The 133009-nt window shown below is 32.3% G+C and overlaps 3 protein-coding genes across 13 annotated transcripts; all 3 read right to left on the reverse strand.

The window, feature by feature from the left end:
- Positions 1-20315: 20315 nt before the first annotated feature.
- LOC139521836 (protein FAM184A-like) lies at positions 20316-114826 on the reverse strand. 6 transcript variants are annotated; one of them, XM_071315483.1, is made up of 6 exons: positions 114607-114826; positions 31802-32709; positions 24095-24196; positions 23381-23404; positions 21419-21661; positions 20316-20758 (listed from the first exon to the last, which is right to left on the reverse strand). In XM_071315483.1, exons 2-6 carry the CDS (start codon positions 32627-32629, stop codon positions 20630-20632), a joined length of 1326 nt encoding a protein of 441 aa, XP_071171584.1. In that variant the 5' UTR covers positions 32630-32709; positions 114607-114826; the 3' UTR covers positions 20316-20629. The 6 variants fall into 6 exon arrangements, with proteins under 6 accessions (XP_071171584.1, XP_071171587.1, XP_071171588.1 ...); XM_071315486.1 differs by lacking the exon at positions 24095-24196 and adding an exon at positions 22379-22411 and having other exon boundaries at positions 114607-114825; XM_071315487.1 differs by lacking the exons at positions 23381-23404; positions 24095-24196 and adding an exon at positions 22379-22411 and having other exon boundaries at positions 114607-114825.
- LOC139519637 (uncharacterized) lies at positions 78588-80753 on the reverse strand. The gene is made up of 2 exons (XM_071311840.1): positions 80679-80753; positions 78588-80007 (listed from the first exon to the last, which is right to left on the reverse strand). Exons 1-2 carry the CDS (start codon positions 80679-80681, stop codon positions 78919-78921), a joined length of 1092 nt encoding a protein of 363 aa, XP_071167941.1. The 5' UTR covers positions 80682-80753; the 3' UTR covers positions 78588-78918.
- LOC139521837 (protein FAM184A-like) lies at positions 102740-121046 on the reverse strand. Of its 6 annotated transcripts, XM_071315492.1 has the most exons (6): positions 120849-121014; positions 107937-108844; positions 105823-105846; positions 104805-104837; positions 103845-104087; positions 102740-103184 (listed from the first exon to the last, which is right to left on the reverse strand). In XM_071315492.1, exons 2-6 carry the CDS (start codon positions 108762-108764, stop codon positions 103056-103058), a joined length of 1257 nt encoding a protein of 418 aa, XP_071171593.1. In that variant the 5' UTR covers positions 108765-108844; positions 120849-121014; the 3' UTR covers positions 102740-103055. The 6 variants fall into 6 exon arrangements, with proteins under 6 accessions (XP_071171593.1, XP_071171595.1, XP_071171591.1 ...); XM_071315494.1 differs by lacking the exon at positions 104805-104837 and having other exon boundaries at positions 120849-121046; XM_071315490.1 differs by lacking the exons at positions 104805-104837; positions 105823-105846; positions 120849-121014 and adding exons at positions 106578-106679; positions 121026-121043.
- Between the last annotated feature and the right edge of the window lie 11963 nt (positions 121047-133009).

A 133009-nucleotide genomic window follows, 5' to 3' on the forward strand; every position in this document is an offset into this window, starting at 1 on the left:
TAAAGTAAATAAGTTCAAAGGGGGGTAACTCCTAGATAAACCAGATGCTCCGCAGGGCGTAGCTTTATACGACCGCAGAGGTTGAACCCTGAACGGTTGGGGCAAGTATGGACACAACATTCAAGCTGGATTCAGCTCTAAATTTGGATTGTGATTAAATAGTTGACACAGCATAGGTTTCTGACACAGAATGAATGTGTTCTAATGAACTTAAAATTTTTGTTTTCTCTTAGAGCAATTCACTATGCTGTTGAATATTAATCCTCTCAAAAAAATGTTTGAAGAAATTTTCTTTTTTATTTATGAAATTTCAAATGAGAAAAATTGATCCCAATTTTTTTAATCACATCCCCCTTTCCCTTATTCCAAAACTAATCTCAATTAAAATTTCTAATGGAGTTTGCAACAATAACTACTCATTTAAATACATCATAAAATATTAAGATGTAAAAAAACTGCTTGTTATCACTGAATGGTAAAGATTATTTTAATTTATCAGTTGGTAGTAAAAAGTGAATATACATTGTATATTGTATATAACAAAGATTTAAGTTGATTCTGGACAAAGAAAGATAACTCCAATTAAAAAAAAATCTTGCTATTGCACAATATTTTGCAATTAGATATTTCTTGCTTACTATTCTGGACAAAGAAAGATAACTCTAATTAAAAAAAAATTTGCTATTTCACAATATTGTGCAATTAGATATTTCTTGCCATTGCGCAATACTGTGCAATTGAAAAGACTTGCTATTGCACAATACTTAATATAATAATTTTAGATCCTGATTTGGACCAACTTGAAAACTGGGCCCATAATAAAAAATCTAAGTACATTTTTGGATTCAGCATATCAAAGAACCCCAAGATTTCAATTTTTGTTGAAATCAGACTAAGTTTAATTTTGGACCCTTTGGACTTTAGTGTAGACCAATTTGAAAACAGGACCAAAAATGAAGAATCTACATACACAGTTAGATTTGGTATATCAAAGAACCCCATTAATTAAATTTTTGATGAAATCAAACAAAGTTTAATTTTGGACCCCGATTTGGACCAACTTGAAACTGGGCCAATAATCAAGAATCTAAGTACATTTTTAGATTCAGCATATCAAAGAACCTAACTGATTCATTTTTTGTCAAAATCAAACTAAGTTTAATTTTGGACCCTTTGGACCTTAATGTAGACCAATTTGAAAACGGGACCAAAAGTTAAGAATCTACATACACAGTCATGACAGTTAGATTCGGCATATCAAAGAACCCCAATTATTCAATTTTGATGAAATCAAACAAAGTTTAATTTTGGACCCTTTGGGCCCCTTATTCTGTTGGGACCAAAACTCCCAAAATCAATACCAACCTTCCTTTTATGGTCATAAACCTTGTGTTTAAATTTCATAGATTTCTATTTACTTATACTAACGTTATGGTGCGAAAACCAAGAAAAATGCTTATTTGGGTCCCTTTTTGGCCCCTAATTCCTAAACTGTTGGGACCTTAACTCCCAAAATCAATACCAACTTTCCTTTTGTAGTCATTAACATTGTGTTTAAATTTCATTGATTTCTATTTACTTAAACTAAAGTTATTGTGCGAAAACCAAGAATAATGCTTATTTGGGCCCTTTTTAGCCCCTAATTCCTAAAATGTTGGGACCAAAACTCCCAAAATCAATACCAACCTTCCTTTTGTGGTCATAAACCTTGTGTTAAAAATTCATAGATTTCCATTCACTTTTACTAAAGTTAGAGTGCGAAAACTAAAAGTATTCGGACGCCGGACGACGACGACGCCAACGTGATAGCAATATACGACGAAAAATTTTTCAAATTTTGCGGTCGTATAAAAATTAAACGCAATATCCCGTCGATATGCACAACTACATAGTATGTCCTTATTATCTGAAAAGGTTTCGTGAAAATCTATTGTGTGGTTTGAGAGGAGTTGCGATGACAAACTGTTGCAGTAGTACATGTACATTAAAGTAAATAAGTTCAAAGGGGCGTAACTCCTAGAAAAAAAATTGAATCGCAATTTCCCGTCGATATGCACAACTACATAGTATGTCCTTATTATCTGAAAAGGTTTCGTGAAATTCTGTTTTGTGGTTCGAGAGGAGTTTCGATGACAAGAAACAGGACTGACGGACGGGTCAAAAACATTATACCCTCCGCAACTTCGTTGCGTGGGGTATAATTATAGAAAAATGGAATATTGTTAGTACATATAAAATAGAAAATGATGAATACTTTTAGTTAAAGATGAATACTTTTAGTTAAAAATGTGTATTCACATTATTTGTACAACTCTCATTACTGATGCCATATTTTGGAATTTCCGTGACCTAAATGGTTTGCGAAAATTAATATTTATATATACATAGTACATGTAGTATAGTAATTAAAATTCAAAAAGTAAATCGGTTCAATTGAAGTATTATAAGGCGGCTTCACTGTTGTGCCTTTAAAATACACCTATACTGCATGTATAAACTATGCTAGAGGAAAAACGATGATTTTTCAGTGTTATTTTCAACCCTTTTCAGATGCATAAAGCATTATATTTAGGACTATTTGGAAATGCCCTTAAATTGTCTGAAGATCAAGAATAACTGTATTTACCAATTTCATTCACAAATTATTTCTAGAACGGGTTTGTTGTGACGCCTCCCGGTGTGGGAGCTTCTCGCTGCATTAAAAACCCATTGGTGGCCTTCAGCTGTTGTCTCCTCTATGGTCGGGTTGTAATGGGTCTTTCCCGCATAAGCAATTTCACACAGCAAAATATAATGAACATGTTTACTTTTATATAAAGTTTCTTTAATATTAGGGAGTTTATTAGTAAATTGAGTTGTTTTCGCATCACTTAAGTAATTACATGTAACGAACTAACATAGGTCCAAGTAATGTGCAGTGGCTGATCCAGGGGAGGGTTTTCAGTTGGAACCGCCCCTTTTTTCGGGTGATCAATTCTCAGATCTGCAGTGACATCACAACATGTAACTGACCAATCAATGATTAGAATTTGTGTTATGTAAACAATGTTGAGAGGTGATGCGGATAAGAGTCCTCTAGATTTTCCATAGACTTCAATGCAAATTAATCTAATTGATATATATTGACACCAGTTAAATCTAGTAATTTTACCCACTTAATATTGTTAAAGACACTATAAAACATCTCCATTTTGATTTTTATCATACTATATTCTCTGGTTAAAAAATAATCAGTAATACAAATAATCGGTTATCACCTTCAAATAGATGAAAAATCTAGAGGAATCCTATCTGCATCACCCCTTGAAAAATTTAAATGCCAGGATGTCCAGATCTGAGAATGCATTTGAAAGGGTACATGGTTGGACCCCCCTCTCTTTTCACAAAATGGCCTGATGTGTTTCAGTTTAGATTAGAGTAACTGAGACAGATCCAACCATTTTTTAAAAGGGGGACCTAACCCAGAATAAGCAGAGGCGGATTTAGTACTTTTTCAAAAAGGGGGGCCTAATGTAAATTGAGTCTTTTCGCATCACTCACTAAATAACATAGGTCCGAGTAGTGTGCAGTGGCGGATCCAGCAGGAGGGTTCCCGGTTGGAATCGCCCTTTTTGTGGGGTGATCAATGCATTTGAACAGGTTGGGCTCAAGTCATGAAACATGGGGTGGTGCCAGGTTTGTGGGATGAACACGTTTTTCTGGGGTCGAAAAACCCCACAAAACTGGGGTAAAAAACTTCGTTCATAGTTTTCACATAAACTGTGAAAAACCGCACCATGTCAGCTGTTGCGGTAATCTTTATCCAACATGAACTTTTGTTTACGTTAAGTTGTTTGCCATGGCAATATTTATTCTTTTGTGTAAGTCTCAGGACAAATGGGCTTCATAACCGGAAGTCTCAAAATCAAGTCATTTATCAATAATATCATATCATTTCTTTACTTTCTAGACAAATTGTCTTTCTCACTAACTTTGCCGACTAACATTACTCCATCTTGAACAACAATGCATGAGCAGTATGAAACAAAGCTTTCTATTGGTTGATTAATCTTTTGACTTTTGTTAAATTCTATGGAGGGCATAATTAACAAAACAATACCAAAAACTGTTTTTCATTTTGTATCTGAGATGCTGAAATTATCTCCCTTTGCAAGAATAAAGAATGACTCAAAATGAACTATATTACTGTGTAAGAACAGAATAATTAAGTGAAGATGTAAATGAAACTATCTTATGATGATTTAAAATACAGTTTCCAACTTACTATATATTTTATAGAATGGTCTTAATTGTCATTATTTCAAATTTGAGAGGAATATTCTGACAAATGTTATGCATAATTAGCATTTTTATATATTTTAATTTTCAGAGAAATATTCTGCGAAATAAAAGAAAAATTAGCAATTTCATTTGTTCCGGTCATTGTCGAGGTTGGTCATGTCAGTCAGCGATGGGATCATGTCACGATTTTGAAAGTTTTTGAAAATAAATCTTTATTTTTTATAACATAAATGTTTCAAAATGTGACATATCATTTTATGTTTCAAATCTGAGATAATTCTTTTGAAAAATAAAAAAGTTATTAGCATTTTTATTTGGTCCTATTATTGTCGAAGTTGGTCCTGTCATTATCAGAGTTGGTCATGTCACGTTTTCTAAAGTTTCTTACATATTTTTTGTGTATTTATTTTTTTTAATTTATTTGATAAATGATAAAATCTTATTATAGTTCAAATTTCAGAAAAATATTTTGAGAAATAAAAGAGAAATTAGCAATTTCATCTGGTCCGGTCATTGTCGATGTTGGTCCTGTCAATCAGCGATGGTCATGTCACGTTTTCGAAAGTTTTTGAAAATAAATCTATAATTTTCATAACATTTTGGTTTCAAAATATGACATACCATTTTATATTTCAAATCTGAAATAATTCCTTTGAAAAACAAAAAAGTTATTAGCAATTTGATTTGGTCCTGTCATTCTCGATGTTGGTCCTGTCATTATCAGAGTTGGTCATGTCACGTTTTCTAAAGTTTCTTACAAAACTTTTAAATTTTTTTCTTAAATCTATTTATCAAATGATAAAATCTTATTATATTTCAAATTTGAGATCAATCCTTTGAAAAATGAAAAAGTTATTAGCATTTTTCATTTGGTCCTGTCATTCGGTCCAGTCATTAGTGTAACCCGCAAAGTTAGTGAGAAAGACAATTTGTCTAGAAAGTAAAGAAATGATATGATATTATTGATAAATGACTTGATTTTGACACTTCCGGTTATGAAGCCCATTTGTCCTGAGACTTGCACAAAAGAATAAATATTGCCATGGCAAACAACTTAACGTAAACAAAAGTTCATGTTGGATAAAGATTACCGCAACAGCTGACATGGTGCGGTTTTTCAGTTTATGTGAAAACTATGAACGAAGTTTTTTACCCCAGTTTTGTGGGTTTTTTCGACCCCAGAAAAACGTGTTTATCCCACAAACCTGGGACCACCCCATGTTTCATGACTTGAGCCCAACCTGTTGAATGGGGACATGGTTGGACCCCCTTTCAAAATGCGGCTAGATCTGCCACTGATGTGTTTCGGTTCTGACTTGACTAGCTGAGACAGATCCAGCCATTTTTAAAAGGGGATCCTAACCCAGGATAAAGGGTCAGTTCCAACTGATATCCCTGTCCAAAGAATTGATCAACAAAAAAGGGAGGTTCAACCCCCGGAATCCCCCTTCCCCTAGATCCGCCACTGACCAGAGACTTAACCCTTACTGAAAAAATCAGCCTCCTGCAAACATTTGCTGCAAGTCTGCTGCAAACTTGCGGCAGACTTGCAGCGAACATAGAGTCCGTGTTTGCAGCGTGTTTGCTGCAAATACGCTGCAGGTCTGCTGCAAACAATTTACCATGCAAATGAGTGTTTGCCGCAGACCTGCTGCAAACATTTATATGCAAATGAGTGTTTGCTGCAGACCTGCTGCAAACATATTTATGCAAATTAATCTTTCTCCTGCCTGTTTGCTGCAGACCTGCTGCAAACATTTATATGCAAATGAGTGTTTGCCGCAGACCTGCTGCAAACATGTTTATTCAAATTAATCTTTCTCCTTCGTGTTTGCTGCAGACCTGCTGCAAACATTTTTATTCAAATCAATCTGTTATACAATTAACCAATGTCATGTTGTGTACACATCATTTTATCTATATTACACAGCAAATTCTTAAAAAGTTATGTTACATCCATCCATTCATAAAATAATTCAATTACTTTATCATTTGAAAAATTATCATAGCATAAGTTTATACCTTTTAACATGTTTAATAAGTTAAATTGATTCCAAGTACGAATTACATGCATGAATCTAAAGTTAAAAAGATTTATTTGAAATTTTCTTTGCGCATGTATATGATTATATACAGCTATAGTTAAACTAAAATTGTCACAAAATTCAACTAGACTTACATATATTTTATAAGTTATAATCTCTAAGCATATGAGCGTCAGTACGTACTGTATATTGCATGGTTACATATTTGAAAATGTATTTTAAACCTCATGCAGATATCTGTGGAGGGAATGAATTTGATAACGGTTAACATTCTACGATGAATATGTACTTACAAATAATGTCTTTAAAAACTAATCTGTTAATTACCAAACTATAATACCTCCCTGAACACTAATATATATCATGACACAAACATCACCAAAATTTTCAAATTTCAAATTTTTATCTTCCAGGAAGTTACCAATAGGCATGCCCAGTCGTTTTATGTAGTTTCTTGCAATGCTCTTGCAAACATATAAAATTGTCAAAGATTCCTGCAATCTAGCTGCGAACATCCCTTATATTCTAGTTTTTCCTGCAATCTTACTGCAAACATATTTGTTTCTGCAACCTTGCCGCAAGCTTGCAGCAAAAAGCTGCAATGTTTGCAGGAGGTTTGCAGCTAGCTGCAAACATCTGCAAACATTATTCAAAGGGTTCCTGCAAGCATTTTGTTTGCAGCAGACCTGCAGCAAGTTTGCAGCAGATCTGCTGCAAACATTTCAGTTCTGTAAGGGAATGTGTACAAACCTGACTTTAAATTATGTACTATTGAATAATAAATAATATCACATTACCTCCAAAAATCAATAACTGTTACAGTACATTTCACATGTTTCAATAATACAAAAACGATGTTTATGTAAGAAGTTCCCGCGCAAATATCATGTGTTACCGAAACGGGAAACACACAAAAGAATTGTAGTGTTATATATCAGTATGTATGGTCAGATTATGTTTCTGTATGTGAGAGAGAGTTGTTCCCCTTTTATCAGTATTTTGTATTTATGTTTGTGACGTCATCTTTGTCTGATTAAAATGTAGAAATGGAAGCTGATGTGTTTTTATGTGTCCGTATATAATCGCCTCCATCCATGCTACCAGAACTATTCCCCTAGTCTGTAATATGGTGGAGTGACCTAAACGATCGTGAATAATGATTTATACATATTTTGGAGTTTAATTTTTCATTGGATTTTGGATATTTTTACTTAAAAAGTTGACCGATTGTTCCTGATGGATCCTGTTATTCCGCCATGATGCTGAACACTTTTAATTGTTTTTGAAAATTTATATCTGGACGTTTATTAATACCAACATTTAAATTGATCTTTTGGAAGGAAGAACAGACCATGTCTCGTCTCGTGTACGTACTGTCTTTGTGAATTATTTATGAATGTCTACATGTATTCCGTTTTTAACCAGAAAGCACGTGAGATTTATCTCATTGCATATCATTATTTGATTTTCGTAACATTTGGATCCTGTTAATATATATGCTATTTTCATTTGACATTATTCAATTTGTATCGGTGATAACTGTATCGCCATGCATAGTCTAAACTTTCGATTTCACCAAAAGAACCATTTTTACTGTTGACCCAGATTTATCCGTTGAACCTACTACACGTGTGCCTGATGTGTATTGCGTAATGTTGACTGTATTGCTGTTGTGTTTCATTCCGCCGTAACCAGGTAACCTATATTAACTGTTATATTTACCGTATTTTGGTGATAACTGTATCGCCATAGTTTTGAAGAGTTCCAAGAAGACATATTTTAAAGAAACCCTGATGATTTTTATTCTGTACGAGAACATTTTATTTTTAACTATGTTGATTTTATGAATCCAGATACTTTTCATGCTAATTTTGTTTTCTTTGAATTTAAGCTAATGTGAATGTGTTTATCATTTAGCGGTGTGATATTTATCATAAATAAAACCTTATTAAATTTAAGAGTTTAAGGTCTCTGATGATATTATCAAATTTGTATTCAGCTATTTATAATGATATATGTTTGTCTAGTAGGAAATGCCATTAATATGTGTGTATCACTGTAATTGTTGTGTGGAAGTAATGCGTGCATAAGGTCATCCGAGGGAGGAGTCCGAGATGCCAGACTTTCGGGTTTGCAGCGTTGATACGTTTGTTTTAAAATGGTTACTAGAGTGTTGAGAGATTAACTTTATTCATGTGAACTTTTAATTTTGGAAATTATTATATACTGTATTTTTTTTTATAACACATAAACATATTGACCATTGTAAAAATTTAGTAAATTTTTGTTTTTGGGGCGGGATGTTATATATCAGTATGTATGGTCAGATTATGTTTCTGTATGTGAGAGAGAGTTGTTCCCCTTTTATCAGTATTTTGTATTTATGTTTGTGACGTCATCTTTGTCTGATTAAAATGTAGAAATGGAAGCTGATGTGTTTTTATGTGTCCGTATATAATCGCCTCCATCCATGCTACCAGAGCTATTCCCCTAGTCTGTAATAGTAGGTGCATGTTGTCATTCGCATTCCGATTAATTTACACAGTTCAAAAAATATATATGTTAACATTATCTATATTGGTTTTGAATTTAGTTACTAGATCAGAAAAATGATTTGTTTCTCGCAGACAACACAAAATAATATACATATTAACTCGACACTTAATCTAAACATCCCTACAACAAAATGGGACGACCAAACAGATTTCCTAATTTTGATAAAGGTGAAATAGGTAGAATAAGAATTGTGCACTCTGGAATAAGATCATAAATAAAGCCCTATATAAAGTGTAAACCAAAAAAAAATCATGTATGAAATCATTGTTTATTACATCTGCTTGCATAATAATATTGAAGTTGAAACTAACAACGATCACGTGTATCCTGTCAACCCCTGAAAAACATAATATTGTCTTCTTGACTACTTCCGCAAACCGTGGTCTGGGATATATTGTTATAGTGTTAATTAAAAATCGTTGCTGATCAAATCAAGAAAAGTTTCTTTTAAGTTATTTTGAATTGCTGATTTAAAACACGGGTAACTTTATCATATACTTACACTAAATAACATATGATTTTTACCATATGATAATAGCATTAATTTTACGTAAATTTCATATTTTTTTCGAAAAGGTGATTAGCGGGCTGATATGAAAAATTTATCACATGCTTCGACTTTTATCAAATGCCTTCCGTAACGTTATCGCATGGCATTCAGGTGTCACTCGGCAAATTGCGGGAAATACACCTGAATGGTACGTTTTTAGTGACAAACTCATCATAGATACCAGGATTAAAAATTTATATTTAAGCCAGACGCGCGGTTCGTCTACGAAAGACTCATCAGTGACGCATGAATCAAAAAATGTTTAAAAGGCCAAATAGAGTACGAAGTTGACGAGCATTGAGGACCAAATATTCCTAAAAAATTTGCCAAATGCAGCTAAGGTAATCTATTCCTGAGGTAGAAAAGCCTTAGTTTTTCAAAAAATTAAAGTTTTGTTAACAGTTAATTTATAATTATGAACATATCAATGATAACTCAAGTTAACACGGAAGTACTGACTACTGGGCTGGTGATACCCTCGGGGAAATAAATCTCCACCAGCAGTGGCATCGACCCAGTGGTTGCCAATAAAGTCATCATAGATACCAGGATTAAAAATTTATATTACGCCAGATGCGCGTTTCGTCTACAAAAGACTCTTCAGTGACGCTCAAATCCAAAAAAATGTTAAAAATGTCAAATGGAGTACGAAGTTGAAGAGCATTGAGGACCAAATATTCAAAGCGTTACAAAGTAGGGTACAGCACAATTATTAGGATACTGGAAAGTATATTGTGTAAAATGTAAAAAAAAAATAAAAAAATATTGTGTAAAATCAAGGATAAATCCTTGGTAAAAATCAAAAACAAACAACAACTGAACAACAAACAAACAAGTGATAAAATAAATGCATTTCTAAGTGTTTATAACATAATTAAAAAAGTTACTTAAAACATGTTGTCTTTTCCAAACAGTGTTCATTATGTATTATTTTTCATCTTCCGTATCAAAATATATCACACTGCTGTTTTGGCACATGATCGAATGATTTCATATCGAATGTACTACGTACATTTGTTTTCCGACTTTAGGAAACTTTTCACTCTTAGAATTTCTATTTAAGAACCACTTAAAAGGATTAATATATTAATCTATTATTTTCCTCCAATGCTGAGGCACATGATAAAAAGATCATATCATGTCATTTTTCATATCGCATGTATTATCAGCCCTCGAGCCATGCGGCTCTTGGGAGGATATTGAACCTAGGGCTGATAATACATGCGATATGAAAAATGCCATGTTATAATCTGATAATATAACTTTTTAAATGATGATTGTTTTTTTTAAAGCATATTATATTACAAATCAGGACATTTATCAAAAGCAAACATTTTGATATATGGAACGATCTCAAAAGTAAATTATATCTATAGTGGGAGATTTAATGGAAATAATTGTGGAAATCGTGATAAAGCCATGGCATTTGGTATAAATGTCGACTAAACAATAAATAAAAAGAAAATCAGCTGCCGGCCATCATAATTTTCATTTTTTTAAGATGGCCACCGCTCATTTTGCAAATTGCGTCATATTCAAATGTCAAATCTGTCAGTTTTAATCTAGCGGCGTACTACAGTACATGATATATAAGGCATGAAGATGTTATTGTTACAGATCAGCTAAATCATCTATAGTAAAGGATCCTACAAATTAATGTAATATACAGTCACAGAAAATAATTATATTTATAAGTACGTCTGAGTCAGTGACAACTCTACAACAGATCGGATCGCCATCAATGATGGTGATACATGGCTGTGTACATAATGTATATACAACTCGTCTAAACATCAACCCAACAATGTTAGATCTGTAAATTTGCTTTCGCAAATATTTGGTTCTTCCCTCGCCGGGATTCGAACCCATGCTACTGTGATATCGTGACACCAAATCGCCTGCACTGTAGCCGTCCCGCTAGACCACACGACCACCTGGGCTCTCAAAAAAAGAGCTTTCGCTGGCCGTGTGTTACCTTTCCTCGTCAGCAAATTTACAGATCTAACATTGTTGGGTTGATGTTTAGACGAGTTGTATATACATTATGTACACAGCCATGTATCACCATCATTGATGGCGATCCGAAAAGTGACTTCTGGTTTCACAATCAATGGCGGCAAAAATGTTGAAAATTTATATTTTTTTTATTTTCTTCTAATTTACAAGATATATAACTTACTATTTTTCGAAACACTAAAGATTTTCTTATCCCAGGAATAGATTTACCTTAGACGTCTTTGGCACAACTATTAGGAATTTTTGGTCCTCAAAGCTCTTCAACTTGTTACCTTTTTGGCTTTACAACTATTTTAATCTGAGCGTCACTGATGAGTCTTATGTAGACGAAACGTGCGTCTGGCGTATAGAATTATAATCCTGTTACCATTGATAACTGTTTAGTTCATATACCTACTTTGGTTAGAAAAGACAGGCTGCATTTCTTCCAATTATCTGACAGTTGCCAATACACAAACCCGTACAAGGAAGGCCAGAACAGTAGCATTTACAGTTATCAACACCGCTTGATTTCTCTCCTCCGCATTTCAAAAGTTCCTGATAGGAGGGTGCAACGACAGACACAGAATTCCATTTTGGTTTACAACTGTCATTGTCTCCATCCAAACCCAGTGTACCTGTCGAATGCATAAATCCGGTTGAGCCCCCGTTAACCTTCCGAATTAAGATAGATGTTTATCAATTCTGTTTACTTAGTAGTACATATACATGCCTTCTTGGTGCTTCTTCTTTTCAAACAACTGTATTTTAAACTTAAGTTGGTAATCTATAATCACTCCTAGGAGCTTTATCTCAGAGTCACATGAACTTTCATTCCCATCCGAATTGAACTTAATATCATAACTTTTAGAATTATTTATAACTTTTCTTTTTCAAATACGTTTAGATCTTGTCCTGAGTGCGACAATGAACTGTCATCTGCATAGTTGTACAACTCATTTTCCTTTACAAAATTGAAAGTTTAGTTTAAATTTGAAAAGCACTGGACCAAAGATTGAGAATTGTTGTACATTTTTGTAAGTGGTTTGCCAGGTTCTTAAATATTCACCCACTTAAACACATTGTTTTATGTTCGACATTTACTTGTCAATTTGTTTTAGTGCCTCATTTGACAGGCCATATGCCTTCAACTTTAATAACCCATGCTTCGTCAATTTTTAAAGACCCAAATGTTGCAAAACACTTGTCCTACCTGCATGACAAATATGTTGTTGTCCCCGCAGATAAAGCCCCCAAAACATCGTTTTTGTGTGTAAAACTCATTTAAATTTACATTAACTGCTTGATAAATGAATAAGGTATTGACAATTCACTTGGAATATATACCCTCACGACACTTACCAAAGAGAAAATCCTGGATAATCATAGGTTCTATGTGCCATGGGAATTTTGACGTGAGACGAAGAACTGGCTATTCCATCACTGTATTGGATGCCTTAACTACATAAGTGTCCTTACTAGCAACGGTATATTGCTGGGTATTCCAAGTGCTCCACGAAACCTCTTTCTAAATTATTAACATCTATTTTATCAGCAATCAAAGTTGGGCATCACAGTTATTGGGAAACTATCTATTGTAGAGTTGGCGTGACTCATGTGTGGATACTAAAATATTCCAAAGGTCTTTTAGAGAACATACAATCTAAGCCTCTTTCATCTTGCAATAGTATTAAACATTTGACTTTTCTACACTTTACACACGTAAATTGAAAGAGTTGGTATCTCTTTGTTTCACAAAAAAGAATGGTCAATTTAGATACAAGTATCTTGTCTTGTGGAGGGATAAATCATACTTCGTAAAGGATCACTCTGATTCAAACAATAAAATCTCTGAACCTGACATTATCAAGATGCTTGATTTCTTGATTGACAACATATTTGTTACGTTTGGAAGACGTGTTGTTCAACAGACTGTCGGCATTCAAATGGGAACCAATTGTTCCCCTCTTCTTGCCGACTTGTGTCATTATTATTATGAGGCTGAATTCATACAGGAACTTCTTAGGAAGAAAGATACGAAGTAAGCAATATCCTTTAATTTAACTTTCCGCTATAAAGATGATGTTCTTTCACTAACTAATTCAAAATTTGGTGACTATGTTGAACGCATCTATCGCATCGAACTAGAGATAAAGGATACAACAGATACAGTTATATCTTGATTTACATTTAGAAGTTGAAAACGAGGGTCGGTTGAAAAAGAAAAGATGATTTTAGCTTTAAATAATCATTTATGTAGATTAATTCAAATAGATAATCACTTTTTTTCTTGCAAGCAGCAGAGTTAATTTTAAATGAACCCCAAATTTCACTACACTATAATAAAATTGGTTTTATTGTGTGATCATATAAATGAATTGCAGTAACGAAGATTTCATTTGCCACTGAGAGACTTCAGTCCGCCTTTCGTACAAGGGGCCTTTAAGTACTTAGGCATCCGTATCTTATTACATACTATATGTATTTAATACGAATCCTAATTCACTACACGACGGCCAATCAGCTCATGATGGCGATCGTAAAATTTCTTGAGTGATGACCTTAGTTTGATTGATTTATAGCCCTGTCTTAGCAACTTTTGAGAAAGCAGTATTCCTCCTTCAACAAAATCAACGCACTTTGAGCTAGCTCTAGAGTAACGCATCAAGTGAGACACATATACTCCATATGCTGGTGCCGCTGGAATGTTGCTACACAGAAAATGAAAGTTGACTATAGGAAAATTAAAATCATCGCGTTTGTCATAAATTTTGGTATTTAACCTACCATCAGTAGTCATTTCGAGAAAAAAAGTCTAAATATGAAGCAGATTTATCTGTGTCGGTAGTATCTTTAATTTCAAGTTCACTTGGATATATTAAATGTAAATGATCACTGAATCTATTATTATCAAGAGACAGTATGTCATCAATATACTGAAAGGCTTCCTCCGCCTCATTTTTAGACTTATACCTCGAATTTGACATACACAGTCATCTTAGTACCAGAATCTATGACAAACGAGACGATTTTGATTTTGAAGTTATCAATTTCCCCCACCTAAGTAGCAATATACCAACTGCACCTGCATATGGAATACACATTTCCCAACTTATTCGGTATTCAAGAGCTTGCAGCTCCTACTCAGACTTTGTAAAACGTCACCAGTGTCTGAGCAGAAAGTTGATGAACAAAGGTATGTCAAAGAACGTCTCGTCTTTTTTCTAAAAAAGTTTATCGGAAGGTACCCAGAACTTGTTGATAAATATTCCGTATCAACTTCACAAATAATACACGATGGTCTTGAAGTATAGATTTTGCGTACTGACGTTGTTCATCATTTTAATAACGTGTTATATTATTCTTTTATTTGTCTTTATTAATATTACTTTTACTGTTAAGTCTGTTTTTTGAGATATCCTTTTGACGTAACTCTGTGCTTATGTATCCATCATACTTTGAAAGACAAAATTATTTTATGATGTGACTCTGTACTTATGTATCTTGTCATACTTTGAATGACACAATTATTTTATTTATTAATACTACTTTTACTGTTAACCCACTTTTTTTGTGATATACATTTGACGTGACTCTGTACTTATGTACCCCTTCATACTTTGAACCACACTATTATTTTATTTATTATTATAACTTTAAAAGTCAGTTTTTGTTATATCTATTTTGCGTGACTGTATTTATGCATCCCGTCATACTTTGAACGACAAAATTAATTCATGTTTACCTGTGCGAATTTCAAACGCGCAATTTTACACCAGTACTGAAAACCCTCCTTCCTTGATGGGTGCATTTTACATAGACAAATAAAATCGTATAATATAATCAAAATGAGGATGTTAATTTGATGTATGCCTTTTTGTGCTTCTTCGTTACATTTGTTGTTTTTATAGTGATTAAGATGATAACACAATGTTGACTGATGTACCCCTATTTTTGACATTTTTACCTATTGTGTCTGTTTGTTTTGTTCACGCATCGTTGACAATATAATAAAATTTGATGCGACTGTCATACAAGTGAGAGGTTTAGCTAGCTATAAAACCAGGTTCAATCCACCATTTTCTACATTTGAAAATGCCTGTACCAAGTCAGGAATATGACAGTTCTTGTCCATTCGTTTTTGATGCGTTTTGTTATTTGATTTTGCCATGTGATTATGGACTTTCCGTATTGATTTCCCTCTGAGTTGAGTGTTTTTGTGATTTTACTTTTTAAAAGACTGGGCTAATTTCTTTTCTCCTTTTTGTATAAGCCCTTGGATAAATTTTTGCTTCATACTAACAAGGGCAGGGATTTGTTTTAATTTCTCATTTGCATGTTCTGATACATACTCATTCGCATGCGATTTCATGTTACCAGTAGAATTATTATTCACTAAATGATGAAGATCATCTTTTAATTTTGACAATGACGTGTCCATTCCCGGTATAATTTGTACTCAACAGTGTCCAATTATCATCTAACTTTCCATCCAAAGATAGTGCTATATTTTGTTTTTCCTCTTGGGATTACCTTACTATCAAAATTTACTCTGCTTCGAATTCTGTTTGAAGAAGGCTTTGATCTCTTTGCCTTTTTATTCTTACCCTCAGCTTCTCAAAATCCGTATGTAATGTGAATATAAACTTTACTTGTTCAATTTCTAATACTCTTGTAATGGCCAATCTCCAATGTTTCATTAAGCGTTTTAAATGACTGTTTTGCTAAATTCATTAAATATTCACATATTTTTTGTTGTCATGGCTTGATTTAGTTTTGCCTATCATATTTCCTGATTTTTTTTCTTGATTTTGATGCAAGTAACAAAATTGCCGCCGGATTTGAATGTTTCTCAGTTCTTTTGTGTTTCTTTGATGCAAGAAGAAATTCATAATAAGGATACAGACAAGCAGTAAGAAGGACAAGGGAAACTTCTAATTTACATTCTACAGAGGATATGCATTAAAGAACTATTATAGACTTTATTCTTCTCATACTTTTAACGACAAAATTATATTATATCTCTACCTCTGTGAAGTTTGCATTCTGATCAACTAATGTACGTCAAACGCTTGTTTCTACGTCAGAGTTAATGTTAATATATTCGGTCTCAGTACTTAAAATCTTTTAATCCTTTATGGGTGCAACTTTAAAACATACATACATAAAATACTAAAATAAAAAAAGCAATGAATGAGGTTGTTAAATTTGATATATGCTTAGTTTTGACTTCTTTGTTAAATACTTGTAAGCTTTTATTGTGATAAGGTTTATAACACAATCTTGACTGATGTATTCGTATTTTTGACATTTTTACCTATTATGTGTGTTTGTTCTGTTCTCGCATCGTTATCAATTAAATGGAATTTGATGCGACAAATGAGAGGTTTAGCTAGCTATAAAACCAGGTTCAATTCACCATTTTCTACATAAGGAAATGACTGTACCAAGTCAGAAATATGACATTTGTTATTCATTCGTTTGATGCGTTTGAGCTTTTGACTTTTCCATTTGATTAGGGACTTTCAGTTTTGAATATTCCTCAGAGTTCAGTATTTTGTGATTTTACTTTTTTCTCTCTCCAAAGTCTAAAATATATGTCTAGATATCATTAACTACCGAATTATATATAAAATGATTGATTTGAAAGTAGCAAATAATGTCTGTCACAGGAAGCTAATTTCATTATGTTTTCAATCACTTCAGCAACAGAACGAATGTAAATACTACTCATTTATTTCATGTTAGCATCTCCTGTCCAATGATTTCGAATTAAGCAAACGTTTCCATTTGGATCAAATTTTGTGTCTTCAATGTTTTGTTTAATTTTGTAATTATTTATATTCTCCGCGGAGCAGATGTCATAGAATCAAATTTGGAAGTTAATATGCTTCGTTCTTTTTCTTTCATTTAGTATGCATTCTCTGTAGAAACATTTTGTTGAACGAAGAAACGCGTTTGATGGTAATTTATCTTTTGATTTCTATTTTTTTAATAGAAGAAATTAACAGATAGCCATCGACAATATTTCTTTCAATTCTGATCATTTGTCTTCCTTAATGTTGATAATATATTAATAAGTAAAATCACAAAAAACTGAACTCCGAGGAAAATTAGTGTACCGTGCAGCAAAAGAGGACCTTGATAACCCGGGAGATGTCCCAGACGGTTTGTTCTTTGTATTATTTGTTTTAATCATGTATAATATTAATGTCTGCTAGACCAATCGCAAAAGATAAAATTTCATTATAAAATTTGTTCATTTTATCTCCTGTATTTGCCCCATTTTTAAAAACTGATATTTCGCTTGACTAATATGACATTTTTTTTGTATCAATGTTTGTTCACAAATCAACAATGATAATTCGCTAATTTGATAAATACACATTAAAACAAATGCGTATTTTTACTAAAAATTAAAAAAAAAAGTATCATTTGTTCGGAAATATTTCACAATGAAGATGAGCATCTGGAGTGAAATGACTTAAAATGTATTAGACAGTCAATGTACAGATAGTCATAAAACTTATTGCTTTGCTGAATATTTAAAACAAGATATGCCAAAAGAGAAGAAAATAGAAGCTTTTGCTGATTATGTTTTAGCCAAATATGTTGATGATACAGCGCTTTGTTTCCACCATGCTAATGGTCTGAAACTATCTACCGCAAGACGTACCAGTAATGGAGCAGAAGCATTTCATCCTTTTTGGACAATAAAGTGAAGTTACGATCTACTATATACATTAAATTGGGACAGTATCCATGCAGCAGAAGTAAGAAGAATATGTTTCAGAAAATGTAACATTTGCCGTGTAAAATGCCGGTTCAAAGTTCGAATAAAGGAGGAGGGAAGTCATTTTCCTTCTAATTGGCGCAATTGTATGTTTTATTATTGGCGCAAATTATACCATATAATTTTAAAACAGTTGGCGCAAACGTAGCATTGAAGAAAAAAGTTATGGCGTAAAAGGACGCATTTCTGGAGCAAACGGATCTCTCCCGTTGGGGTCTTCATAAAAATCCATAGATTTTTCTAATAATTTGTCAACATTTCTTTTACAAAAATATAATAAAAAGAGTGGGTCACTACAGCATACAATGTAGAAATTTAAGATAAAATAGAGTGCTCAAAAATATGCTTTAGATAAATAAAAAAAATGGTGTCACCGGATTCTTTTTCTTGCTTTATAATAAACTAGGTAAATTCACAAGAAATTATATTGTAAAAGTTACTTTATCAGGGTTATCAACCCTTACATGTATGTGACAAAGTTTTTTCGGTGTTAAATACCGCTGTAAATATGATAAAACACATAAATTTCTGTATTAACATGAAAATTACACACTACTCTCAAAAGTTGAACATTTCCCCTCTTGACCGATCGGTATTTGATATTTCAATATACCAGAAGGAGGAAAGCACTACGTTATACCATCTTTCTTAAAGGAATATTTTGACTACAAGCGAAACGATCCGAAACAAAATGTTTGAGCGAAACTCATCCTTTAATTGTCATCAGATGCAGAATAATATCGACAAATTATGCTATAAGAGGTACTTTCCTATTGTGTGTAATAATATAGAAAGATAGCAACTAGTAATTGAATACAATTCAAATTATGTCGATACAAGCAAAAAGCATGCACCTCCAACTGATCAGTCAGGATTCTACTTCGTCAAAATTATCTCCCCATTACGCCAGTTCATTTTCACAATTGTAGAAACGGAAGCCATTGTAGGGATGACGCGCTACCAATTTTGCTCTTGGAAACCGATAAATTTATCCATATTGCACCATTACGATCCTCATATGTCAGTTGTATTTTTAAAGACAAATGTATCAACTAGCTAATGAGCATCAGTTAATAATCTTGTCTGCATTGATTCAACTTAAAACTATTGTCTGATCGGTTGTCAGGTGGAATTTTCGAAAATTCATAAACATTTAAAAAAATTCTAAATAAATATTTCGTGGAAGGGCAGACTAGATTTTTTTAGTGTATGAAGACTATAGTAATCACACACAAAAAATTGGAATTTTTCGAAGATATGCATTTTCATCATCCAACTTGAAAAACTGTCGTCAAGTTCTTTCAGTAAAAAAATAGTTATTCGAACACACCTTCTCTGTTTTTGTGACTCATTAGATAGGTATTTCACTTGACCTATATATTTCATCTTTTAGTACTGTGATTTTTTTGTGTTATAACGTCAACCTGTAGCTTTAATGTATAAAAATGATAGAATTAGAACGAGACGAAGTATGAAATATTCTTGCTTTGTACGATATCAAGACAAAACATTCAACTCAAACACGCCCTAACATAAAACGGTGCACTCGATTTTCTCTTTTCGATACAATTGTTACCCATTTTTGGAATTTTTTCTTCAGTATCATAATGGAAGGGCAGACACGAAAATTACTGAAGTATTAGATTGATATGGTTTCCGTCCGTGGTATTTTTTTTCAAAAAAATCGGAGGTTATGCATTTTTGTAATCCAACTTGAAAGATACCCATGTCGTCGACTTGATATCTAATTGTTCTGCTTAACTATGAACTAGATAAATTGAAAACTTATGCAAATGGTGTTTTTAAAATAAAACACCTCGTAATTGAGAAGAAAATTGCAATTTTGTTTGTTTCTATTAACTCTTAAAAATTTTGTCACTATAGTAAACAAAACAGTAAACATTTATCGCCTTCTCTAACAAAGAGCTTCGATTCTTTTGTTCTATTTCAACCTGGTTTCCGACTGTGATGATCCCTGAACTGTACAATTATTAATTTCAAGGGTTCAAAATACTTGTATGCTTGGAAAGACATCTTTATATAAGGATACTACTTTAAGAAACTTATTAAATCAAGAAAACAAAAACACGAAGAATATCACACATGTATAATTTTTATAATTCCATAACTTCTTTTTCTATCCGTTCCAGTAATCAATTAATATAGGGGTAATGTATGTGAAATGAACAGATGATGACAAATGATGCATTAAATGCTTTGGTTGTGAAAACTCTTAAATGCAATGGAAGCACTTGGATGAAGTGCACTTGTGAAATTCTTTCTGTAACCTTTTTGGAAGTTCAAGTTTAAATTGTCAGATTGATGTTCATGTGTACTCTTATGACGTTATAATAGTACCACTATCCGTCTGGCACATAAAATTGATGTGTGCGCACATAGATGGTTTTGTTAACTATACAAAGCCTCTTTCGATAATGGTTTAGGTCGCATAAGTTTTGTTAGACGAGTCTTCTGTTCCTGTGAAAGCACTGGTAACCTTGATGCTGCAGAAGAGGCCCTTGAACTGGACGGTCTTTTCTAAAAACGAAAATAAAATACATAAATTAAGCATTTAATTTAGACAAAAAATCAGTGTTTAAATTTTTGTCAGTTTGGTTTAGTCAAGAACATGGCATTTAAAATTTCTTAAATCCGCCTTAAATTATATTGTTTGAATTTACAGTTCACCTTATAGTAGTAAAATGTATATGCATCAAAAACAAACATCCGTCTTTAAGTAATTATAGACTGCCTAAGTGTGTAGAGACTAATTTTTTTATATCGACGCAACATTTCCTAATTTTCGATGCAAATAATTCTAGGGTTATTGAAAACTCGGTGGTGACATAAACGAGTTGGAACAAGAAAAAAAGATGTATATTTGTCCCAATCGGATATCTCCCTTAGAACAAATAATTCACTGTAAATAAGTGCCCTCTTCGAATCGGTAGCATACATATAAAGTTGATATAAGATGGATTTTGGTTATAATGTACAGACACTTTTTGGTCAAATAAATCTTTTAAAACGTGCTTCAGTTCTTATTCATCCATGACTTTACGTGTCCCCTATGAAGGTTAATTTATAAAAGCGCGTAGGACAAACGTTATTTATAAAGTGAGATTTAATGTTGACCAGTAGCACAACATAGATCATGAATTTATAATCCGCATTAAACAAACAGATAACGGTACTTACGGAATCATCTATCGATTGTACAAAGGCATATGAAAACGACTTCTCTTTTGATAACAGTGGTTCATTACTCCTGTGTGAAGCAATCACTTGCTGTGAACTCATCCCGATTTTTCCTGCTCTAGGGTCCACAGTAAGAGGTTGTTGAGTAGAGAATACTCTATTGAAGTTATTGTCACGGTTACTGAGCTCCATCCGATATCGCTGAACCTCTCGTCGTAATTTTTCCAATTCATCGTTATAATCCTAGGAAAATAAAATAATGTAACTTTATTATGATATATTAAACCTTAAAGCTCTGATACCATGATTTTATATTCAATATTATTTGAAGTAAACGTATTTGTAGATATAATTCATGCAATGGTTATAACATATGATTGATATTAGATACATAAAATACAGTCTTATATGAATGAAAATTTATACTAGTATGCAAATACATGTATGTAAGTTATATCATATTTTTCAGTGGTGATGTAAAAATAGCTTTCTCGTTTACAGCTTTTATTTTATTTTGCTTAATATTTTCTATCAGTTTACTAAATTATAATTCAACTCAATATAAAGTAGGCACATATTGATATAAAACAATGACAAAATTTTATGAAGTATGATTAATATGGTAGTGAAAAGCTATGACTGCTGGGTAAAACATATAAAAGAACTAAATTTAAGTAAAAATTCAAGTATAAAGGTTAAGTATATGAATAAAGTGTGAAATAAATCAATTTTCCTGTCATACGATTGATCCATATTACCATGTATACATGCGGAAGCAAAGCAAAGAATGAAATTAAAAAAAAAAGAAAAATAAACCCAACTAATTATTTCATGCAAAATGACAATAAAAGTTCGATAACTCTAATCTGATACGAAAGCTAAAGTATTATTTGATATTAAACATCTACAACAGACGGTTATGTTGATTCTCATGACTGGTTTACCCGTGTAAGGGCTTACCTTCCTAGGATCATACAATTTCGAACGTCCAACCTTCCAAGGAAGAAATATAAAATAAGCTGATTCATTTTAAACACAGAACTAGACAGGTAGATATCAGCAACCGAAGAGACTCCATGCTCATTTAGAAAAAAAAAAGAATGTGAGTATTTTCTATAGGAAATGGTGGCTTGTAATTATTCAATCAGTTCTGCATGTGTCTGTGACTTTTGTGATTTCGCAGTATGTCTATTTTACAGAAAGGAAAGCAGAGAATGAATAGAATTGCAAAGTTGATATATATGAGTCATACACATAGGGAAGAATATCGGAAATGAGAAGTATATATATTTGTTGAAGTTTGGTAACATATACTGTATTACTATAAATAATTATATTCATAGCTTATTTTAGGCTATGGCACTATCTTTGATAAGAATTATTCATTTGGTTAAAAAAATAAAACTCCATAGACCGATAAAGGAGTCAGCTATCAAATATGATTTATTTTTTCCATTCTTTTCATCAAACGATGTATACGCTACATTGTTCTGGAAATTGTTGCTAATTTTTTATTCTATTGACTTGTTTTGTAATTTTGAATTCAATAAAATAATTGAATAACAACGGTAAATAAAATTTAAATTGAAAAAAAAAATGATTACTAATTACGATTGCACTATGTGGATATTGACAAATAATGATTTAAACAAAATAGTGCTTTGAAATTGAAGTTGACTAAAGTCCAAATTCACATTCTATCAAAGATAGTCCGTTTTTACGTTTCACTTATATATATATCAGAGACATGTATTGCATAAATATGTCTTTCATCTTTGAAAATAGCAAAGACAGGACTATTCTACATGTCTTTTCACCTTAGTCTGCGAACCTTTAAATATGAAATTAAATTCGTTGAATTTTAAGTGCGTATAAGTGTCACACCAAATCAACAACATTCAAATTTGTCGAAACCAATGAAGTGTTCCCCTGATCAAGTGAAAAGACTGTAAATAAGTTTACCTTGTTTGTACATGAATGATGTGACTGAAAATAATATGTAACTTTAATTTAAATTTGTTTGTTTACCAGTTAAATTGGATGACATTTAGATTTGTTTGTTTTCCAGTTAAATTGGACGACAAATCGGCTTATAGGATTATTAACCTATGTCACATATCGTTATTGGATATATAATATGTAACATAATCTCATAAAACGATACTGATTTTAACCTTTTAAGACATGTCTATACTGTTTTGATACACATACAAAAAGTTTTTTTAAAACTTATTTTGATTACTGTCATTTCAGATAAGTCTAATAGTATCATAGATTTAATATGAAACTGGATGTTGTTCTTAACAATTTAAATAAAAGAACATGTAAATATAAAATTAAAACACGTTCATACAGTTTAATAATAATTATGGTATGTCTCAACTAGTGAATATATTTGAAAAAGAGTAAAATCATATCGTTTTAAGATTAGATACATTAAAGGTTCATACTTTGCATTGAGTTAAGCAACAAGATTTGTGAAAGGTAAATTTGTGTAAATACATATCATATATACATAAACGTGAAAAATCACACTGAATAAAGATTATATTAAAACGTTTGATTATAATTCAAGGTGGCATATTTTCAAAAAAGTTGTAAAATCGTCACAAGTGCAGACAGACATGATTATAAATCCGTGAGTGCCGCTTAGTACAACGTTATTCCAAAGAGTACCTCATCGCGCTTTGGGGCAATTTGCCTTGAATCACGGCTATTTCTTCTCTTTGCAGAATTGGATGGAATAGGTGAACGTGATGATCGTACTCTATCTTCTCTCTTTTAAGAAGTATTCAATATGCATATATTTCTTTAATTCTTTTTTTCATTTCATAATTTTTAATACGGTGTTTGTGTGCTGTTGTTGTTGTTTTAGTTTATTTAACACACTCCATATCCCAATCCCAAATCAGCGGAAGGATCTGAGTCCCGAAGAGGAATTAATGAAAATTCAGTGTGACGGTTGGAAAGTAAATCCTAGATCCGATAACTACAGAACACAATTCCTCCGTGCTAATCGCATCTAGATTTTACTTACCAGCCGTTAAAAACTGTCTTTTATTCCTATTTGCGATTCGGATCCCTCCGCGGAATCGAATCGGGATCTAGTGTGCTTGATTGAATAGGCGTTGATGTCATTTAGGGGCCTTTTAGGTGTCACACCACCAATTACTCCCTCAAAAATTGAGCTGTGAAATTTTTAATATAAGTCGCATAATGCTCAGATAGGCTGTTTTTAACTACAAATTGACTAAGGATTAAGAATAAAGCAAAATAAAAGATTTCTAATCAACTTTTTTGTCTCTTTAGGTGTCACACCACCAATTACTCCCTCAAATTTAGAACGTATGTGAAAGAAGGCCTACTCGGACAAAAAATAGTGCATTTGATGTCATTGTTTACTTAAACTACCCAACAAATTTGCAGAAATGAAACTTTTGGTGAAAGAGAAATATATTAAGACCATTTTGAGCCCAAATTTACTTGTCTATGATTTGACATTAAAAATTGAGGATTACTGCGCTCCATAGTATACTAATTTAAGATTTCAAGAAAACCAGGGGTTATTTTTAGTGGTACATCCATTCGGAAGGTCTCTTCTTTCTTATATGGCATTAAAGGTATGCTGAAAATTTGCATGAAGAAAGGTGATACCTGTACGATTCAGGACATACCTGGTTTGTAAGAGGTTAAACTTAAGACAAAAACTTTAGAAAGCTATGAAAATTGCAAAATTTGGTTGAACAGATAGGGACTTTTAATTGGTGGTCTGACACCTTTAAGCAAAATGCGGTGAAACATCAAAATCAGAAAACAATTGTTTTTTTTTGTCTTAACTGATCATTTGAGATAATAGTAGCCACATTTCAACCTTTTTGGGTGCAAAATGTCACATATTGCAAATTTAGAGCCTAAAACTTGAGTTTGTGCTATTATTAGCTTTTCCCACCCTGACAATATGCTTTTATATAAAAAATGTCCTAAATAATGCTATAAATGCACAGAAAGTTATTCTGTGGTGTTAAACATTGAAACATAGGTTGTTTACTACCCCCAAACAAATTTTGTTATGCAGATTTAATGAAATTATTTGATTTTTACCTCTTATATCAATGCGTCATAATATGTACTTGGCAGATAGCATAGCCTAATGTAAACACTGCAGAGACTCACAAAAGTACCATTTATTATTCCAAAAGAAATTTTTATATCTTAAATTTTATTAACTGATGTAAATAAACACAGTTAAATGACCATGACTGCACTTTTGATCAATTTGTAGTACTTTACTGACACCAGATGAAAAAAAGGGGGGTCAATATTCCTTGACACTTCAATACCTTGGATTTTTTACTAAATTCATTGCAAAAATTGTGGAAAGTCTTTAAAGTAGTAGAACAAACAAGGAAAAATCAGCAAAAACTGATCTTGATATTGAAAGTTTATGTTCCTGTAGCCCAAAATGAAATTTTCAAGTATTTTCTATCAAAGTCATACATTACAGTCAGTTTAAATTGAGCTGTGAAATTTTTAATATAAGTCGCATAATGCTCAGATAGGCTGTTTTTAACTACAAATTGACTAAGGATTAAGAATAAAGCAAAATAAAAGATTTCTAATCAACTTTTTTGTCTCTTTAAGCAAAATGCGGTGAAACATCAAAATCAGAAAACAATTGTTTTTTTTGTCTTAACTGATCATTTGAGATAATAGTAGCCACATTTCAACCTTTTTGGGTGCAAAATGTCACATATTGCAAATTTAGAGCCTAAAACTTGAGTTTGTGCTATTATTAGCTTTTCCCACCCTGACAATATGCTTTTATATAAAAAATGTCCTAAATAATGCTATAAATGCACAGAAAGTTATTCTGTGGTGTTAAACATTGAAACATAGGTTGTTTACTACCCCCAAACAAATTTTGTTATGCAGATTTAATGAAATTATTTGATTTTTACCTCTTATATCAATGCGTCATAATATGTACTTGGCAGATAGCATAGCCTAATGTAAACACTGCAGAGACTCACAAAAGTACCATTTATTATTCCAAAAGAAATTTTTATATCTTAAATTTTATTAACTGATGTAAATAAACACAGTTAAATGACCATGACTGCACTTTTGATCAATTTGTAGTACTTTACTGACACCAGATGAAAAAAAGGGGGGTCAATATTCCTTGACACTTCAATACCTTGGATTTTTTACTAAATTCATTGCAAAAATTGTGGAAAGTCTTTAAAGTAGTAGAACAAACAAGGAAAAATCAGCAAAAACTGATCTTGATATTGAAAGTTTATGTTCCTGTAGCCCAAAATGAAATTTTCAAGTATTTTCTATCAAAGTCATACATTACAGTCAGTTTAAATTGAGCTGTGAAATTTTTAATATAAGTCGCATAATGCTCAGATAGGCTGTTTTTAACTACAAATTGACTAAGGATTAAGAATAAAGCAAAATAAAAGATTTCTAATCAACTTTTTTGTCTCTTTAGGTGTCACACCACCAATTACTCCCTCAAATTTAGAACGTATGTGAAAGAAGGCCTACTCGGACAAAAAATAGTGCATTTGATGTCATTGTTTACTTAAACTACCCAACAAATTTGCAGAAATGAAACTTTTGGTGAAAGAGAAATATATTAAGACCATTTTGAGCCCAAATTTACTTGTCTATGATTTGACATTAAAAATTGAGGATTACTGCGCTCCATAGTATACTAATTTAAGATTTCAAGAAAACCAGGGGTTATTTTTAGTGGTACATCCATTCGGAAGGTCTCTTCTTTCTTATATGGCATTAAAGGTATGCTGAAAATTTGCATGAAGAAAGGTGATACCTGTACGATTCAGGACATACCTGGTTTGTAAGAGGTTAAACTTAAGACAAAAACTTTAGAAAGCTATGAAAATTGCAAAATTTGGTTGAACAGATAGGGACTTTTAATTGGTGGTCTGACACCTTTAAGCAAAATGCGGTGAAACATCAAAATCAGAAAACAATTGTTTTTTTTTTGTCTTAACTGATCATTTGAGATAATAGTAGCCACATTTCAACCTTTTTGGGTGCAAAATGTCACATATTGCAAATTTAGAGCCTAAAACTTGAGTTTGTGCTATTATTAGCTTTTCCCACCCTGACAATATGCTTTTATATAAAAAATGTCCTAAATAATGCTATAAATGCACAGAAAGTTATTCTGTGGTGTTAAACATTGAAACATAGGTTGTTTACTACCCCCAAACAAATTTTGTTATGCAGATTTAATGAAATTATTTGATTTTTACCTCTTATATCAATGCGTCATAATATGTACTTGGCAGATAGCATAGCCTAATGTAAACACTGCAGAGACTCACAAAAATACCATTTATTATTCCAAAAGAAATTTTTATATCTTAAATTTTATTAACTGATGTAAATAAACACAGTTAAATGACCATGACTGCACTTTTGATCAATTTGTAGTACTTTACTGACACCAGATGAAAAAAAGGGGGGTCAATATTCCTTGACACTTCAATACCTTGGATTTTTTACTAAATTCATTGCAAAAATTGTGGAAAGTCTTTAAAGTAGTAGAACAAACAAGGAAAAATCAGCAAAAACTGATCTTGATATTGAAAGTTTATGTTCCTGTAGCCCAAAATGAAATTTTCAAGTATTTTCTATCAAAGTCATACATTACAGTCAGTTTAAATTGAGCTGTGAAATTTTTAATATAAGTCGCATAATGCTCAGATAGGCTGTTTTTAACTACAAATTGACTAAGGATTAAGAATAAAGCAAAATAAAAGATTTCTAATCAACTTTTTTGTCTCTTTAGGTGTCACACCACCAATTACTCCCTCAAATTTAGAACGTATGTGAAAGTAGGCCTACTCGGACAAAAAATAGTGCATTTGATGTCATTGTTTACTTAAACTACCCAACAAATTTGCAGAAATGAAACTTTTGGTGAAAGAGAAATATATTAAGACCATTTTGAGCCCAAATTTACTTGTCTATGATTTGACATTAAAAATTGAGGATTACTGCGCTCCATAGTATACTAATTTAAGATTTCAAGAAAACCAGGGGTTATTTTTAGTGGTACATCCATTCGGAAGGTCTCTTCTTTCTTATATGGCATTAAAGGTATGCTGAAAATTTGCATGAAGAAAGGTGATACCTGTACGATTCAGGACATACCTGGTTTGTAAGAGGTTAAACTTAAGACAAAAACTTTAGAAAGCTATGAAAATTGCAAAATTTGGTTGAACAGATAGGGACTTTTAATTGGTGGTCTGACACCTTTAAGCAAAATGCGGTGAAACATCAAAATCAGAAAACAATTGTTTTTTTTTGTCTTAACTGATCATTTGAGATAATAGTAGCCACATTTCAACCTTTTTGGGTGCAAAATGTCACATATTGCAAATTTAGAGCCTAAAACTTGAGTTTGTGCTATTATTAGCTTTTCCCACCCTGACAATATGCTTTTATATAAAAAATGTCCTAAATAATGCTATAAATGCACAGAAAGTTATTCTGTGGTGTTAAACATTGAAACATAGGTTGTTTACTACCCCCAAACAAATTTTGTTATGCAGATTTAATGAAATTATTTGATTTTTACCTCTTATATCAATGCGTCATAATATGTACTTGGCAGATAGCATAGCCTAATGTAAACACTGCAGAGACTCACAAAAGTACCATTTATTATTCCAAAAGAAATTTTTATATCTTAAATTTTATTAACTGATGTAAATAAACACAGTTAAATGACCATGACTGCACTTTTGATCAATTTGTAGTACTTTACTGACACCAGATGAAAAAAGGGGGGTCAATATTCCTTGACACTTCAATACCTTGGATTTTTTACTAAATTCATTGCAAAAATTGTGGAAAGTCTTTAAAGTAGTAGAACAAACAAGGAAAAATCAGCAAAAACTGATCTTGATATTGAAAGTTTATGTTCCTGTAGCCCAAAATGAAATTTTCAAGTATTTTCTATCAAAGTCATACATTACAGTCAGTTTAAATTGAGCTGTGAAATTTTTAATATAAGTCGCATAATGCTCAGATAGGCTGTTTTTAACTACAAATTGACTAAGGATTAAGAATAAAGCAAAATAAAAGATTTCTAATCAACTTTTTTGTCTCTTTAAGCAAAATGCGGTGAAACATCAAAATCAGAAAACAATTGTTTTTTTTGTCTTAACTGATCATTTGAGATAATAGTAGCCACATTTCAACCTTTTTGGGTGCAAAATGTCACATATTGCAAATTTAGAGCCTAAAACTTGAGTTTGTGCTATTATTAGCTTTTCCCACCCTGACAATATGCTTTTATATAAAAAATGTCCTAAATAATGCTATAAATGCACAGAAAGTTATTCTGTGGTGTTAAACATTGAAACATAGGTTGTTTACTACCCCCAAACAAATTTTGTTATGCAGATTTAATGAAATTATTTGATTTTTACCTCTTATATCAATGCGTCATAATATGTACTTGGCAGATAGCATAGCCTAATGTAAACACTGCAGAGACTCACAAAAGTACCATTTATTATTCCAAAAGAAATTTTTATATCTTAAATTTTATTAACTGATGTAAATAAACACAGTTAAATGACCATGACTGCACTTTTGATCAATTTGTAGTACTTTACTGACACCAGATGAAAAAAAGGGGGGTCAATATTCCTTGACACTTCAATACCTTGGATTTTTTACTAAATTCATTGCAAAAATTGTGGAAAGTCTTTAAAGTAGTAGAACAAACAAGGAAAAATCAGCAAAAACTGATCTTGATATTGAAAGTTTATGTTCCTGTAGCCCAAAATGAAATTTTCAAGTATTTTCTATCAAAGTCATACATTACAGTCAGTTTAAATTGAGCTGTGAAATTTTTAATATAAGTCGCATAATGCTCAGATAGGCTGTTTTTAACTACAAATTGACTAAGGATTAAGAATAAAGCAAAATAAAAGATTTCTAATCAACTTTTTTGTCTCTTTAGGTGTCACACCACCAATTACTCCCTCAAATTTAGAACGTATGTGAAAGAAGGCCTACTCGGACAAAAAATAGTGCATTTGATGTCATTGTTTACTTAAACTACCCAACAAATTTGCAGAAATGAAACTTTTGGTGAAAGAGAAATATATTAAGACCATTTTGAGCCCAAATTTACTTGTCTATGATTTGACATTAAAAATTGAGGATTACTGCGCTCCATAGTATACTAATTTAAGATTTCAAGAAAACCAGGGGTTATTTTTAGTGGTACATCCATTCGGAAGGTCTCTTCTTTCTTATATGGCATTAAAGGTATGCTGAAAATTTGCATGAAGAAAGGTGATACCTGTACGATTCAGGACATACCTGGTTTGTAAGAGGTTAAACTTAAGACAAAAACTTTAGAAAGCTATGAAAATTGCAAAATTTGGTTGAACAGATAGGGACTTTTAATTGGTGGTCTGACACCTTTATAGCTTGTTATGCGGTATGGTCTTTGCTTATTGTTGAAGGCCGTACGGTGACCTATAGTTGTTAATTTCTGTGTCATTTGGTCTCTTGCAGAGAGTTGTGTCATTGGCAATCATACCACATCTGCATTTTTATATTTTTTTCCAACACAAAACATATGAGACAAAACATTTATTTTATTTGTGTGTTTGGTTTTGGTGTCAATTCCTTCAATTTTTATGTGACAGCTTGTTAGAATATGTCTTATTTAGACAAAACTTGCATCTGTTATGTATACACAATCGTAAGCATGTTTAAAATATTTTTTAATAGACTGGTTCATTAAATACATGTTGTAATCGTTTTGTGTTGTTCGGCTTGAAGACTTCTACTTTCTCATTATGTTGAACAAAGATCCGAAACGAGTTGAAAAATATTATGTAATATTGTATAGTTCAGTTTATCTATATATAAAGTAGAGTGTTTATGTCTCAAAAAAGTCTTGGTATAATTCCAAAATTTATTTCAAATCACTTAACCGTACAGATTACACTTTACACATGTCTGATTTTTTCTTTCTTACTTAATAACAAGTGTATTAGTACTACATACCGCACGCTGTGATACAATATTGTAATACATAAGATGCAAATTTTTTATCTTATTCATGCATACTTATTTCAAATTTATAATTAAAAAACAGATTCAAAAACTACTGTCTACTTTTTCTTTGCTACAAGAAAGGACAGAAACAAATGTGAATTTTCTAAAGATATTTCTGACTTTTAAAATTCACAATGTAAATATTTGTTTAACAAAATGCAAAAATATTTCCTATAATGAGCTCGTAATTTCGCTAAAATTAAAATTAACCATAACTAACAAAGGGACTCATGATTCACCAAAATAGACACTTACCGTGAAAGCTCCAGGAGACAGCCTTGTTGACGGCTGTTGATAGCTTTGAACTTGTTGTAGTTGCTGATGATGTTGCATTTTTTGACTAGCTACTACTTCTGCAACTTTTCTACTAAAGTCTTTCCGCAAATTTTTCAAATCCGTTTCTAATTTAGCATTCTTTTCCTCAAGTTTCATTTTATTCCTATGTGTCTCTTCTAACAATGCTTGCAACTGTTGAAGTTCTTTTTCTAACTTTTCATTAGTTTTTTCAATATCACGTATAATTTCTTTATAATGAATTTCTGTTTCAACCTGGGTCTTTTCTAAATTAGCAACTAATTTCCTTAATTTATCTAATTCCTGATTTTTCCTAAGAATTTCTTCGTTTTTACTAGCAAGCTGATCAGCTACACCCTGTCTTAATTTTTCGATATCTCTCTGAGCATTTATTAAAAGATCTCTAAGATTTTGGCACTCGGCTTTTTCTTCAAGCAAATTTTTTTCACTTGCTATTAGTTTGGCCTTCCATTCTTCCTCTCGACTGTCTGATTCATTTTTCAGAGCACTTTTCAGACGATTTTCTACAGCTTTTCGTTCTCTGTCTAATTCCAGTTCTAATTCCAATCGTTTAGTTTCTAAATTGTCAATTCTACCCTGTGCGTCTTCTTGCACTAATAATATTTCATATTCAAAGGCTTCTTTCATAGCCTCAATTTCGACTTCTTTCTCATGATTACGGGTAAACAGCATATGAACAACTTGAGTCAATTCGGAAACTTTTTTTGACATCCGAAACTCGAACGTCTTCTTGGCGGAATCGCCAGAGTCAAACTTAAACTGATTCATTTTGATTTAACTGAGCTTTTTGTTTCAGAACGTTCAAATCCACATAATTTATTATAAAAATCTCGCTGGTTAAAAGTTAGCTGAAATATAACGTGAAAATCATTAGGTTCATTCTTCGTGGAATATTTGTTTTAGATAACATTATTATTGCTAATGACTGAATCTAAATACCTTTTATCAATAAAATCACTAAAAAGGTATAACTCAATACAGCACTAGCAAATTTAATTACATATATTGAAAATTGATGTTTTAATCAGTTTTTACATTGATATATCCCAGTATAGTTAAGTCAATACGAAAATATTGCTTATAAAGTGTTTTATCGTTGTGGACATATATAAATTACTCTGGGAAAAGCTAATCGAGTTGCCCTGCTGTTTCTTCAGAACATATAACACTATTGGCATCTTGTAAATATAGCAGTGTGGGGATAGACTGACAATTGACCTGTGCAACAAAGACGAAACATTGTTATCGAGTTGTTAGTTGAAAAATTCCGTTACATGTGTTTGTACCAAGTAATGCTCTTCAGTTTGAACTTTCTGATAATTATATGACTTATTTGTCGACCTTGACTGGCAAAACAATAAACACCAAAAAGTTAAAAGGTATTTATATAGGGTTAATGGAGTTCTTCCATGGGACATTTAAACCAATGTTAAAGAAAGGCATCCGTTTTGATGTTCTGGTTTTACAAATCCCATAAAAATGAAGTCTTTAAATCCGATTTTTCGGGTAAGGTGAGTTCCCTACATTGCCGAGTCTACCTCTTGGATTGGTTGATGAATATTTTTAGTTCTGAATATGCATGAGAACTATGCCATGGAATGCTAAAAATAAAAAAAATATAATAAGAGAGTAAATTGTTATTTGCTAAAAGTCCAGTAGAACATATCTCATGCATATTCGGAACGAAAAAAAATAAAGGTTAATACGAACGGTAGGTTCTTCAAAAAAAGAAAAGAACGAATGGCAGGAAATTTAAACGGCTTCTGGAAAGTGAGGACACAATAATTTTAGCTGGCAATATGCCACCCTGGGACACCTCAGAGAGTCGTTACAAGAGTTATATAGCGTTCAGTGGGCATGACAAAGCTCTACATACCAGTCCTCATTTCGATTTGACATGGCTGAGTATCTATATATGATGGAACGGAAAAATCTAACCAGTGACCATATCTATATACCCCAGTCAATATTTGGGTGAATATATATAACAAAGAAAAGATTTAATTTTTAATTCTCATATTTTAATCTGCTGAAAGCTCTTTACCGAGTAACCAAAAGTATCACTCCTATTAAAAAAGTGATAAGACGATGGTAAGAATACTAGAATATTCCAATATGTTCTGTCTCACATCTCTCTAATAAAATAGAGAATGGAAGTAGGGAATGTGTCAATGAGGCAACAACCCGACCAAAGAGCAGAACAACAGCCGTAGTTTATTCAAGTAAAATGGTTACTTATATAAACATGCGTATGCTGTAGTTGTCAGAGGCATCTAGATTTCATTTTTTACCGATTCGATAAAAAAAACACGTTATTTTTAGCTGTCCTATTTCTTTATAATTTCACTAAGTAAAAATATATTAAATGGCTAGCCCCAATAGTAGATAACTACCACAGTAAACAAATTGCATATTTATTGGGAGGAATAATGATGTATTACCTTAGCCAATAACTATTAAATACTTTTGACTTTTGAAATAAACGACCGAATTCCTAAAATATATTGATTCAATCCGTTATATAACCACGGCCGACATTCGGCTAACCGAGAGATTGGTCGGTTAATCTATATTGAGTATGTGGCTATATGGGCGATTGGTCTGTTAATCGGGTTGGTTATACGTCTTTTAAGAGTAAAACGCACAATTTTATGTTAAACTCTATTAAATATACAGATTTTCGGCATATTATAAGAACCAAATCAAATAAAGAAAAGCATCTGACAAAATGATATCTATCATAGAATATTTTCCACCTGTAAAAACATTTCATAGTCTGCGCAGTTTTCAATAAAACTAAAAGGCGTCGCGCAACTATGTATAATTTATGCTTATACGCATAGCAATTTTTTTAATAAAAGGCAAAACAAACAATTTTAGATATCATTTAAAGGACACAAAATAGTACTTTGGTTCTAAAAAATAAATTGACATTAGTAAATATTTCATAATTGTAATATAACGTGAATAATACCACGTTTTAGTGAAAATTATGGGAATAAAGTCCGTTAATGGGTTGGACAATTGAAATTGTGTCAGTTGAGAGTTATTTAGCCACGGCAATAGTTTTGCTACATTTATATTTTCCCATTCAAAAAGTAAAGAATGAGATGTTCTTGAGTAAAAAAAAATGACAATACGGTGCAACAGTATCGTTCTAGTAAGAGCATTTTTATTTTGACTTTCTTTGCATTTTATTGAAGGGTGTGTCACTTCAATATAGCATGATATGGATTGGCCGCTGGAATATGCATGAATTTAATATCAACGTTTTCAATCAGCCTTAATTTTTGAATCTGTTCAAAGTAGCACAATCTCAAATCCGACTGAAAGTGTCTTTCTAATACAACACAGGGATACATATAACGTGATGTCGTTCTCATATGCACATGATATTTGTCACTGGATGTTATAGTACTGCAACCAGAGTTCATTTTTTAAAACTTTAATGGTCCGGAAGAACACACACCTAAATTATATATCGATGGAAAGAGGAAAACGTGTATAATAAGAAAAGTTGGGTCGTAAAAATGCAGAGTGGTCACAATTTTGTGAAATTGAGGTCAAAGGTCAGACCTAAAAATATCAACATTTCAACCACAAGGACAAAAAGGAGAAATATTCTGATATTTATTCAAAAGAATGCTACAAAAACGATTAAATCATAAGCATATGATATAAACGATGTTAAAACGACAAATTTGACTACTTATATGAAAAGCTGCCATTAAAAAATGGCGTTGATTTGGAACCTTCTGATTTTTTTCCATTTAAGACATAGCAAAAGAAGAAGTGGCCTTGACCTTTTCAAATCCATAAACTTTCACATTGTGTATAGTATTTCACTATAGTATATTACAGAATTATTTTCTAAAGTATAAAACACCAGTTTATCAAATTATTTCAATATTTTTTCTATCTTTGAAAAAAACAAAATTCAAGCGCTGAAACAGTGTTTTTAATTTTGCATCTTAAAGGTTGTGTATTTTGTGAAAATTAGTATCTAGTTATAGATAAATACATATTGTGTATTTGTAAAGTCTAGACAGAGCAGTTATAACACAAAGTATACTATAGTAACACGAGGCGAATGCGAGGTTTAAAAAAAATGAGTGTAAAACAAAGTCAGTTTGGTGCATGAACATTTTTTTAGTAGGATAATCCTGGTAAAAAAGTTAACTCATTAAGTTTTTAAGGGAAGGATGAAAAAATATACAATGCAATGCCAATTTTCTAATGTTGTAATTCAAAATCAGTCATGATCCTTATATAACTTTTAAAAGTGACACACAATAGCTCAAGTATTCATAAAATAGGGACATGAATCAATCTCTTAGTCATCATATGCGGATTCAGTACGCGTATTAGCATTACAAGACACTTCCCTTTTTCATAAGAACAAGTTCGGCGTAGGACAGAGTTTGTTCAAAGCAAACACAGTTTTTGAGTACAAATGCTATCTGGAGCGTAAATACCGTCATGATTCGGTCAAACTCGTCAGATATAGTCGTACCTTTGCATAGGAAACACAAAAGAAATGTGAGTTCAAAGTTTCGATCAATGTTAGTGACCCATATTCCCATATGCATATGCATGATGTATCTGCACAGCCAATCCAAAAAGTAATGGGGCGAATGTTGCTACAGAAACGATTGATTTTGTAATAGCCATCCATTTGCAAATTTTTGTTATCTTTAGGGACAATATACGGTTTAGAAGCGCCTTTGTGTTATTTTTATCACTTAACTAACAAATGAACTTTTGAGCCTATAGGCTCCGTGTTGAAGACCGGACCATGACCTATAATGGTTTACTTTTATAAATTGTGACTTGGATGGTGTGTTGCTTCGTTGTCACTCATACAACATCTTCCTATATCTATTAACAAGCTATGCATTTCCATAGAAATACCAAAACGAGGACATAGCTCATAAGAGCACTGGTGGCAGGGTGAAGTAATTGTTCTTCTTTTAATGTATTCTTAATATTTTCAGACACACCTTGGTTTAATTCTGAAAGTCTTAACATAGACTTCAATTTCCCTGCAGCAGATATGGCATCCCCTAAATTGAGTTCAGAGCTAAACTCTTTATTTCATATCCCTTGGTCCCACTGTGTCCGAATTGCAAGGTGTCACAAGTTTGGCAGTTTGGTAAGCATCAGAGACAATCTTGGGTAAAATTGATCGGTATATATAGAGGATGTGCTACATGAGAAAGGTTTTTTTTATGGAAGAACAAATCACATCACTAACAATCGTTATTAATGAACTGACAGCAAGTTCAAATTCTAATTTTTCAGTAACTGTTTTACTTAATTGCACAGGTGTTGACTTCAATAAGTACTTGGTTATGCATGGATAAATGATTACTCACATTAATAAGCACAACTTAAAAGACTGTCAACACGTTTAGAGGACTCAGTTTTGCGTAGTTTTCTGGTTTTTTTTTTAAAGGTTTGTCTTTTACACAAAAACCCTGTTTTCATATCCAAACTACAAGAAAGAAACTGAGCGCGAGATCGTATAAAAGTGTCAGGTTGTGAGGATACATGTCGATCAGTTTGATCACATGTATGGATTTCTGTTGTTTCTAATTTAAAGTTCCCCAAGGGTGACTGGGGAAACGAAATATGGTCACTTGGTCTTCTCCCGACCGGCAGTAAAACGAAGTGGGGCGTCCGATTGGCTGTGCGGGATGTATCAAGTTCGCAGTCACGTCCGGTCAGAAGTCCGATGCCTCGTGTAAAGGGAGTGTCACGTTCTTTGCATGTTAAAACCCTTGCATCAACTCTTTGAGGAGTCCGAAGGTGGCCTGTTGCAATGGAAAATGTCTGTCCCAATCCAATATACCATCATTTTCCAGTGGCAGTCTAAATTTTCCCGATCATCCCAAATGGCCTCTATTATGACAAAACCTACCTATTGTTTTTATTGTTAACTTGTTCTCGTCCTGAACATGCATGAAATATTTGTCACTGGACGTTAAGCAACCAATAATCAATCAATCAATCTAATTTAAAAACGCACCAATTTTGCCTTCTGGTGCAAGTCTCATAACATCACTGATGATTCGCCCACGGAAAGCAGAATATTAAGAGAAGTTGGTTTTAGCATCACCTTGTCACACACCAAATCTCTGCGAATCTTCAATAGTACTTTTCCCCCGACCACTTGCATGCATATTAATTGCTCTGAGGTTAAACATTGACATACACTGTATTTTCACACAATGTCAACTATAGTCATTATCCGGAAAAAAACTCTTATCCGGAGGATTTGGTTAACTTTTATATAAAGTCAAAATTTTATTAACAAAAATATAACTTATTTACAGAAAATACACGAAAGAACTTCTATATATATTCAAATCACTCAAAAATAAATTAACTTCTCCTACAAAATCTACATAATCACATCGAAACTATCAAATTGATGGTGAAGGAAAAAATAAATGGTGAAGCTGATAGATGGATAGGAAAATTCCGTAATTAAAAAAGGTACAAATGATGTTTTTATTTTTGAGTTTTTGACAAAATTGTTTAGAATTTGCCCAACAAAATTTGCATGCAGTATCGCAATAATATGTTTTGTCCTCTCAAATGTCAAATACTATTTTTGAATCATATGTTTTCTCGTTTTCAAAGAAAAACGCGTTAAATTTCTACCTAAAAAAACAGCTAACTTTAAGTTTGAAAGTTTTACTTGGAGATGGTATTATATTTATGTCTTCATCATTCCGATGATCCTTGATGATATGTGCAGAGAAAATATTTACGAAAATAGCGGGAAATTTAACCAAAAAATATATTTTTGGATTTTAAGGTAACTACCCAAAACCGTAAATTGAGGGGTACCCCCATTAAAGGGATAACATACAAAAATGTGACCATAGAAACTTTTTACGACCCGACGGAAATTAAAATATAGATATTATTCTATCATTTAAAACAATTTGCAGCCGTGTGTTATTCCGGACCATTAAACTCGTTAACTAAGCGTCTTTTTCGATGTCAGTTGCAGTACTATTAACCCCTAATTCGTCAGCATCATCCAATTGGTTCTTTTCTTCTATTACTTAATCATATGTTGTTTTCAAATCATTCTAAAGAAGTAAATGGAAAGGAGCGAATGCAGCTACATTTTGTTAACTTAAGTTTTAATTCATTTTATTCCGTTTAGTTCCTTTCTACATAAGTGCAGAGGGAACTGCAGTTGTCCGCATGTAAGCTTCTAGCATTCGTCACCAATATGAGTACATCGCAATCCGTTACTGTTTCAACACCCAGGGGTGTTTCATGTCTGTATTCTTAAACAATTATTATTTTTTCTCTCTTTTTTAGCAATGCATCAATCACTACTGTCCTTATCTGCTATTCTATATTCTGCGTCTCCATCCAGATTCTCGTGTATACCATGAGGGTCCGGATTGGGGGTGGTGTTTATTTCTGTATTCTTTAAATTGTTATGTCACTTTTCTCTACATTTTATTTATCTTACTCAGTTTTTTTAATTCGTATATTTTAATTTATTTGATTCGTTCAGGGATAGTCACATGTTAAACTATATTTTCGAATGTGATCAAAAACGGCGGATAGCAAAATGCATATTGCACAGCAAAAAGCATATTGCACAGTTTATTTATTTGTCGTTAATGTATAGGAGACAATATGATATCTGTAAAATTCAAACAAAATCAAATGACGATTTTGATGCAAATATGGTTGGAAATTTAATAATATAACAATTATAGCCTATGTATGAGGTCAATACAGGATATATCGACCCAAAGAAGTAATTCGACCTAGGACTTCGTCCTCAGCATCTTCGCTAGCCAAGGGTTACGATCCACTCCCGCTCTCTTCACCCTTGGCGGATTGAGATAATATTTCGGAGACACAAGGTAAGGATTTTTATTGGTTGCAGTAGAAACTCGCTGCATCCAATCAAAAAGCGCCTATAACATGATCACGTGTAAATGTAGAAAGTGTTTGTAAACAATTGCCACGTGTTTATTGTGCAACAAGTCTTTACATCACTAAACATACGACTATATTTAGTGACAACTTGAATGTTTTTAATCAACTAATAGAAGTTCCTGTGTTTGTTTCATGCACAAATGCTTGAATGTTGACGTATATTTTCATTTCCGGCTTTGCTAAGTGGGTAGAATCTAGACTACCGTGTTTTAACCTCCAAATTGGAGAGTTCAAGTGCTACCATTGGTCAAGAATAATGTATTCGGAATGGGCGTAACTTTAATCTTCCGATAGATGGCGCAACATTGATATCACAAATGTTGGCTCAATCTGCCAAGGGTGAAGAGAGCGGGAGTGGATCGTAACCCTTGGCTAGCGAAGATGCGTCCTCAGTCAATATACTTCTTTCAGGTCAATATATTCTTTTATTAATTAACTAAGTACATTATTGCCAAAAATTACTGTTTATTAAAAATTACATATTTTCTGTAATGGCCCTGTTTTTCTGTAATGGCCCTGTTTTTTCTGTAATGGCCCTGATTTTCTGTAATGGCCCTGTATTAATGCCCAGTTTGTCTGTTTTAATCCCAGTTAGTTTTTTTTTTTAATAAAGTTAATAAATTAAGTTGTAAAGAAAGAGTATAATACCTTTTTGTATTTTATTTAATTTAGTAACCAACAACCAACATTAAAGAACCATATATATATAGGGATCACTGTTCATCCTGTTTTTCAACACATAACTTCTTTCAACTAAATATTTTGGATATTTGGTATATTAAAAGCTTTATCATGATAATTATTTTTTTCAAACTGAACTGTCATTAAAAGAGTAATAAAGTACATCAAGTTGGAAGCAACACATACACTTTTGTTCAGTTGGTTAATAAATGTATTAAGAAATGGGTGTTTGTATAATGGCCCTGTTATATGTCCTCGGTCAAGTAATAATGGCCTCGGATGCCTGTAATGGCCCTCGGCGTTGCCTTGGGTCATTACAGACTTCCTCGACCATTATTACAGACCTTGGACATATACCAGGGCCATTATAAAAACACCCATTCATTAATACTATAGTATTGCCCTCATACAAAGGCTATAATTGTATATTATTCCACTGTTTATACACATTGATAGTTTAATCAATATCTGATTGGTTGAGACTATCCCACGTGTCATTGAACAAATCTTCATATCTCCCTGAGGCACGGGAAATAAATGCATATTATTCTTTCTCTATTCTTTATATTTAAGCATCCCAATATATTTTACTTACTCATGTTTAGTTACATTACGACGTTTATCTCTGATTTATATACTGGTTACCAATGAAGATGACAAATTGGTGTCATTCATTATGTTAACGAATCCATACGATATATGCTACCATTCTTGGATGAAATTAATATTACTTTAATATAATACTTTTTGAAACCGTTTTTATCAATTTTCAATTTTCATTGTCTAAATTGTTAATTGTTCATATGTTGCTATCGTATATTTTATGTTTCATTGCTCATGAGTTGTTTCCGTATATTTTAGCTGCTCGTCTTGAGCCTACCCATTTGATCCGATAACACCCCATATAGTAATAAAATTATATTTTTATTGCAATTCATAACTCTTAACAGACCAATTAACAGACCGGGTTTTATACATCCGACCCATTAACAGACCAGTTTTTAAATAAAGATTGATTTATGTCACCAAAATACAGATTTTCGTGTAGATTTTTCACACAAAGATATCAATATGGTTAACAAACATAATGCCTGTCTTTTTTCGATGTTCAAAATATTGCATGCAAGTAAAATCAACCAACGTGTCATTTTGTGTATATTTCGTGTGTGTAAAATGTGTATAAATTTATTGATGAGTATTCCGCCTTTTCATTTTATAGATCGTACATCGAAGCTAGAAAAATAATAATTACACCACTGGATTCAGTATATTGAATTGTTTTGTTAGACATGAATAATGTTTATAATAAAAATATATTTAAAAAGTTATACAATGAAACATGCTAAACTTTCAATGATTTTCTCGATAACACCTGATTAACAGATTTAGCCAACCCGATTAACAGACCAACCGCCGATATAGCCGCATACTCGATAAAGATTAACCGACCAATCTCTCGGTTAGCCGAGTGTCGGCCGTGATAACGTAATAAATTGAAAAGACAATATTACAACTGAGAATATTGCCAAATTTAGTTGTGGTTTATGGTCATCATTAACCAAGAACTTTTCCTACGTTTAGGATTTATATGATTATGATGTATAATTTGATTTGGTTATTGGTTCTCTTTCTTCGTCTGCTCATGACTATTCTTTAATATTTTTGTTTATTCATTTTTATCATCACAATTATTATTTGATTTAGTTGTTGGTTCACTTACTCTGTTTACGTCAAGTCTAACGTATTATGTGTTTGTTAATTTACTATTCTTACTTCATCATATGGTGGTTTGGTTCACTTACTGGCCCCAGTGATCTTGAATCTCCGTTCATATAGTGAGCTTGGATGTTTATATACCTAGCCAGTATGTTAAAGTATAATCAAATGCCTTAGTATATTTCAATACAAAAAGATATAACTTTCATTTTTATACGTTACCAGATTTAATTTGGAAAAAATCAGTTCGATAAGTTATCATCAAGTGTGTAGTATACTCTTTTGTATAGAAAAGATGAATTACTATACGTCACATTCGAAATAAAGGCTTTTTAGAGTAAGTTGATACATTCAAGGGACATAATCCTGAATGTGTACGCTGTAGTGTCTTCATTTGCTGGTCGAAAAAGATGCGGTGATAAAAACGTTTTAATATATATTGATTCTAAATGGAATTCAAAAATAGTTGAAATTTATACACTCATAATACTAGTTCTCACTTCAAACTCTGCAATGAAGTTTTTCATGTTCAACTGTACCATTTTCATTATGTTTATTTGATTCAAAATTGCTATCTCATTTGCTCAAGTATCATCTGTAACCTTTGTAAAAATCATTTCTATATCAGATTTAGATTTATGTGATAATGTCCATTTGATTGATTGCTACTTACTAGGAAAATAATTAGACTGCTTTATAGGGAAAATCTTCAATAAAAATGCAATAATTCATGGTTTATATTAAAAACATATTTTAATATAGTTCTGACATCGCTGTATGATTGTAACTAAAAGCAAAGACTTGGTTATCTTGATATTCACAAGATTGTGTCGTGTTATCTTGTAAATATAAATGGAGTTCACAAAAGAAACTGCTAGAGGTGTCTCGTTTGCCGAGTTGTCTGATTAGTTTATATACTGAATGATTATTCTGTAAACACTGAGATTTTGACTCCAATATTAATTGACTATGAGTGCAAATTTTCCTGCATAATATCGATGGTCTTCTCCGAGCATTTACTGGCACAGTAGAACTAGTGGCATTTATCTCCATTTAAATATTCTTTTTATTACTACACATACAACCTGTTCAGTTATACAATTAGACACGGCACACTTTTCGCTTTAAATACTATTGAGGTTTGATATCAATGTTATTATACCTAAAAAGTAGTTAATTCAAATTAACACATAATAGATTATATAAAATTATGTATAACTGCAGGACATCATATTGAACAATTAAATTGAGAAATTTCTTTCATAATTGGATGATCACGACATTATTAAACTGACATATATTATATTTCTTATAATCCTGGTACCTTTGATAACTATTATAACAATCAAGGATGTAACATACGTTCTATTCTAATCGAAAACACAGGCTTAAATATCAAGCTTTTGAGGTTTCATTATTACATATCAATATTTCAATTGGAACTATTTCAGTACTACTACGAGTGGTCATATGAGCGGCATATGAATGAATTTTTAAAAATAAACAATCTGAAAAAATATCGAAACTCAATTTCAAAATCTATAACAAAACAAGGAAAAGGAGATCAGTAGTTTGAAACATTTTTCAATTATGATATACATTGCAATTGGAAGTTAATGAGATAAAACGCTACGTAATTTTTTTCCCTATTCTTATGATACAAAATGAATCACAAATCTTATAAACCGTTATGTTTTTTTTTTGTTTTTTTTTTTTTTTTTAAATTTACCATATTGTATTGAAATCTGTACATTTGTTAGTTTAAAACATCAAGTACCGGTACCTTTTCCCGGCCTCGTTAACATTAGTAAACATCATATTTATACAGTTGTTAGTATTTGTTAGTATTATACATTCAATTTTCAATATTTGGAAAAAAATAAAAAAATATACCATGTCAGTAATTTCAAAAAGAAAGAAGTTTACTATTAAGATTTTCAAACATAATTATCTGTATAACAAATGCACAGGTTTAGAAAAAATATATATATATATTGTTTTTTGTATTAAATTTCTTTTTTTCTTATTTGCACATAAACAAAATAAGTTACACACTTTTGTATGCATAATAGTTATATACATTAAAAAGAAGATATATAATATATTATTTAATAGACACAGCAGTTTTAGTTTGTTACATTGCAGATAATGATTTTAAGACAGAGGTTGTTTGGATATGAAATATATACATTATATGTGGAGTCTATTTGGTTTTTGTTTTTTGTTTTTATGATAATAAAGGAGTCCAGGGGTTCCAGCAGTTTTCTGCCCTACTGAGTAATTTATTTTTATAGAATATATTTTTTTCTATTAATAAGTTTTCCTTTAAATAATTTTTAAGTGCTATTATATTGGTTTGTTCCATAGCTAATTTGCTTCTATAAATGTAGAATTTTGTTAACAGAAGTATTATGTTTCTTATATCATTTTTATCGGTTTTTGTTAAAATACCAAATAAAACCAAATCAATATTTAAAGTTAGTTCTATTTCTGTCTTCTCAAATATCCAGGAGTCAAGGTCTTCCCATAATTTTGATATATATGGACAAGTCCAGAATATATGTTCTATTGTTTCGACCCCTCCGCACCCAAAACTACAAATATTTGTATCTTTAATTTTTATTTTAAGGAGAAGTTCATTGGTGCCTAAAATTCGATGTATTATTCTGTATTGAAACCACTGCAATTTTGAATTTTTTGTAATATAAAAGGGTAATACATGGATATTTTTCCAATTGAAGTTCGCATTGAGAATTAATGACCATTTTTGTTCACATTTTTGTTTAGGATTTGACTTTTTACCATTCAAAATATTATACATATCTTTTGAACCTTTCTGGGATTTAAAAAAAACCTTTAATACTGAGGGCAAAACTGGACCGTTTTCTCTCTTTAAGTCATTTGGACATATTTGATATTCTTTTAAATACTTTTTTATTGACAAAATTAGGCCTTGATATGTGAGAAAATTAGTTTTAATATTGTATACATTATTAAAGTGATCAAAAGTCATAAAGTTTCCATCTTCCTGTAACAAGTCATTGATCAGCCAAACCCCTTTTTTTGTCCAATCTTTATATAATACTGAATGGTAACCAATCTTTATTCCATCATTCTTCCATAAAGGGCATGTTTTAATTTGAGAGTTATTTTGTACATTTTGAAGATCTTGCCAAGCATCAAATACTTCTTTCCAAAATGGATTATTCAACTTTTTATAAGGACCAAGAAATTGCATTTCCAAAAAATTCAGATTTTCTGAAAAGAGGAATAGTTTTACTAGTTTTGAATTATTTCTATTTATTCTTCTTATCCAGGTTAGTTTAAGACCTTTTATGTAGTTTTCAATATGGTCCAATGACACAGTTATCGTCCTTTGGTTTTAGTTGTCTACGAATATAGTCCCTAGTGTAAACAGTGTATAACTTGCATGTTTTATTTAATACACTTTCCCAATTTATTTATTTATATTAAATGCATGAAATATTAAGTAGGGGGATGTAATTACATGTCAAAAAAATTTGGGTGCTGAAACTTTATGTTAAGGAGTGAATTGGTCCAGTTCTGAAAGGTCAAATTTTATCACGTCTGAAGCTGTCAAACTGAATTTTACACCCCCTTAACACAGAATTGCCAATATTTTGAGTTAGAGCTGGTAGAAGTTTCTATAATTTTGATATTATTTGTCTCAGTGGTAGTACACTACACTGTAAAACTATTTTGAAGAAAGAGCAGGTGCGATTTTTTTAATTTGAATTTATTGTCTAAAAGAAATGCACTACGAAATAACTGTGTTCTCGGGCCATATTAATCATTTTTAGTCCTCCTAAACAGTGCGGTTTGGATAAGGTGTCTCTATTGACTTTATCTGGTTTATTATCCCAAATAAAGGAAAATATTTTTTCAGTAAAATGTTTAAGCTTTGTGCTATTTGGACTAGGTATGGACAGGAATAGATGGTTTAATTTTGATATTATAAGTGTTTTTATCACTGTTATTTTTCCAATTGGTGAGAGTATTTGATTAGTCCAAGTTTTTATAATGTTTTCAATTTCTTTCAACCTGGGGTTATAGTTTAAATTTTCAATTTCACTAATATCCACTGAGAAATTTATCCCAAGAAGTGTAAATCTGCTGGAACCCCATTCCAATCCCCACTTAACACACATAGTTTCTTGGCTAAACTTTTTCTTCCCAATCCAAACAACCTTGGTCTTGTCTAAGTTTATATTAAGACCTGATAATTCTGCATATTTATCTAGAGTACGGAGAGATGCATCCAAAGATTCAGGTGATCCATCAAGTATAAGAGAGGTTTCATCTGCATATTGTGAGATGAGATACTCTGAGTCATCTATAGTGATTCCTTTAACTTTGTCATTATTTCATATAAGTATACCAAGTATTTCTGCGCATAGTAAAAATATATAAGGTGATAGGGGATCCCCTTGTCGGCAGCCCCTCTGAATCTCAAAAAAATCTGAGAGATGGCAATTTTGAGTTACTGCAGATTGAGTTTTGGTATAAAAAGTAGTGATCCAATGTTTAATAGAAGGTCCAAAATTAAAAAAGTCTAAAACACTTTCAATAAAACTCCAAGAAATTGAATCAAATGCCTTTTCAAAATCAATAAGGAGGAGAATACCAGGTATATCATGTTCTTCTGTAAACAATAAAATATCATAAATTAGTCTAGTATTTTCACCAATGTATCTTCCAGGAATGAACCCTGTTTGATCATTATTTATTAGAAGTGATAAAATAGACTTCAAACGCTCTGCTATACAGCTAGACCCGAGTTTATATATTGTGTTTAAAAGACTTATTGGTCGCCAGTTTTTCATATATTGTCTTGGTTTATCTCCCTTTGGTATACAAGTAATTATCCCTCTTTTTTGGGATACTGACATTTCACCCATATTATACCCATAGTTGATTGATCTAAGAACAAATTTACCTAAATCTATCCAAAAGAATTTAAAAAACTCACTGGTGTATCCATCAGATCCTGGGCTTTTGTTACTTTTCATTCTTTTAATAGCAGCTGTTAATTCTGAATAGGAGATTTTTCCCTCAAGGGTATCCCTTATTTCATTTGTTAACTTGGGAACGTCTAAAAATGGAATTTCCTTATTGAGATCAACACTATTTATTGTATCTTTCTTTGAATATAAATTTTTATAAAAGTTTTTAGCTTCCAATAAAATGTGTTCTTGTTTGTTTATTAAACAGCCTTCATTATTGACTAGTCTTTGAATTGTTTTATTAACAAAGTTCTTAGTTTCTAAGTTGAGAAAATATTTTGAGGATCTTTCTCCTTCTTCTATCCATTGCATTTTTGAGCGAACATAATGACCACGCATTTTTTCTTGTCTTAAAATTTGTAATTTAGATTTCTTTTGGTTGAGATCTTCAAGAGCTTCTGTTGTTTGTATATTTTCTTCTAATTTTTGAATTTCATTTACTAAAGCATTTTCCAATTTATTTTTTTCTTTCTTTTTATATGATGCAAAGGAAATTGTTTTACCCCTAATTTCTGTCATTAATGTTTCTAAGAACAGCTGATCATTTATTGTAAATTGAATATCTAAGCAATCAATCTGGTCTAGTGAGTCTCTATTGTATACTAAAGTTGCATATTGATATTTTACTTGTTTTATTTTTTCTTTAACAGATTTAACATACTGTGAAAGTACTTTTATTCGTGGGGTACCAATTTTCGTGGTTTTTGTGGATGACTTTATCCACGAATTTAAGTGTCCAACGAAATAAAACAACCATTGTCCAAATCAAGTCATGGAAAGATCCCAATCGGTAGGTTTGACTATTGATATGATCTAGAGAAATATTGAATAACGCCAAATCTGAGAATACTTTAATAGCAGTCACAGAACTACAACCGTATGCAGGATTATACCCATTTAATCTTTAATAACCTAAACTGTACAACTGTTGATCTTTTTATTCTCATAAAAGATATTTTTGATCGACGAAAGTCAGATTTCCGGTATTGATATGCCAGTATGATAAAGTGTTCATTTTATATCCTCATAGTTCTCGTACATATGGGAAATAATAATTTCATGCTGGGCTTGATTTTGATAAGAATTATTTGACAATTCAAGGTACGTTTAAAGCATTTGTTTATGTTACTGTTTTCTTTAGGTGACATATTTATGGCCTAATTAACACCTTTGATGGTCTTTAATCGTTGATCACTTTATCATGGGTTAATTAGTGTTATCACTACGATTTACACGGGTCAATGTTTACTTTGCAATTTCCTTCAATCAAGACTATTTGTAACCTTCGTTTCTAAAGGCTTTAGTTTTTCAATTATTTTTTTTATTTGAAAACTAAAATCCACGAATTTAAAAACCCACGAACATGTTAATATTGATCAAACCACGAAAGATGATACCCACGAATTAAAGTACTTTCACAGTATTCTATATCATATAATAAACTATTATTAAATTTCCACAAACCCTTCCCAATATTGAAATCACTTATTTTAAAATGTAGAACTATTGGTGAATGGTCAGATCTATAGCTGTTTTGAATTTCTACTTCTTTTACATTTTGATAGAAACTCCGAGATATAAGAAAAAAATCAAGCCTAGCTTGCTTCAGAGGATTAACTTTTCTCCATGTAAATCGTTTCTTGTCTGGGTAGTATTCTCGAAAGGGATCAATTAGATCATAAGTTTCAATAAGTTCAAAGATTTTTTCTCTTGCTCTTGGATTATTTATATTTAGATAGTTATATGTATCTAATGCCTGTTTTTGAACTAAGTTAAAATCTCCTGTCAGAATAACTTGTTGGTAATTAAAGTTTTCTATTATTTCATTAACTTTATTATAAAAAGATGGTGAGTCATTATTTGGTCCATATAAATTAACAAGTGTTATATTTTTACCTTCAATTGTAATATCTACACCAAGAAAATTTCCATTATCATCTTTCTTTATCTTATTTATTTTATATTCAAGATTATTTGCAAATAAAATGGCAACTCCTCTTTGATTTGAAGCAAAAGAATTAAAAATGCATTCTCCTCCCCATTGGTTTCTAATAAATGATTCATCTTTTTCAGTAAAGTGTGTGTCTTGCAGACAGTAAATATGACAGAGCTTTGATTTCAAGTATTCGAACACATCTCTCCGTTTCTCTCTAGAATTTAAACCTTGACAGTTGTATGAGAAAATTTTTAATGAATCCTTAGTCATTTAAATAGCTTAGATAAAGCATAAACATTCCATTTATGATTTTCATTCCTTTAATTACACCTTGACTCATACAACTGTCAATGAAAACACAAAGCTGTAATATTATATATGAATAAACAAGTTGGTATATAAATCTACTTTCATGCATAAATAAATCTTTATAAAACATTGTGCAAACATCATAAGAATTGAAATAAATAAAAAAAGCAAGAGTAACAACAATCATGATTGTCATATTATGATATGTTTTCTGATTTTTGTTTATAAATAAAAACAAATGTGGGATTACCTGTTTCCAAAAAAAGGGGTTAATGGAGAAAAAAACTAACAAATGTATACCCACTCAAACTAAATTTCAACAATCAAAGAGAGATAATCCAAAATATTATCTCCCCTTAATTGTAAGATTGCAAACATGTATGTTTCAGTCAAGGTTTTAGTCAGTATAGTAATTCTATGGCTATTATCAAAGTCTTATTTTGAATGTTATATAATTATTCTAGTAATTTCTAGGGTATTATTTTTTTTCTCAATTTTTCACTATTGTCCAAAGAAAGACATTTGTCTCATAACCATACAATGGACACATATTTTGACACTTTAAAATGTTTTCCTTTTATATGTCATGTATGTTGGTCATTTATAAGGAGGATGCAAATTTCTTGTACAAAATGTACTACAATAACAAAATAAATAACCAACTAATTGAACAAAGCAGCACAAAAAAAGCCCAATTTAGCATAAAGTAGCATGCACTTTCATATAAATGAACACAAGCAATTGCAAACATGTTTAAACCGTTACAAAAGTAAGCATGTCAAGCCTAAAGCAAATAAAACAAAATGGCTGTAGTTGATAAGTACAACTTGGGTTCAACCCTAAACTATAACTATTCTCTCAGGATTAATTTATCAATTAAGACATTAAAAATTTCAGCCCGTGGTTAAATATCCACATGAAAAATAAATATATAAATGTATATTTAGAAAGTTGTCTGAAAAAGAGAACTGATTCCCTTTTCATTTTTTTTTCTTCAAATTTTTGTTTTTGTTTAATTGATTCATGAATATTTAAATATTATTTAAAAGTAATTTGAGCGAGATATTCTATATTTTAGATTATTTAAATGAGAGATACATGTAGGTTTATAGTTTTAGGATTGAATCCATTGCTCATTTGCATGATTTTTAACAAATGCCAGCTCATAAACTAAAAGCACATAGAAGCACATGTAAGAACAATTCAACACACATATACTTACACTCATTGTAGTATTCTAAAATGTATAAAAGAAATAATAAATACATCAGAAATGGTAGATATATGTACAAATATGCAAGCATAGTATATGTATTTTACTGGAGACAAAAAAAATAAATATCTGAAGCAAAGTCAATTAACTTATCAATAGTGATAACAGTATGTGACGGAGTATATAAAAGTTCTATGCAAGTTAGCAACAACGGAATTGCTTGCGAATATGCCACTGGTCTCTTGAGCTAGTGCGTGTTTCAAGGATCACAGTGACTCCTAAGTGACGAATGCGTGTTTTTAGTTTTTCATCTGACCTAATCTTGTATGCAATTTTTGCAAGTTCATTTCTGGCTTCCTTCATGCATGGAGGCAGATCGTCTACAATACGGATATTCTTTCTGGCTAAATGTGACCCATGAGATAAGAATAGCTCTTTATCGGCATAATGTATAAATCTAATTATTATGGGATTTGGTCGTTTTTTCTCTCCTGAATTCTGCCTAGCTGGTATTCTATGAGCGTTTGCAAATGGGAAACTTTCTGCTTTAGGTTTTTCCATTTTCAAATAATTAATCATTAGGTCATCAATAACTTTCCAGATGTTTTCATCACTCTTTTCAGGCATGCCATACACTAAAGCGTTATATTTGCGGTCATGTTTTTCAAGTAGTAACTGCTTCTCTTTTAAATTTTTCATGTCAGTCTCAAAACTCTGCCTCATTGACTCAAACTTCTCTACCTCTAGAGATTGCACATTGAGTTCCATAGCCTCAACCCCTCTTTGTAACTCATCGTGATCTTGCCTTAATTCTTTTAATGCTTGACCTGTTTCTGAGACCTCTAACTTAACTTGTTTTACATCTTGTTTTACCTCCAGCACTAGATTTGAAAATTTATTTTCAATTGTATCTAATTTCTCATTAAATTTATTTACTTTTGAGTCTACTGCCAAAATAAGGGTTTTCAGATCTTCCATAGTTGTATTTGAAGGACTTGCCATGATGATATCAGTAAATTGTGTGTCAATTTCAATGTTACCTTTATGAATGACATGTACATGTATGACGTAACATGTAAACAAAAATATCAACGATGAAGCGATGAAACTATGTCACAATACCACGATTGAAAATTGCGTTATAAATGTCTTTGAACTAACTAAAACCTCTAGACGATGTTTTGTTTATGATATTTGCAATCTTTTAAGTATTTCTATTACATATTCATTGAGTATTTTGTTGTTTTCCCCGGACTTCAAAAAATTACATGGTGGCTGCCATTACAGGGGAGGTAATCTTACGTTATGTTTTTTTTACCTTTTGATAACTATCTAATATTTTTTTTTACATTTATTAGATCGTATCTATAAACTTACTTCTACGTTTGATAAATGCAAAGATCAAGTAGTAGTACTGAAATAGTTCCAATTAAAATATTGATATGTAATAATGAAACCTCGAAAGCTTGATATTTAAGCCTGTGCTTTCGATTAGAATAGAACGTTTTCCACATCCTTGATTGCTATAAGAAATATAATACGTTATTAACTTCATTACCAGAATGGAACACCATTTCATTTTAGACCTACATATATATTGAGGATTCCTTATGTAATTCACTCATGTTTTTTCCTATTACAACATCCGATAACAGTGTTCCTCTGATGTCATACAACACTTGGCGTTGTCAAAGATATTTGTCACATTAATTGTCACCTCGTGACAAAACAACGCTGGAAGTGAATTTATGTGTTACTCAATCACTCGTTGAATATATTTTCTCTGTTGTATTTCTTTGATTAGCTATTCTAAAAAAATTCTTCGCAGGAAACGATTAATATTAATCATTTTCATAAAAATGACGTAAATAGATAAACCTTTTAGTTTAAAATGAAATTTAAATTCTAAGCCATTATCCTTTGTCTTAAACTGCTGCAATGAAATTAATAGAAGACTGTTTCGATCGTTCATTTTAGACATCATTTGTCTGTATCAAATTCTTTATACATGCAACGTTATGTTCCTAAACCTTTCTAACATATGAAAAAGACCTATAGAAAACATTAAAACTTAGTAACATTTGGATACTATGGAAAGCCGGACTCATCTAGTGAAGAACTGAATCGCATTCTTTTGCAACTATCAAGAGAACGACTTGTGTTTTATATCTGTCTGGTATCATTATTCCAAAAAGGTAGCACGTGTGAATGTCACTATACACCATTTTCTTTCGGCGTTAAGACAGACTGAAAGGTTAATGTCCTCGACATGTGCGGTATGAATAGCCCTCTCTATTAAGCATGCATATAAGAGTTGCCCAACGGTTAGAGTTCGCATATTATCCTCCATAAGTTTAACGTAAAACGGTTGTCCAAAGGTGCAAAGGTGTCTATTCCCATGTTAGTTTGTGAGCTTAAACCGATTTCGGATCTCGCGCCTTTTTTTTCAAAATCAGTTTCAAAATATGTTGTATCCGAAAATATGCTTTCTCTGATTTATCGTGAATCACTTGCCTTATATTGGATAAATAGCAGAGGCAAATGTCTTTTGTAATAAGGTAACAAGTGTGGACACAAATCAGTGTGGATAGTATATTTGGATGTTTGACAGTGTTTTCCCCAATAGGTTTCTATGTTAGGCTGTGGTGCATAGTGACAGCCAACCTGTACTAAAACTAAAATCAGCTTGGTCTTTTATATAATATTTAGTTTTTTTTATTAAATGTTAAAGACTGTTATGAAGGAGATACTAATTTAAATTAGTGCCAACTGTTCATAGATTTTATTTAGATAACAATTGCTATTGATCTCAAAACTACAGATTGGCCAACATATTATGACTACTTTGTGTATACAACATGTACATTCTTGTAAGAAAATTTTGTTCAAGCCCAACTTTCCATTCGGGAGTTTCCTTTCAACATTTGGAAAACTTCTATTTGAATACATTAAAATTCTAAACAATGACCCTTTAAGGGAACATGGCTATAACTGAGTTGGCCCCAACACGGCAGAGATTTACGTAAAGAAACAAAGATTGCAAGTATTAGCAAATGTTTCCGATAAAAAGTAAAATCACAAAAATACTGAACTTAGAGGAAAATCATTCGGAAAGTCCATAATCACATGGCAAAATCAAATAACAAAACGCATGTCCCACAATTTTTATTTCGGATAGCAGGAAAAGCTCAAAATAAGAAGAGGATCGATATCACATAAGTTGCATTTCTGCATTATGTGATTTTAAGATGCGATATGGTATCTGAGAAACTGCAAGAATGTTATATATGTACGGTTCTATTTATGTTCCTTTGAGGTGTTAATTTCTTACTTGGATTTGTCCACATGAAACTGTAAAATTTTTCAGGATCTTCCCTGTCTCATAAGTAAAAGATTTTGTCGGAAGTGTTTCTAAAAAGCTATATTATGGTTTTAAGTAACAACAGTATACGAAATATGGCAGATACCAATATAGATGATCATAACTCGTACAGACTGATAAAACGTCTTTCATATATGAACAGGACTGACGGTCAAAAGGATTTAAAAGTATTATACTTATAAACATTGCCGTTTCTATGTATGTTTGCGTTTGTTTTTTTGTTGCAGTTCAGGGTTTCTGTTGTTTAGTTGTTTTTATTTTAAAGGTTTGTATTTCCCTCGGTTTAAGTTTGTAACCCGAATTTGTTTTCTCTTAATCGATTGATGAACAGTAATATATTACTGTTTTCTTAATTTCTATTACTTAAGAAATGAATTATGTGAGTTTACGTCAACTCGACGTTTAGAAATCGATGAGCCATTTCGTGTTAATTCTTGTTCATTTCATATCTTCATAGTTATATTGTTTATGATGTTATTAACATGTCTTTCATTTTGTCAAGTTTTTTATTATATGTTTGTAATGGAAGGTATTCATGGTTTCAAAACGTGTGTCTGAATCTACTGTCAGTGTTTTTGAACAAGGCAATATATTTAATTTAAAAATATTTATCAGTAATCTTCTATTATCATCAATGTTTACAGTAGTATTTTGCGAATAGTCATTTATTAATATCGTTTTAAATTTTTACCTGTATTTTAAAACATAATTTATTTATTTTCAATCAATTATTATTGACTAAGTTTGGTTTAGCTGCAATCGCGATAACCTATAATGACCGACTTTGGAAACGCAACATTAGATTATTTTTTTGTAAATTTTTAATAAATGTGTCACTGTCAAAAGCAATGACTGCCTGTTACAAACGCCAAAATGATTGTCAGAAATGTCAACAAATTCTGTCTGACATGTTTTGGGTTCTGTTTTACACCTTCTGATTTGCCTTTGATCGACCCATTAAGTGGGTTTTGGCAATTATGCGGTTGGAACTTAAGGGCTTAAAGGTCTAGCTTCAGTCGATTCTTCGGCAGTTCAGTTTATGGGAAACATTAATGGCATGCATCTGTACGCATTCGGCAATTTGACTAGGAGTTGGCGTTGCAACCATAAACTTGTCTGGCAAATGACATTGAGTAATAAAATTCTATTGACGCTGCATTGTCACTACACGTTAATTTGATCATTGATGGTGAGCAACAAATCCTGTCTACTTGTATTGTTGTCGGTAGAACAGTAAGACGAGTTTTCGAAGTCACACTGTATGGTTGCAGCACGTTTATGTTTTCCTGTTTGCAGTATTCGTATGGGCTGATTCAGTTTTTTATTCCTCAGTCTTGGCAATATGGAGATGCAACATTTTTAACTGATTCAAGTGTGGCCAAAGATTGAAAGAACTGTTTAGAAAGCAAAACAAAACCGAAACAATCTTTTATGGGTCAAAAATTTCGCTTTAAGAAATTCGTGCGACTTTCATGTATAACTAACATGTCAACTCTAGGGCTGTGAGTTTGAATATTGCACGTGCAAGTGCGCTCGACTCTAGTCTTGATTGACTAAGATTGTCAGTTTTCTTATCGAAGTTCGGTTGTTCCTTTCTGATACTCTGGCTTCCTCCTGGACTTTTTTTAGCCGTGGTGTTGTCAGTTTATTTTTGTCTTATGAGTTTAAATGTCTTATTGGTATATTTAGCCTCTTTTTTTGAAATGGCAAATGTGTATATTTTCACTAATATAAAAGTCATTATTGTAAGCGTATCATTTCGACAAAGTAAAGTTGCGTAAAACTCAATTACAACACAAACTAAAATTAATAATATAGTGACTTGTAATGCACTATGTCATAACTTCTAAAAGAGGGACGAAAGATACCAAAGGGACAGTCAAACTCATAAATCTAAAACAAACTGACAACGCCATGGCTAAAAATGAAAAAGACAAACAGAAAAAAAAACAATAGTACACATGACACAACATAGAAAACTAAAGAATAAACAACACGAACCCCACCAAAAACTAGGGGTGATCTCATGTGCTCCGGAAGGGTAAGCAGATCCTGCTCCACATGTGGCACCCGTCGTGTTGCTTATGTGATTACAAATCCGGTAAATAGTCTAATTCGGTAGGTCATATTCATGAAAGGGAAGGGGATTGTATTTACGACGTAAGGAACATATCCGATATCATTTGTGAAACGGTTATTCCATAACGGTCAACCAACTCGTGATGGCGTCCGTAAAATTTACGAAGGGATGATTTCAACTTCACCATTTGGAACTCTTGGTTTAATAGCTTCCTTGTGAGCAGCAAACCTCTATCAAGAAAATCATGATAGGAAATGCAAGCACGGGAATATCGTATCAATTGGGAGATATATACCCCGTATGCAGGTGCTGCTGGAATGTTGCTACTTAGAAATGGAAAGTTCACAATTGGAAAGCTGAAATCATCTCTTTTGTCGTAAAGTTTTGTTTTCAACCGACCCTCATTGTCAATTTCTAGATGTAAGTCAAGATATGAAGCCGACTTAACTGTATCTGTAGTATCCTTTATCTCTAGTTCGATTGGATAGATGCGTTCCACATAGTCACCAAATTTTGAATTGTTTACTGAAAGAACATCATCTATATAGCGGAAAGTAGAGTTAAAGGATATTGCTAACTTCTTATCTTTCTTCCTAAGAAGTTCCTGCATGAAGTCAGCCTCATAATAATAAAGAAACAAGTCGGCGAGTAAAGGGGCACAGTTTGTTCCCATTGGAATGCCGACAGTATGTATGATAAACTAACCTGTTCATGCAAATTATGCATACAATATCCAAATGTAGGTAATTTTCTAATACACAATCCCGATGAAAATGTATATTATAGAATGTTTTGCACATAACATTTTTTATAAGAAAGGTTTGTGCACTATTCTATTGTTAAACTAGTTCATCAAACAGATAATTCTTCTAAGGAAATGCATTTATGTAAGTTTTAAAATAAATGTACGGGACCAAAAAGATTTGAATGTAAATGATGTAAACTAAACAGAACGATTGAAGAAGGAATGTGTTTTGCCCATACGCTAGCATGAAGCTGAAATCAATGTAGGATTGGCCCAGCACATTTCTTTGCAAGTTGAAAAGACTTCCATTTTGAACCCCCTTACCTATGCATTTGGCTTATTACGTCAACAAATAGGATTCGTATGAAAATTTCCCCATCTCTTTTATTTCCATGTTGTCTGTTAGTTTTATGCAGATCTCATTTAATGCAGGAAGTATCCGAAAAGACGAACATAAAAATTTCTAATGACAAATCCATCTTTTGTAATACTCATTATGTTGCGATGCCCCTTTTATGTTAACTATTTTTTGTAATGTATGTCTTCCAAAGAGGCCTCAATAAGTAGAATATCCATATAAATTCGTTTTCTCATAAGCAACTGTTGATTATGTTTTTTTTAATAAATTATCTTTACAAAATCATTTATACCTATTTTGATTAAACCGTCTTAAAAGAAATTAGGAAATGTAAGCCATTAGTGATATGTAAATTCTTGTAAAGTAATTCTTTGTATTACATGGACTTTTTCGGAAAAAAAAGTTCAAACAATTTTGCTTTGATGCAATGAGATTTTCAACTTCTTGTAAATGCGTGTTTTTATTTGACGTTGGAAATGTGAAATGAACGGATTTATTCACATGTGAAATTTTCGGTTTTTTTTTCATAAAAAGGAAATCGCGGTAATTCAGTGCACCCAATGTTTAACAATAGCTTATATCATTAACGGTACCATTTTACTGACAAAGATTCGCATTTAGACAATGAATGACTCTTTGGTGATGCTCCAGGCAACATATTTTAAACATATAAACTCGAGCTGATTATTCCTAAAAGGACATAAAGAGTGATATCTTCCTTAATTCAATATGATATCCAAAATTTTATAACATCAACTTTTAATTAAACAATATCTGTATTTTCATATGCCAATATCTATGTCAGTACATGCACTGGCTAGATGAACTGGTTAATAGCTGGTGATTGCCTCGGGAACCAACAGTCCACCTACAGATGTATCGACACAGTTGTACAAATAACGTTAACGGTGTCATTTTTACTACACTAGATGCGCATTTCGACAAGTGTCTATTCCGTTGGCAAGAGATCCTCATTGTCAAATTCTAGATGTAAGTCAATATATAAGGCAGACTTAACTGTATCTGTTGCATCCTGTATCTAAAGTTGGATGGGGAGGATGCGTGTAACACATCCACCCAATTTTTAAGTGAGAGAACATCATAAAGTTAAAGGATACTGCTAATTTATTTTATTTCTTCTTTAGAAGTTCCTGTATGAAGTCAGTCTCATATAAATTGAACACCTTGGCAAGACGGTGAGCACAGTTGTTGTCCATGGGATTGCCAATTGTTTGTTAAGAAACACGTTACCCAAGCATAACAAAAAATTGTCAATTAAGAAATAAAGAATCTTTAAAATAAAATTGAGAATGGAAATGGGGAATGTGTCAAAGAGACAACAACCCGACCAAATAAAAAACAACAGCAGAGGGTCACCAACAGGTCTTCAATGTAGCGAGAAATTCCCGCACCCGGAGGCGTCCTTCAGCTGGCCCCTAAACAAATATATACTAGTCCAGTGTTAATGAACGCCATACTAATTTCCAAATTGTACACAAGAAGCTAAAATTAAAATAATACAAGACTAGCAAAGGCCAGAGGCTCCTGACTTGGGACAGGCGCAAAAATGGTTTAAAATGTCAGTTTCAGAGAACTTTTTTGTTTATATCAGAATTATTTTTTTACAGAGTAGGATTAATCCCTCCCTAAGACAATAAATTTGAATCTAGTTGACAATTCTTTTTTATGAAACAAAGCCGGACCAACTCTTTCAATATATATATATAAATAATACAAAACCAATAACTAAGTCTTCAATAAAGGCAACAGTAATTTACCACTATTCAAACGTCATAAATCGATGAAGAGAAGACAAATCCGGGTTACAAACTAAAAAACGAGAGAAAAACATAAACTTTAAGAGGAAAACAATGGCACAACAGAAACACTGAAGTGTAACAAAAACAAACGTTAATGCAACGAACACAGAATCGAGCTATAAAATAACAACTGCCATTTCCTGACTTGTTACAGGACATTTTGAGAAAAAAAATGGTGAATTGAACCTGGTTTTGTGGCTAGCCAAACCTCGCACTTTTATGGCAATGTTGAATATACCGCTGAAATGACAATATTACATGACAGGAATACAGTACAAATAAATGCAAGAACATTCAGGACAGAGTAATACATGACAAAAATCAGCAAAGACCCATCGAAACAACATCTGATATACAAATTTGATAATACTTTTAGATATTTGGATGATATTTTGGCTCTCAATAATGACGACTTCAGTATGTATACTAAAGAAATTTATCCTGTTGAACTTACTTTAAATAAAGCTTATACTAACAATGATCACTGCCCTTTCCTCGATCTTGGTATCTATATCATTAACGGAAAGCTTAATAGTAAAATTTATGATAAAAGAGATCATTTGTCATTTCCTATCGTTGATTATCCATTTTTAAATGGTGACATTCCCTTGTCACCTGTGTTTATATATCTCAACTTGTACGATTCGCTCGTGTATGTAACAATGTTTTAGATTTTAACGAAAGAAATTTATGTATTACTGAAAAATTATTACACCAGGGTTTTCGATATCACAAACTAGTCAAAACATTTACTAAATTTTATCATCGGTACAAGGACATCATTCGTAAATATAGCTCAACATGCAGACTTCTTATACGTTCAGGTATTTCACATCCAATTTTTTATGGAAATATTCTTTTTAAAGCACAAAAATGTCAGTATTCACCTCAGAAGCTTACAAAACCTTTAAATAGACTTATTAAGAAGGGATATAGTTACGATACTGTTGTCATGTTGCATATTTTGGCGTTAATATTGAGTCACTTATTGGGTCTTTGCATCGGAACTAAACACATTAATTAAAAACTAGTTGTTGGCATGGCACGGATTATTTTCTTCTCATATATTTTATGATGGTATGATACTAAACCCCTCACGGGAAGGATTATGCCTGATATTCATATGATGAAGACATAATCTTTCAATCAGTTTAATTGAAGTCTGGAGCTGGCATGTCAGTTAACTGCTAGTAGTCTTTTGTTATTTATGTATTATTGTCAATTTGTTTATTTTCTTTAGTTATATCTTCTGACATCAGACTCGAACCTCTCTTGAACTGAATTGTAATGTGGGTATTGTTATGCGTTTACTTTTCTGCATTGGCTAGAGGTATAGGGGAAGGATTGAGATCTCATAAACATATTTTACCCCATCGCTTTTTTGAGCCTGTCCCAAGTCAGGAGCTTCTGGTCTTTGTTAGTCTTGTATTATTTTTAATTTAAGTTTCTTGTGTACAATTTGGAGTTTAGTATGGCGTTCATTATCACTGAACTAGTATATATATTTGTTTAGGGGCCAGGTGAAGGACGCCTACGGGTGCGGGAATTTATCGCTGCATTGAAGACCTGTTGGTGACCTTCTGTTGTTGTCTGTTCTATGGTCGGGTTGTTGTCTCTTTGACACATTCCCCATTGCCATTTTCAATTTTATTAATAAACAATACAAAACGTGATATGTTGTCCTTCACTCTTTCATCGAAGAATGAATTTGTAATTGCAAAAGAGTAAGGTATATTACGCATCAGTATAGCCATGCATGTGCTATGCATTTGTTACATTGTTTTGTTGGTTCCAAAACGTTAAATGTCTCTTTGATATTTAGACATTTTGCATTCTTCAATAGTTTGTTGAATAACTCCTGTTACATTTTCCAGTGCAATACATATAATTTCTCCACAAACATTATTTGAACAACCACTATTTCTATATATATCTACTTACATCACTGTAACTGATGATGTCTGTGCAATTGAAGAATTAAACAATGGTAAAAACTAGTTCTTAGTGAGTATTTCAAGCGTTAAGTTTCTCTCTTAACAGATTTTTATTAAAAATATTTTGTTCCGATTGGAAGCCAAATAAGTTCAATTAAAGGATATAGATTACTCTGACAAGATTGGATGTACATAGCTATAGTTAGTAAGTTGTTTAATGTTTCTGAGGTTTAAATCAGTTGTTTAATATTGTTATGCAGCAAAACGAAGAAACCATTTGCCACTGAAGAATCCAATCCATATTGGAGGAACTTATGTTCCCCCACTGGCCTATGAGTGACACAAGGACTTCCAATGTCCTTGGTTTCATAAATGTTTCTTCTTATTATATGCGAGACATGAATGATAAGTCATTATTTATGATCCTTAATAGGCCTTCTTTAATCGCTTGTGATTATTGGTTTCAAATTTATAATTAGGCTCAATATTTTCAAAGTATTTATTAGAACATTCACATAAGTAGGTAAGTTTAAATTGTATTTCATTTATTCAACTGTAGTTATAAATTCATTGATAATATTTTACCCATTGTCACATATTTGAATCATCATTTGTTTTGTGATTTGTGCACTTACTAGTCCCAGTGGCATTGGATCTTCAAATTAATATTCTCCTAAGAACTATATATACTCACAACTCTTGTTCAATTTAATTTCAAAGGTACTTCAAATTTGCATATAGTTCGACCTGTTTGGTACTAAAACAAATAGCAGACATAACTCGTTAATTAATATCGTTAGGTTTAATCAGCATATTGATTTCTTTATTACTATATTTTTTTAAAGGTGAATTAACAATAATTTACATGTGGTATAACCATTTTGGCAAACAAATGATTTTAAGGGGAGACAAAAATTAAGTATTTTAAAATACCTTTAGAATTCATTCCTATATATGACTTGACTGACGTTTATTTTTAAAAGCATCAATTTATTTTCTGTTTTCACTCTACGATTATATTGGTACGGCCAAAATGATATATACTAGCAGCTTTATTGAGCTTATCTGTAAAATACATATAATAAGAACAATGGTTAATGCCACATTACATGCGATTAAAAGGCGAATACATTATATTTAAGGTGTTAACGCTATGACGATTCCGATTTCCTTGATAAAAAGTTATACTTATATTCAGTAACAGTATTGCGATACTTAAATGTATTGAATTCCGAAAGAACAACAAAGACTTGGTCAACGGTTTTAAACTGAATCTAATTTACTTTGCATTAGGCAACCTTATGTAACTAGGTAAATTTTAAGTGAAATTGTTTATTAAGGTCAAACTAGACTGTTTGTTTTAAGTCTGGGCACGTTGTACATTTCGCTAAATGACAATCAGTATAGTGAATCTACCAAAGAGGGACAAAAGATACCAGAGGGACAGTCAAACTCATCAATGGAAAATAAACTGACAACGCCATGGCTAAAAATTAAAATGACAAACAGACAAACAAGGGTACAATAACACAACATAGAAAACTAAAGAATAAGCAACTAGAACCCCACCAAAAACTAGGGGTGATCTCAGGTGCTCCCGAAGGGTAAGTAGATCCTGCTCAACATGTGGCACCCGTTGTGTTGCTCATGTTATAACAAATCCGGTAAATAGTCTAATTCGGTAGGTCACATTAATGAAAGGGAAGGGGATTGTAGTTACGACGTAAGGATCATATCCGATATCATTTGTGAAACGGTTACTCCATAACGGTCAGCCAACTCGCGATGGCGTCCGTAAAATTTACGAAGTAATGATTTCAGCTTCATAATTTGGAACTCCTGGTTTAATAGCTTCCTTGTAAGCAAGGAGGAACACTCTATCAAGAAAATCATGATACGAAATGCAAGCACGGGAATATCGTATCAATTAGGAGATATATACCCCGTATGCTGCTGGAATGTTGCTACTTAGAAATGGATAGTTCACAATTGGAAAGCTATAATCATCTCTTTTGTCGTAAAGTTTTGTTTTCAACCGACCCTCATTGAATTTTGAATTATTTAGATTATCATCTATATGTCGGAAAGTAGAGTTAAAGGATATTGCTAACTTCTGATCTTTCTTCCTAAGAAGTTCCTGTATGAAGTCAGCCTCATAATGATTAAGAAACAAGTCGGCAAGAAGAGGGGCACAATTGGTTCACATTGGAATGCCGACAGTCTATTGAAAAACACGTCCTCCTACCAAAAGACGTTAATCTGGCGAACATCACTTCATATCTCTTTGAAATGTATAATGTATCTTGCATATTTGAATAAGGATTTCAAACTTGCGGTGCAAAAATGCAAAAACAGTCAAAACATCCTCAATTCTGAGATTTTGTAATTTGTATTTGGACTGTTGTGAAGGAAAGTTGTTTATTCGAAATGTGAAATTAGTACTAACAAAAATCCAGTAAAAGGTGCAAATGTTTGCACCTGTCCTAATTCAGGAATCTGATGTACAGTAGTTGTCGTGTGTTTATGTAGTTCATACGTGTTTCTCGTTTCTCGTTTTTATAAAGGTTAGACCGTTGGTTTTCCCGTTTGAATGGTTTTACATTACTAATTTTTCGGGCCCTTTATAGCTTGCTGTTCGGTGTGAGCAAAGGCTCCGTGTTGAAGGCCGTACCTATACCTATAATGGTTTACTTTTATTAATTGTTATTTGGATTGAGAGCTGTCTCATTGGCACTCATACCACATCTTCCTATATCTATAGAGAGTACAGAAATCCCACTACAATAATGAGGGGTGCAATAGGGGGTCTGTTAACATGTTAACAACACCTAGATTTTGGCAAAAACAGTTTACAACAAATGCAAAATTGTTGATAACAGTAATAGTGGGTTGAAAACAATTTACAGTTTAAAATGTCAAAGATAACAGTTAGCAACACCTTGAAAAATGCAAAACAGGTTAACATAAAAAGAATCCCCCCAACAATTACATTGCAGCAGATGATCACTCATATTGACCTTCTTTGGTTTTTATTTATTTATTAGGTTCATTCTTTTTCACTTCTATTTTTATTATTTAAACAAACAAAACAAAAAAAACCTGTAATTTTACTCAAACAATGTTATGGGACTGTGAAAGATTTCAAATCTCAAATGTTAAAATGTTTACACTCAAGACGAGGACGTTACAATATACAATCCAACATTTGTAAGTGAATTCAGCAACTAATTTAGGAAACAAGTTGAATATCTCAAACCTTATAACTGATTTTTAAAAACTATTTGATAGGATTCCTATAATTTTTTTTCTTAAAGTTATAGTCATAACACATATATTTATCAATTATTATCTTATGGTAATGCCCTGTTATCTATTTTCCTCCTGAAGAGATATTTCTCGTATTCACATTGAGTGTTATTTAGGTAAATTCAGTTAATAAATATAACTCATTCAGGAAAGTCCATTTCGAGGTGAGCTTTCTTGATAACACTGAAGTCGTGTGCTCAACTGATTGGTAGCTAATGTTTGAATTTAAGTAATTTTAATAAGATGCATGAAAACTACGTTTACAAAATTATAAATGAATGCTGAAACACTTAATTTCCTAAATGGGCGTCCTACAGGATTGAAAAGTAATGAGAACGGTATAGGTGTTTATTGCAATTCTCCAGTAGATGTAAACAAGGCTGTGTGTGTAGCTCAAAAACGCCACACGACCCTATTTGTATAGTATTACTAAAAATAGAGGTACATTCATTCTTTAAAGAATTATAAATGAATGCTTGTGATTTTTTAAGGTAAATTAGATTTAATTTAATCCAAAGGTCAGCATTGAAGTCTACCTAAGTATATCTTATTGTATGTTCCCCCTTATGAATAAGCCATACAAAAAAAAAAGAATTTGAGTGACAAATCTTGTAATGTGTACCACAATTTTTGATTTCTTTAATAGTATACAACAACACTCACGTATTCATCATGATATGTTCATCTGTCAAATCTTATTCCATTCTGAATTGTATATAAGAGAATGTCTGATTGTAATAGTAGTCTTTGGTTCAAGTGCTCTTAAAACAATACTATCACTAACGTGATCGGGATTATTTTAAGTGTAGTTTGGTGAATGGAAATTATTTCAACAGCACAAAGACAATTTTTACAAACGAGAAGCAGGTTAAACAACTAATGAGTATTAGAAATCGTTTGATATTAACTCTCGTTATCTCATTTCAATGATGATAATGATAATAAGATTGTAAAAGGCTATTATCGTATCAAAGTTAAATAACTCGATTGTATTGCCATTGTCAAATATCAGTTATGTGAGATGATGTTGCTTCGTAAAATATCCGAAATGTCTGGATTTTTTTTATATTTATATTTTATGCATTTAGGCATTAGCAGAAAATGTCCCACCCGACCTCAATGTTCAACGCATTAACAAACTTGACAGACAGTTACACCACAAATAAATTAAAAATGCGCCTCACATCATTAGATCAACGTCACAAAAAATTACGTATTTCAAGTGACGTTAATAATCAGAAGTAAATTAAAAAAAACCCAAAAGCATAAGACAAGATACTTATATCTAATTTAGTCATTATTTTATGAAACAAAGCAGGACCCAACTATTTCATTTTGTCTTGGAATGGGAAATAATAGTGTAAAGTGCAAAACAGTCAAATGTCCAATACTATTGCAAGATGAAATAGTTGTAAATGGTTTGTACTCCAAAAGATTTTTGGATTTTTTTTAGTTACCACATCTGCATGATTCACGCGACCTCGAGAATTATTAGTTTCACAATAACTTTGATGTCTAGATTTCATTGCTGATAAAATTGATGTCATTTGATAAGAAAGAGGTTTCAAAAAGCACCTCAAAGACCCAGCAATGTAACATTGTGTGTAATATATGTAAGGATACTTATGCAATACAGTCAGGGAGATACGACAGGTATTTTGCCACATCTCGGTCTCCAAAGATTGAGGTAGCATGTGTATTTACAGACCTATTCAGTTTTCTAATTCTAATCTGTATCAACGAGCATCAATTGTGGAATTGATTCCGTGCAATCTGTGGCATTATCAAATCAAAATGAAGTTTATAAAAAATGTAGTAGTAGAATTTGTGATTCATGAACGAAAAGATTTAGTTTGGATAGAAGATACACATTGCGTTATAATCGTTGTAAAAAGAATACGCAAGGTAAATGTCGACGTTGTTCGTTATTTGAGCAATGAAGTTTCTTTTGTGTTCTATAACTACCAATAAAAAATCAATGAAAAAAAAAAACACAAAAAAAACAACAATAAAAAATAAGGTAACATATGATATTATAAAAATGAAAGAAATGAAAAATATGATTTTTTTGTTAACGTATACAAAGATCACATTGGATTTTACCGACACATTTCAGGTTGTAAATTTGGGAACAAACAAGATAGCACTACATTCTTAATAAGTACCAATTTTACTTGATTTTTAACAACAAAAAATATTTCTCAGTACTTCTTATACCTTATTTCTGCATTCAACCTGCATAAAACGAATTTTCTAAAATATGCAGAGAATAAAGGCTTGTAAGACAAATATCCAATGCGTTAACAACATGGCCAATATACCTCTTCAGTGTAAAACGTTCCTGTAGTAATATAGATCATTCCACTTCTTATACATTGCCTTAAATAATGAAACCGAAGTCAAGTTCATTTATAACAGGTTGCATTGCTTCTATTTTTATAAGTAATTTTTTAGGAGAAAATATATCTTAGTTTTGGCATTTTTCCAATCTACATGTCAAGTGTATTAAGTTTAATTTATTAACAAACCTCTTGATTGAATAGCAATTTCGATTATTTGTTAACATGCATATACAATAAATTACTGCTAAGGGTGCAATTATCTATCAAATAGAGAAGGTTATTATGAAATTCTATTAACAGAGGGCTATGTTTTAACATTCCTTAAATGACACCATACACTTGAGATTTGATTCAACTTTAGGTTTAAAAGAACTCATTATACTATTTCAGTATATGAATTGTATATCTTATTTAAGAGCAAACACGAAAAGTTCTATTTTTAACTAAAGGGTCTTGAAATGGAATGTAGGATTACATAATTCTTGTCATTTTGCTTTTTGGAATGACGAACATAAATACGGTCTAAAATTTAGTAGTTTTACCAATTATCTGTGTTTGTTATCCGATTACATAATTATCTTAAAACTTTATGCTTCTATTTTAACAGAGATTAAAAATTAGAGTGTCTACACTAAATTGCAATTGACAACGTCGCCAATGGATGCCTTAACATAGGTCTTTTTTTTGTGGCTCAAACATTGTTGTCAATACAACGGAATTTTGTACGACTGTCAAACAAGTGTGAGGATTATCTAGCTATTAAGCCAGATTTAATCAACAATTTACGTAATAAGGAAATGCTTTTACCAAGTCAGGAATATAACAGCTATTTTCATTCGTTTGTTGATTTTGATTTTGCAATTTGTGAAGGGGCTTATTTTTAGAGTTCGGCATTTTTGTTATTTTACTTTTGAAAAAAAATTAGGCTGTTGTTGACAATGACAAATCTATTTGGTTTCAAAGTTTTCTCAGTTACACCTTTACTGTTAAAAAAAAGTGCAGTGGGCCCAGAGGTATATAGAAAAAAATTTTGAATTTTAATATACTGGTATTAATAGTTATCAAAGGTACCAGGACTACAATCCAGTACGCCAGACGTACGTTTCGTCTACATAAGACTCATCAGTGACGCTCATATCAAAATATTTATAAAGCCAAACAAGTAAAAGTTAAAGAATATTGAGGATCCAAAATTCCATTACAATACAATACGCAGTCAAATACCGACCGAAAAGAATTAGTTTGGATAGAATATTCACTTTAGGTTATGAACTTTGTGAACGGAGTACGCCAAGCAAAGCTCACCGTTGGCCATTAGCGCAACAGTCAAGTTCCGTTTGTGTTCTATAAAAAAACAAAAACAAAAAAGTAACATATAATATTATAATATCAATGTCCTGTAACTAGACTTGTCTGAGATGTGCCAGAGGACTGGACGTGATTGCGACATAACTAGAAGAAATGAGAATATTGTTTCTTTTTCATTTTAAGTCGCCTTCATGTTATTTGCAAATACCAGCCCTCTTTAAATTCAGTGGCAGGTTTCTACATAAAAATGGACATTTTAAAATGAAGTAATTCCGTTTGGATCAAAACCGACAATTTGCAAGTTTATTGAGCTAGGTCGAATTACAAACTCTTTTCTAAAGTCATATGAAATTAGTGACCGATTAATTGTCGTGTTTTGAAGCCGTAATTTACCGACTGTCCCCTTAGTAAACAATCAACAAAGAAGCATGGATATTGATCACGTGTATAACATGTATAATACGATAAAAATGTATTCCAATGACAGATTCATGCGTATCGCGATCATCGGAGTTAACTGCATACGGAAAACTATCGGCGAATTGTTTACTTGAAACAAACAATTAAAAAAAGGGGAAATTCTTCTAAATTTTGACAAATTATAGAATTTTCTGGAGAAAAAAAGAATACGTACATCATAAGTTTTATAACAAGACTAGTCATTTACTGTATTGAAGCATTATAGTGGAGTGACAAATCAGGAAGAGTCGCTTAGTAAAGGAGTTTAATGGACCGAAATACCTCACGCCTGAAAATGCACTTGAAGATGGAGTTAACATTATACTTTCATTTTAGCCCTGTCGTAGAGTTTTCCAACGATGCATTTTTTTTTTTGTAAAATTGCGATAAAGTGTGACTTTCCGACTTTTTTCTTTTTCATTTTCAAAAACGAGATCGTTTATAACTAATTCCCAAATGAAGATATCATCACAAAAGTTGTAATCAGATGAAACAGAAATGTGTCAGCTTTATCTTGATATAAAACTTTCTTATCATATGAACATATAAATTAAGTGGATTGGACGATTTTCAAATGTTTATGTCATTTTTTACAATGTTACCGGTTGATAAAGTATATAACATTTCTTATATATATCACCAGTGGTACATTTTCACAAAATATAGTATAATAATCAATATGCAAGAAGTTTTAATACCTAAAATTTCGAAAAAGCATGCAAATTAAGTTTATCGGGCCGTTTTATAATACTCATCATATAGCAGTTTTACTATTCGATTTTCACCTCAATAAGTCTTGTTGCTTTCCCTTTTCCTATTTCCCCCGGACTTATGATTTGCTGTGTTTTTACAGAAAATAAAACTGTGTATTTTCTTTATTTTCATTTATAATAAGACATCATTATATCAATGTCTGTGTCTGGTTTTTGACTGAGTATATATATTTTATGTGTTAGAGTTTTTTTTTGGTGTTTTATTTCTTGTTGATTTTGTTGAATAAACTAATTTTAAACTACATTGGTACACCACCGAAATAATCCGGAAAATAATGGACACGTTTATCGCCGCCTTTATGATGAATTTGAGTCAACGAAAGTGATTCCATTAGAACAAATAGAATATCATAGGTCGTGTTATAAAGCCTATAAAAGTAGAAAAGACTTGGAAACATTTCAAATAGGGAAAGAACAATGCTCAACATCGAGTGCAAACCATTCCGTGTTTGAATCAACTTGCGTTAAAACACGCTCAACGGTATTTGGGACCAATAAGACTGGTCTAAATGTTTATTCTGTAGAGAAAAGTCCTACAAGCGAGATAAGCAATTACGACGAGTCGAGTCTTTTGAACGTGCTGATAATATATAATTAAATGCCGCATAAGACAATATTGGCTATCCAATGGTAAGTTTACTCTCTATGGAGAACTTCAAGGACAAGGCACTGTATCATTCAACATGCATTGCTAACTTCATGCTGAACTGGAAAAGGGAACCTCCTGATTATGCTTCAAATGGGTCGGAGCATGCCATTGCTTTCAAGAACCTGACGGAAGTTTTACACAATGATCTGTTTTTGAATAAGAAAGTATTTTCGTTGTCGAATTTACTAGACACGCCGTATTGCTCTTTTCTTTCACAAGAAATTAGAAGTTACTGTAGATATACAACTACTAAACTGCAACATAAACTAGAAAATCACTACGGTGATCAGATTGTTGTTCAGACTCAAAGAGGACAGGGTAAATTAAATATGATTTTCAGTAGCTCTATCGGTGTTTCCGAGGCTATTTGTGCTGCCAGTAGTTTAAAAGCGGAATTAAAATTTTCTGAAGTGAAAAACAGTTTTGTAAATGATTCCACACATCAAGAAGATCAGACCCTACATGATGCGGCAAAAATTTTGAGAAGCAGTTTACAATCGTTCAAAATTTCGGCTGACTTTTATCCATCTCCTTCGGAAGTTTCTTGACAGATTAATAGATGACAACTATTTTCATATAAAAACCAGTTCACCCCTTTTAGTTTATCATTGGCTTTTCAGTTGCATCATGAATATGGTTCGAAAAATCTTATTGAAACGTTACATTCACATGGCTTTTGTGCGTCTTACCCTGAGCTTAGACAATTTCTGACTAGTTCGTTCAGCAAACCATGAAATTATAAGATCCCAAAATGGAACATACATCCCCAGTGGCATATGTCCTAAAATTTCAGGTGGAGGCTATATTCAATAAGGGTTTGACAATGTTGATAGCAATGCATAAACTATTGATGGTAAAAACGCATTCCATCCTATGGCTCGAGCAGTTTTCAGGTTGTGAATAATCCGACTTTTCAGACAGACTTAGCTAACGTCAAAATAAAACGCGGCCAAAAAAGATCCCTCGCTCTGAATGAAAACACTTCTGACAAAATATGAGCATCAGCTGAGCTTCGTGATTTTTGGGTCTATTCAAATGCATATGCAGGATGTACTGTAAATCAGATTCTCCAAGGCAAGCAGTTTAATCGCGGAGTTAGAGCTTACACATTAACATATGAAACTGTGATGGCACTATGGTTCAATAAATTTTTTCAATGGTGTTCAAGCCAACGAAAAATTGCTAACATAGACGAAAAGTTCTAGCATACAATGCATTCTTGTCATAATGCATTCAGTGTGACCTTAATACAAACGTAATAGATCTCTCTGAATATGTGTTAGTTTTTCATAACCACTTCAAATCATCGGACGTGCATAATAATTTCAAATGTTACTGAAATATACACAAATATCTTCATTTTAATCAAATTTTTTGTGAATCGTGTTGATATATATAGTGCTTTAAAACAGTTAAAGTCAAAAGTTTACTCTTGATTTTTTGTTGTTTGTGTTGTTTTATAAAAAGGGGGACGCACATCGTCATGCATTTTCAAAATGTTATTACTCTTGCACTGGTTGACCTATTGTCATAAATAAAACTTCATATACTATCGTGTCCATGCTGACATTTATGCATCAAGACTATTTTTATAATTTCAACATTATTTTTGATTTAAAAAAGTAATAATGAATTTCATCATTTTTACATTGAATCATGGACCGGGTGTAAACTTTAAAGTACTAACTTCCCTTTTAATCTTTATGTTATGTTAACAAAATTTTCCAAAAAATATCTTTATATATTGTTATATAGTATTGCAAAGCTGAATATTAAATATGAATATTTTGTATCGATAATTTTTGTAAATAAAGATAATCTTTATCATTTTCTTCCATGTTGGCTGAGGGGGTCAACAGCACTAATTTATGTCAATATGGCATAAATATTACAAGCTGAATTTGTACAGCATCCCCAGAGCTTGCCTCCATTGAATTTTTTCCTCAGTTATCATAAGGGACTACCGAGAAATTGTCCAAATTGTCCAAAAATTTCGATTTTTTAATCTGCACCACTGTGGCATTCTACGACATGCCTTAATCGAAGGGTATTATATTTATCTTCAAAATAAGACCAAAATTAACCGTGAGGTATTTCGGTCCATTACATTTCTAATTTTACCTTACTTGTCACCGTACTATTACGAATGGGGAATATACTGTGTGATTTATTTTTGCTCTTGATTACAAATGTTATGTTGCAATAGACGTTATTCAAAAATTAAATCAATGTTTTTAAATTTTTAAATATTGTGTTTTTAATTTCTTTCTGATTTAATTGACAACCTATTAACATGTAATTAATGCATTTATAGATATTCAAATGCAACGATAATTACTTGGTCATTTCACTTGACCGATATGATTAGTTCTCAAAGAATGAATTCTAAAAACTACTCAAATCAAAATAAAATGTTTCTGAATTTTGTCACATGCACTTCAATGATTTATGCAGTAAAAAAACCTAACATTCAGTGACCCTTTGATAGTTTATAAAAAATGGATATTACTTTATAAGCTACGGTTATTGAAGGGAAACACATTACATACTTTGTGATACTCTACTCGAGACTTCCCACACATTTTCAGCATAAGACATTATCAAGACACCATAGTCACCATAGGATGTCCATACAATCCAAAGAGTCCCAGCTAGAATTGGACACAAATTTCAACCTTTATAATGCATAACTGGAACGACTTTCATACTAATGTTTCAAGCTACGTTTAACTTGGAGATTAGATGGACGGAGAAAAGAGGACGTAGCTTATTTTGTGGTCAAAGGATGAAACTAGTGAGTGTATACCCTTCGCCTAGACCAAAACAAGACTGCAAGTTTTTCTTGCATCATATCCAACATCAAGAGTTTTGGCTTTCATGAATTGTTAGAAACCTCAGGTTTACAAAGAGACGATGGAGAAGTTAGGTGAAAGAGAGTTGTTTCTCGCAACTTATAATAAGAATAGTGACAACTAATACCTGAACAAGCTTTCATGAAATTTTTTCAAGGTTTCAATGATGAAGTGGTAGGAGCAGATTCCTGTTTATCGAAACCTAAGACCCAAGGCAATCCAACCTTTATTATACGGTTTGCTAAAAAAGACAAAAACCAACTCTCTGTACAAAGGGGATTACTTTGTAGAATTCCAAAGGTAGAGGAGGTAAAATACATACTAGAAGTCAGTGTAATCCTTATCCAAGAATCAACTGTTGTGCGTTTGTAATTTTGTAATATCCCAAGCTCAGCAAAGAATGAACCTCAGTCAATAAATAGATCTATGCCAGGAATTGGATTCTGTCTTGTTACGTACTGATGGGTTAAGCTGAGGTAGATGCTTATAAATCATTTGTTAAATTACAGCAATGATTTCGCCAAACGCCATAGAACATTATACTTTTGACACATAGAAAATAAAACCAACCTTCTATATCCAAATAGGTCTCTTCAAACGTTTTGATTAGGAAAAAAGACGGAGGAGTAATCTGGTGCAGTGACGTCACCTGATTTGTTTTATTTGCCTCTCATTGATGGGTGCCTTGACACATTTGCCAGATAAGCTGGTACTATTGCCCCAAACTGGAAGCAAATAGTGTTTAAAAATCGATCAATTGAAACCAGAAGACAGGAAAAAAACTGACTTTGTGACTAAGAACCTTAATTGATTTGTTTTAAGGAGAAGCAAAATATACAAGTTATTGGTTTACCTATATCAAACTGGTCAAAATATTTCTTGGACTTGTGAACTATCATGGTCCAACTAGTTTGTGATACCTTTAAGCGCAAATTACGAATAGCTCAAGTGATAGCCTTACTCTACACAAAATAGCGTCTTTTCTCGGACAAAGATGTACCCCAGCGTATTATTGGAATAAAGCTCATACAAGTCCAAAATGCAAAAGAGAGAACCATATCATATGATACACTATAGTTTCATCATGAAACCAGCAAAGCAAAGATACTGAAGTACACGGAAGGAACTCTTGACCGTGGTAAGATAAGATTAAAACGGCAGTGATAACTCTTGTACTAGTATGTGCAGGTGACCTTGTATTTCTGTTGAATATAGCTCAGGTAAAGGTTTGATAAAAAAAACTTGAGATCACCGTTGAAGAACCCGGTTTGATAATTAGATAAACTAACTCCTTATGTGTACACGTTTTACCTTCAAAGGATGTTTTGTTTAACATAAATGACGGATTAGATTGGAAGCTATGAAATGATAGGAATATTCCTGTATGACTGGAACATGTGATGAATAGTTCACTTAAGGTCTAGATGTCCTTGTCGAATGAGTAAAGAGTAGCGAAAAACAAATGTGCGTAAACAGACAATGTGTCAATATGACCAAACTATAAGCTTTAAACGTGTAGGTATGTCTGTATTTGAAGGAGCAGATATAGGATTATAAAGATCTCAAAATTGAAAAATTATTGTTAGACAACTCCCCACACAAAGAAAGGAGAGTGAAAGGAATGTAAAAACTACTTACAATTTTCATTCATATCTTTTCAGAATTCCTTATATTTCATCTGATAGTAATTATGACAAGTGTGCCCTATGCATTATGTCTGATGAAGAAGATCCCCCTTAATTTGGAAGTAAACTAGATGTAGATAGGCATAACAAAAAAAGGAATAGTGGATATAGACCAGACTGAGTAGAGGCCTGACAATGGTGAGGAGTCCAGGCGCGTAGCTACGTTTACGTCAAAACGCCCGGGCGTACACTTGCATTTTGATAAAAAGATATTTTAATCTAAATAAAATAAAAAGAACTGGTATAAGCAAATCAGCCATGCAATTCTTTCTTCAATGGCTCGTAGTTTGGACTGAAAGTAACGTAAAGAAATTTTCATTTTTTAAGCAAATGGTATCAAATTATATTTTTTAGTCATTTTCTGTCAAAGTCTGAAATATGTGAATTCTAATCACTTTGCTATTCTTTAATGCCTCGGTCACACCTTAGCGGATTGCTCGAACGGACGCCTAACGGATAACTTTTTTCAATCCGTTCATGTCCGTTAGACGTCCGTTCTTATCCGTTAGACGTCCGTCCATATCCGTTGCATGTCCGTTAAGCGTACGTTTTATCCGTCGACGTCCGTTCTGTCCGGTAGAAAATTTTGAGCATGTTCAAAACTTTGAACGGACGTCCAACGGATAAAATGTTCGTTGAACGTCTGTTAGGCGTCCGTTTTGTATCCGTTACGTGTCCGTTATACATCCGTTGGAGGTCTGGAAGATAAATTTACCAACGGACTTCTACCGGACGTTTAACGGATAAAACAGATGTTGAACGGATATGAGAAACGGATTCTACCGGACGTATAACGAATAAAACGGATGATGAACGGATCTGAAACGGATAAATGCCAATTGAAAATTTCGCGTCAGAAATGCCAATTATTGGTACGTCAGATTTCTTAAGGTTCATGAATTCTTATTATTCATGATAGATCTTAGAGTATAGGCACGTCAACACAACCAAGCAGTTCTTATTCAGGCCAGGCACTGCCCTTTGGCGGAATTTTGAGGAACAAACCAAAACCAGGTACACAGAAACATTATGAATATTTATTATTGTCGCGATCGCCTTTGATTTTTTCGTATATCTTGTTCATCCGTTTAATCCGGTACGCTGTCGTTATGTGTCCGTTTTATGCGGTACTCGTCCGTTGGATGTACGTTCGACATTTCGTTCTGTCCGGTACGTGTCCGTTTCTCGTACGTTACATATCCGGTATGTGTCCGTTATGCATCCGTTACACGTCTGTTTTATTCGGTCAGTACATCAACGGACTCCCAACGGATAACATTTTTGTCAACGGACAACTTTTATTTTCATCCGTTAGGCGTCCGTTCGTGCTATCCGGTAAGGTGTGACCGAGGCTTAAAGCAGCAATTCATTATCTGATGAAATTCGATATGTGGTTTGCACTTTTTTTCGAGCCTTTGACATTCGTGTCGCAAAAGCGAGACAAAGCGATTCAAAACGTCGGCTACGTCAATAATAAGGGGCAAACAAAAAAATACATCAATAACTTTGTCAATCCTTCGTAAAATTTTATGGTAGCTGAAACCGAAACTGTTTCTGATCAAATGAGTATCCAGAGCATAATGACGAAATAATGTATATTTACCCCGTATTTCACGGATGATAGGAATTTCTTGTAGCAGTTAATAAGTGGATACAGTGTGGGCGGGTTAGTTTTAACACATCAATTACTTTGTCAAACTTTTATCGAATTTCATGAAAGTTTGGACAGAATGATTATTGTCCAAAGCAAAATGTTGAAAGCATTTTGTTTTCTTTCATTTTTCAGTATTATATTGACAGATAGACTTATTATTATGCAATAAACAGACCGTCTGGATTGTTTTTTACATGACAAATATATAAACCTTCATAGATTGTCATGAAACTTGACCAGTTCACGAAAAAATATCGAAAGTATTTTTTTTTAATCCTCTAAAGGACTGATGAAGGCCGAATCCAGCTTTGTCGTAAAGCATTCCCAAGCGTGGAGCATGGTTTCACAGAACCCTTTACGAATTCTTATAGTGCACCTTAATATTTCTGATAGTATATATTTTCATTTTCATTAAATAACAAATTTGCACATGAAAAGGTATTTTTGTCGATTAATTGCTTTACGCCACGGTAACTTTAATTTGATAAAATTGAGAATGAACATATTTTAAAGTAACTGCTTTGGACATTTTCTCTTAAACCAATGACCATAAGATTCCAAATTAACACAATGAATAAATCAAACATAAAACAAAGTTTGAGATTCTTAAGAATGTTGCTATTGCTGAGCTTTTAATGAAAGCAATGGTATCTCATTCTCGATATCTCGTCCCCGCTCGAACCTACTACCAGCAGGTGCTTTGAAATTGACCCGATTGGAACCCTCAGAATCTCTGGCCGAGCTTTGGGCGTACACATAAAAATGACCTAGCTACGCTACTGGAATCCAATGACTAATTGGTTGATTTTAGAAGATACATAGGTAGAGGATATGCCTCAGGTTGAGGAGAAAGTGTGCCTAGAGTCCACCAGGCTCCTTTGAGAGAGGCTTATACACGGCTGGAGCACGTGGTTGCTTTTGAAAAGACATTTATATAAATTGATTTGGAGCAGTCCTGTGCTAATAGCGCCGCCCTTACTGTGAAGGAGGAAGTGGAAGTTAACGAGGAGCCATCTAAAGAGAGCCATTGCATTACACCATGGAGATGAACGACGTAAAGTGTCAACTTACTCTCTTAAGGAGTTCCAAAACATTGCAGAAATTCACTTCCTAGGGCATGGAAAGGTATCACTTTCATTCCAGGACGTGACAATCAATACTCTTAAGATTCTAAAAGAAATTATTATGATGGAGGCTAGACCTACCATAGGGGTTTTGTATCTAAAGTCTCAAATAGATAAATTTTGATTTTGCGCGCATTCCAGGTCCTTTTGCATTCCACATAACTAATATTACCAATGACATAACCGGGAAAATCTGATACAGGATACCAATAGCAACTGTTACCTATTACCTAATATGTACGTTAATGTCAGGCACACACCAAATGGGGGGATTTGCTATATACAAATGTACACGGGTCATTACCACACCTGAACCTCATCATAATACAGGAATCGACACTACTTAATTCAATCATTGACAAAAAAAAAATCTTTAAGTTGTTTCCGGTTGTAGTAAGAAAACCAAGACGTATTAAAATAAACCGATTTTGAAAGCAGAGAAAACTGTGCACCTTTTAATTAGCATGACTTTACCAAAAAGTGAAATCACAAAAAGAAATTGTAAAAAACACCTTAAAATCGTCAAAGTGCAAAAGGGCAATGTCTGAAATTGAAATCGCTTCATAAAACAACTCAACATTAAAAGTTGCTTATCAAAGATCAAATTATTCTTTACTATACGAGTAATTTGTCATAGCTTAATACACAAATAAACTTTTGACAATGGTATTTAACGAAAAACTAAGTTTGTAAATTCAAGTCATAATAATGATCTGGGACCCCTGGCTTCCATTCCTAAAATAATGTACACTTAAGCAACTTAGCATTACCCTATGTAATGTTATTGTGCATATTGTTTTAGCCTTCTCCACACCACCATATATGTTTTATATAATATACTGTTATATGGTGTTTATTGTTTTTTGTTCTTGTTTTGTGCCTAAAATAGCATGTACATTCTTAAATATATGGTTTGTGTTTGTTTGAATTATTTACAATGGAAAACCAACTTTGCCAAATTCATTTAATGTTTAATGTTGTATCTTAAGAAAAAATACTGCTACCAAATTTCAAATTTCAAGGATTCTTTTTTCTGTTTTTTTTTTATAATTTTTTCTTTTTCTTTTTTAGTTTTTGTTTTGTTTTGCATTCGTTTTTTTTTTATTTATCATTTTTTATTCTCTTACTTTCTCTCTTAAATAATGCCTCTTTATTGATCAATATTGAAATAATGGATACACAATATATTGCATATATTTTATAATTTTGAATACTTACAAATACTAACATTTTTTCTAAATATACAACCTAATGTTTAACGAGGCCAGGATAAGGTACCTGTACATTCTGTATCAAACTAACAAATGTGAAAGTTTTCAACAAAGAATGAATAATTAAAAAAAAAAATAATAAAAAAATGATAATGGTCTTTTGTTATAAAAAAACCCCAACAACTTAAATATATGAAATGTTTTATAGAAAAAAAATATGTAACGAAAAGTTAGATTCTTGTACTGTTTATTCTTATTAAATTATCACTACCATAAGCCTCTGAATAATTACTTCATTCAGCTAGAATGTAATTGAAAAGAAAAGGTCTTGAAATATTCATTTCGTTCCATCCAAATCTGTGTGAGTCCTTCAACGAGTACTTACAATAAAATATTAACAGGTAGAAGAAATGTCACTGTTTAATATATCTTGCCTCTTTTTTGAAGAAATGAAACATAATATATTAATAGTCTGTGTCACTCAGTGAATCCGAACGAAAGACGACAATGCCTACTTACTTATGGCCACCACCAGTCGAAGATTCTACCAGTAACAACACCTGCTCCCCAGCGGCCAATAACATTTCCAGCTAATCCACCTAAAAAAGCACCAACGTATGGCACAGGGCATAATGCTTGACCAATGACACTTCCGGCAGTGGTAAAAGCGGAAACCACTGGCACAGTGACAACCGCTTTTGCTGTTTCTCTTTTGAAATCACGATCTAGAATTTTACCCGCATTTCTCATGTTCCTAAGGTTGTTAATCTGCCAGGCAGCAAACCCTGTCTCTACAACAACTGTCAGTACTCCGGTCGCAACGGCAGTTTTCTTGAGTGCAGTCTTCCCTGCTGTTTCTGCAACTTCGCAGCATAATTCTGAACATAACATCTGTTGTGCGGAACAGCTAGTAGGATATCTGCTTGCTGTATATTTGATTAAATTGTGTGCAACAACCGTTGTTCCAGCTACACGTCCGATATTTGAATTTGCTTTCCCTGGCGAAACCGACAATACTTGTTTACTTGCAGTACGTACATACTTGCGAGCTGCTAAGGTACTGCCTGCTGTCGCGAGTGCCGTTTTTGCGATGTTACTTTTTCCATCGTTGAAAGCCATGTCTAATGTATCAGCAAGTCCTTTTTTCAATGAACCAGACTGTTCAATTTGTTCGCTTTTGGGCTTTCCATTCATTATAAACTTGGCCAGGTGCTCACAGTTGTTGTACGCAAAGTGGTAGGCTCTTTCACCCAAGCGGATCAAATACCGGGCACATGCATTCACAAAATCCATTGCGCTCTGTGGATAACTTGAACCGGTTATAACATACAATCCTTTCGAAATCTCTTGTTCTACTGTGTAAAGTTGGGTTATAGATTCTTCCACCTCACCACATGTACTACCTGTGAAGTAGTAGGCTGGTCCACCAGTGTATTGGACGATTTTCAAATACGAATTCCACACTGATTTTTTAGCAAGTATCACATAATGATGATAATAGTTTAATGTACGTTTAGCAGCAACATGAATCAGTTGTAAGCCATCCCTTGTAAAATATTTACTAAGCTGGTCTACACTTAAAACACGTTTGCTGTCGCTCGGAATATTCTACAAGTATAAAAACCATTAAAATAAGAACGCGTCCGGACTTGTAATATGTCCGCAAAAAATACAGTATTTATAAATTATCGTTGATCATCTCAACCAGATTGACTTTCTCGCTTGAGCCGGCGAAAGCAAGAAAAACAATCGAGTTGAGATGACCAATGATAATCTGTTTATCGCTATTTTAACTATGACACGACGTTGTCAATTTCATGTCAATTTCATTAGCAACGCCAAGTGCCATCTCAAGCGAGTAGCATGACATGAAAAATTATCACAAATAAAGATCAAAGGAAAAATGCACAAAATAGCGATCAATAGACTTTATTCAAAAATCATTATAAAATATGTGATTGCTCAACATTTTGTAAGTCTTGATTTCCTTTTAGACTTTTAAAAAAAATGTCGGGTGGAAATAGCTGAACTTATGGAAGAAAATAGTTTGGTTGCAATTTCGCTTTTTCTGAGTACGTAAATACATCTGATCTACATAACTTTGAACTTTTACTGCATTTATGTTAAATTATATGAAACACAATGAAACAGAATTAAAAAAAATATAAGCAACAACAACAACAAAAAATTATATAAAAAAGCATCCTAAAAAACATAAGTAAGTGTAATATATATAATGCTTAATTTAAAAAAAAAATAATTCTAGCAGTTGTACTAACCATTTTCAGTCCTTTGAATACAACGACAAAGCTGCCCTGTACGCAAGTAAAGAAATTTTAAAGAGTGACATGTATTTATACCTGTGTATAAATATTAATGGCAAGCTGTAATCATTGGATGTGTTTAATGGTCTACTGAGCAATAGATTAAGAATTTTAAAAAAATGATTGAAGTACAAGTATGAATAAAAGAGGGACAAAAGATACAAAAGGGACAGTCAAACTCATAAATCGAAAATAAACTGACAACGCCATGGCTAAAAATGAAAAAGACAAACAGACAAACAATAGTACACATGAAACAAAATAGAAAACTAAAGAATAAACGACGGAGCTTGAAACAAGTCGTGAATGATTACTTTTCAGTTGTTGGAATTAAATAATTTATAAACCGGTTGTATAGTATTTCAATTTTTCAATGTCGATTTCTTGATTCATTACGTTTTTTATTATGAATTCAGTTTGTACCAGGATTTACATACAGCTTGTCAAATAGAATTCGTGATAACTTTATCGTGGGCAACGAAATAAACAGCCACGTAAACAATAATTTGAATATAACCGTTCGCTCAAATTAGCAGCATGATACATGTACCAGTAGAATATATAGTTTTTGGTATATATTACGTTTATCTATTCATTAGGTCTTTTCACTTTTCGTGGAAAGACCTTTTGTTTTTCTTCTGATTATTATTTTTCTCTTCTGCCGTCTAAGATGCTTTTTTGTCTTACAACATATCGAATGGATTTTTTGGTCAATGATGTTGTACAGTAATGGGAGTTTTAAAACTCACTCTGTGTGACCGAACACTCATTCTTATAGGAGTTATCTCCCCGTGTCCCCTTTTTCTTGTTATCGCTATATCTCTAAAACCGAAAAAGATTTTAGCAAACTCTTTTCACCAAATTGTTCGTCTACTCGACTAAAGTGATCGGAACACATCTTATGGGAGTTATTTCCCTTTGAAAATTTAAGATAGGCGATTTGTTGGATAAATTTATACGTTATAAGTCGAAGAGGCCTACAGTCTTTTGATATGAAGTCCTTGGTTCATTTGAAGGAAATTGAGGTCAAGGTCAAAGGTCAAGGTCATGTTCTAAATTTTGAATTTTGCTTGTTAACGTTATTCAACAGAAACTGTGACAGTAAATGATATGATGTGTTTGCCAAATAACTGTTTACAATAAGGCGCAACTTCAACCTATTTCAGTCAAAATGTTTTGGTTAACCCTTATAGGAGTTTTCTCCCCTTATGTATTTCAAATCAGTATTTCTCCACAACAATACAAATGATTGACCTCCGGTCTTCCGTTTAGAGTTCACTGACCTATGACCTTGAAATTGAGATAAATGTCGAAGGTCAAGGTCATGATATAAATTTTTAATTTTGCTTGTTATTGTTATTCAAAAGAAACTGTTACAGTTAATGATAAGATTTGTTTGCTAAAAGGTGCAACTTCAACCTATTCAGTCGAAGTGTTTTGGTTAACCCTTTTAGGAGTTTTCTCCCCTCATGTAATTGAAATCAGTATTTCTCCCCAACCATACAAATGATTGACCTGGGGTCTTTTGATTTGATATCACTGACCTATGACCTTGAAATTAAGGTCAAGGTCAAAGGTCAATTTGACGTTCTAGATTTTGACCTTGGCTAAAAATTATTTTCTGTTCATAATAAAACAATTAAGTCTTCTGCATAAACCTATTAATCTTATTTTTTTATATTAATTTAAACAACCACATTTCATCAACAAGGAGTGACATTTTCTAACATCGTTTTTTAAATTTCATTCTTATTATCGAGGTGGAAAGACCTTCAATTGTTCTCTGAAGAATTGGTTTTTAATTTTATCTGTTTCTGTATTTGTGTAGAAACTAATCGAAAGCAGGATAACTGCAAGGTCTTGAAAGTTCATGTTCAGTATAAAAGTCATGGCAACTTTCTCCAGCAAACACGGGGATCTCAATTTACCCAAAATGTGTTATATAAATCTGTTTTACTTTAAAGTCTTTTATTTCTTTTTTAAATCTAACACCTTTAAAAGTTGTCATTAACAAAAACATATCGAATGTTTCCTAATAATATAATAATTGTTTCCAATTTCAAATATGCTTTTTTCAAAATTCCTGACAAGTCCGTTCCAATGGCAATTTTCCGGAGGTATTTGTTGAGAAACCCTCGAACTTTCGGGACACAGGAGCGCTCTCACAAGGCTTTTGAGGAGATTTGACGATGTGAAATCTAACGAAGAATTCGACAGAGATCAACTTTCAACCATTTTGGATTTGATTATTGATAAGCAAAGATATTTGTCAGAGTTGAACACTCAGATAATTAATGAATTATCAGAAGAGGAACTTGAAGCGGAGATTTCTGATTCAGATGAGTATGCTATAACTTTAGAGACGAAAATACGCAAGATGCGTAAATTTCTAGAACCAACCGCCCGTACTAGGTATTCACTCCCAGTAACAGATAGTTCACTTAACCCCTTAGCTCAGAGTTTTGATGTCAATAGAAACCAATCAGCATCATTCAATTCGTAACTCATGTACGCTCCTCATATGTCAAACAGCAACAACCAATTTCACAAATTACCAAAATTCGAAATTTCTAAATTCGCCGGCAACATCCTTAATTGGCAAGCATTCTGGGAATCTTACGACACAGCATTTCATAGTAATCCCTCATTAACAGACGCCCAGAAATTCAACTATTTGAAATCGCTACTTCAAAACGAGGTTTTGACTACAGTTTCGGGTTTTACACTTACAAATTAAAACTACAGTAAAGCAATAGATTTATTACACCAGCGATTTGGACAGACTAAAAAAATCACGCACACGTACATGCAGACTTTATCCGCACCTGATAGTACAAAACAGTCATGCCGCAGATTTTATAACAAGTCAGAAACGCTCATAGGAGGACTAGAATCACCAGGCCAAAGTCAGGAATCATATGGTGCATTAAATATGGTTTAAAACAGTGGTCGCTTGATGACCTCAAACAACACTTATTTAATGAGATACGTATATTAGAAGCCGGACAAAGAGTTAATCTAAAATCAGATGAAACATTGCACGGCACAGTATACCTTGCTAAAACTGACAAAAAATAACAACATTAACAATAACAGAAAGCCACAAAGAAGTGAGTTAGCCGTTCACACGCGGAAACCATGTATTTATTGCGGTGAGTCTCAAAGCCCTAATACATGTATGAAAATTGTTGACCAAAAAGCCCGTCTAGAAATCCTTAAGCAAAAGAAAGCTTGTTTTAATTGTCTTGGCAACCACCGAGTTACAGATTGTAAGTCTAAAGGAACTTGTAAACAATGTAGACGAAAATATCATACCAGTATTTGTTTAAATAAGAGTCAGTCTTCTTTATCTAGCAACAGTATTCCGAATTATAACAATAATGATAATACACCCGCTTCATCAGATCAGCAAGATGTAGCCAAAACCGCGCCAGCAATGCACTGTACTACATATTCACAAGTACTTCTCAAGACCGCGATAGCTACGGTGCACTCGAACGTGCAAGTCAGTATGGACGCAAACATACTGTTCGATGACGGATGGTCTAGCGGAGCAACTGGAATTAAAACCAAAAGGAACAGAAGCCATATCCATTCCTTGATAAGAAGGAGGTAACGAATCAGTACGCCATTTGAAAACCGCTGACATATTTGTAATCACGGAAGACGGAAGCCGCATACAGCTAAATATACTCATTGTTCCTGGAATATCTTCACCAATACGGATACATACTACCCAGACAACTAACTTATCATACTTGCACTGATTAAAGTTGGTGCACCCGCTTTCAGGACATGACTTTTTTCCTTAAATTTATTAATAAGCGCTGACCATTATCGGGATTTAATTGAAGATAAGATAATACGAGGCAACGGTCCAACTGCAGTCAAGTAAAGAATAGGGTATTTGCTATCCGGCCCTACACAGAAATCAACAAAAGGGACTACTTCAATGATGAACATTTTAATTGGACACAAAGAAGAGGAATATGATTTAAAAAACTTCTGGAAAATCGAGTCATTAGGAATAACGCCTCAGTATAAGGAGAAATCAGACGTTTTATTGAACACATAGACAACTCAACAACAAGCACAGAACATGCGCATTATATCCCTCACCATTCAATCAAGAAAGATTCAGCGACGACACCCATCCGTATTGTTTATGACTATAGCTGTCGTCGATCACAAGACACGCCAAGTCTGAATGATTGTGTGCGCAAATAACCCCTGATCTTAAATGACATATCAACACTTTTGATGCGATTTAGAGAGAATAGATATGCTGTTGTCACCGATATAGAGAAGGCGTGTCTTCAAATCACGTTAGACGAGAACTACAGAGATATGACGAGATTTTTCTGGCTAAAGGACTCAAAAGACCCTACATCAGAGTTGATTATTTATCGTTTTAAAGCTATCCTATTCGGCGCAACGTGCTCACCTTTTATATTGAATGCGACCTTATTAAACCATTTACGTGAACAGTCTAGTCATACATCTGAAACAGTTCAAACACTCATAGATGGTTTATACGTAGAAAACATAATTGCAGGCTTCGACAACACAACTGAACTATTGAAGTTTTATGAAGAGTCAAGAGCACTGATGACCAAAGGTGGATTCAACTTACACTCATGGGCATCGAATTGTACATCACTTAACGATTTAGCTGCATCTCAAACGTTAACGATGGAGATAACTGTATTAAAGTTTAAGGATAACGATGGAACACCAAAGATGTCCGTGTTAGTTTTAAATTCAAACAATTGTCTATGCTACCAGCAAATCAAATCACGAAACGAGAAATACTAAGAAGATGGTCAAAAATCTACGACCCACTTGGAATTCTAAGCTCAGTTACAGTGCATAGCAAGATGCTATTGCAGGATTTATGGAAACAGAAACTAGGATGGGACGAACAAATACCTTATGAAATTAGACCACAGTGGCATTCTATCGATCAAGACTTGACAAAAATGCACAGATATTGAATTTTTGAGACGTTTCTTTGAAAATATGGACACTACCGATGAACCTACCTTACATGTATTCACCGATGCAAGTGCAGTAGCGTACGGCGCTTGTGCGTACTTAGTAAAAGGGAAAGAATCTAACTTTGTCATGGCTAAAATTAGTCGGAGGACGATTAACGTCACATATAATGGCAAGTTTACGGAACGTTAAAAAGTGTGTACTATGGAGCGACAATCAAATAATTTTACACTGGATATCTTCAAGGAAGCAACTTAAAACCGTTATAGCAAATAGAGTTATCGAAATCAAAGAGCTCACATGTGAACATAGCTGGAAATATTGCCCTACAGAACACAACCCTGCTGATTTATTATCATGTGGCTTATCGTATGAAAAATTGAAAAATAGCAAACTATGGATGCATGGTCCGGACTGGTTAACAGACGAAATACAATGGCCGAATGAATTTTCAAATCGACAATAAAGTTATGACCACAACTAGTAGGGACTACAAAAATCAAGAAACGCCAGATGACTTAACACGGACGAAAAACAGCGTATTGAACGTAATCAACGTTGATAGATACCATTCATTCAACAAAACTGCGCGTATCTTAGGTTACGTACAGAAATTTCTAGATAACTGCCGTAATACAGTTCTTAATACTAGTAGACTGACCACAACATATCTAACACCAAATGATATACATAATGCAACAATGAAGTTAATTGAAGCTGTGCAACATCAAAGATACAGTGATGTTTTTGAAAGCTTATGTACAAAGTCAACGCATAGTTTGATACGTCAATTATGGTTGTATCTGGACAAAGACGGATTAATATGATGTGGTGGACGCACTTATAACGCACCACTTCCAGAGAATTCAAAATTCCCGTATTTAATACCAACAAAGCATAGACTAACAAAATTACTTATAAATGATATTCACATTGAAACTTTGCATTCCGGCATAGGAGCTACAGTAACTTATTTGAGGCAGAAATATTGGAAACCTTCAGCACGGCAAGAAGTTGGATACGTAATTCGAAAATGCGTAAGTTGTCGAAAAGTAACAGGAGTTGCCCACAAAGCACCAGATCCTCCACCTCTACCAAAAGATAGATTATCGTCCGAAGAACCATCTACAATTTCAGGCGTCGATTTCAGGGGAGAAGGAGACGATGGACTACTTCGTAAAGTGTATATATGTTTGTTTACATGTGCCAATACTCGAGCTATTCATCTTGAAATATATATGACTGAAAAATCGTTCATGCTAGCTTTTCGTAGATTCATAGGCAGGAAGTCGATACCCAGAGTTATGATATCAGACAATGCTACAACATTTGTTGCCGCCGCGGAGGAAATACGTAAGTTAACGGACTCTAAATCTTTACATGACAAATTAAGCAAATTTGGAACTACATGAAAATTCCTACCAAAGCGTGCCCCACGGTACGGCGGATTTTGGGAAAGATTGGTTGGACTAACTAAAAATTGTCTAAAAAAGATTCTTGGACGCGCATGTATAGATTTACGTCTGTTACAGACATTAGTTGTGGAAATTGAAGCTAACCATAACAATAGACCGCTTACCTATATATCGTCGGCCATTGTCGATCCATAGCCGCTTATCCCGTCACATCTATTGTATGGGAGACAAATTAAATCTTTCCCGTATCCGTTACATACAGATGAAACAGACTGTTATAGTGCCGATTTTACAAACAATCGTGAAACTATGAATGATCAAGCGAAAAGGAGATTCCGTCTTATTGAGCAATTCTTAACAAGATGGAAACACGAATATTTAACTTCTTTACGAGAATTTCACCGAGTGTCTGGAAATAACAATCAAAATGCAAAACTAGGAGATGTAGTTCACATATACGATGATAGTTATCTACGTACGACATGAAATCTCGGTGTAATCGAAGAACTAACCCATGGAAACGACAACCTTGTGCGATCTGCGACGGTCTGAACATCTAACTCTAAATTTAACAGACCAATTGTTAAGTTATATCCTTTGGAGATTGGTGAATCCGATTCCATTACTACCCAGACGCAAAGATATCAGCGAAAAGCTAAGACAGATGCAGTAGAGAAAATCACAAAGTGCTTAAAGTGACATTTTCAATTATATTCAAGCGAAGTGACAGTAAATTTAAATCATTTTTTAATTTATATGAGACATTAATTTTAAAGAAATATTTCATTTCATTTATTTGTAAAGTTTCGTTCAGTTCTAGGACAATTTATTTAATTTAGTCTGTATATTGAGGCACTTTCTGCGGCCCCGGAGAATGTTGAGAAACCCACGTACTTCAGCGTGACGTCCTGTGGACGTCGGTAAGGAACTTTTATTGAAACGTCATTCATTTGTTGCTGTTACTCTATACCTGAATGTGGCTACTGCAATACAAATATACAGCTGACAACTTTTGTTTCCTTCACAATAGTATTATTGCACGCACATTAACCAACGCTTCGGTACTGGACTGATAAAATTAGGTAAATGCTCAGTTCATAAAGCAATGGAGTGTTCATTTACAAATGTTAAGAAAATATGACATTATATGTTGAATCGGCTTTTCCTGGTATGATTTTTTTTTTTTAAAACTTGTTTTCTCAAGTATTAAAATGTTTATGTGATATCAAACTTCTTATCTCGTGAATTTGGCATCATACGTATTTTGAATTTCATTTTTCTTAATATGCACATCAAAAAAAGAGGATACAACGGACGGGGCAAATCTAGAGCTACTGATAGTTATCAAAGGTACCAGGATTATAATTTAGTACGCCAGACGCGCGTTTCGTCTACATAAGACTCATCAGTGACGCTCAGATCAAAATTTGACCATAATAATCCACTAGTGCAAAAGAGATAACTGTAAGATATTTCAGGCATTTGCATTTGGGAAAATAAGATATCGTTAAAAAGTATAAATTATTCTATAATTAGACAATGATTTGAACATTTTCGTAGCATCAGATCTTTCACGATCCTTTTCACAATCTTCAAAACGCGATATGGTTTTATCTATTGCGAAATTTCTGATTATGCTAACACAAATCTTTCAGAACCATTTGCAGCATTAAACTTGAATGACATTCTACAAATAAAAGTTGTTAAGTATATGAGTTATAACAAACTGTCATTATCAGAATACTAAAATCAAAGGTCGAGGAGCAATCTGCACTTCTAGTTTTGTAAAGACGGCGTACTTTTCCCCACATACTGATTATATAGTGTTGAACCATTTTGACAGATAGCTTTATTTTCATGTACATTTATCAATATAATTCATGCAGTTAATAAGATTAGCAATTTAACAAGCATGTGTGACTATTCCTTTTTGGCATAGTATTTACTATTTACTACATTTTAAAAATCATTTTGAATTGAGATGCACAAAAATGATTATTTTTACTGATCCCTAAAATTAATTATGAATCTAATCTTAGTCGAATGGAGAAAAAAAAGAATGAAAATGATTAAGGGAGATAAACACACTGTTAATTTTAAAAATCATCGACAAAGCCATCAAATATGAAGATATTGACGTTATCATTACTCTGATAACAAACTGTAGTGTTGACATTTCTATATTTATCCCAATTTTAACAATTACATTTACCACACCAAAGCTGTAAGATATGCAATATACTTTTAATTGATAAAAAACATACTGTATTAAATATGAATCAAATCGGGAATGGGGATGTATTAAATGGGTTTGATGTTCCAAACATGAGAAATTACCTACTACTCTTATAAAAAATCAGATAATCTGGCAATCGATCCTACTAAATAATATCTGTAGAACAGTCTCAGGCCGTGTTCACATTGACCTTAACTCGGTGTTGTGTTAGTGTAACTCACACATAAACTAAACATAATTACGTTCCCATTGATAACACTCAATGTTTACATGTAGTTTAAATAATGTTTTGTCTACATGCAGTCGATAGTCGATGTAGGCCTTGTGTAGGTTAAGTGTATACAAAACAAGACATACGCGCATTCAGAACTTTAATTTCCCATGTATATTTAAAAAAGCAACGATTTTTATATAAAATTGATACTTATAACACTTATTAATAAAGTTCTTTACAGAAATATTTCTCTAAACTATATATTTATTTGTTATAAAAACACTTTACGTAGCCTTATTTACCTCTTATCAAGACGCATCCATCATCATTGCCGAACACATAAGTCATTTGAAAAGGTCTTCCAGAATCGACTGGACGTACACACTGACAGAAATATTTGCCCCTGGTATTTACTCAAACAACGATTCACCCATTTATCAAATTATGCATTACTGAAAAAGGGTGGGTTAATTCTTAGTTTGTGTTGTCTATCAAAGCCGTTAAAATACAATTAGAAATAAAAAAAACATTACCCCCTCCCTTTGCAAAATACTTCTTGGAGAAAAAATACCATTTCAATTTTGAAACAAACATAAAAGATAGAAATGTAGTGATCCTTAACATCGCAATTCTTTTTCTTCGTCTGTAAGCACGCTGATGCAGACTACATTTTTAATGCGTAATCGAGACATCTTTAAACTACTGCAAATCATCCAAATTGACTTTCTTAAAGGAGCAACCACTTTACTTTAAAAAAAAAGGGGGCGGGTTCTGAGTCAGAATTTTTTCTCGCGCGAAACTTTATATTGAATTTTTTTCGATGGTACCAGTTCAATATTTAACACTTTTATGTATGGGGAAACTTTGGATTCAGAAGATTCGTTCATTCTAATCATCTGTATGACCCGATTTAAAAAAAAATCAAATTGTTGAAAAATCCACCCCTTCCATTTTAAGTCAAATGGCCGTTCCCTAACTGCTAGAAAAGTTGTTTGAAAATTTGAATTTGGTTCTACGTAATGAACATTTAAATGACATATAGTTTACAAGCGTGAACAAATCTTATGTACAGGTAGCTAAACAAGGTGTATAGATGTGAACAAATTTAATGTGAAACTAGTGTACATTACATTAAACCAAATGTAAACATGTTTACTGTACACGGCTTTTGGTGTGAACACAGTCTCAGAAGAGTTGTTTTCACAAAGATTTATCGTTACAATACTTACAAAAATTCTAATATAACTACTGTAATGTTTGTATCGAAATAACGGTATGATTTGATCAACTTCACATGATGAAAACAATAAAATCAATTAAGAAGCAAAATCACAATAATATTGAAATCCGAGGAAAATCCATAACCAAATTGTAAAATCAAAAGTCCAAACACATCAAATGAATGAAGTTTTGTAAAAAATGGCGTACTTTTTCTCACATACTGATCATAATGTTGAACCATTTTGACAGATAGTTTTATTTTGATGTACATTTTATCCGTATAATTCATTCAATTAATGAGATTAGTAATTAACCATGCATATGTCTTCTCGATAAGATTTTGTTCACGATCCTTTACAAAAAATCAAGAGCTTTCACGATCCAATCACAATACTTGACCACGTTAGATTTTCTTTCACGATAATTTTTTTCTCGATATGTCGTATTACATCCGCAAAAGAGGTAAAATCCTAGCCAAAAAAATTCAAAGTCCTATAACTACTGTAATGTTTGTATCGAAATAACGGTATGATTTGATCAACTTCCCATGATGGAAACAATAAAATCAAGTAAAAAGCAAAATCACAAAAATACTGAACTCCGATGAAAATCCATAACCAAATGGCAAAATCAAAAGACCAAACCCATCAAACAACTGAATAACAACTGTCATGTTCCTGACTTGATACAGACACTTTTTGTGTGTAGAAAATTGTGGATTAACCCTGCTTTTATAGCTAGCTAAACATCTCACTTGTATTACAGTCGTATATAAATATAAAGGCAACAGTAGTTTACCGCTGTTCGAAACTCATAAATCGATTGAGAAAAAAACAATTTGAAATCCGGGTTACAAACTTATATAAAATTCTATTATATTGACAACGATGTGTGAATAAAACAAACAGACATAATAGGTTCAAATGTCAAAAATAGAGATACATATAGACAAAGCATATTAGAAGGCATGAACGAAAAGAAAACAAAAATTATCAAAGAACAATAACACAATGACGGGACGTTAAAGTACTGAGCGTCGTCAAATGGATACCACCAAAAAACAGACTAAACAGTAAAAGTAATATTCATAAAGACAATATGATGATGCACAACTTTAATACAAAGAATCTATACTTCAAGACCATCGTGTATAATTTGTGAAGTTGATATATCAAAGTTAAGATTATAACACCATTAAAGACACAATTCCATTTGATATTCTTCTGGTGGTTAGAAATAACATATAATAACACCAAGGAGAGCCTGCATAAAATTCGATTTGGCTTCTTTATCAAAATTACCACCGAAGGTTCAAACGTTACTTATTTTGAGGCCGCCACCATTGAATTAATTGTGTGATAGAAAAAGTAAGTTACAATGTCGTACATTTTGTATGGTGATGATTGCATCATCAAAACATTATTTCCAAGTAATATATTGAAAATTATCCTGAATGACACTTTTCATGCGTACGGTATATAGCGTCTTGACATTGTTTGGTTTATAAATGTTTAAAGATAGTAAGATTGGAGGAACTACATGTCTGACTTTTTTAAATTTTGCTATGGCTGATTTATTTTTAATTAGTTATGAATTAGTTTATTTTAAACATATTTTATTGTCCAAAAACATTGACGTCTTCTCCATTAAATACAAATAATAAATAACCGAACAAAATACCATCATAAACAGTATTAATATGGAGACATGAAATGAACAAGAATAGTTATGAGTGTTCCAGTGATGATTGCATTAGTTGCTACAGAATGTTTAAAGTTTCTAACTTATTTGTGTAATTTTTCTCAGTTTCCTCAGTCGAATTAAACAGTTTATGGGACTGTTTACTATGATTTATGTTTTTGGCCGTAAAGTTTGATCACGACATGATGTTTTCTGTGGCATTGAAATACAAGTTTTGATTGATAAACGCGACTTCAATCCATTAGTCTGCGCAGACAACAGAAGGATAAAATCTCTAGATACACGGAATATAAAAAAATATTATGTGGATATTATTACCTGACAATAGGTGCGTTTTTGTAGCAATATACTTATTTTGTTTCATATAAAAAAGGGAGGTATGTGAAAGATAGACAGAGCCCGTATTTTAAAAGGGTGATAAAATGGGGGCTTATTAGCCAACGTTTTGATTGATGCTTGTATAGTTAATGAGGGAAAAGATCTATCCATCTAGAAGTATAAAGTAGTAGGTCCAGTAAGACCACTTTTTGGCCCCAAAATATAGCAGTTTTACAAAATTGTTAAAATGTAAACTTTTAGTTATTTATTGTACAGTAGAATGCTTCTGCTGCATAAATATGGGCTGTTTTTGACAATACAATGCAAATATATCGGGTATTAGCACCATTGAGTCATGCTAAATTACTAAAATCTTCACAATTCTAGCATTTTAGTTAAATTTTAGACGGTTTTCGTGTGAAACGAAAGTGGCCGCATTCTTGTTCATCCTTAATATTAAAATGTAAGTTGTATTTTATGATAATACATTACATGTATAAAGATTTAGGATGAACACGGATGCGGCAACTTACATTTTTGACAAAAACCATCTGAAAAGTGACATTTTCCGGCATATTTGGTAGATTTTTCATATTTGAGCTTGAATCGGGTCGTTTTTAATGACTAAATCAGTTAAAATCTTTCACATAAACTTATTGATTCAAATGAAGTAGACACTAAAGTGTTTAAAAAGTGGTCAAAATCTTTCGTCAGATGAACCTGAAATTTGAGGCCAAAATCGGTCCTTCCCGGACCTACTCCTTTGTTTTTAGGTTGTTATATAATATATTTGCATTCGGATTATTTCAGGTCTTAATATCTGTTAACTTAATATCAGCAATATTGAATAGAATTGAACTGCCTACATTCGGGAACTAGTCAATTTACACGTGCCAAATCGATCTCTGCGTTAAAGCTCTACAAAGCTACTTACCGTTCATAAAGTGCGGAGGAAGACGTACGATGAAAGGCAATTTGATTGGGTAGCGGCATCTCTTTGGAACAATCTCCCGAACAGTTTAACACAATACAAGTCCCTACAGTGTTTTAAATCTCAGTTAAAAACTCAATTGCATCTCATTGTTTTTTAATTAGACTTTTTCCTTTCTCTTTAAAGTTTTTTTTACTTGTTTTGTATAAAAGTTTTGTATACTTTTTTTTTTTAGATTTTTGCTTATTTTGCATGCTTTTAACTTAGGTTGTTAATTGTTATTTTTTTGTTGTTTCAACATGTATTATCGTACTGACCTTTTATTCTATGGAAGGCATTTTTCTTTTATGTCTTATTTAAGTATTTGAATCTGGCACAGTGTATGTTAAATGTTTTTGTCTTTGATTTGTTCTAATTACCATGCTGAATATACACCGCATTAGAGTAATTTTTATATAGGGCGCTTTATCAATTGTCATTATTATTATTATCTATTATTAACAACAGTAGTTTAATGAGGTCCAAAATTATTTAAAATGTTTGTCTTTAAGATAATACCTCAATAGATAAAAAAAATGCGCCCCGTGCAAAAATAGTAACAGACCAAATAGAATGCGAAGTTACGGATCATTGAGGATCCACAATTCTAAAAAGGTTTTGCTAAATACAGCAGGTGTAATCAATTCCTGGGATCAGAATAATCAGTAAGTAATAATTTTTGTAAACAGTAAATTTCTAAATAAGACCTAGTCAATGATAGTGCATGTCAAAAAAAGGCGTAAATTATTTGTAATATTCATTCATTGACTTATTCAACCAAAAGGGCATACACAAACACACATGATAGTCTAAGACCAAAGAGTATTAGCTATGTAGTGGAATTTACATGCAAAGTGTTTCGTTTAAATCAAACACGTACCTATCATTTGACTTCTTGACTTAGTGTAATTCCTATCAAAAAGAAAATAACTGTTTCGTAAAATGAAGATTTCATTGGGCCATTATTTATTCATTTGCCACTAAGAGTCTTCAGTCCTTTTCTTTTACAAAGGGCCTTTAAGTACTTAAGCATTCGTATTTAATTCGAGTAATATGTCATACGACACGTATTAAATACGAATGCATAATAGAGCGTTCACTATTTGCCTCTTCTTAGCACTAATTTATGTTATGATATGAGAAATGAAGTATATTTACATATGGATACTTTTTTTGGTATTTACCAACACAAATTTTCAGTTAATTACGTATAAGTATATAATTATTCGTTTACAATATAGTTTTAGACAGGTCTTCGGTCCAACAGGTATTCATAAACAGCACTATACCTTTACACTTAAAAACTTTATAGTGCACTTACTGGCCCCAGTGGCTTTGGATCTCCGTTTGAATATTCTTTTCTCTGCTTTATATGTTTATAATTTGGCAAATTGACATTGAATGATTTAGAAAATTTAAATAAGAATTGAAAATGTTTTCAAAATTCTCTTAAATAAATTTTTAATGAATAAATCAAAGTAATGTCCAACTAGAATTTGATTTTGATTTAAATTTAAAACTAAGAAAACGCTTAGTTTACTCAACTGAAGGTAAAAGTTATCGGTACAGTGACTTGACTGTTAGTGTTGCTATCTAACAATTGCAACTCATTCAAACTTTTGACCAAATTGCAGTTTGATTTATTCAAACAAATTGTTCAACTGGTCAGAATTTTAAACAAACTGTTCAGTCAAAATGTAAAAGTGCAAAGTGATAAAATAAAATATACTTACAATCCTAAATGATTTTGGTCCACTTTAATAATGTTGTGTCAAAATAAGCATATCAGTTTGTATAGGTATTTTATAGTCATAACCATGCTGAAGGTTAACTGTTATTATTTTGAATAGCTATAAAAATGTCCAACCTAAGCTTTCATATAGTTTTTCTTTCTAAAAGTATTCTATATTCATAAGAATCAGATATCATTTTAAATTAAACATCATATTTTCAGTAAAATATGCGTGAAATAACAATACGTTGCTGATAAGTTTCAATAGGGAGATAACCTAAACCATTTTCTTTTGAATAAATACTTTTTGAAAAAAAAATGAGTATTTCCCTATGGAAACTTCCTACAAACATATTACAATTTTACTACACATATTTTACCGAATATGAAATGTTTTTATTTACAAAATATTTGATTTTTATGAATTTAGAACAGAAAGAAAAACTATATGAAGGCTTGATTTGGACAATTTTATAGCAATTCAAAATAAAAACAGTTCACCATCATGGTAATGACTATAATATACCTATACAAACATTATAGACTAGTATTGTCAGAACATCATTAAAGTGGAGTTAAAGTCTTATAGGATTGCAAGTATGTTTTATTTTATCACCTTGCACTTTCATCACTTTGCTGTGGTTTTCTACAGCAGTAAGGTCAAATTTCTGACCAGTTGAACAATTTGATTTTACAAAACAAATTGCAATTTGGTCAGAACTTTGAATAAGTTGCAATTGGTGAAGAGCAACACTAACAGTCAAGTTATTGTAATAAAACATATAAATTCAAAAGGTCGATAAATATGGTTCCTTAATTGAGCATTGTCTCAAATTTAAATTGAGAATTGACACGTGATATCAAAACATTCATATCGAATTAAAAGAAAAGGTGATGTTTTGGTTCATTGAACCTGTTGTATTTTGTAAGTCGAATTATAATTTGAATTTGTATGATCTTAACCCTCCCTTATACTTGTAGTCAATGTAGAATAAATAATAAATCTCTTTATTTTAAAAAGGAAACATTTGCCTGTACCTTTCACGTACACTATCAAACACTGCGTTATTCACCGAATTATAAATGGTTTAATCATAAGCCTGGTATCTTTGATTATATTCGAGTGAAAACATGACTCATCACAAAAAAAGGACATTTTTCACCGCACTAATGTTCTAACTAACATAGAAAAACGAAGTCACTGCACTTTGTTTTTAAAATAGAGGCTCAAAATTTGTTATTCTTCCTAAATACACACCAATTTCGAAAAAAAATATTGTTAATAAGTAACAATGCATCTTTTTTACAGGAAGTTTCCTGATTATTCATTTTAAACCAAAAACCACGATGTTGTGTGACATTTAAACTGAAATGTTAATATCTTCACATGATAAACTACCAACAAGGGCAGGGGTTTGTTTTAATTTCTCATTTGCAGGTTCTGACATATTCTCATTCGCATACGATTTCATGTTACCAGTAAAATTGTTTTTCACTAAATGGTGAAGATCATCTTTTAATTTTGGTAATGACGTGTCCATTCCCGTTATAATTTTCGTACTCAACAATGTTCAATAATCATAAAACTTTTCATCCAAAAAAAGTGCTACATTTTGTTTTTCCTTGCCTTACTATCAGATTTAACTCTGCTTCGTATTCTGTTTGAAAAAGGCTTTGATCTCGTTGCCTTTTTATTCTTAGAGCTCAGCTTCTCAAAATCCGTTTGTAATGTCTATATAAACTTTTCTTGTTCAATTTCTAATATTCTTGTAACGATCAATCTCCAATGTTTCATTTAGTGTTCTAAATCACTGTTTTTATAAATTCATATTTTTTGTCTTTTTTGGTTTAATGACTCGATCCGGTTTTGCCTATTATATTTCCTGAATTTTTTTCCCTTGATTTTGATACAAGTAACAAACTTGCCGCCGGATTTTAGTGATTCTCAGTTCTTTTGTGTTTCTTTGATGAAAGAAGAAATTCATAATAAGCATAAAGAAAAGCGGTAAGAAGGACAAGGGAAACTTCTAATTTGCATTCTACAGAGGATATGCCTACAAGAACTTGTATAGACTATATTCTTTTCATACTTTGAACGACAAAATTACTTTATATCTGTACCTCTGTGAAGTTTACATTCTGATCAACTGATGTACGTCAAACGCGCGTTTCTACGTCAGAGTTAATGTTAATATATTCGGTCTCAGTACTTAAAATATTTAAATCCTTTATGGGTGCAACTTTAAAGCATACATAAATAAAATACTAAAATAAAAAAAGCAATGAATGAGGTCGTTAAATTTGATATATGCTTTGTTTTTACTTCTTTGTTAAATACTTGTTTGTTTTTATTGTGATAAAGTTTATAACACAATCTTGACTGATGTACCCCTATTTTTGACATTTTTACCTGTTATGTGTGTTTGTTCTGTTCACGAATCGTATTCAATAAAAGGAACGTGATGCGACTGTCACACAAGTGAGAGGGTGAGCAAGCTATAAAACCAGGTTTAATCCACCATTTTCTACATAAGGAAATGACTACCAAGTCAGAAATATGAAATTTGTTATTCATTCGTTTGATGTGTTTGAGCTTTTGACTTTTCCATTTGATTAGGGACTTTCAGTTTTGAATATTCCTCAGAGTTCAGTATTTTGTGATTTTACTTTTTTCTCGGTGCAACTTCAATTTGATATCTTCAAACTACTTGATTATGTCGTCATAAGTTTACATTGACAATAGATTAGAAAATCCAAACATATAAGTCTAAAATATATGTCCAGATATATCATTAACTACCGAATATATAAAAGGATTGAATTTGAACGTAGCAAATAATGTCTGTCACACGATGCAAATGTCATTATGTTTTCCATCACTTCAGCAACAGAAAGAATGTAAACACTACTCAATTATTTCAGGTAAGCATCTCCTGTCCAATGATCTCGAATTAAGCAAACGTTTCCATTTGGATCAAATTTTGTGTCATCGATGTTTTGTTTAATTTTGTTTAATTATTTATATTCTCCGCGGCAGCAGATGTCATAGAATCAAATTCGGAAGTTAATATGTTTCGTTCTGTTTCTTTCATTTAGTATGCATTCTCTGTAAAAACATTTTGTTGAACGAAAAAACGCGTTTCATGGTTATTTATATTTTGATTTCTATTTTTTTTAATAGAAGAAATTAACAGATAGGCATTGACAATATTTCTTTCAATTCTGATCATTTGTCTTCCTTAATGTTGATAATATATTAATAAGTAAAATCACAAAAAACTGAACTCCGAGGAAAATTAATGTTCCGTGCAGCAAAAGAGGCCCTTGATAACCCTGGAGACGTCCCAGACGGTTTGTTCTTTGTATTATTTGTTTTAATCATGTATAATATTAATGTCTGCTAGACCAATCGCAAAAGATAAAACTTCATTATAAAATTTGTTCATTTTATCTCCTGTATTTGCCCCATTTTTAAAAACTGATATTTTCGCTTGATTAAGGTAGCACAATACAAAGATTTTTTCACTCCCAATCAGACAACTTTAAACTGATGTAATTCATTTCATCCTTCTTTATATTTTATAAATGAGGTACTAAAAGAAAGAAGAAAGATTAATCTTTCAAATTGTGATAATTTCATTATGACATAATTATTACATAATTAAATATTATGTAATTAGTTGCTATATTGTGATGTCCACACTTGAATGAATTTAGCGTCTTTGTTCTTCATAGCATCCAAAAATATTTTATAGATTCTTGTACAACACAGATTGACCTCCAAAACTGTGTCTCAGATTTCTAAAAACATCAATAGAACAAATTTTATACCCAATTGAATTTAGTGGTCTCTTATGAATTGATTTTGCAAACTTCATTGAAGATTTATGAGAGAATGAAATACAATAGGAAAAATCTGAGACACAGTTTTGGAGGTCAAAATGTGTTGTGCAAGAATCTATAAAGCATTTTGGGATGCTATGAATAACAAAGAAGCTAAATTCATTCAAGTATGGACATCACAATATGGCAACTAATTACATAACAATTAATTATGTCATAATGAAATTATCACAATTTGAAAGATTAATCCTTCTTCTTTCTTTTGGTACCTCATTTATAAAATTAAAAGAAAGATGAGTGGAATTACATCAGTTTAAAGATGTCTGATTGGGGATGAAAAATCTTTGTATTGTGCTACCTTAAATATGACAATTTTTTTGTATCAATGTTTGTTCACAAATCAACAATGATAATTCGCTAATTTGATAAATACACATTAAAACAAATGCGTATTTTTACTAAAAATTAAAAAAAAATGATTTCCAAAATATTGCTACACAAGTTTAAAGCACACTTATCACGGATGTTTTGACAAGAGTTTGCTTGTGATTTTCTTAAAAAAGATAGTATGTCTATTAAACGGATAGATATGTCCAAAAAACCGAAATTTCTCGAAAATAAGCACCTGAGAGTATATTTTCTATTTGAATTCAGTAGGAGAAAAATAATTTGTATGCAAATTTTTCTCACAAATTAACCGTGTGTTCATTACAATTTTGTATGCCCTTAAGGTAGGTTGGGGTGGCAGCAGTCCTTTTGCGTCAATTACAGTTTTTCAGTGGTAACATTTACGCCAAATTTTGTTTTCCAAATGTATCAATTGCGCCAATTTTCGGAGCTCATTTGCGCCAATTTACCTGTACACATATCTATCATAAATATTAAAGAATAAATATATATTTATTCTTATTTTTTGGCTTTAAAAGTATCATTTGTTCGGAGATGTTTCACAATGAAGATGAGCATCTGGAGTGAAATGACTTAAAATGTATTAGACAGTCAATGTACAGATAGTCATAAAACTTATTGCTTTGCTGAATATTTAAAACAAGATATGCCAAAAGAGAAGAAAATAGAAGCTTTTGCTGATTATGTTTTAGCCAAATACGTTGATGATACAGCGCTTTGTTACCACCATGCTAATGGTCTGAAACTATCTACCGCAAGACGTACCAGTAATGGAGCAGAAGCATTTCATCCTTTTTGGACAATAAAGTGAAGTTACAAGCTACTATATACATTAAATTGGGACAGTATCCATGCAGCAGAAGTAAGAAGAATATGTTTCAGAAAATGTAACATTTGCCTTGTAATATACCGGTTCAAAGTTCGAATAAAGGAGGAGGGAAGTCATTTTCCTTCTAATTGGCGCAATTGTATGTTTTATTATTGGCGCAAATTATACCATATAATTTTAAAACAGTTGGCGCAAACGTAGCATTGAAGAAAAAAGTTATGGCGTAAAGGGCGCATTTTTGGAGCAAACGGATCTCTCCCGTTGGGGTCTTCATAAAAATCCATTTTTCTAATAATTTGTCAACATTTCTTTTACAAAAATATAATAAAAAGAGTGGGTCACTACAGCATACAATGTAGAAATTTAAGATAAAATAGAGTGCTCAAAAATATGCTTTAGATAAATAAAAAAAATGGTGTCACCGGATTCTTTTTCTTGCTTTATAATAAAATAGGTAAATTCACAAGAAATTATATTGTAAAAGTTACTTTATCAGGGTTATCAACCCTTACATGTATGTGACAAAGTTTTTTCGGTGTTAAATACCGCTGTAAATATGATAAAACACATAAATTTCTGTATTAACATGAAAATTACACACTACTCTCAAAAGTTGAACATTTCCCCTCTTGACCGATCGGTATTTGATATTTCAATATACCAGAAGGAGGAAAGCACTACCATCTTTCTTAAAGGAATATTTTGACTACAAGCGAAACGATCCGAAACAAAATGTTTGAGCGAAACTCATCCTTTAATTGTCATCAGATGCAGAATAATATCGACAAATTATGCTATAAGAGGTACTTTCCTATTGTGTGTAATAATATAGAAAGATAGCAACTAGTAATTGAATACAATTCAAATTATGTCGATACAAGCAAAAAGCATGCACCTCCAACTGATCAGTCAGGATCCTACTTCGTCAAAATTATCTCCCCATTACGCCAGTTCATTTTCACAATTGTAGAAACGGAAGCCATTGTAGGGATGACGCGCTACCAATTTTGCTCTTGGAAACCGATAAATTTATCCATATTGCACCATTACGATCCTTATATGTCAGTTGTATTTTTAAAGACAAATGTATCAACTAGCTAATGAGCATCAGTTAATAATCTTGTCTGCATTGATTCAACTTAAAACTATTGTCTGATCGGTTGTCAGGTGGAATTTTCGAAAATTCATAAACATTTAAAAAAAATCTAAATAAATATTTCGTGGAAGGGCAGACTAGATTTTTTTAGTGTATGAAGACTATAGTTATCACACACACAAAATTGGAATTTTTCGAAGATATGCATTTTCATCATCCAACTTGAAAAACTGTCGTCAAGTTCTTTCAGTAAAAAAATAGCTATTCGAACACACCTTCTCTGTTTTTGTGACTCATTAGATAGGTATTTCATTTGACCTATATATTTCATCTTTTAGTACTGTGATTTTTTTGTGTTATAACGTCAACCTGTAGCTTTAATGTATAAAAATGATAGAATTAGAACGAGACGAAGTATGAAATATTCTTGCTTTGTACGATATCAAGACAAAACACTCAACTCAAACACGCCCTAACATAAAACGGTGCACTCGATTTTCTCTTTTCGATACAATTGTTACCCATTTTTGGAATTTTTTCTTCAGTATCATAATGGAAGGGCAGACACGAAAATTACTGAAGTATTAGATTGATATGGTTTCCGTCCGTGGTATTTTTTTTCAAAAAAATCGGAGGTTATGCATTTTTGTAATCCAACTTGAAAGATACCCATGTCGTCGACTTGATATCTAATTGTTCTGCTTAACTATGAACTAGATAAATTGAAAACTTATGCAAATGGTGTTTTTAAAATAAAACACCTCGTAATTGAGAAGAAAATTGCAATTTTGTTTGTTTCTATTAACTTTTAAAAATTTTGTCACTACAGTAAACAATACAGTAAACATTTATCGCCTTCTCTAACAAAGAGCTTCGATTCTTTTGTTCTATTTCAACCTGGTTTCCGACTGTGATGATCCCTGAACTGTACAATTATTAATTTCAAGGGTTCAAAATACTTGTATGCTTGGAAAGACATCTTTATATAAGGATACTACTTTAAGAAACTTATTAAATCAAGACAACAAAAACACGAAGAATATCACACATGTATAATTTTTATAATTCCATAACTTCTTTTTCTATCCGTTCCAGTAATCAATTAATATAGGGGTAATGTATGTGAAATGAACAGATGATGACAAATGATGCATTAAATGCTTTGGTTGTGAAAACTCGTAAATGCAATGGAAGCACTTGGATGAAGTGCACTTGTGAAATTCTTTCTGTAACCTTTTTGGAAGTTCAAGTTTAAATTGTCAGATTGATGTTCATGTGTACTCTTATGACGTTATAATAGTACCACTATCCGTCTGGCACATAAAATTGATGTGTGCGCACATAGATGGTTTTGTTAACTATACAAAGCCTCTTTCGATAATGGTTTAGGTCGCATAAGTTTTGTTAGACGAGTCTTCTGTTCCTGTGAAAGCACTGGTAACCTTGATGCTGCAGAAGAGGCCCTTGAACTGGACGGTCTTTTCTAAAAACGAAAATAAAATACATAAATTAAGCATTTAATTTAGACAAAAAATCAGTGTTTAAATTTTTGTCAGTTTGGTTTAGTCAAGAACATGGCATTTAAAATTTCTTAAATCCGCCTTAAATTATATTGTTTAAATTTACAGTTCACCTTATAGTAGTAAAATGTATATGCATCAAAAACAAACATCCGTCTTTAAGTAATTATAGACTGCCTAAGTGTGTAGAGACTAATTTTTTTATATCGACGCAACATTTCCTAATTTTCGATGCAAATAATTCTAGGGTTATTGAAAACTCGGTGGTGACATAAACGAGTTGGAACAAGAAAAAAAGATGTATATTTGTCCCAATCGGATATCTCCCTTAGAACAAATAATTCACTGTAAATAAGTGCCCTCTTCGAATCGGTAGCATACATATAAAGTTGATATAAGATGGATTTTGGTTATAATGTACAGACACTTTTTGGTCAAATAAATCTTTTAAAACGTGCTTCAGTTCTTATTCATCCATGACTTTACGTGTCCCCTATGAAGGTTAATTTATAAAAGCGCGTAGGACAAACGTTATTTATAAAGTGAGATTTAATGTTGACCAGTAGCACAACATAGATCATGAATTTATAATCCGCATTAAACAAACAGATAACGGTACTTACGGAATCATCTATCGATTGTACAAAGGCATATGAAAACGACTTCTCTTTTGATAACAGTGGTTCATTACTCCTGTGTGAAGCAATCACTTGCTGTGAACTCATCCCGATTTTTCCTGCTCTAGGGTCCACAGTAAGAGGTTGTTGAGTAGAGAATACTCTATTGAAGTTATTGTCACGGTTACTGAGCTCCATCCGATATCGCTGAACCTCTCGTCGTAATTTTTCCAATTCATCGTTATAATCCTAGGAAAATAAAATAATGTAACTTTATTATGATATATTAAACCTCAAAGCTCTGATACCATGATTTTATATTCAATATTATTTGAAGTAAACGTATGTGTAGATATAATTCATGCAATGGTTATAACATATGATTGATATTAGATACATAAAATACAGTCTTATATGAATGAAAATTTATACTAGTATGCAAATACATGTATGTAAGTTATATCATATTTTTCAGTGGTGATGTAAAAATAGCTTTCTCGTTTACAGCTTTTATTTTATTTTGCTTAATATTTTCTATCAGTTTACTAAATTATAATTCAACTCAATATAAAGTAGGCACATATTGATATAAAACAATGACAAAATTTTATGAAGTATGATTAATATGGTAGTGAAAAGCTATGACTGCTGGGTAAAAAATATAAAAGAACTAAATTTAAGTAAAAATTCAAGTATAAAGGTTAAGTATATGAATAAAGTGTGAAATAAATCAATTTTCCTGTCATACGATTGATCCATATTACCATGTATACATGCGGAAGCAAAGCAAAGAATGAAATTTAAAAAAAAAGAAAAATAAACCCAACTAATTATTTCATGCAAAATGACAATAAAAGTTCGATAACTCTAATCTGATACGAAAGCTAAAGTATTATTTGATATTAAACATCTACAACAGACGGTTATGTTGATTCTCATGACTGGTTTACCCGTGTAAGGGCTTACCTTCCTAGGATCATACAATTTTGAACGTCCAACCTTCCAAGGAAGAAATATAAAATAAGCTAATTCATTTTAAACACAAAACTAGACAAGTAGATATCAGCAACCGAATAGACTCCATGCTCATTTAGAAAAAAAAAAGAATGTGAGTATTTTCTATAGGAAATGGTGGCTTGTAATTATTCAATCAGTTCTGCATGTGTCTGTGACTTTTGTGATTTCGCAGTATGTCTATTTTACAGAAAGGAAAGCAGAGAATGAATAGAATTGCAAAGTTGATATATATGAGTCATACACATAGGGAAGAATATCGGAAATGAGAAGTATATATATTTGTTGAAGTTTGGTAACATATACTGTATTACTATAAATAATTATATTCATAGCTTATTTTAGGCTATGGCACTATCTTTGATAAGAATTATTCATTTGGTTAAAAAAATAAAACTCCATAGACCGATAAAGGAGTCAGCTATCAAATATGATTTATTTTTTCCATTCTTTTCATCAAACGATGTATACGCTACATTGTTCTGGAAATTGTTGCTAATTTTTTATTCTATTGACTTGTTTTGTAATTTTGAATTCAATAAAATAATTGAATAACAACGGTAAATAAAATTCTTTAAAATTTAAATTGAAAAAAAAAAAAATGATTACTAATTACGATTGCACTATGTGGATATTGACAAATAATGATTTAAACAAAATAGTGCTTTGAAATTGAAGTTGACTAAAGTCCAAATTCACATTCTATCAAAGATAGTCCGTTTTTACGTTTCACTTATATATATATCAGAGACATGTATTGCATAAATATATCTTTCCATCTTTGAAAATAGCAAAGACAGGAATATTTTACATGTCTTTTCACCTTCAACTCTGTGAACCTTTAAACTTAAAATAAAATTCGTTGAATTTTAAGTGCGTATAAGTGTCACACCAAATCAACAACATTCAAATTTGTCGAAACCAATGAAGTGTTTCCCTGATCAAGTGAAAAGACTGTAAATAAGTTTACCTTGTTTGTACATGAATGATGTGACTGAAAATAATATGTAACTTTAATTTAAATTTGTTTGTTTACCAGTGAAATTGGATGACATTTAGATTTGTTTGTTTTCCAGTTAAATTGGATGACAAATCGGCTTATAGGATTATAAACCCATGTTACATATCGTTATTGGATATATAATATGTAACCTAATCTCATAAAACGATACTGATTTTAACCTTTTAAGACATGTCTAAGACTATACTGTTTTGATACACATACACAAACGAATGTTTTATAGTTTAAATCGAAATCCGTATGTTTTTATTTTTACTTATTTTGATTACTGTAATTTTAGATAAGTCTAATAGTATCATAAGATTTAATTTGAAATTGGATGTTGTTCTTAACAATTTGAATAAAAGAACATGTAAATATAAAATTGGAACACGTTCATACAGTTTAATAATAACTATGGTATGTCTCAACTAGTGAATATATTTGAAAAGAGTAAAATCATATCGTTTTAAGATACATTAAAGGTTCATACTTTGCATTGAGTTAAGCAACAAGATTTGTGCAAGGTAAATTTGTGTAAATACATATCATATATACATAAACGTGAAAAATCACACTGAATAAAAAGATTATATTAAAAACATTTGATTATTATAATTCAAAGTGGCATATTTTCAAAAAAGTTGTAAAATCGTCACAAGTGCAGACAGACATGATTATAAATCCGTGAGTGTCGCTTAGTACAACGTTATTCCAAAGAGTACCTCATCGCGCTTTGGGGCAATTTGCCTTGAATCACGGCTATTTCTTCTCTTTGCAGAATTGGATGGAATAGGTGAACGTGATGATCGTACTCTATCTTCTCTCTTTTAAGAAGTATTCAATATGCATATATTTCTTTAATTCTCTCTTTCATTTCATAATGTTTAATATGGTGTTGGTTTGCTGTTGTTGTTGTTTTAGTTTATTAAACACACTAGATGTTCCAATCCGAAATCAGCGGAAGGATCTGAGTCCCGATGAGGAATTAATGAAAATTCAGTGTGATGGTTGGAAAGTAAATCCTAGATCCGATAACTACAGAGCACAATTCCTCCGTGCTAATCGCATCTAGATTTTACTTACCAGCCGTTATAAACTGTCTTTTATTCCTATTTGCGATTCGGATCCCTCTGCGGTATCGCATCAGGATCTACTGTGCTGGATAGAACAGGCGTTGATGTCATTTCGGGACCTTTTATAGCTCATCATGCGATATGGTCTTTGATTATTGTTGAAGGTGGTACGGTGACCTAGAGTTGTTATTTCTGTGTCATTTGGTCTAGAGTTGTCTCATTGACAATCATACCACATCTGCAGCTTTATATTTTTTTCCAACACAAACATATGAGACAAAACATTTATTTTATTTGTGTGTTTGGTTTTGGTGTCAATTCCTTCAATTTCTATGTGACAGCTTGTTAGAATATGTCTTATTTAGATGAAACTTGCATCTGTTATGTATACAAAATCGTAAGCATGTTTGAAAATATTTTTTAATAGACTGGTTCATTAAATACATGTTGTAATCGTTTTGTGTTGTTCGGCTTGAAGACTTTTACTTTCTCATTATGTTGAACAAAGATCCCAAACGAGTTGAAAAATATTATGTAATATTGTATAGTTCAGTTTATCTATATATAAAGTAGAGTGTTTATGTCTCAAAAAAGTCTTGGTATAATTCCAAAATTTATTTCAAATCACTTTACCGTACAGATTACACTTTACACATGTCTGATTTTTTTTTCTTACTTAATAACAAGTGTATTAGTACTACATACCGCACGCTGTGATACAATATTGTAATACATAAGATGCATTTTTTTAAATCTTATTCATGCATACTTATTCCAAATTTATAATTAAAAAACAGATTCAAAAACTACTGTCTACTTTTCTTTGTTACAAGAAAGGACAGAAACAAATGTGAATTTTCTAAAGATATTTCTGACTTTTAAAATTCACAATGTAAATATTTGTTTAACAAAATGCAAAAATATTTCCTATAATGAGCTCGTAATTTCGCTTTTAAAATTAACCATAACTAACAAAGGGACTCATGATTCACCAAAGTAGACACTTACCGTGAAAGCTCCAGGAGACAGCCTTGTTGACGGCTGTTGATGGCTTTGAACTTGTTGTAGTTGCTGATGATGTTGCATTTTTTGACTAGCTACTACTTCTGCAACTTTTCTACTAAAGTCTTTCCGCAAATTTTTCAAATCCGTTTCTAATTTAGCATTCTTTTCCTCAAGTTTCATTTTATTCCTATGTGTCTCTTCTAACAATGCTTGCAACTGTTGAAGTTCTTTTTCTAACTTTTCATTAGTTTTTTCAATATCACGTATAATTTCTTTATAATGAATTTCTGTTTCAACCTGGGTCTTTTCTAAATTAGCAACTAATTTCCTTAATTTATCTAATTCCTGGTTTTTCCTAAGAATTTCTTCGTTTTTACTAGCAAGCTGATCAGCTACACCCTGTCTTAATTTTTCGATATCTCTCTGAGCATTTATTAAAAGATCTCTAAGATTTTGGCACTCGGCTTTTTCTTCAAGCAAATTTTTTTCACTTGCTATTAATTTGGCCTTCCATTCTTCCTCTCGACTGTCTGATTCATTTTTCAGAGCACTTTTCAGACGATTTTCTCCAGCTTTTCGTTCTCTGTCTAATTCCAGTTCTAATTCCAATCGTTTAGTTTCTAAATTGTCAATTCTACCCTGTGCGTCTTCTTGCACTAATAATATTTCATATTCAAAGGCTTCTTTCATAGCCTCAATTTCGACTTCTTTCTCATGATTACGGGTAAACAGCATATGAACAACTTGAGTCAATTCGGAAACTTTTTTTGACATCCGAAACTCGAACGTCTTCTTGGCGGAATCGCCAGAGTCAAACTTGAACTGATTCATTTTGATTTAACTGAGCTTTTTATATCAGAACGTTCAAATCCAAATCATTTACTATACAAATCTCGCTGGTTAAAAGTTAGCTGAAATATAACGTGAAAATCATTAGGTTCATTCTTCGTGGAATATTTGTTTTAGATAACATTATTATTGCTAATGATTGAATCTAAATACCTTTTATCAATAAAATCACTAAAAAGTTATAACTCAATACAGCATAAGCAAATTTAATTATATATATTGAAAATTGATGTTAAATCAGTTTTCACATTGATATACCCCAGTATAGTAATAAGTCAATACGAAAATATTGCTTATAAAGTGTTTTTTATCGTTATGGACATATATAAATTACTCTGGGAAAAGCTAATCGAGTTGCCCTACTGTTTCTTCAGAACATATTACACTATTGGCATCTTGTAAATATAGCAATGTGGTGATAGACTGAAAATTGACCTGTGCAACAAAGACGAAAAATTGTTATCGAGTTGTTAGTTGTAAAATTCCTTTACATGTGTTTGTACCAAGTAATGCTCTTCAGTTTGATCTTTCTGATCATTATATGACTTATTTGTCGACTTTGACTGGCAAAAAAATAAACATCAAAAAGTTAAAAGGGTATTTATATAGGGTTAATGGAGTTCTTCCATGGGGCATTTAAACCAATGCTAAAGAAAGGCATCCGTTTTGATGTTCTGGTTTTACAAATCCCGTAAAAATGAAGTCTTTAAATCCGATTTTTCGGGTAAGGTGAGTTCCCTAGATTGCCGAGTCTACCTGTTGGATTGGTTGATGAATATTTTTAGTTCTGAATATGCATGAGAACTATGCCACGGAATGCTAAAAATAAAAAAAATATAATAAGAGAGTAAATTGTTATTTGCTAAAAGTCCATTAGAAAATATCTCATGCATATTCGGAACGAAAAAAAATAAAGGTTAATGCGGGGTTCACACATTGCCGCTTATTGCTCCCGTTTGAGATCAGACAGCGATACGACACGAAAAGTGAAAAAGTCGGATTAGTATCCTCAATTATCTGGAATGTCCTATTATTGTCTGAACGCAGTCGTTTTAGTTCGTAACAGATTCCTACTGGTTCGAATAGTTCGGCAAAGCACCCCGACAGTTAGGTGCGTCCCGTAACATTCGGGGAAACTCAGCCGATTTTTTCTAGTCGGATTACAATCGTGCCTATGTCGTGACAGATTCTGCTGTATCGGATCGAATTCCTAACAATGTTCTGTGTATTCGGGACGGTGTCCTGTGGAACGGGAATGATCTGGAGAAGTCCCGACAATAACAGAATACAATACGACTGAGACCAGACAAAGCCGTTTGCAATGCGATAGAGCGGACCGTGATAGGATTACGCTCCGACAGTACCCGATCATCCCGATTATGCCGACAGTTTTCGAACGGATAACTTCCGTCAGCGTCGGTTCACTGTCTTGTCACTATCTGATCTCTGTCGGATTACATTCGGTAGAATCGGGACGCAGTCGTGACAGACTCGGTCGAATTTTACCTGGCGAAAGATACAAATCGAATTTCCATCCACGATTCACACGATCTTGATCAGACTTTTGACAAATTTTAATCGGGAATGATCCTGCCAAGGACGGCAGTAAAAATCGTGAATGTGTGACCCCAGCTTAATACAAAATGTAGGTTCTTCAAAAAAAAAAAAAAAAGAACGAATGGCAGGAAATTTAAACGGCTTCTGGAAAATGAGGATACAATAATTTTAGCTGGCAATATGCCACCCTGGGACACCTTAGAGAGTCGTTACAAGAGTTATATAGCGTTCAGTGTGCATGACAAAGCTCTACATACCAGTCCTCATTTCGATTTGACATGGCTGAGTATCTATATATGATGGAACGGAAAAATCTAACCAGTGACCATATCTATATACCCAAGTCAATATTTGGGTGAATATATAACAAAGAAAAGATTTAAAATTTAATTCTCTTGTTTTAATCTGCTGAAAGCTCTTTACCGAGTAACCAAAAGTATCACTCCTATTAAAAAAGTGATAAGACGATGGTAAGAATACTAGAATATCCCAATATGTTCTGTCTCACATCTCTCTAATTTAATAGAGAATGGAAGTAGGGAATGTGTCAATGAGACAACAACCCGACCAAAGAGCAGACAACAGCCGTAGTTTATTCAAGTAAAATGGTTACTTATATAAACATGCGTATGCTGTAGTTGTCAGAGGCATCTAGCCTTCATTTTTACCGATTCGATAAAAAAAAAACACGTTATTTTTAGCTGTCCTATTTCTTTATAATTTCACTGAAAATATATTAAATGGCTAGCCCCAATAGTAGATAACTATCACAGTAAACAAATTGCATATTTATTGGGAGGAATAATGATGTATTACCTTAGCCAATAACTATTAAATACTTTTGACTTTTGAAATAAACGACCGAATTCCTAAAATATATTGATTCAATCCGTTATATAACGTGATAAATTGAAAAGACAATATTACACCTGAGAATATTGACAAATTTACACGGTACACCATTCATTTACCAGGGACAATAATTGACAAATAAGATAGAACTTTAAACGTTATCAGTTGGCTTCAAGTTATATATGCAATCTAGTATTGATTCCACTTTAAGGTCTATGTCAATACTTCATTGTTAGAAAAATATTTTAGCAAATAAAAAACTGATAATTCATAACGCGTAAATAGAAAAATACCATCAGGTACTATGTGGTGGATTTTAAAAAGAATTATTATTGCATAAACTTTACTGTTATATGCTATCTGCACAGGAAATAAAATCACTACATGATCCTACAGGATCCTATTTGTTTATCAATTATAGAATATACTTAAAAATGCATTTTTACTTGCGACAAAACAAAAGTTTCCGGTTGAGTTACATAGAAGCATTATAAAAAATTTTAATAAAAAAAATATTTTTAAAACGAAGGCAGTACCTTATAAAAAATTTACAACGCTGACTTTGTAAATGTATCTAATAAAACAGCCATATTAAGATGCTTATACATACAATGTACTTCAATAACTAGTTGGTAACTCCTCTTCTATACTATTAATCTCTAAGGATACAAATGTACCTTATGCTTCGGTACTAGATCGATCGAAACTTTGTCTGTAAATTTACAATTCGTAAACTATGTTATCTTTATCATATATAACATTACGATTAGGAGCGGGAGATACCAAAGGGACACTCAAACATAAAAAGAAGATGTGGTATGATTGCCAATGAAACTCAAAGCCCATATGTCGTAAGGAAACTAGCAACGCCGTGGCAAAAACATAAAGACAAACAAATCTACAGAGTACTAGAGAGAAGACTGACAATCATACCACATCTTCTTTTTTTATGAGCAGCACAAACCCACCAACACTCTCAGGCGGTTGAAATAAATAGGATAGGCCATTTTATGCTGTCAAAGATTTGATATTCACATTTGAACTTTTGAACTTTTTGATTTTACGAAAATCAGTGCTATCCGTTTTTATCCATAATGGTTCAACGATACCGAAGATTGATAATCATAAAAGGTAACCAGGATGTAACATATTTTATTTGGATGCTAACGGGATGTGGAGTAATGTGTCAATGAGGCAACAACATGTAGAAGTCAATCTATGGTTTTCAACAATAAACAAGTGTACATGTCTAATCTATATGTCAAGCTTTAAAGCGTCCGAAGTCTAGAAAAAATAATTCAGTAACTCCACACGGAGTCCTACTAGGAATTTGATAATGTATTTTCACGATTTTATTCGATTTTTTCATGTTTGAATAACAGTATTGGGAAATATATTTACGTTAGAATAGATCTAAACGATTGATGAGTTTTGGAGAAAAGGAAAGTAATTCTGACAGACAATGCAAAACAAGAACGTATTTGAGAAGAGATGTGGCTGTGTATTACATCATGAACATCTAGACAAGAACAAAAATGAACTTCTAATGAATCCTCATTAAGAGACTGGATGCTAAATTTATGTGACCATGTTTCTACACTACATTTATTTTGAACAAGCTTTACGTTATATGTCAAAAAATCATCCTCTAACCAGACAAACAAAATATATGATCCAAAGAAGACGTACAAAATGTAGGACGTCAAAACTTACATGCATTCTATTTAAAAATGAACCTTTTGGAAAATGAAACGGGTTGGGTCAAATGTCACCGATTGCGTTGAAAATTTGTTTCTGTTGAAAGGTTGCATTGTCATTCAATCAAACGACACCGAAAAAAATGAGAGTATTGATTTCCAGTTCCTATTTTTTGAACTGCTTGGATTTCACGAGACTTTCATGTCGCCTTTGAGACTGTGAGGATTGCGCGCACACACACAAACATAGATCTAAATTTTGCAATACCAGTTCGTGACATGTTAAAATTGGATCAGGTTGAAATTGAGGCGGGTGGATCTTGCTATGAAAAAAAATACCTCAATTTGTAACTTTTTCAGATCAACAATAAAAATAGCTTTTTGATATAAAGCTTTTCCCAATATTCCATGAGATTGGTATCTGGCGAACGTTCACCGAGTCATTGTTATGCAACACTGTAATATTTGGAACTGGACGTTAAGACAAATAGATCGATCAATAAAAACGCAGTTAATCAGTCCAACACAACTTTGAAATATTGATGTGTCTTAGAACATTATGTCTTAGAAAACAAATGAACAATATTATGTCAGGAAAATAAAATACTGAAGTTTTTCCTTCATGTACGGTTATATCCTAGAACGATTGTAAACATTAAATTATTATTATTTAACAAAAACTTAATCTATCCTAAATAATTATGATTTAATCTGTTTTAAATAATTTATTTTTGAAAAACCTTTTGTAATGTGTGTAACTGAAGCTAATATGTTCAAAGGTGTTAAGCAAGTTCAAGTTTACACTTGCTATTTATTTTTTCTAAAAAAACTTACTTAAAGTTACTTAATATATTATCATTGTATTCTGTTTATACCCCTTGACCAATTAAACTTATTGGGTCTTATATAAAATAAGAAATTAAAATAGAGTAAAATTCCCATTTAAAACTAAGTACGTATTACAAAATAAAAGTGTGTGAATATACATTATTTTAAAAGAGTGTGTATAAATAGTTTATTAACGTCGATGCTGTGGTTTTTTTTAAATATTCTAAGACTTGTTTAGATTCATCAGTTAATGACACAGCAACCCAAAGACAAAATACCTACAAGACATCTTCAGGGCTATGCACAGTTTTCAACATTAAACAGGACTGTGTCAGTAAATGACTTACAAATGACATGTCAATATGTGGAGAATAAACTATTTTTTTCAGATTTCAAAATTTCCACTTTTTAGTTTCGATATATGTATTCATTGATTTCTAATCAAGTTGGCTGAAAGAAGAACAGTGGCGGATCCAGGGTGTGTGTGTGGGGGGGGGGGATGATCTGGGGTTGAAACCCCCTTTTTTGTACGATCAATGCATTTGAATTTGGACATATGGTTGGCCATGCACCTGCCTCTTATCCTGGGTAGGGACCCCTCTTACAAAAGGATGGATCCGCCCCTGCGGTAACCAATAACATGCAAGATATAAACTTTACACAAAACATACAATTACTCTATCTCGTGTAGTTTATTTAAATAGATCATCATGATTAAAATTGAGAATGGAAATTGGGAATGCGTTAAAGAGACAATAACCCGATCAAAGAGCGGACAACAGACAAAGGCCACCAATGGGATTGCATATGTCACTTCACAAAAAAGGCGTAGTTACGAAAAGTTTCTAAATGAATCTTCGTCATATATCAAAATAATTCAATATTCCTACCTGTTGGAACAAATATCCATATTAAACATAATTATCCTACTCCAAATAAGTAATATTTCCCATGGAACCGGATAAGTCTTGAATAAACACCGTGTATACATAAATAATTTCTCGTCTCTATGCGTGAGATTAGACGATCAAAATCACGAATAATTTAAAAATGACCTCGATTATTAAAATACCTTCTAGTCTCAATGCCCGTTAACACCAATTTAAATTTCTGACAATTTGAAAGACGATTAATTCAATCTTTGATTGAATGTATGCAAATGCACTTGTATTACTAACATAAAGATTAATTTTAAAGCACTTTATATACACTGTAGAATATTTTAAAATACAAGTTGAAAACGGCTTATGGTAATATTAATGCAACTGGAAATTAGAAATTGTCGTAATAAGCTCACTGCTGAAGGATATGATTTATAAAAGCAAGAACTAACACCAATTATCATTCTTGGAGCAATTGTGGTTATATTTGCACACGAGTTCTTCATTATTTAGTTGATTTTATGAAATTTTAAGTTAATATAATGATTTAAATAAAAGCAGTTAAAATATATTTGTATTTTCGCCTTTATTTTGTTAACGGGCAAACTTTCCGAACAGGAAGATACACTAAATGCTTAATTAAAGACATGTTTGGTTGAATTTCCAGCTGGAATTACCAGTGAAAAAATCTAAGCGTCTAAGAAATACAATCATCGCCCGATATTGCGACCCCCGGGGATGGAAGGGGGGGGGGGTGTTAAATCTTTTAACACATTGATGCGATATGATTTATACTAAAAAAATAAAGAACCTTAGTGAGCGCGCTCACATATCCACGTCCCCATATTGTCACTTGATAAATAGAATAACTGGAAGAAGAAAAATGTATAAGAAAAAAAAAATGAATCTTAATTTCCTGTCGATATGCACATCCACATAGTATGTCCTTATTATCTAAAAAGGTTTCATCAAATTCTATTGTGTGGTTCGAGAGGAGTTGCGATGACAAACTGTTGCAGTAGTACATTGAAGCAAATAAGTTCAAAGGGGCGTTACTCCTAGAATTTTTTTTAGTCGATATGCACATCTATGTAGTATGTCCTTATTATCTACAAAGTTTCATCAAATTCTGTTGTGTGGTTTCAGAGGAGTTGCGATGCCAAACTGTTGCAGTAGTGTATTGAAGCAAATAAGTTCAAAGGGGTGTAACTCATAGAAAAAAATGAATCGTAAATTCCTGTCGATATGCACATCAACATATTATGTCCTTATTATCTTAAAAGGTTTCATAAAATTCTGTGGTGTGGTTTCAGAGGAGTTGCGATGACAAACTGTTGCAGTAGTATATTGATGCAAATAAGTTCAAAGGGCGTAACTCCTAGAAAAAAAATTGAACCGTAATTTCCTGTCGATATGCACTTCTACATAGTATGTCCTTATTATCTAAAAAGGTTTTATGAAATTCTGTTGTGTGGTTAAAGAGGAGTTGCGATGACAAGAAACAGGACTGACGGACGGACTGACGGACGGACGATCAACCGAAACTTCGTTGCGTGGGGTATAATAGCACACCGAAGAACAACTTTGACACAAGGATGTAAAGAAAAAATACAGGTTATACACAGTGTGCCAAAATGAGCAAAAGCGAAAATTTGATGAAAGACCGACAAAAAAGGAATATCAATTTAAGAGTTTAAATAGTTATGAATCCTTTAGACATTTCAATAGTCCATTTTTTCCTGTACTGAAAAATATACATTGAATAAAATTGAAAATGGAAATTGGGAATGTGTCAAAGATACATGTACACCAACCCGACAAAAGAGCAGAAAACAGCCGAAGGTCATCAATGGGTCTTCAATGCAGCGAGAAAATCCTTTTTAGATACATAAATGAAGACTTTTTGGATATATGAATTATTTAGTGAAGGACATCAGTAACCAATCTTACAGAGGAGGGACGACAAACTCGGTGCTGTGTGCAATTTTATTCCAGGTCACATGGTACGATATCAGCTTCCGTTTGGCCTCTTTAAATATTGAAAAAGATCGATTTGATCATATTTTTATTTCAAATGTTTCTATGACTATTGCATTCATAAAAAATATAGCAAGTTTTCTCATAGAAAAATTTACTGATGACCGAAAATAACTTTTAATTTACATAAAACATTCAATGATTTTTTACTTCTTTGGATAACTTATATCTAGCCATCTTTGGAGTCAACAGAAATATCCGAAACACATTGGCACGTCACAGTATATATACAACAGGCCCCACCAAACACCCACATATTATTTATGTATGATATGAAACCTGTTCAGGAAGACACTACAAATATGTTGAAATTTCAGGATACACTTATAAAATACAGCACATTTGAGTGGGGATTAAACATTTTAAGATGGCTCGCGGGTACAAATATTTAGCCAAAAATTAAACATTTGTTTTTTTCATTACAAATTTTATTTATCACACTATTAGTTATTACTTACTGATATGGTTCAATAAGCAACCAAAGAAATAGATTCGGTTTGGCCCCAGATGACTTTTAAAATATTTATATCATTGAATAAGCTCCAAATTATCTCCCTTTGGTGCAAAAATGTCATTTTTTGGCATTAAAATGAAATATCTTTTTTAACTCATCGGTGACCTATATTTTGTATGCCCCACCTACGATAGTAGAGGGGCATTATGTTTTCTGGTCTGTGCGTCCGTCTGTCTGTTGTACCGTTCGTCCGTCCGTTCGTCCCGCTTCAGGTTAAAGTTTTTGGTCAGGGTAGTTTTTAATGAAGCTGAAGTCCAATCAACTTGAAACTTAGTACACATGTTGCTTATAATATGATCTTTCTAATTTTAAAGCCAAATTAGACGTTTGGCCCCGATTTCACGGTCCACTGAACATAGAAAATGAAAGTGCGAGTTTCAGGTTAAAGTTTTTGGTCAAGGTAGTTTTTGATGAAGTTGGAGTCCAATCAACCTGAAACGTACAGATTTTCCCTATGGTATACTCATTCTAATTTTAATGCCAAATTAGATTTTTTACCCAATTTCACGGTCCATTGAACATAGAAAATGATAGTGCGAGTGGGGCATCCGTGTACTTTGGACACATTCTTGTTATTATTGTTTTCAAATAAGCTGTACATAAACTAAATAATTGTAAAATTTAAGCGATTTCTGTAAATTAGTTCTTTTTTTTATTTCGATATTACCTCTATTTCTCCTATTAGTTCAACAAAAAAAGGATATTAACAAAAATGTATCCTTCTTTCGGAGGCAGATTGTGAGCTTAAATGAACGGTGACCCCATTTTTTTATTACATTTTTCTATTAAGTATATGATAAAGTTCATTTATAGAAAAATATAGCGAAATCCTATATTAGAAAAAAAAAAGATTTATACCCGCGAGCCTTCTTAAGAAAAAATATATTGGACAAGCATAAAAAAACATCTCTTTACACGAGAAAGCTAAACAATAATTAAGAAAAAAAAACCAAATCGTGGCTTTTGGATGGAATACTTCACAATTTCTAAATGGAAGTCTCCTATATACTGCATAAAATATACCACATATCAACTTCTTGTATTATTTTAATTTTAGTTTCTTGTGTACAATTTGGAAATTAGTATGGCGTTCATTATCACTGGACTAGTATATATTTGTTTAGGGGCCAGCTGAAGGACGCCTCCGGGTGCGGGTATTTCTCGCTACATTGAAGACCTGTTGGTGACCCTTTGCTGTTGTTTTTTATTTGGTCGGGTTGTTGTCTCTTTGACACATTCCCCATTTCCATTCTCAATTTTATTAAACAATATTTAGTGTAAACTGTTTTTTCATTTGATTATAATGGTGAGAACGGAGTCTGTACTAAGTCTAGTAGTTTATAAACGACAAAGTTATAAGCAAAGCTTACAAGATTTACCGAGCAATTTTCAACTTTTAAAGGATCTTATTAAAATAAATTGAAATGTAAATTTAATAACAGACCTTCAAAATGTGACGAGAATGTCCTGGTTAAAAACTTTTGTTATTGAAAGATAATTTGAGAATAAATTGATAATTGAATATGGTTAAGTCATGAACTGATTCTTACTTTTGATATCAATTAGAGTTTAAACAGGCCGCCATATTATGTATATTCTATATTATCAGTATAATTTTCCTCAGTTGCCTTTATAAATATATTTTCTTTAATAATCAAAATTAACATTAAAAGTGATTGATTACTCGGTATAAACGAGGTTTTTACATTACGTAGTATATGATTAAACTGGAGTAAATGGAAGTATACTAAAGTACGTACCTCACATGTTTAACTTAAGGATAATGTAAATAAAACTCTAAAAAACCATACTTGCAACTGTATGTTTGAACACTCTAATCGACTATAGAACTTATAGACTAGATCACATCTTTAATAGAATAACAATTTTCAATTCAATTCAAAGTTTTATTGCCATATAAACTATACAGTTTGTGACATATAACAACAACAAAAACAAATAAAGACAATAACTAAGTAACTCAATATATATACACAAATTCAGGTAAATATTAAAGGGTCCCCTGTCCTCAGTTCCATTGACTTTTTTATAAAGGATCCTAGTTTATTCACTTGTGTTGGTGTTGATGGGTTAAGTATATATATAACTTTGTCATTGTCAGTGAGATTAGCAAATGAATTACTTTCTCTGTTAATGCAATTAAAATATGTTAATCTAATATTTGAATTATGAGAACAATTTATTAAAAAATGTTTCTCATCATCTAGTACTTTGCATTTTTTGCAAAGTCTCTCTTCGCGAGGAATTTTAAAATGCCTTCCTTTTTCAATTAATAATGAATGGTCACTGATTCTAAGTTTTGTAAATAATAACATGATATCAGTAATATGAAAAAACAGCTGTTAAATATATCAGAAGATGTGGTATGAATGCCAATGAGACAACTCTCCATCCAAGTTATCATAGTACACAGAGTTGAAAACACAAATTAAGTGTTCATATTTGAGAAACATATAATTTTTAAAGGTTTAACTTAGATAAATATCTTGATATCTTCTGATTAGCAGTAAAACACTCAGTCTAGTTTACAATGGTGTCCGTTTGGCTATGCGGGATGCATAAATAGGCGGGACATGTACAGTCAAACTAGGAACTCGAGACGAAAGACACCGGCGGGACATTCAAACTCATAAATGAAAAAGAATGTCACTCTACATGTGCATATGATAAAAATTGCTAGACTTCTGAAAGAACTAGACCCTGTAAGAAATCTTATTTCAGATCTAGATAATATGGATTTTGCTTACTGATGAAAGAGTTCAGGGACAAAATAAGCTAAAAATATGAATCGGTTATGGAATTCCTTTTTGAGGTATTTGTTTTTAAAAAAATGGGAAAAGGCTGACTCAGGCTTTTATTTATGATTATCATGACCTTGTAATGAGCTAATGAAGAAAAGTGGGTGATATAGAACAAAATAGTTTACCCTGTATTTTAGAAAAAAACCAAGGAGTCTGAACATCTGACACAATTCTTAAACTTGACCTGATTACATCCTTATGTTGTCAACGTGAAGCTGACTGCTGTACATGTCGAAACCGTGACCCCAGATTCCACACTACAGAGGTTCGTGCTCAGTCTTTTGTTTTCTATGTAGGATTTTGAAGACTTGTTGTTTTTCGTTCGTTTCTTTCTCGGTTTTTTTTCTTGTTTTTCATTTTTGAATTCCCCTTGACATCTGTCGCCTTTTTTCTCGATATTTAATGTAAATAAACGGAGATCACGATACCAACATAACGACAGAAATATATAAAAGTACATTTTAGTCTAAGTACCACAGTTCTGCAAGCAGCACGTATAATGATCCATTTTCGATATACGGAGCCGATAATGCAACAAAGAGTCCCTAGCAATTAAAATCAAACATTGTACCTACGCTATTGCCTATGCATATGCTTTAATAAGTTACTCTCTTAATTATTCGTCTAGAGATCGACAATCTTGCTGCATTTTAAGTATAAGTATGAAAGAAGGTACTATATTAAGTTCAATACTCTGTAGAAATATGCGTTTTAAATAAAACAGGCAAACCGTCAAACGCGATTTAAAAGGCATTGGAAGTGATTCATGTTCGTACGAGATATTTAATCTAAAAAAAAATCTATGAAACAAAATCTACTGTATAAATAAATAATTCATTAACTACAAAAAAAGAAACCAAAAGAAACTCAACACTTACTTGGTATTCCCATAGTTACCAAATTAACAATCATATGTTTTATACTTCCATTCAAACGATTGAATTTTTAGTAGACATCTAAATGTTAAAAACACTGAAATCTGACACCATGTGTTTAGTATCGAAATACCCGTCTGTCTAAATATGTGATCGTGTTTATACGTACACAACATCTACCTGTGTTGTTTCGTTTAGAAGCAATATACGATTTAAATTTCTTCACCTATTTTTTAAATCACCAGTTGTTTACCGTTATGTCTCGCTAAGTCTTTAAAGAGTCCCTTCTTGACTTATCTATTGTTTGTGCCAGTGCGCATCTATTGTGTGTGCCAATACGCACCGTTCGTTACTTGACAAAGCCACAGTTTGTTTCTTTCTTTTATTCTCTATAATTTTCAAAAGGTTACAAGTTATCTCTTTAGGTAATCATGTCCTACGGTGTACGTCAAGGATTAAAATATTATCTTTTGACTATAAGTGTATTATAGAAGTGATTCGATTTAAATTGGTTCTTTTCTTCCGATTATATTTAGTGATTTAATTTAAACATATTTTTTCGTAACAGTATATTGAAATTTCACTTGATATTTAAGCATATTGAAAACAATCTTTTTTGAAAATATTGAGTTATCGAATTAGATCAGTTACATGACATTTGGGATATAAATTTCAAAATGTTTTTCATTGGTGATTTATAATCACTTAATATTTAAATATTTTTTCAGCCTATAAAACGATTTAAAATACACGAATATTACAATTCAATTCAAAGATATGAAGTTGAACAACTTAAAACTATTTGTTATGGGAGAAATTTTGCTCATTAAGAGGCATTATCGAAATGAAATAATACAATAGCACATACAAAATGTACATCACGACAGTAAATTTTTAGTTTTACAAGCATTTTTTCATTGCACCAATGTAACCATGGAAGCTTTTATGGTTTGAATTTAACTGTGTTTATATATTTTTTATCAATTGTAAAAAGAATTTAACGCATATGTTACTACTCTGGTTGAACTAGTTTAATTCTATTCATTTCATCTTTAGTATACGTTAGTGTTTCGGGGTCAGTTGAAGCCCACCCCCGGATGCGGGATTTTCTTGCTGCTTTGAAGACTATTTTTGATAAACGTTCTGTGTTATAGACTGTCGACATCATATTGTAACTAAAGTCACACATTTCTTCACTTTTCCGAAACCCATGGATTGACTGAGGTATATACAAATCTAAATGCGGGAGTATAAACTTATAATATTCTTTTTTTAATCTTTATTATACCCCCGCTTTAAAAAAGGGGGGGTATACTGTTTTACCTCTGTCTGTCAGTCCGTCCGTCCGTCCGTCCGTCCGTCCATCAGTCCGTCCGTCAGTCCGTCCGTCAGTCAGTCAGTCCGTCCCATGAAACTTTCGTCACATTTTTCTCAGGAACTACACATCCACCCTTTCTGTAATTTGGTATCAACATTTATATATGTCAGCCATACCGTGTGATGCGTTTTCAGATTCATCACTTGACAACTTCCTGTTTACCGAACACTTGTCTGATTTTACACATGATAGCCAAGTTGAAAATTTTCGTCACATTTTTCTCAGGAACTACAATACAAGGATTTCTGAAATTTGGTTTCAGGATTTATATAAGTCAGCTATACCGTGTGATGCGTTTTCAGATTCATCACTCGACAACTTCCTGTTTACCGAACACTTGTATGATTTTACACATGATAGCCAAGTTGAAAATTTTCGTCACATTTTTCTCAGGAACTACAATACAAGGATTTCTGAAATTTGGTTTCAGGATTTATATAAGTCAGCTATACCGTGTGATGCGTTTTCAGATTCATCACTCGACAACTTCCTGTTTACCGAACACTTGTATGATTTTACACATGATAACCAAGTTAAAAATTTTCGTCACATTTTTCTCAGGAACTACAATACAATTATTTCTGAAATTTGGTTTCAGGATTTTTATAAGTCAGCTATACCGTGTGATGCGTTCTCAGATTCATCACTCGACAACTTCCTGTTTACCGAACACTTGCATATTTTTACACTATTAATATTATCCACTTGCGGCGGGGGTATCATCAGTGAGCAGTAGCTCGCAGTTTCACTTGTTTTGCCTGCCTTATATAAGGACATTGGCACGCTCTGTGCTAAAAATAAACCGATGAAACAACTCATCGATGGGGTGGTTTAGTTGATTTAATGGAAGGATAAACTTCTGACATTTTCCATCACCTTCATTTTCCGTAAGAAGTTGAAATGCCTGCCCGGTTGATCGACCTTGTAGTAGTATTTGTTCTTGACCTGTATATAAACATAATACTTGCACTGTAAGTTAATCAAACAACATCAAATCAATTGCTTATCGTTGAAGGCCGTACGGTGACCTATAGTTGTTAACTTCTGTGTCATTTTGGTCCATTGTGGACAGTTGTCTCATTGGCAATCATACCATATCTTCTTTTTTATATTATCTTTAACAAGAAAGAATTAAGATTTCAAATATGAATTAAAAGAAAACTACTACTTTCTTCACGTTTTTTGATTGACGTTCCACTTTACAAATGGATCATTTCAGTGACGTTTACGAAGCACAACGACGAATCTATTATCATCCTATTTCGAGTTCAAGCAATGCCGATTTCGATCATTTGCTAGCACGATTGTTTATTAAGACTTGATATTTAAAATGGCTTTGGCATACTATGTTCATTTCAGTACCTTAGTGATTTTATCGACATGTTTAGTTTAGAAAATCTGTAAACCGAGTAAGATGCGAGTCTCCCTAAGCATGGTTTTGATAAATTCGCCTGTAAAGGAGGAGCGAAAGATAGCAAAGGGACAGTCACATGTGACGTGGAATGATAGGAAATATTCAGTGATAGTTTTGACCCGCTTGTTCAAGTTCCGCGTAAGTTGTATTGGCCCTGACATTATGGGAGGGTCTTAACTTTTGTATCTATCGTTCGGTACAACGTATCTTTGATGTGTAAATACATGAACCAATGAAATATACATTCAGTTTTAAAAGACATATCATGAGAAGTTTTTGCATCTTCACTGTAGTACATAAACTACTAGTAATCGATAATATATAGGTATAGGAAGATGTGGTATGAGTGCCAATGAGACAACTCTCCATCCAAATAACAATTTAAAAAAAAAAGTAAACAATTATAGGTCAAGGTACGGCCTTCAACACGGAGACTTAGCTCAAACCGAACAACAAGCTATAAAGGGCCCCAAAATTATAAGTGTAAAACCATTCAAACGGGAAAACCAACAGTCTAAGCTATATAAAAAACGAGAAACGAGAAACATGTATAAAGTACATAAACAAACGACAACTACTGTGCATCAGATTCCTGACTAAGGACATGTGCAAACATTTGCATGGCATATATAGTCATCATTAAAAGCTACATACCAAGTTATGGTTTCGTTGACGATTTGCTTTATGATATAGAATCGGATTGACTCTTTTAGTTATCCGAACTTATTTCTGTAGCATATGCAATTATACCTTAACATTCTGGTTCAATTTGTGTTTACTCCTTAGATCATTGCTTGGTTACTTTAAATGAGTATAGTTTATAAAAGTTGACGTTAATTTTTTGTAATGAGTAATTTGTTGTTGTAAAAACTGACAATATTATGCGAAGCCATGCGATTAAGCATCCTTTTCAAACAGATTTATTTATGTTAATAGAAATACCTGTAGATCGTTTCACCGTGTTAAGTGTTATTTTTATTTTTAGATGATTCCAATATGAAGCGAACATGACAGTTTGAGTTACTGTTCTTCCCCTGAAGATGACACTTTTAGCAAATACATATATAGGTGCTAGACTTTTTAAAAGTCTGTAAACATAATATTAAACGAACAAAGTGCTAGACTTTAAAACTATCAAGTTGAACATAATATTAAACGAACAAGCTATTCAAGTTTTAGAGAATTTCTTTATACATGTATAAATCAAAAGGTTATTTTCAAAGCAAAACATTTTAAACCACGATAAAGCAGTCAACATAGTGTTATTATCTTAATCATTATGTAACACATAACTGATTCAACAATGTACAAGAAAGACATATACGCACTCTATAAACAGAGTACATAAGCAAAAACTAAAGAAAATTATAACACAAAACTGCATGTACCATAGCACTAATAGAGGGATGCATAAATACCGAGTCACACCAAAAGTATATTACCACCAATGGACTAAAATAAAGTTTTAAAAATATACAACAGACCACTTTATCATGTTATCAAGATAATAAACAATGGCAGTAACTAGAATCTATACTACCATGTATTAAAAGTGAAGTTGAAACGGAATATTGTTAATGTCAGCAAGGTCTATGAATATATACAAACAAGGTTCCGATGAACTTTTTTTAAGAAAAGGAAGAGACGATCTTCAGTAAACCTGGTTCGTCAACGTTCTACTCAGACATGATGACAATTTATAAAGTCTTAACAGTAGCTGCAAGCTCATGAATACCGAATGAGTTTGGAAATTATATCCCATATGCAGATGAAGTAGGTATATTGCTGCTTGGGATGGGGCATTTATAATTTCAAAATAAAAATGGTTTCGTTTGTCATACACTCTGGTTCTAAGATGATCCTTTGTCAAAATCGAGGTAGAAGTAAAAAATTGACGCAGAGAAAGACTTTTTTTATGTTGTTTAAAACAGAGGGATAAGTTATGAAAAATGGTCCAAGTTCAAATTCCTCTGTATTTCTGTGTGCTTTTATGAATACATCCCTTACTTCGATGTCTCTGTGTATGTAATTTACAACAACACACATGAATTTGACGTTGTATTAAGCACTAACAGTAAAAAGTATTCGCTTAGTAAAAACTTACATTCGTTTGATATGTTTTTTGATGTGCTCTGTTTTGACGTTCTATGTTGTCTACTCTGTTTACAGACTTATTACTAATTACCAGGAAAACATTCTCTACTTTACCATCTCTGAAATAATCTTGTTTTAAAAAACGCCCAGTGCATATCATGTCCAATAAGCAATTGTCAAGAGCCTTGATCAACCTTATGTAAGTAGACAACAAAGTTGTACTGTATCTCTTTTTAGTTTCTTCTTAAATACATTTCAACCACCAAAATGCAAAGCTCAAAATCTGTTTTACCATTAAACTAGTTGACTTGTTTGAATATATTCTTATTGTGTTATATGAAATTTGCTATCATGCTTATTAATACTAACTGGGGCAATAGTCTGAAAGATATCTTCACTAAATTCAGATGCAAATTTAATATCCCTTCTCTCCAAACTTTTCTGTATCCGTATGTTTTCATCGGTAGAATTTGGGAAACGAGAAACTAATTGCTGCAAAACCTCTGGAAACTGTACTATCTGATCATCATCATCATACATGTATGATGATGATGACAATCCGGTTCAAGAGATATACTAGTAACTTGCATAATGGAGGCAAAGGCTATTTTTGTCCCTAATATTCAGTTTTAGTCTATCTAATGGCGAAAATCAAAATGATTCAATTCTCAGAATGAACATTTGAAATAAAATAGCAACTTTTTTTGTCATTGTTATTTACTAAAACTACTTTTACAGTTATAGTCTTGGTTGTGGGTGGTGATCTTTTTACCTGGTTCGGTGCTTTGGTCTTTGTTGTGTTGTACTGCGGTAAATTTTTGTATTCTTGTCTTTCGTTCTTGCCTAAGAGCTTTGTCCACTAGTATTTCCATTTTATGTTTTTCTTCTTTGTTGTTATAATCCTGGTACCTTTGATAACTATTGACATATTTGTTTGTTTTTTAGTGATTAAGATTATACCAAAATGTTGACTGCTGTACCCCTCTTTCGTCATTTTTCACTATTTTGTCTGTCTGTTTTGTTCACACATCGTTGTCATTGTGGTTGAATTTTATGCGACTAACATACAGGTTGGCGCTGAAGGCTTGGGTGGCAATGGAGTCGAGTATAATCTCCTTTTTCTGCATAGGAAAATGCATGTACCAAGTCAGGAATATGATAGTTGTTATCCATTTGTTTGATGCGTCTGAGGTTTGGTTCGGTCCGTTTTGAATTTTCCTCGGAGTTCGGTATTTTTGTTATTTTACTTTTCAATATAAAATAAAGGTAATTCATACAATTTAAAAATCTCTAGAAGGTACTTCCTAGGTCATGATGATGTTCAGTATCATTACTTCACATTGGGAAAGGGATAAGATTAGAGTTGATACTTTGGATTACTTAATACTACTGTGTATGTGTTCATTTCTTGTTTCTCAAAATCAAGCGTCCAGACCTATACTTACTTTACCATAATATTTATGTACAGTTTTGTACAATAGTGAAAATCTTAGTTAAAAAAAGTTATTTTGATTCCTTTTCTAAGAAGCAAACATCCCTAAGGTGGCTCGTGGGTACAAAAATTTCAGCAAAAAATTAAACCTTTATTTGTTCATTACAAATTTTATTCATTACACTGTTAGTTATTAATATAATTTATGATATGATACAAAAATCAACCAAAAAAATTCGGTTTGGCCCCATGTGACTTTTAAAATGTTTATATCATTGAAAACGCACCAAATTATCTCCCTTTGATGCAAAAATGCCATTTTTTGGCATTAAATTTGAAATATCTTTTTTAACTCATCAGTGACCGATATTTTTTATTATTGTTTTAAAATAAGCTGTACATAAACTAAATAATTGTAAAATTTAAGCGATTTCTGTAATTAGGTTTTTTTTATTATTTCGATATTAACTTTATTTCTCCTATTAGTTCAACAGAAAAAAGGAACATTTACAAAAATGTATGCTTCTTCCGGAGGCAGATTGTGAGCTTAAATGAACGGTTACCCCATTTTTTTATTTCATTTTTCTTCTAAGTATATGATAATGTTGATTTATAAAAAAAATATAGCGAAATCCTATATTTATATCCAGGAGCTCCCTTAACAGAAGCAGTCTAATCAAATGATCTATTTCATGCCAAAACGTGAACATTAATCACTCTGATTCAAACAAAATATTCTCTGAAACTGATATTATCAAGATGCTTGATTTCTTGATTGACAACATATTTGTTACGTTCGGAGGACGTGTTTTTCAACAGACTGTCGGCATTCCAATGGGAACAAACTGTGCCCCTCTACTTGCCGACTTGTTTCTTTATTATTATGAGGCTGACTTCATGCAGGAACTTCCTAGGAAGAAAGATAAGAAGTTAGCAATGTCCTTTAACTCTACTTTCCGCTATATAGATGATGTTCTTTCACTAAACAATTCAAAATTTGGTGACTATGTGGAACGCATCTATCCCATCGAACTAGAGATAAAGGATACTACAGATACAGTTAAGTCGGCTTCACATCTTGACTTACATCTAGAAATTGACCATGAGGGTCGGTTGAAAAAAAACTTTACGACAAAAGAGATGATTTCAGCTTTCCAATTGTGAACTTTCCATTTCTAAGTAGCAACATTCCAGCAGCACCTGCTAACGGGGTATATATCTCCCAATTGATACGATATTCCCGTGCTTCCATTTCCTATCATGATTTTCTTGATAGAGGGTTGCTGCTCACAAGGAAGCTATTAAACCAAGAGTTCCAAATGGTGAAGTTGAAATCATCCCTTCGTAAATTTTACGGACGCCATCACGAGTTGGTTGACCGTTATAGAATAACCGTTTCACAAATGATATCGGATATGTTCCTTACGTCGTAACTACAATCCCCTTCCCTTTCATGAATGTGACCTACCGAATTGGACTATTTATCAGATTTGTTATCACATAAGCAACACGACGGGTGCCACATGTGGAGCAGGATCTGCTTACCCTTCCGGAGCACCTGAGGTCACCCTTAGTTTTTGGTGGGGTTCATGTTGTTTATTCTTTAGTTTTCTATGTTGTGTCATGTTTACCAGGGTTTTCGATATCACAAACTAGCCAAAACATTTACTAAATTTTATCATCGGTATAAAGACATCATTCGTAAATATAGCTCAACATGCAGACTTCTAATACGTTCAGGTATTTCACATCCAATTTTTTATGGTAATATTCTTTATAAAGCACAAAGGTGTCAGTATTCACCTCAAAAACTTACAAAACCTTTGAATAGACTTATTTAAAAGAAGGGATATAATTACGATACTGTTGTCAAGTCATTAAAGATTGCATATTTTGGCGTTAATATTGAGTCACTGATAAGGTCTTTGCATCGGAACTAAACACATTTATTCTAAAAACAGTTGTTGGCATGACACGGGTTATGTTCTTCTCATATATGTTATGATGGTATGATACTAAACCCCTAACGGGAAGGATTGTGCCTGATGTTCATATGATGAAATCATAATCTTTCAGTCAGTTTAATTGAAGTCTGGAGCTGGCATGTCAGTTAACTGCTAGTATTCTGTTGTTATTTATGTATTATTGTCATTTTGTTTATTTTCTTTGGTTACATCTTCTGACATCAGACTCGGATTTCTCTTGAACTGAATTTTAATGTGCGTATTGTTATGCGTTTACTTTACTACATTGGTTAGAGGTATAGGAGGAGGGTTGAGATCTCACAAACATGTTTAACCCCGCCGCATTTTTGCGCCTGTCCCAAGTCAGGAGCCTCTGGCCTTTGTTAGTCTTGTATTATTTTAATTTTAGTTTCTTGTGTACAATTTGGAAATTAGTATGGCGTTCATTATCACTGGACTAATATATATTTGTTTAGGGGCCAGCTGAAGGACGCCTCCGGGTGCGGGAATTTCTCGCTACTTTGAAGACCTGTTGGTGACCCTCTGCTGTTGTTTTTTATTTGGTCGGGTTGTTGTCTCTTTGACACATTCCCCATTTCCATTCTCAATTTTATTACTATTGTTTTTCTGTTTGTCTTTTTCATTTTTAGCCATGGCGTTGTCAGTTTGTTTTAGATTTATGAGTTTGACTATCCCTTTGGTATCTTTCTTCCCTCTTTTAATTCTATTGAATGCTATGAGTTTTTTTAAAAGAAGGGTGAAAGATACCAGAGGAACAGCCAAACTCATAAATCGAAAATAAACTGACAACGCCATGGCTAAAAATGAAAAAGACAAACAGACAAATAATAGTACACCAGAAACAACATAGAAAACTAAAGACTGAGCAACACGAACCGCACCAATAACTTGGGGTGACTTTTAAATGTTGGTTGATTTATATGTTTAGGAGTTTAGTGTGGCGTCTATTTCGATGTACTAGTTTACATTATTGTTCAGAGGCCAGCTGGTGTTGATTTGTTTTATCACTGCGTTGATGACCTATTGGTAGCCATGGACTGTTTTCTGTTCCTTGATCGGGTTGTTTTCATTTTACACATTCCCTGTATTATTTCACCATCATTTTCGTCGATGAACGTTATGTAACCATATATGCATTGATTTTTGCCCGATATGCTTTATGTATGTGATTCATGACAGCATCCATTAAACTTCTAATTCATTCAATGTTTATTATTATCAAATAATCCAGGATTGAATATCATTGTCTGCTAGTTAAAATTAAGGAAATAAAACTATTCAAACCAACCAAACATATCATTATTATTTTCTAAAATTGAAATATAATTTTTAACATCTCTGACATTTATTGCAATGCAAATTCTAGGCTCTTGGAACTTACACAATTTTGCAATAAAATGCATTGTATTTTGCCGGGGAAATACATTTTATTTGAAAATTGATTTAGTGTTTAATTATATTCATTGAAATTCATATCTGTAGACATGTTTAATTACGAATAACCAATTTCAATCATACAATGGCCAACATTAAGTGCTGAATAGAGCTCGTACAATTTCTGTGTCTGATATGCATATTTCTGTATTTTACAGTAATTGCAGACATGTATTTATTTTGGAAAAATTGTCTAAAGTACGTCTATCGAAATTATGTCAATTGTTGTAATCTTTGCAATATAAAAAGTTTCTGGTATGCAAATCTTTCTAAAGTTAACCGATTATGAATGATAATGTTTGATTTTGCCAGTTGTTATGGACATTCCCTTATCTAGTATACATAGGAGACGAGTATTTTATGTTGGATATTTTTTGGGTGTGACACTAGACTACAACAAAATTATACAGCTAATTTAGGCAAATAAGTATGTCATTAGAAATAATTATCATTTGTTTAAAATTTATATTAATTGTTCAGTAGTAATTTGATGCTCTGTTAGATTTTTATTTCCTTTAAGAAATAGATGTGATTTAAAAATTGAAAGTCTTTTAAACTTTACTGCATCAGATATCAGATAAATTAACTAAAATTTTGTTGAGTTGATGCAAATCTTTAAAAATTTGTATGATTTGCATTAACCTTGATTTTGACAATGAAAAACATTTTTGGGGGAAAGTTTGATATGACGACAGACTTCAACAAAGGGTCTAAATTATTCTGAAATCATGATCTAAATTGGTGTCTATAGTGCACAAACACGGTAAATACAGTTATTACGATTCTTCATTTGAAATTTTATTAACCATATAAATATATAACCTTTGATTTAGTTCGATAGTTAGAGATCGTATACTGCTTGATGATTTATATATGAATAAATTAAAGTTAATTTACATTAACCTGGGATAAGAAAATCCTTAGTATTTAAAAAAAATTTACTTTTGTAAACAGTAGTTTATATAAATAACCCTATAATTGATATTCATGTCAACATTGAAAGGCTAACTACTAGGCCGGTCTCGCGGCCGCAACGTTCACCAGCAGTGGCATAGTTCCAGTTATGAAATAGTTATCAAAGGTACCAGGATTATAGTTTAGTACGTCAGGCATGCGTTTCGTCCCCATAAGACTCATCAGTAATGTTCAGATCAAAATAGTTATAAAGCCAAACAAGTACAATGTTGAAAAACATTGATTACCCAAAATTCCAAAAAGTTGTGAATTTCAATTTGATATGATTAATATCTTAAAAATGATCAAACATGAGTTTGAAGAACATATAGACATTGTCAGTAAAAGGTGTATGCATGCATTTTATAATTTGGAAACACCAAAATAAAATGACAACCGTACGCACAACACGTGTCCATTGAATGAACTTTATCATTTACATGCAATAGGCAAACTTTCAGTACGGAACCGGCCGAGTTCTGACGAGTGCATTTACATTGTGACCAATGGTGTACATCACGAACTGCTACATGACAACTGTTATAATAAGTCAAAGAAAGACAAATAGCATAAAAGTATAAACAAGTAGAACAATTTTTACCGATGTTCAAATATTTGAAACCGTTAAAAAGTCAGGAATATGACAGTTGTTGTCCATTCGTTTGATGTGTTTTATCATTTGATTTTGCCATTTGATACGGGACTTTCCGTTTTGATTTTTATGATTTTACTTTTTATACATGATGATGATGAAAATGTTTAACGACATTGACTGGCTTTACAGCCCTCGCACGGTCGGAAGATATATGTACAAACCATGTAATGACGCAAAATTGAGGGAATCGCATGAACTTTAAAAAGAACGAAACGAGAGCATAATCGTGTCTGTAAATGCTTGGATCATCCGCCTTGCGATTCTACACTGAGTCAAATTGTCACAGACGAGATCGTGATATTTAAAGATATAGGAATATCAGAATTTTAGACCGCGAAAACATGTCGCTAGTGAGTTTAAACAGAAGCACGTCGTATTATTTATCCAATTTCTCTTTGACCGCAAAAATTACACAGTGCCAATTTCAGTCTTGCTTCGTCAATTTTTTGTAATTATTCATGATTCGTATTCACATTCGTGTAATTGAAGGCCAAAGAGTACGGACAAGCAATAAGCATTAATTTAGATAAACGCTTATCGATTCAAGGAAGAGAGAATATTTGGACAGTTGTTATCCAGTTGTTTTGATGTGTTTGATCTTTTGATTTTGCCATTTGATTAGGGACTTTTCGTTTCGAATTTTTCTCGGAGTTCAGTATTTTTGTGATTTTACTTTTTACTCTTGGGAAATTAAAAGTTTACGATTGGAAAGTTGAAATTATCATGTTTGCAAACATTATAGTTTTGCGTCGTCTAAATGTATCAATACAAAGAAAAAGATAAAAATATGATGCTGAACTTCTAACTTAAATTTTTTA

The sequence above is a fragment of the Mytilus edulis genome, chromosome 4, assembly GCF_963676685.1.
Source record: "Mytilus edulis chromosome 4, xbMytEdul2.2, whole genome shotgun sequence".
NCBI classification, from domain to species: domain Eukaryota; kingdom Metazoa; phylum Mollusca; class Bivalvia; order Mytilida; family Mytilidae; genus Mytilus; species Mytilus edulis.

What these genes read in the sequence shown, in the direction of transcription:
- LOC139521837 (XM_071315490.1), bottom strand. Translation starts at nt 108,764, where the DNA reads ATGAATCAGTTCAAGTTTGACTCTGGCGATTCCGCCAAGAAGACGTTC. An exon ending in TGTCTCCTGGAGCTTTCACG is followed by an intron (nt 106,680 to 107,936) that starts GTAAGTGTCTAC and finishes ACTTCTTAAAAG; the next exon opens with AGAGAAGATAGAGTACGATC. An exon ending in TACAATCGATAGATGATTCC is followed by an intron (nt 103,185 to 103,844) that starts GTAAGTACCGTT and finishes TTTCGTTTTTAG; the next exon opens with AAAAGACCGTCCAGTTCAAG.
- LOC139521836 (XM_071315483.1), bottom strand. Translation starts at nt 32,629, where the DNA reads ATGAATCAGTTTAAGTTTGACTCTGGCGATTCCGCCAAGAAGACGTTC. An exon ending in TGTCTCCTGGAGCTTTCACG is followed by an intron (nt 24,197 to 31,801) that starts GTAAGTGTCTAT and finishes ACTTCTTAAAAG; the next exon opens with AGAGAAGATAGAGTACGATC. An exon ending in TTGCCCCAAAGCGCGATGAG is followed by an intron (nt 23,405 to 24,094) that starts GTACTCTTTGGA and finishes TATTATTTTCAG; the next exon opens with TCACATCATTCATGTACAAA.